The sequence below is a fragment of the Vigna angularis genome, chromosome 3 (genome assembly GCF_016808095.1).
Source record: "Vigna angularis cultivar LongXiaoDou No.4 chromosome 3, ASM1680809v1, whole genome shotgun sequence".
NCBI lineage: Eukaryota > Viridiplantae > Streptophyta > Magnoliopsida > Fabales > Fabaceae > Vigna > Vigna angularis.
The window spans coordinates 42,291,908-42,435,324 of NC_068972.1; the positions used below are offsets into that span (position 1 = coordinate 42,291,908).

The 143,417-nt window shown below is 34.9% G+C and overlaps 13 protein-coding genes across 38 annotated transcripts in view; 6 read left to right on the forward strand and 7 right to left on the reverse strand.

The window, feature by feature from the left end:
- The first annotated feature begins 24,637 nt into the window (after positions 1–24,637).
- Positions 24,638–26,142, forward strand: LOC108324897 (CBL-interacting serine/threonine-protein kinase 7). Its single transcript, XM_017557838.2, has one exon. It carries the CDS (start codon positions 24,688–24,690, stop codon positions 25,954–25,956), a length of 1,269 nt encoding a protein of 422 aa, XP_017413327.1. The 5' UTR covers positions 24,638–24,687; the 3' UTR covers positions 25,957–26,142.
- On the reverse strand, positions 24,660–36,809 carry LOC108324269 (uncharacterized). Of its 7 annotated transcripts, XM_052874002.1 has the most exons (21): positions 36,705–36,809; positions 36,244–36,332; positions 35,975–36,152; positions 35,755–35,902; positions 35,534–35,670; positions 35,105–35,208; positions 34,876–34,971; positions 34,279–34,372; positions 33,331–33,451; positions 33,051–33,250; positions 32,438–32,529; positions 32,112–32,167; positions 31,865–31,918; positions 31,048–31,137; positions 30,870–30,969; positions 29,426–29,527; positions 29,268–29,340; positions 27,764–27,927; positions 27,315–27,357; positions 27,155–27,232; positions 24,660–27,062 (listed from the first exon to the last, which is right to left on the reverse strand). In XM_052874002.1, the coding sequence occupies exons 2-20, from the start codon at positions 36,274–36,276 to the stop codon at positions 27,177–27,179; spliced, it is 1,941 nt and encodes a 646-aa protein (XP_052729962.1). In that variant the 5' UTR covers positions 36,277–36,332; positions 36,705–36,809; the 3' UTR covers positions 24,660–27,062; positions 27,155–27,176. The 7 variants fall into 7 exon arrangements, 5 of the variants coding, with proteins under 5 accessions (XP_052729962.1, XP_052729960.1, XP_052729961.1 ...); XM_052874000.1 differs by lacking the exons at positions 31,865–31,918; positions 36,705–36,809 and having other exon boundaries at positions 36,244–36,507; XM_052874001.1 differs by lacking the exons at positions 36,244–36,332; positions 36,705–36,809 and having other exon boundaries at positions 36,012–36,134.
- Positions 36,656–38,982, forward strand: LOC108324927 (tRNA(His) guanylyltransferase 1). Of its 2 annotated transcripts, none has more exons than XM_052874005.1 (2): positions 36,656–36,794; positions 37,110–38,982. In XM_052874005.1, exon 2 carries the CDS (start codon positions 37,366–37,368, stop codon positions 38,899–38,901), a length of 1,536 nt encoding a protein of 511 aa, XP_052729965.1. In that variant the 5' UTR covers positions 36,656–36,794; positions 37,110–37,365; the 3' UTR covers positions 38,902–38,982. The 2 variants fall into 2 exon arrangements, with proteins under 2 accessions (XP_052729965.1, XP_052729966.1); XM_052874006.1 differs by having other exon boundaries at positions 36,727–36,867.
- A 1,303-nt stretch (positions 38,983–40,285) lies between these two features.
- On the reverse strand, positions 40,286–44,660 carry LOC108324165 (uncharacterized CRM domain-containing protein At3g25440, chloroplastic-like). Of its 5 annotated transcripts, none has more exons than XM_017557022.2 (4): positions 44,083–44,660; positions 43,436–43,760; positions 41,252–41,659; positions 40,286–40,936 (listed from the first exon to the last, which is right to left on the reverse strand). In XM_017557022.2, exons 1-4 carry the CDS (start codon positions 44,169–44,171, stop codon positions 40,412–40,414), a joined length of 1,347 nt encoding a protein of 448 aa, XP_017412511.1. In that variant the 5' UTR covers positions 44,172–44,660; the 3' UTR covers positions 40,286–40,411. The 5 variants fall into 5 exon arrangements, with proteins under 5 accessions (XP_017412511.1, XP_052730951.1, XP_052730954.1 ...); XM_052874991.1 differs by having other exon boundaries at positions 43,436–43,746; positions 44,083–44,659; XM_052874994.1 differs by lacking the exons at positions 43,436–43,760; positions 44,083–44,660 and adding exons at positions 41,796–41,930; positions 42,012–43,429.
- A 2,047-nt stretch (positions 44,661–46,707) lies between these two features.
- On the reverse strand, positions 46,708–50,713 carry LOC108324043 (pentatricopeptide repeat-containing protein At3g23020). Of its 5 annotated transcripts, none has more exons than XM_052875042.1 (5): positions 48,086–50,713; positions 47,784–47,833; positions 47,295–47,412; positions 46,955–47,215; positions 46,708–46,866 (listed from the first exon to the last, which is right to left on the reverse strand). In XM_052875042.1, the coding sequence occupies exon 1, from the start codon at positions 50,626–50,628 to the stop codon at positions 48,235–48,237; it is 2,394 nt and encodes a 797-aa protein (XP_052731002.1). In that variant the 5' UTR covers positions 50,629–50,713; the 3' UTR covers positions 46,708–46,866; positions 46,955–47,215; positions 47,295–47,412; positions 47,784–47,833; positions 48,086–48,234. The 5 variants fall into 5 exon arrangements, with proteins under 5 accessions (XP_052731002.1, XP_052731003.1, XP_017412331.1 ...); XM_052875043.1 differs by having other exon boundaries at positions 46,955–47,226; XM_017556842.2 differs by lacking the exon at positions 47,295–47,412 and having other exon boundaries at positions 46,955–47,051.
- Positions 50,714–52,018: 1,305 nt separating this feature from the next.
- LOC108326490 (acylamino-acid-releasing enzyme) lies at positions 52,019–62,598 on the reverse strand. The gene is made up of 18 exons (XM_017560021.2): positions 62,412–62,598; positions 62,187–62,332; positions 61,795–62,104; positions 60,786–61,010; positions 60,476–60,694; positions 60,307–60,375; positions 58,844–58,982; positions 58,017–58,168; positions 57,841–57,923; positions 57,642–57,763; positions 57,477–57,555; positions 56,585–56,762; positions 56,086–56,146; positions 55,623–55,745; positions 53,517–53,714; positions 53,030–53,098; positions 52,845–52,921; positions 52,019–52,238 (listed from the first exon to the last, which is right to left on the reverse strand). The coding sequence occupies exons 1-18, from the start codon at positions 62,582–62,584 to the stop codon at positions 52,175–52,177; spliced, it is 2,487 nt and encodes an 828-aa protein (XP_017415510.2). The 5' UTR covers positions 62,585–62,598; the 3' UTR covers positions 52,019–52,174.
- Positions 62,599–63,067: 469 nt separating this feature from the next.
- Positions 63,068–71,532, reverse strand: LOC108324241 (acylamino-acid-releasing enzyme). Of its 4 annotated transcripts, none has more exons than XM_017557122.2 (18): positions 71,336–71,532; positions 70,970–71,074; positions 70,341–70,656; positions 69,338–69,562; positions 69,024–69,248; positions 68,832–68,900; positions 67,569–67,707; positions 67,050–67,201; positions 66,878–66,960; positions 66,667–66,788; positions 66,494–66,572; positions 65,642–65,819; positions 64,687–64,747; positions 64,420–64,542; positions 64,135–64,332; positions 63,639–63,707; positions 63,468–63,544; positions 63,068–63,400 (listed from the first exon to the last, which is right to left on the reverse strand). In XM_017557122.2, the coding sequence occupies exons 2-18, from the start codon at positions 71,064–71,066 to the stop codon at positions 63,301–63,303; spliced, it is 2,313 nt and encodes a 770-aa protein (XP_017412611.1). In that variant the 5' UTR covers positions 71,067–71,074; positions 71,336–71,532; the 3' UTR covers positions 63,068–63,300. The 4 variants fall into 4 exon arrangements, with proteins under 4 accessions (XP_017412611.1, XP_052731520.1, XP_017412609.1 ...); XM_052875560.1 differs by lacking the exon at positions 71,336–71,532 and adding an exon at positions 71,173–71,327 and having other exon boundaries at positions 63,520–63,544; XM_017557120.2 differs by lacking the exon at positions 71,336–71,532 and adding an exon at positions 71,173–71,327.
- A 390-nt stretch (positions 71,533–71,922) lies between these two features.
- LOC108325546 (photosynthetic NDH subunit of subcomplex B 5, chloroplastic) lies at positions 71,923–73,247 on the forward strand. Its single transcript, XM_017558634.2, has 5 exons — positions 71,923–72,182; positions 72,276–72,336; positions 72,576–72,638; positions 72,719–72,777; positions 72,877–73,247. Exons 1-5 carry the CDS (start codon positions 71,979–71,981, stop codon positions 73,105–73,107), a joined length of 618 nt encoding a protein of 205 aa, XP_017414123.1. The 5' UTR covers positions 71,923–71,978; the 3' UTR covers positions 73,108–73,247.
- A 1,137-nt stretch (positions 73,248–74,384) lies between these two features.
- Positions 74,385–78,169, forward strand: LOC108326544 (serine/threonine receptor-like kinase NFP). The gene is made up of 2 exons (XM_017560106.2): positions 74,385–75,723; positions 77,058–78,169. Exons 1-2 carry the CDS (start codon positions 74,572–74,574, stop codon positions 77,793–77,795), a joined length of 1,890 nt encoding a protein of 629 aa, XP_017415595.1. The 5' UTR covers positions 74,385–74,571; the 3' UTR covers positions 77,796–78,169.
- A 1,747-nt stretch (positions 78,170–79,916) lies between these two features.
- LOC108325952 (cleavage and polyadenylation specificity factor subunit 3-II) lies at positions 79,917–100,646 on the reverse strand. 8 transcript variants are annotated; one of them, XM_052874215.1, is made up of 14 exons: positions 99,757–100,646; positions 98,551–98,596; positions 98,296–98,473; positions 97,471–97,543; positions 96,672–96,789; positions 96,295–96,368; positions 92,908–93,044; positions 91,998–92,061; positions 90,977–91,042; positions 90,449–90,518; positions 83,864–83,968; positions 82,765–82,906; positions 81,245–81,341; positions 79,917–80,602 (listed from the first exon to the last, which is right to left on the reverse strand). In XM_052874215.1, exons 2-14 carry the CDS (start codon positions 98,573–98,575, stop codon positions 80,138–80,140), a joined length of 1,614 nt encoding a protein of 537 aa, XP_052730175.1. In that variant the 5' UTR covers positions 98,576–98,596; positions 99,757–100,646; the 3' UTR covers positions 79,917–80,137. The 8 variants fall into 8 exon arrangements, with proteins under 8 accessions (XP_052730175.1, XP_052730176.1, XP_052730182.1 ...); XM_052874216.1 differs by lacking the exon at positions 98,551–98,596; XM_052874222.1 differs by lacking the exons at positions 98,551–98,596; positions 99,757–100,646 and adding an exon at positions 98,082–98,205 and having other exon boundaries at positions 98,296–98,436.
- Positions 100,647–106,263: 5,617 nt separating this feature from the next.
- LOC108325220 (auxin-induced protein 22B) lies at positions 106,264–108,009 on the reverse strand. The gene is made up of 4 exons (XM_017558248.2): positions 107,654–108,009; positions 107,201–107,391; positions 107,003–107,102; positions 106,264–106,743 (listed from the first exon to the last, which is right to left on the reverse strand). Exons 1-4 carry the CDS (start codon positions 107,875–107,877, stop codon positions 106,668–106,670), a joined length of 591 nt encoding a protein of 196 aa, XP_017413737.1. The 5' UTR covers positions 107,878–108,009; the 3' UTR covers positions 106,264–106,667.
- Positions 108,010–121,639: 13,630 nt separating this feature from the next.
- LOC108324366 (pentatricopeptide repeat-containing protein At1g80270, mitochondrial) lies at positions 121,640–126,330 on the forward strand. The gene is made up of 3 exons (XM_052875457.1): positions 121,640–121,796; positions 122,038–122,566; positions 124,920–126,330. Exons 1-3 carry the CDS (start codon positions 121,762–121,764, stop codon positions 126,162–126,164), a joined length of 1,809 nt encoding a protein of 602 aa, XP_052731417.1. The 5' UTR covers positions 121,640–121,761; the 3' UTR covers positions 126,165–126,330.
- A 1,130-nt stretch (positions 126,331–127,460) lies between these two features.
- The window catches only part of LOC108325852 (pentatricopeptide repeat-containing protein At1g80270, mitochondrial), a 16,928-nt gene continuing 971 nt past the window's right edge, over positions 127,461–143,417 (forward strand). The window contains exons 1-4 of the mRNA XM_017558948.2: positions 127,461–127,565; positions 127,815–128,343; positions 136,678–136,795; positions 143,054–143,417. The exon at positions 143,054–143,417 is cut by the window's right edge and continues 971 nt beyond it. Coding sequence (XP_017414437.2) covers positions 127,528–127,565; positions 127,815–128,343; positions 136,678–136,795; positions 143,054–143,417 — 1,049 coding nt within the window. The 5' untranslated portion in view covers positions 127,461–127,527. The remainder of the gene's footprint in view (positions 127,566–127,814; positions 128,344–136,677; positions 136,796–143,053) is intronic.

Below are 143,417 nucleotides of genomic sequence, written 5' to 3' on the forward strand. Positions count from 1 at the left end.
TTTGCTTTTTTTTTTCTTGTTTCATAATCTTTTTTTTCTAATGGAAGTATTTTTTAATGTCTTTTATTCAAAGTCGGGTGACTTTATTCGTTGGCGGGGAGTACAATGATTCTAGGGTGGGAAATTGTGGAAAGGTAAGGATGAGAGGAAATTGAAACAATAATTTCCTTTTAAAAAAAATAAAGGAATAAGATTTGGTTCAAGAAAGACCCGAAGTATAAAGTATAGAATAGGTTTCGGTTATGAACTAAAGCCTAAAATCCTACATTTTTATATTACCTCACTTGAATCCTACATTTTTTTACCTCTCTTGAATATGTTTTGGTTAAAGAACCAAATTATAATTTCCAAAATAACTAGTGCCAAAGCCCTTACCTACACTAGTCTTACTTGGGCCACGACTTCCAATTTGTATTTTCATACACTAAATCGTGTTTCTTGTGCACACTTTTGTCCTGAAGTCATTTGCAATGTGTATGACTTTCAATTGGATCGTAGTTGAATCTCCCCATTGCAACACTCATCACATGTGGATCATAGTCATTGCCTTATCAGAATCGGAGTTGTAAACGTCATTGATGACACTCTTCTCTTCTTCATCTTAACTGCGCGACTCAGGCCCTCTCGCTACAAGCGTCAACACACACGACTCATCTAGCCTAAGTGGTCATATTGCAAAGCACCCTATTTGCGTCGTCCGTGCATCCTTCTAAATCTGCTTGCACCAACCCTTGGTGAGTCACGAAACATCATGGGTTCCTTCATTGCCACTGGGCCTTCACTATGTCTTCCAACTTAGGCTACCATCAACACGACTACAACGCGCAACCATAATCGTCATTGGTGTGGCTGCATTACTCTCCTTCTTCATTGCGTGTGAGGGTTCTCTTCTCCCTTCTAGATTTGAGACTTGCAGCTAAATAAAAGTCGTATAAACGACTTCAGGTCAAAAATTGGAAGTTGGCCAAAAATATAATTTATGTGTTGACTTCATTTTTTCAGCTCAAGACTAAACATGTCAAAACAGTTAGAATTTGTGAGCCAACTCGACTCACCACGGGTTTGAGCCAAGTCAGGTTGAGAAATTGAAATTTTTTCTAATTATGGGCGAGAACGGGATGGGCTCACTTAACCTACGTGTTAAGCGGGTTTGAGCCGAGTTGGGCTCACATAACCCGTAACCCACTTATTTTTTGAAAAACCTATTTTCTATCTTTGAACTAGAAAAGAAGCCTTGATTTCGTTGCTTTTTCTCCCATGTTCACTGGATCAAAAGCTTCTCAATAGTAATGAAATTGTTGAACATAACACAATCACTTAGTTGCTTGCCTTTGTCAAACACCACTGCTTGCCCCTTCTTAGGCCAATGGGCTTTAAACATTGTCTCAATTTTCGACTGTGTGCTCCTTCATCGAACACCACCAGTATGGTTTGTTGTTTGTCGCATTCTCCTTCGTCGAACACCACTACTCTAGTTCGTGGTTTTTCGCGTTCTCCTTCTTCGAACACCATTGCTTTGATTCATTGTTTGTCGTGTTCTCCTTCATTGAACACCACTCTTTGGTTCCTGGTCCACTGTGTTCTTTTGTGTTGCTTTGGATTCCTCAGGTTCTCCTCAACGTTCGTTGTGTTCCTCCGCATCTCTTCGACGGTCCATTGTCGCTCCTCTATCGCACTTCCACTCGTCCTTCACCTTCCTTTACTACCTCATACTCTTTTGTTTTTTAAGGTTTGTAAATAATTCCAAAAATACTTTTTTAATGTTATGTGGGTTAATAAGGCTATTCATTTAACCCACCAACATGTGATAGGTTTCACTGGATTGTAAAATTTCTTACTTACTAGAAAGTGAGCTAGACTGGATTCATTCAGTTTTAATCAACTCATGGTGAGTCAACCCATATAATCTAAAATGACCAAATTTAACACTCATACTCACGACTTATACAAAATCAATAATAATAAAAATATGTCCATTTTGGTATTTTAATTAAAAAATATACTACAATAAAAATTTATGAATTTAAGTTTCATATTAAATGTGAAAAAGTTAAATATTATATAAAGATAAAAATTTATAAATTCATTATTTATGATTTTAGATAAAAAATAATGTGAATGCTAGATTGAATTATATTTTATTATATTATATTTTTGTATGATTCTTCTTCCAAATAACTACCAGAATGAATAAAGTAGGGGAAAAAATGCATGGACGTGAGAGGAGGGTTGGTTGGGTCAAAAGTGTACGTTGGTAATTGGTGAACTATAAATATAATGTATATGACAAGCTATTGCTTTCTGTCTTTCCTTTTATATTATGTTGTTGTCTTCTCATCCTTTACGCTTTTGTATAAAAGTTAAACTCTAACTTCTAACTACAATTTTCTATCTATCCTTCCCTTTTTCTATATTAATTTATTCATGTGTCAAAGCTTAGAACATATTTTAGAAAATGATTAAACTCATGAAATGTTTCACTTTTTATTGTAATTTTTACCACTAAAAGTTTCTACTCTTTTTAGAAAAAACCAAGAAACCTTAATGCCCAGTTTTTAATTAGTCATCTTCTTGCAAGCCTTCCAGTCACTGCTTAATTAATAAATTAATGCACGCTATAACTTCACTTGAAAATGCACTTGCTTTTTATTCCATAAATAAGTTCTAGAATCGGCTTATTTTTCCCATCCCTGCATGAAAATAATTTTGGAAAATGTAACCATAAAACTTTCTCTACCATATTTTATTATTCATTGAAATTTATTATTAATTCTGATATTTTTTACTCTCATTTCACATTTATTATTAGTTCTATTTTTTTTAATGAAACTTAGCTAATATTGGCATGGATATCAACGGAGGTTTATAAAAATAGGCTTTAATTACCTATGGAAAAGATTATTATTAAGTAATTAAATAGTTTGAATATGGTGATATTGTTTGATAAATTAAATCGAGCGTTAAAAAAGAAGGTGAAATGAATCATTGTAATTTAATGACAAAAATCTCTCAGAAACCTTAAAAACATGAAATAATTAGAACAGTTATTCATAGATTCTGTAAATTAAAATGAGACGTGTGAGGTAATTGTGTCTAGAATGAATCATTAATCATCCATCCAACAACAAACTCTTAACTATTTCTATATTAAATGCTAAACCTTCCCACCAAACACCTACCTATTGGTTACAACCTCAATTTCATCAAATTTCAAAAAATTAGCAAAGAAAAAGACACCTTTTATAGGGCATAAGATTCTATTATTTCTATTATTCACATCCTTCACACGAAAGTGAGTGAAAACAACCTTTCTTCTTTTCGCACTACATCATTACTGCTAATTGTCATTGTTATGTTGATGAAGTCACAGTTTGCTGTTGTTATTAAGAAAATTGACACTGACATTCGTTTGAAGGAGATTGAAAAATTAATTATAATTTGCATGAAATTAGAAAAGTCACCACCCTTCATTAAGCCGTCATTATGAGATTGTCTTAGAACAACAAGGCCTTCACTCTCTCCAAAGCCACCAAAAACCTACAAAACCAAGTCAACAATCAACGATCATTTATTACTCACGACTTAGTCTTTTGCTTACAACATGTTATCTTAAAAAAAAATATCAGAACTATAAACAAGTGGCTATCATCCAACTTTATTCAATTACAACTTATATATGTACTCTTTTAGAAAAATTTTATATATATATATATATATATATATATATATATATATATATATATATATATCAATAATAATTTTATGTTAATATATAACTTAGAGTAGTGTATATGCACACGCATGTATTATAAGTGATAAATATTTTGTTTTATTAGATAAAGTTTGCTAAAGAAATAATTTATTTAAAGTTTGGCATGATGTATTTTAATGAAATATTTTTTTAATATGATATATTTTTTCATTCACAAGGTTCGAATCCAAAACATTACGAGTTCATTTCATTTGAACCAAATACCAATTTTTTTGAATAATAAATAAAAAAAATGTTACATCTAGAAGTTATCAAGTTTTACATTAACTTAGGAGTTGCACATGGAAAGATAAACCGCTTATGCATTATACTTTAGTATCGAGGTATCAATTTTCACTTAATGAACTATTATTTTAGGTTAACATTTTCTTTTATATATGCTCAAGTTCTAACAATTATTGATTTAATGAAAAAGTTGGGTTACAAAACAAATATTTATAAGCTATATTAAGGTACAAGCCGAATGTATGGACAAGTAAAACTACATCAGAAAAAAAATATTGGTAATTAAGCCTTTAGACTCTTTCACTTGGTAAATTCATGTGTTGAATCATTAATATGATATGATAATATTGAGAAGTTATATGAATAATATATATTAGTTAAACTTCACCTTTAATCACATAAATATTTTTTTTTACTTGATTGAGGATATTTGACAATTGACCAGATGTATTGTTCAAAAAAAATATTTGCATAATATTAGTATTCAATGAAGGATTTTTAATGTTTAGTAAAGATGGTGCTTAATGGTTACACTCAACACAAGTGGCATTAGTAACACATTTCAGAGTTCAAGAATTGTAGTTCTTGAAAGGTAACAGCAACTTGAGGTGTATGTTTTAGAAGCTTGTAGTATAAGTTTCAATAGCTTGCTTGGTATGTTGGCTTTAGTAATAACTTGTTTCGTACACTTGGTTAATCACGAATTAATAAAGGATTAGGATCTCTTAATCAATGGCTTCTCCTATAAATAAAGGAGTTATGTGTAATAGATTTTGAAAATGTCAGTACAAAAATGTAGCTTGTTTTCATTCTGAAATATTAAGTGAATGGATGCATGAGTTTCATCTTGAGCTTGCAACTAAGTGGCAACTCTCCCTATTTATCTCAATTTGGTTGAGTAGCGTAATGGTGCATTTGCTTTCCCTAATCTCGATGTGTAGGTGAATTTGTGGTTAAGCATGGAAGCTTCAAACGAATAAGTATTTCTCTTGTAATTCTACTTCTGCATTAATTTTGTTTTCATGTCTAGTTGTGAATTGATGCATCGATGTTATGAATTGGTCTTGATGTATTTACTTTTCTTAATCTGATAAATGCGGTTATAATCAAATACAAATTAAACCTGGAGATGAATGGAAAATCATCGCTTTTAAAACTAAATTTGGTCTTTATGAATGGTTAGTCATTCCCTTTGGCTTAATCAATGCTATTTAGTACTTTTATGCGCCTTATGCATCATATTCTGCATCCCTTCATAGGAAAGTGTGTGTTGTTATCTATTTTAATAACATTCTAATCTACAATCTTTTCTTAGAGGACCATACCTTACATGTGTGCGCTGTTATAGAAACCCTTAGGAAATTTTCCTTATACGCAAATAGAGACAAATATGTTTTTGTTATAGACCATGTCACCTTCCTAGGGTTTGTAATAAGTGCTCAAGGGAATTGTATGGATCAAGAGAAGGTTGTCACCATTAGAGAATGGCCAACCCCTACGACTATTGGTGAGGTGTGAAGTTTTCATAGGTTAGCAAGCTTCTATAGATGCTTTGTTCAAGATTTTAGCACCATTGTTGTGCCTCTCAATGACATAGTAAAGAAAGATGTAGTGTTTAAATGGGAACTAACTCAATCAAAAGTTATTGAAACCTTAAACGACAAATTATTTGTTGCTTTTATCTTAGCTCCACCTAAATCTAACTCTGCTAAGTCCTTTGAGATTGAATGTGATGCTTCTAATGTAGGCATCGGGATTTTTCTTCTTAAAGGGAACCACCCTATAGCTTATTTTAGTCAAAAACTTAAGGGTGATCATGTCAATTACTCTACATATGATAAAAAAAATTTATGCTCTTGTTAGAGCTTTACAAAAATGGCAAAATTATCTTCTTAAAGAATTTGTTATCCATAATCATATTGAATCTCTTAAATATTTGAAAATTTAGAGTAAACATAACAAGCAACATGCTAAATGGATATAATTTATTGAGCAATTTCCTTTTGTGATTAAATATAAACAAGGGAAAACCAACATTGTGGCTAATATTTTATCTCGTCACCATACTCTTCTTTCTACATTAGTCATTCACTAAGGATTTAATCACATTAAGGAATTGTCTTTTGATGATCTTGATTTTTATCCTATCTTTCAAGCATATTCGAATGGTGGCTATAAATATTTTTTCCTTCATCAAGGATTTTTATTTAAAGGGAAAAGACTTTGTGTGCCTCAAGGGTCCATACAAACATATCTCGTTTAAGAAGCCCACAATTGAGGCCTCATAGGACATTTCAGGGTACCAAAACCGTAGACATTATGAGTGTATAATTGTTTTGGCCTTGCATGAAAAAAATGGATCAACAAGTCTATGACAAATGCATCGCATGTCAACAAGCTAAGTCAAATGTCCATCCTTATTGTTTGTATAGGTTTCTTCCTATTCCTTGGATGTCTTGGGTAGATATCTCTGTGGATTTCCTTTTAGGCTTCTCAAGGACATCCAAGGGTAGAGATTTTATCTTTGTCGTAGTGAATCGATTTAAAAAATGTCTCATTTTATTCTACACCACAAAGTAGATAGTGTCTATCATATAACAAATATTTTCCTTAAAGAGGTGGTGCACTTACATGGGCTTTCTAAAAATATTGTATATGATTGTGATTCTAAGTTTTTAAGCCACTTTTTGAAAACTTTATTGGGTAAGCTTGACTCTATAAGCTTTTATTTTCTACTACTTGTCACCCTAAAGAGACAAACTAAAGGGGTCAATGAAATTGTCTCAAATGTTAAGATGCCTTATTTATACGAATCTTAGGATATGGGAAGACCTCCTACCTCACTGAGTTTGCTTATAATAGATTTGTGCATTCCACCACATCCCATTCCCATTTTAAGATTGTTTACGGTTTTATAATCTTCTTACTCCTACTGAGAGTTGTGCATAATGAGAATTTGATTGACTATTGACTAGAAGCATGGTTCATAAATGGTTTTGCACTAGTATATTGGTGTCCTATGAAGAAATTTTTTCACTCAACGGTCATATATATATATATATATATATATATATATATATAGAGAGAGAGAGAGAGAGAGAGAGAGAGAGAGAAAGAGTTTAGGAATTTAGTTCTTGAAATTGTAGATACCAATAGTTTTGGTGTAAGTTTTAGAAGCTTGTGGTACAAGTTTTAATAGCTTGCTTGGTATGCTGACTTTAGTAGGAGCTTGTTTCATACACTTGGTTAATCACATATTAGTAAGGGATTAAGATTTCTTAATCAATAACATATCCTATAAATAGAGGAACTACATGTGTAATAGACAGATTTTGGAAATGTCAATACAAAAATGTTGATTGTTTCATTCTACAGACTTGAGTGAATGGATGCGTGAGTTTTATCTTGACCTTCCAACCAAGTGGAAACTCTCCCTACATATCTCAATATGGTTTAGTTGTGCAATAATGCATATAGTTTTTTAATCTCAGTGTATAAATGAATTCATGATTAAACATAAAGACTTTAAACCAAATAAGTGTTTTTCCCTTAATTTTATTCATGCTTTAATTTTGTCTTTTGTGTTTAGTTGTGAATTGATGTATCAGTATTATGAACTGGTCTTGATGCATTTACATTCCTTGATCCCAATATTAGTTGTGCAATAATGCAATGGTTGTTCCATAATAATCAGGAATAAGTAATTAAAATCCTGTTAAATATCTATTCTTTTTAAATAAGTTTAAATTATAAACTTTTTATTTTGATTTTATATGATTAAATTTTTTTATTATAGCATAACTTTATAATTGTATATACAAAACAATATATTTTACTATTTTGTCATGTAATAAATAAAATTATACAAAACATAATAATAAAGAAAAAACTCTACGTTTTGTTAGTATTACAATAAAGAAAATAACCCTATTAAAGGATTGGCTGATAATATACATAAATTAACAACATCTAAGATTAAGACTACATAATACTAACATGTGTATTGAGAATTTACAAGGATTTTTAGTAAATAACAACTAATGCTTGTACATTATTGATGATTTGACAGAGAAAATATCACAAAAAATATTTGCAAGTAACCCATCACGTCATACAGTACTATATGTTGTCAGCAAGTCAACATTTTTATATTAATGTTTCCAGTGGGTTTTTCATACTCAGGTCTGAATTTTGATTCACGTGACATTTTTATAAGTTATTTATTTGTCAATTTTATAATATTGTATAAATTTAAAATTTCATTATATGCTAAGGTAATTAAAGTGAATATATTTATATTTACGTACGTATCTCTCAATTTGTTATTTTAAATATTTATTAAATACAATTTTTTTTAAAAAAACATGAAATTATTAAATATTAAATGTTAAACTCTACCTAATAAAAACATCAACAACCAATATAAATATTGGTTTTCCTCTTCTTATCCTGTACACCTCAACATCTCTGCTAAGTAGAATATATCTTTCTTTTTGATTTTGACTACAGTTATACATTTTTATTATTCAATCGTTTTCTTTGGTTTGTATACTAATTATGCATGCACTTGCAAACGTGATGATTTTGGTTTTCTTTATGCTGTCGAAATTTTGATTTCTTTGTTCAACTATTTTTTTCTTGTCTTCATTCCGATCTTCGTTTTTCGTTATGATTTCTCATGAATGGAACAACACCTTCAGGAACCGTGTGTGCGAAATCATTTATTTATGTTTTTTTTCTGTTTTTTCATTTCTTTTGGGTGTTTTAGTAATGGTCCATGTGTCCTGTTTTGAGTCAATTTGGTTGGTGAAAAAAAGCCAAAGCCAACGTAGAGAAACCTTAGGCGTGTATATGTGATTGTATATTCATGTTATGTTTTCTACTTTCTCGTTTTCTATGCCCTTTGATGTTTAAGAATTTTTTAGGTTAAACACTTTTAATTCTCCTTATTTATGTAGAGTTTTTTCAGTTTGATCCTCGTTCTTTTAAAATTTCCAATTGAGTCATAAATAGGGACAACTAAAGGTGTTTAACCAATTTTTTAATGGGTTGACTCATCACAGTGTGAATGCAGATACGGAAAGTTTAAAAACACCTCTTAAGGTGTTAAAAAGACATTCGAGAAAGAGCAGTGTTCTATGAAGATGATTGGACAACTAATCTTTAAAGTGTAATTAGTTAAAAATTAACTTAATTTTCAGTTACCATGGTTGGCTTAAGTACATTCTAATTAATAATGGGTCTTGAAAGGTTTAAAAGCCCAAATTAGTAATTTAAGAACAACATCATTTAATTGATTAAAAAAGATACTCAAATTTAATATTGTACTAAGAAGAAAATGATAATTTATCCCATACACAAGTCTTTGTTTTATTCTTGATGATGTTGGTGTCAAATAAAACAATAATGTTTAATTACATATCTTACTTTCTTCATTTCCAAACTCATGTTTTCCCAACTAGATCACATTTATTCTATCAAATCTTCTGTTATGAATTCCTAAATCGATTGGCATGTGAAATTAATATGACATCTTAACAAAAAGATTTTTTAATTGAAATCTTTAAATACAAAATGTTAAATATTATAAAAGAGTATATTATTGACGAACATGTATTATCCTAATTCCTATCATAAATAATAATCTTACACAGTTTAAAAGTTGATATCAAATACGCTTTAAATACAAGAATTCTCCACCAAATTAAAATCGAAATAAATTTTAATCATACCTACAATTCTTTTATCATCTATATTAAAATTGGTATCTTTAATTTTGATGTTTATGATAATTTAATCTTAAAACTAATTTTATTATTCTTAAATTAACGTTATTATAATGAAAAGTATTACATGTCAACACAAATATAAATATCTTAATAAAAAGGATAAAAAAAAGTAACAAACATAAACAGAAGACATTTTTTGGCCATCACAGCTGTAAAATTTTGAACACTGACAATATATTGAGCTGATTAAACTTGTTTTAAAAAAGTTAAAATGATTAAATATATTGTTTATAGAATTTAGTGAAAAATATAAAGATTTGATTTTTGAGCTTGTACAAATCATTAAATATTTTTGAGTTGCACATAACAAGTGAACATGTGTTGTCGCACCAATAATTAATACGCATTGCAACTTTTTTGTGTTATTGAAAATTTTGAAATACTGTAGGAATAAATTCGACATGGATAACCCAAGATGCTTGCCGAATAATTGCTGAATACTCTTTTGTCGGTGTTTTGACTTTCAAGGTTTTTACCTGCATTGCAGTACGATTTAATCAATTAACTAATTAATTCAAATTTTTTTCAAACAATTATTCATGTTAATATATGATAAATATTAATAGGAGAAAGTTACATTTTTTTCTTTATTATTAATTTCTCTTTCTCTCTCTATGTATATACATATACACGCAAATGCTTACCTATTAAAGATAGAAACAAAAAATGAGTCTAGATATTGGTTTGGTTCAATATACAAATACGAACAACAACGTGACAGCAGGTTAAAAGGTGTATTTTTAAATAAAAAATAAATATGAAAAATAAACACTCTTAATTTAAAAAAAAAAAAACTTTATTAAAGGTCTATATCGCACGGGAACGAAGGAAAGAAAGAAGGCTCTGCGTATGGGGCTTTGAAAGAGTCCATGGACCCTTGATATCTCTTCCTGCACCCCATCTTTTCTTTTTATAATTTCATAATCTTATATTAGTAATTAGTTAGTTTTCATTAAAAAAATTAATCTTTAAAGAATCACAACTGAATGAAAGAACCAATACAAATATAAGTTTGGTTCTTCTAAATTTAGTATCAAATATCATTATATGATATACTTAATTATCATAATTAAGGTCGGTCTCAAAGGTCCACAATTTAATTAAAACAATTAATTAAATTATTAAATCTTAAATAAATTTTGTATAATGCAGTTATCAATTTATCATGTTTTACAAAATATTTTTATAATTATACTGTATTTTGTTTGCTATGGTGATTTCATAATAGTTTAGAATAAATTATAATCGTAATGTTTTAAACTTTTTTATGATCAATTTGATTTCTTAATTTTTTTTAAAAAATAAGCTTATTTCTTTAAGCTTTTAAAATATTTTAAATTGGTCTTTTGTCGATTGATGATGAACCAACTTTTTTTCAGAAGTTTTTTAAAACACAACTTGATCAAATAATTAAAAAGTAAAATGAATAAAATGTGAAAAGTAAAAAAAAATATAAAAATGAGGAATACAAAACAATACATCAATACACCTTCATTTTTCCTATTTTCGTACTTACATGTATTTGTTACAATTAACTGTACATGTATTTGCACTTTTAAATATTTCATTAGTAATCTATAAATTTTTATATAAATTTACGAATTATTATTTTATATATTGTAAAAATTTTAAACATTTATTCATCGTAAAGCATATTCTTCGTAAACAATACATCAATACACATTCATATTTTTCTTTTCTTAATATATTTCATTTAATAATAAACCTTCAAAACTTAAAAGCCCAAATTAATAATTTAAAAACGACATTATTTAACTGTTTAAAAAGGGATTTTGAATTCAATTTTGTACTAACAAAAAAAATGAGAATTTTATCCAATACATAGATCTTTGTTTTATTCATGATAATGTTGGTGTCAAATAAAACAAAAATGTTTAATTATATACTTACTTTCTTCATTTCCAAATTCATGTTTTTCCAACTAAATCAGGTTTATTTTATCAAATCTTCTATTATGAATGTCTAAATCAATTGGCATGTGAAATTAATATTACATCTTAATAAAAAATATTTTTGAGTCGAAATCCTTAAATACATAGTGTTAAATATTAAAAAGTTATATTATTGATAACAATTTAATTCTAATTTCTATCTTATATAATAATTTCATATTCTTTAAAAGTTAATACTTATTTCTTTTTTTACATTTCGAATCACTTTTCAATTATAAAACTATTATGTTACGTTTCAAAACAAACAATGCATTAAATATAATCGATACTTTAAATCCGGATGATGATCATTAATCAAACATGTTTATCCAAAATCAGAAAAAACATTATTATTTTCCTATTAAATTTTGAAATAGTGTAGGAATAAAGTCGACTTGGATAATTGCTCAATACTCTTTTGTTGGTGTTTTGACTTTCAAGGTTTTTACCTGCATTGCAGTACGATTTAATTAATTAATTAATTCAAATTTTTCATAAACAATTATTCATGTATAATATATAATCAATATTAATAAGACAAAGTTAAATTTTTTTCTTTATTATTAATTTCTCTTTCTCTCTCTATATATATACATATACATGCAAATGCTTACCCATTAAAGACATAAACAAAAAAAAGAGTCTAGATATTGGTTTGGTTCAATATAAAAATACGAACAACAACGTGACAGGATTAAATTAAACAATAAATAAATATGAAAAATAAACACTCTTAATGTGAAAATAAAAAGAAAAAACCTTTATTTAAGGCTCTATATCGCGCGGGAACGAAGGAAAGAAAGAAGGCTCTGCGTATGGGGCTTTGAAAGAGCCCATGGACCCTTGATATCTCTTCCTGCACCTCATTTTTTTCTTTTTATAATCTCGTAATCTTATAATTTTATAGCCTTAGTGAATTAGTTAGTATTTATTAAACAAATTGGATTTTTGAAGAACATGTACCTGTCTTTCTCTATTTCATTACTCTGCCTAATAAAAGCATCACAAATATTAAGAACGACATCATTTAACTGTTTGAAAAAGGGACTCAAATTCAATTTTGTACTAAGAAGAAAACGAGAATTTTATTTGATACATAGGTCTTTGTTTTATTCTTGATGATGATGATGATGATGTTAAATAAAACAAAAATGTTTACTTACATATCTTATTTTCTTCATTTCCAAACTTATGTTTTCCCAACTAGATCACATTCACTCTATCAAATCTTCTATTATGAATTCTTAGATTTTGAGTTGAAATCTTTAAATACACATTGTTAAGTATTAAAAAAAAGTATTATTGATAATAAGTATTATCATAATTCCTATAGTAATCAATAATTTTACATGTTTAAAAGTTGATATCATTTAAATACTTATTTATCTTTTTCACTTTCTAAAACATCTTTTAAAAAATAAAACCGTAATAAAATTTAATGTTTTAAAACAAATAACATTTATAATAATAAGCTCTAACGATATTATTCAAGTATCAGAATTCAATGATGAATAACCAAAAGATGTTTATCCAAAATCAGAAAAAGATTATTATATTTTCACAAAGAACCCTAATTGTTATGTGACTCTAGATCAAGCAAAAGGGCAGCCAACCCTTGACTCTTATTTCGGTAAGTGTGTGTTTGGCATTTGGGAATTAAGCAAATTTAATTATGTGCACACTTTTTGTTTGTCTACATCAAATGGCTTTTCTTCTCTTGTTCATGAGAAAGCTTAGAGAATAAAGTAATGTGACATGATATGGACATAATATCTAATACTCTCTTCTCAGTGGTCCAATTCAAACCATATAATAATATTTTCTTATTCACATCGCACTAACAAAACCCCATTAACTCCACCTTCTTTTTTAAATATACCTTTCAGTAACTGTTGCTGCATTTTAATTCTTTTTTTATTGCAGATATTTTTACTTTGATGTTGACATCTAGGTTCCGATAATTACAACTTCCATTAACAAACGACATTGCACCTTAATACAATCATACTAGTTATTTTTATTCTTAATCTATATGAAAAATTATTAAATAACAGTTATTTCGAGACCAACAATACTAATTTTTAGTAAAACAAAAAATTCAAAAACTGGTTTCCCTATGCAAGACTGTTTATATAATTTAGAGAATAGAAAACAGTAAAACTCAAAACAAAAGAGATTAAAAATAGACCATTTAAGAAAAAAAAAGTTATATTCGAAAGAAAAACGAATAATATTAATTAGTATCACAACAAACTTAACACTAAAGTATATAATTAGTTCACTTTTTCATAATATCACCTTTCTCAAAAGTATTCAAAGATTTCCTATGTCAAATATCAGCCTAATAGAAGCTTTGAAGTGATGATAAATTGGTGTTTATCTGCTTGGTGAGGTTCATAGAAGTCATGATCATCCATTTTAAAGAAACCTTTGTATGATTGACAATTAAAATAAACAAAACGAAAGATGACAATAAATAATAAATGAGTAAACGGTGTATTTTAATATATATATATATATATATATATATATATATATATATATATATATATATATATATATATATATATATATATATATATATATATATATATATATTTTGCAATATCAATATTTACATTAAAGTTATATATTATTATGTATGAAAAAAAGGTATATGCTACCAAAAATCATTTAAATCCACATATTTTATTCATCATCGTTCTCCCAAATTATTCAATAGATTTTTTTCTTGAAAATATGACATGAATTAAAATTTAGTGTTTAAAAAAAATTAATATTTAGAATTAGTTAAAAATTGCAGAAGGAGTTTTATTGACAATTGATGTCAACGTATATGAACAACTAGGCCAATAAATAAATAATATAAATAATTAAAAAAAGTATATATTTTATGAGAAAACAAAATTATAATAAATAAAGTAGTGCTCCATTCCATATACAAATAAACTATGTAAAAAAATATTACATTAAATAATATCCATTTAAAATAGAAGGACACGATCATGATTATTTATAAACTTCAATGGAAAATGTATTTTTATGTCCAAACTTCAATGGTTACAATATTCATAAAATTAATAAAATGATTATTTAATTTAGAAATAATAACTAAAAGATAAAAATAGAAATAAATATATAGGAAAAAAGATAAATCCTATATATATATATATATTGTTTTTTTTTAAGTTAGGTTTGATTTATATTCACCTAAGTTTAGCGAAGGTGAAATATAGTTTTTACAGATGAAAACAATTTTTAGAGGTCACTTTTTTTTTTATCAAAAAACAATGAAAATTTGTTTTTAATATTTTATAATGATTTTTTGAAAAAAAAGAGACAAGAATTAAAAATAATGATCATATTATAAATGAAAAAAAATAAAAATAAAAACGTAATTAAACATTCCTAACTTGTAACATAGAAACAATGAAAATTTGTTTTTAATATTTTATAATGATTTTTTGAAAAAAAAGAGACAAGAATTAAAAATAATGATCATATTATAAATGAAAAAAAATAAAAATAAAAACGTAATTAAACATTCCTAACTTGTAACATAGAAGATATGTGATGTTATATATTTTATACAACATAAAATGTATAAGTTAAATGACTATATATACATGTATATAAAATAAGTTATATGTTATAAAATTTATAATATACCTACAGGAAAAAAAGAAGAATTGACTTTATATGTTAATTACGCTTTAAACATTTGATTCTTACTTAATCAATTTTTCACATAAAGTAATTGATTGTTAAATATAAGTTTAATTAAAGTTGGCATAAATAATTTAATTCATAAAACTTGACAGGTTGGCTGAATTATTGAATGGTTTCAGTATGATAAATAGAGCAAGTGTCACTTTATTTTAAATTAATAAAATATATATAATGATTACTCCGTTGATAACTGGTTATACATTCTCTTACAGGAACCACTAATCCAACCTTCCATACAAATTAAGAAACATATATTGGTTTAAATTAGTAAAAATATCTTCTTGTTACATCACCTTAATCAATTTAATTAAGTTTACCTTTCAGGTTTTTGGTCTTTGCACAAATAATATACTTTGGTTACATCAATCAACAAATTATCATGCTTTTACTTGAATATTACAAAAACTAAAATAATTAAGAATATTGTTTTTTTCTATTATTAAAATTTCAATTTTATTCCAAGACCACGTTTAAAATTATTTTTAAAATTTAATTGTTTCCTAAATAACGATACTGTTTATATTTTCAAGTGTATGTTTGAAATCATAAATTATATTCGCAAAGTAAATTATGAACAAATAAACTAATTTTATGAATATTGCAACTTGCTACATTATTTTTCAATATTTATTTTCTTAACCAGAAACACATTTAAGTTTTTCAATATTTGTATTATAATAAGTTATTAATATTTATAACTTGATTAAGTTAATATATCAAATAATTTTTTATTCGTTAACTAAATTAAATATATCTTTACAAATATAATAAAAAGCAATTTTATTTAACAAAAATAGCAATTATTTGTAAAGAAAAAAGTTAACAATAGTTATATTTATAAAGAGTAAAATAAAAATATGAATTACTTTTTTTTTACTTGTATTAAAAAATTGCATTTAAATAAAAGTAATAACTATTTTAAAATCATTTATCAAAAAATTTATATAAATATTATTGCAACTTGCATAATTTAATAATTTTAAGTTGAAAAACTATTTTGGAAGGTCTACGGCTGAAAATCTCTATCATGGTATTGTGACATGTAGCACCAGACAAGTGGAATGATAATTAATTAAGGCAAATTCCCAAAGGAGAAAAAAAAGAAAAGGAGCGAAATAAATCATTGAATCAAATAATGATTAAGAATCTAACAAAAATAATACTAATAAATAATTGAGTTAACGTTGTTTGCCACTTTCCTTAATTATTTTAACGGACAACCAGATGGCATGAAAGTATATAATTAATAACTTTTTTAAATGTTAATAAAACTAAAATAAATTTTAAAAAGTAATTTGTATTTTTCGCATTTATCTTTTGCTTTAAATAGAATTTGTATGTTATAGTTAAAATATTATTTAATTTATATATATGGATTAAACTTTTTAATAATAATAATACAGAGACAGATTGGAAACGATGTAAGCAAATAAATAAATAAGTGCTTTTGGACTTCTCTTGTGACATCTTATTGGAAATCTCTCCTCTTTTATATTATATTATTAATCGTTTTTCTTTGTATTTTCGTGCCTCCACAAAAACTATAATGTTTTATATAACCTAAGATTTATTAAAGATTAGTTTTCTATGTTTGTGGTTTTTTATTTCTGATCACTTGTGTTTTTCTAAGGTGTGCATTGCGCATATATGAAATATGTAATGATCCATTAGTTCTAATAATTATGATTTTCATTATAGAAAAATATAAGATAACATCATTAAGCTGATATTTCTTATTTAATTGTAGAAGAGCTATACTTGTTTATCTTCATGACACATTAGATAATACTCATACACTCTCCAATTTTAAAATAAACATTCATTATATTACGTTTAAGCTGTAATAACCCATTTTAAAAAACACTTACACCCTTTATATTAGCAATAAAAAGACATTTCTCTTTATATTTTTTGATAAAATAATAATAATTTTTTTCTATATTTTTAATAAAGCATAACCACTTTTTATTTAAAAATGAAATATTAAATTAAACTTAATTAAATATTATGTAAATTACAAATTAAAAAAAATACATTTTCTTTTTTTGTAAATTGAATGCTTTAGTTATCAAAAAGTTATATTCACTCCTCCTATGTTTTTGCGAATAAGACTGCATTTTCTGTTACAATTGTTGTTTTAATATATTCATGTAATTTTGTGGACAACCAAGGGGACAAAGATATATAGTGGCAAACTTTTTCTTTTTATTTCCTTCTTTGTATTTTTCTGTATATGGCTTGAGGTATCCTATTACTCCTTTTGTATATTTGTTTTTGTTTAAAAAATAGAACTTTGAGATATTCTCATAAAATTTAGTTTTTAATCAATTATGAAGATAACAATTACTTCTCTCCCCAATAATTGAATCATATAAAGAGACTGATTTTGATATGAATACTTCTGACACATTAGAAATTACATCAATCATTGGAATTTGTGCCTCTTTCTCTACGATTTTACTCGTTTCAAACACCAACCACGATAGTTTCAGCAGAAATATGTATATCAAAATTTTGAAATTGGCACAAAGAAAATAGGTTTAATACCCAATTTTGTTCCCACTTTGATTCGAAAATCTCAAGTTAGTCCCTCATTTTAAAAGTGTTTGAAATGAGTCTTCTCTTTTAAAATTTCGAGTCAAATTAGTCCCTTCCGTTAAATATAATCAAACGGCGTTAATAGGGTGATGATCTGGCATCAGTTACTGGTTACGTGTCATAATTTGCTTGTGTGCGTCCTGACGCGTCCTGACGTGTTCTGAAGATAGGGTTTTATTAAAAATTTAGATTTTTTTTAATTTGGAGGGCTTCTGAATTTGGGGAAGAAATTGGGGAAGAAAGGATTTTATTCAGAAATTGGCTGCGGGCAACAATCCGGTCGAAGAGCTCACCCCCCTCGCAGAGCTCCATAACGAGGTGAACGACATTGTCGTCCTCACAGGCTTCGCGGAGTGGCACGATTCTGGGACTCTCGGGAAGGTGGCGCATGATGGCAACCTCGCGGCGGACATCCTCGACGTCGACAGTCGTCCTGAGCTTCCTGAGCAACCTCGCTTGGAGATGCTTTTGCGAGCGAGCAGCTCGCGCGTGTCACGGTCGATGCAGAGGTAAGTCACGCCAAGCTCGCGGTCCACGAGGTAGCAGTCCTCGATGTTCTCCTTGGGCACGCCAGCGAGGACCGTGATCGGCGCCTTCTGTTTGACAGCCTCAGCCCCGGAACCGCGCTTGCCATGGTGGTCTGCGTTGGAGAAGCTCGATTTGACATCCTCGCGGGCCACGGCGGCCGGGATCTGCAGCAGTTTCCCATGGTAGGAGGAGCGGAGATCGCGGCGAAGGGGAGGGTTTCAGAGGAGATGGTGGACGAGGCGTGCTTTGGAGGCCGCCACCAATGGACTCTCCTATTCTCCCTTATCTCTTCTGTTCTGGGTTTTGGAATGAGTTCATGTGATGGGAAATCTGATTGAAGTTAGGAACCGAATAATTTCTTCTGTTTTTTCAAGTCTGTGTTTGGGATTTTGCTAGTTGGAAAACGAAGTGGTAGTTGGGGTGGGATGATGGTTTTCTGTGATGCGCGGGGGAAATGATTTCTTGTCTTTTACAGATAAAAGAAACGATAGCTGTTTCAGCGAGGATGGATGACGGTTGACGGTCAGGCGAGGGGAACGACGTGCGTGTTGGGGAAATTGAGTTTGGAGGGTATAGTTCTATTGAGTGAATGGAGGAATGGAAGTTGTGTTGGTTTGTAGGTGACACCTCACCAAAGACAACTGCGTCTTGACACCTCACCAAAGATAACTGCCACATCATCAGTCCACTAACTCCGTTTCCTTCTATTTAACGGAAGGGACTATTAGACTCAAATAATTACAAGTAAGGATCCATTGCACTCACATTTCTATAAAGGGACTAACTTGATATTTTCGAACCAAAGTGGGGACAAAATTGGATATTAAACCAAGAAAATAACAAGACAGAAAAAAAAAATAGATGATAGTGAGAAGAAGACAAAGAAAAGCAGAAAAGACACTAATACACAACAAATATATATTAATTAATGTAATTAAGGTAATAAAATCTATTAGATTAAAATATTAAAAGTGAAATAAGATGTTTTGTGAAAGATGTAAAATGATTTTGATAAGAGTGATTCTTAAAATGAGAATGAAGGTTTAAAGCATGGCGTGACGTGTGTGCATGGTGGCATGCTGTGTAAGGGTTGCTCTTAATTGTAGTATTATTAAACTAAACACAGACAGAAGTTGGTCAGCTACATTTGCGTAACGTGGCATTTCTGGGACCATAAAATGAAGAAAAATGAAATTAAGGACACATATGATTTTGTTTTTGGAAGATAGCAACGAGTCTGTGAATGAAGGTACTCAATAATGGTTGGTTGAAGACAATAACCTGGACAGACAGAACCTCTGAGGATGTTCGAAACGATGACCTACAAATTAATGACACCTCATCACGTCTTCCATTGTCAGAGATTCCTTGCCACACTCATGTTTGTGGACTGTTGGAACTCTTGCATACTTGTCTTCATGCCATGCATGCTACTCCTTCATTTGGTCCCATGCATAACCCTACATACTCCATTTTTTATTTTTAGTAAAACAAAATATTTTTCACTCATGATAAAAGTTTTTATAAAGAGTAACAATTTTGTAAAACAGATTATCTACTGACAAACTATATTTTAAATTTTTTTGTTATGAGCATATGTCATTTTTAAACTCTAGGTCACAGTTACAAAAATTTTATTAGTGACAAATGTGTAATGCCAAGGGTTCATTTTTAATATTGTGTGCATCACAAGATATTTTGTATTAACAATAAAGTTGACCCAATTTTATATCCTATATATCAATTAATTTCGATTTCAAATCATTTTTTAAAAATTTAAATTGTGATCTTCTTAAATGACACTCGCTATCTCATTAAATTTTTTAAGCAAACACTTTTTTTTAATACATAATACTTAAGTTTTTTATTTTTTTTATTATACATCTTTTACTCTTATATTAGCTTGCCACCTATACGTACGTCTTGGACAGTATTTTTGTGTGTATTTTATTAGGATAGTAAATATATATTATATTAAAAGAGATATTTTTAAGAATAAAAAAGTTAATGATAATTGACATTATTTTTTTTATTTTATCTTTTATCGATATTATTATTATTATTTTTTAGAAAATTAAGGTTTTTATTTAATAAAATAAGGAAATAAAAATATTAGATTCTTATTTGTGAAAAAATTGTGTAGATATATAAGTAGAAAATATTGAATATTAAAAAATATATCATCAACGTATTAAATTACTTCAATTACAAAAAATAAATAAATAAAAATGATTAAAGATTGAAGAATATTTCAATAAAATTAATTACCAAGATATTTGATTATTTTAAACAAAAAAACTAATATAAATTTTAAACTCAGTCAAAGTCAAACAAACATGCCTATTTCTACATATAAGATGTTTGATAGAGTTAGAAGAACACACTTTTAAAGTATAAGAAATTAATTCTAAGAAAATGACATAAACAAATACTCATTCTAAAGGCTATATATTAAAACTTATTAATCTTCATAATTATATTTTAAATTTTAATGGGCACACCATGTATTAGATGATAAAAAGAATTGAATGTTTAGGAAATGAATGTGTGTTTTAAAATAAAAGAGAGTTGTTAGTTACAGTTGAGAAAAAAAAACACAAGTGTTATTTGTCCTTTGTTTTTTATTAAAAATGATAGAACATACAACATTGTTGAGTTTGACTACCCAACCAATATTCAAAGTACCAAGAGAAAGTGAAAGCGAAGTCTTCAAACTGAAGCCATCATTAAGCACCAATCTATGAATCTCCTTGGAAATTACATGAAACCAAACTTAAACTGCGTGTGCGGGCTACCTTGTAACGCATTTTTTTTATCACTCTACTTCAATTTTTTTCCTACATTCACCTAAAAGAATGTTAAGATATAAACAAAATAAAACAAAAAAAATGACATTAATTTATTAAAAAGTAAATTTTAAATCTAATTAAACTTCATAAGACTGACTAAGATGAGATTTGTACTTTCTTATATATTTTTAATTGATCATATTTTTAATTGATGTAAGATTTCGAATGTGTTAATCCTTCTTACAAATGGTATTCATGTATCATTAACTTCGTACTAAAAAGTTTAGAAGACTCATTTGTAAATATATATTTCTTTTTTCAATTTCTGCACGTTTTTTTAACATAAAATTATAATAATAGAGCGATGAAATATCAAAATTGGCAACGTATTATACTTTAGTAAATTAAAGACAGCATTTACTTTAGTACATTTGTTTAGGACTATGGTTGGACAATTTGATTTTATAGAATAAGATTAATTTGTGGATACAGAAGGAAGTTGTCTTTCCGAATGAATCGGAACACGCAATAGTGATAGGCAACACGGCTCTATGAATAGAAGGAAATGAAAATGGTGGGTCTTATTTTTTATGAACAATTATTATCATATGCAACCTTCTTCAATAAGTGACTTTTATTTTCAATATTCATCACTCATTAACTACTTTTTTTTTATTAATAAGCTTTGCAATTATAATAGCTCTTGACTTTATAAGAGAATGGTACTTTGTACTCAATTTTTTTCTCTCTGGGTTGTTGCACATGTGATGGTGATGTACCTCAACCCAAAATGTATTCAAAATAGATACTCAAACTAAAAGTAAAATTAAGACTATACATACTTTTCTATATCTCCTATCATATTCAAATTCTTAACTTCTATTCATCATATATAAGTAATTAAATATACCAAGAATATATATAGAGAATAAAGAATCTATTATGTTTAATTTCTTTTTAAGAAATAGTATATTCCATGTAACAATGATATATACTGTAATTTAATATTTTTTCTTCTCTTTTTCTCATTGATTTATAAATGAGTAATGATATCATGACACATTTTTACATTTATTTGATATAGACTACAAGGATAAAATGATCATAAAAGTGTAAACTTTTGTATTGTTTCAAGAAAAAAAGAATAAAATATAAGTAAAGATAGTGTCAGATGAATGTAAAAAATTTAGGTATATAATTTTTTTTTATAAATACAACTTATGATAAAAAATAAATATTGAAAGCAACCCAACGTAAAAGAGCAGTTCATGAACAAATACATAAAACAATTTACCTTCCTCTTACCTATGTGAGATTTATTCTTGCATTTTTATTTATTTTTTCATTCTCATCTTGCAATATTTTAAATATTTTTTGATAAATAATTTAATATATCTTAGTACTAAATAATAATTAAAATTACACATGTAAAATAATATATATATATATATATATATATATATATATATATATATATATATATATATATATTCATGAACTAAATGCATATAACTTTTTGTAGATATTACAAATGTATTAGGACTTTTATTTCAAGATAATATTAGAAACATCTACCAATAATGAGTATTTGATTTTCTTTTTTTCCATTTGACTCAACATTTTAGTAAAATATAAATTGTTATTAAATTCCTAACTTGGTCACACTAAATCATCTATTTAGTAGTATTTCTACTTATACAACTACAACGTGTGAACTATTTATAACAATAATCAACAATTACACGTTTTTATTACAATTGAGCAAAATTTAAAATAATTTCACATAAAGAAATATATGCAATGAAAATAATCATTGAATTAGTATGTCATTTGAACAACGATTTATATGTAATTTGAGTGATATGACATAGTTTCCTCTAATCACTTTTATTGATATACTTAAAGAGGTAAGATAATTTATGTGGTCTCTTTCTCACTTGGATAAATAATATATAATCTAAAAGATTATAATGATAAATATATGAAAAAGCTATATAATCAAATTTTGAAATGATGATAATTTGGTTTAAAATAAATAATTATGCGTGAAAACGAATAGAATATTAAATTTTTAAAGTATTTTTTGCTCCATATAATAAATATTACTATTTTAAATTATATATAACTTGAAAAACTCCCCTAGGCTACTTTTGTTAATACTGTCATTCGCAGAGAATACCTTGTTTTGGTAAATTCTTTTAAAATATTAAATATTTAAATTGAAAACTCAAAAAAAAAATCCCTCTAATATTTCTCTCTTTTTCTCCAACCTTAATATTTGAACTATATTTTATAATGATTTACTACTATATACTTCATTCACAAATTACACTTTTTCTATAAATAATTTATTCTCAAGATCCTCTTTATTGTGTCCCAACAAATACTGTATTTTTTATCCCTTAAAACGATTTTCCAATCATATCCTATGATGTGGACGAATTCATTGATTTCAATTATTAAACATAATTAGCATACTACAAAAAATAAATAAATAGAATAAAATAAAACAAACTTATGTTATTTAAGTCAAAATACGTTTATGACAAAAGTAAACAAATAATAATACAATAATATTATAATAAAAATAACGGTCCCTTTCAGAAATAAGAAGCGAACAATTAATATGTATTATTATTGAAGATGAATTTGTTCATTTCAAACTAAGTAAAACCCTTCTTTTATATATTGCATAAATACTTTAATAATTAGTAATATGAACTATATTTAGAAGAGAGTAATTAATATTTATCATCACCTTTTGAAAAAAAAAGTATAATTATAATTAAAAATAAGTAGGTTATTTAATTTTATGCGAATAATTAAAAAATTTAAAACCTACAAAAGAATTATAAAAAAAATATATCAAAATTCTCTTGTTCAAAAACAATACACACAATTCCGGAAGGGATATTTACGATTTGTTCAGGAACAAAAGTCGCATATTCAATATACTCTAATTTTCTAAAAGATTTGTTTTCATTATATCATTTTAAAATTGAAGGTAATATTATTACTTTTTCAATTTTTACGCTTTTAATATGAGATGGTATCTGATATTTATTAATTTTAAATATAAATATTAAATGACAAGATAAAAAGATACATAAGAATGTACGAGCTTTTATATTTTCAAAAGTTTGAGAGAATTGAGAAAAACTCTAATTAATTAAACTTGTATAATTTATTTCCTTCGTTGGATCAAAAGGCAAGGGCAGAATGGGAATGAGGAAAAAGAAAAAATTGTATATATATGGAAGCACACTCCGTGACAGTTGGTTGGCGTGGTGATTCATTTCCACAAGATGGAAGCGTCGCCGCCACCACGCACCATCCTCGGTAGGTACCAGCTCACGCGATTCCTTGGCCGCGGCAACTTCGCCAAGGTCTACCAGGCGCGCTCACTCGTCGACGGCGCCACGGTGGCCGTCAAGGTCATCGACAAGTCCAAGACGGTCGACGCCGCCATGGAACCCCGCATTGTGCGCGAGATCGACGCTATGCGCCGTCTCCAGAACCACCCAAACATCCTCAAAATCCACGAGGTTCTCGCCACGAAGACCAAAATTTACCTCGTCGTCGACTACGCCGGCGGCGGCGAGCTCTTCTCCAAGATCTCCCGGTGTGGCCGCCTCCCGGAGTCTCGGGCGCGGCGCTATTTCTCCCAACTCGTCTCTGCGCTCCTCTTCTGCCACCGCCACGGCATCGCGCACCGCGACCTCAAGCCGCAGAACCTCCTCCTCGACGCCGCCGGCGACCTTAAGGTCTCTGACTTCGGCCTCTCCGCACTCCCGGAACACCTCCGTGATAACCTCCTCCACACCGCATGTGGCACGCCGGCCTTCACTGCGCCGGAGGTCCTACGCCGCGTCGGCTACGACGGTTCCAAGGCCGACGCTTGGTCCTGCGGTGTCATTCTCTACAACCTTCTCGCCGGCCAGCTCCCCTTTGACGATTCGAACATTCCTGCCATGTGCCGCCGAATATCCCGCCGCGACTATCAATTCCCGGCGTGGATCTCAAAATCCGCGCGCAGCCTCATCCACCAATTGCTGGACCCCAATCCTAAATCGCGAATTTCGCTTGACAGAGTTTTCGATAACAGATGGTTAAGGGATAAGAAGCATGTTTGCTATAATGTGTTGGAGGAGAGTGTTGTGGAGTCTGATTTATATAACAAGTGCTGCGACGGTTACAAATTGGGGATGAACGCTTTTGACATAATATCAATGTCGTCGGGGTTGGACTTGCGAGGGCTGTTCGAAACGACGTCGGAGAAGGGGAGGCGGAGGGAGAAGAGGTTCAGTTCGGAGAAGAGCGTGGGAACGGTGGAGGCGAAGGTGAAGGAGGTTGGGGAGAGGTTAGGGTTTAGGATTGAGGTTGGAAAGAACGGTGTAATTGGGCTAGGAAAGGGGAAAGTGGGTTTGGCAGTTGAGGTGTTTGAGATTGTGTCTGACTTGCTCCTTGTTGCTATTAAAGTTGTAGATGGTGCTATGGAGTTTGACCAACTTCATTGGGATGATTGGAAACTTGGCCTTCAAGATGTTGTTCTCTCATGGCATCACAATGAGTAATTCTCCCAACAGCAGAGTACTCTGTTTTATTACTGTTTTGCACTATAGAATGATGAAGTCTTGTGTACATAAGCAGAATCAGTAGCACAGTTTCATCTCAGCCTTTTCTCAGTATGTGCATATCATTAACTTTTATTAAGTTATTTTATAAATAAATCACTCTGAATAAAATCATAGTTTTGTTAAGTACACAGCATTTTGGTTCAGCTAGAAATCGGTTTGATGGATTGTATGTTACTAGTTTTCATTAAGGTAGAAGTAAAAATTACTTTCTCTTTAACTATATAATTATAAAAAGTGCTTTGTGATTAAAAATCCACCGACACTGATCTTGTCCTAATCCATTTTATTATAGAATATCAATTATACCGACATATGGTCTATATAATAGTAAATTTTTAAAAAATTGGGTACGAACATAAGTAATATATATTATTACATTTTATATATTTTTTTATTTTAAAATTATTGAAACATAACTAAATAATCTCAATTTATTTTTTATTTTTTATCACAATCTTTATTTAACAGTTTTTTTTCCACCTGAAATCGCGCATCATCAAATCAAGTTTTTATGGTATACATGGTAAGTATTATGGAATTTTAATTATATATAACTAATTAACAGTTATATTATTTCTATATTAGTTATTGAAAACCTATTTCCTTTTAACATTTAATCTTTATAATATAATATTTACAATAAAACTAAAATACAAATAAAGTACAGAATAAATACAAATTTTTACGAGTATAACCAATCATGCACCCCTCACTGACCCTGTTTTGAGAAAAACATTCGTTTCAGTTTACTTTTCTCTTTCTCCTTTATTTTTAAAAAATTAATATGAGAATATTTCTCTATGAAAAAAAACTCAGCCGATCATCATGGTGTAACACAAGCAAAAGAGATATACCGCTATAAGAAAAAAGATAAACACTTTGGATTTTCATGCACTTAACTATTTATGAAAAATAAATTAGAAAAAGTCTAACATATTACCTTTTATCTCTAATAAATAAATCTGTTAATATTTATGACAAATCAATTAGCCCTTCTTCCAATTGCATGTATTGGCACATCACTTCACTTTAACAATGAATACCTGGTAATTTAATGTTGTAACAAGCAGTCAGAAAGTAGTGTAAAAGATTTTCATGAATTAAATATTTGAGAGAGTGAATTTAGTAATGGTACCTTCCAGATAAGAGGATCAAAATCACGTCTTGACAGCCTCTCTGATACGGGGGTATCGATGAGCCCATCGAGAGAAGCCTGCAGAACAAGAGTTAGAAAATGCAAGGACCTCAAAAGCCTTTGGTGCTCTAATAACTAGCATTACAGTAAACATAATCACCAGATGAGACAATTTCTGAAAGATCCATATCCTCTTTAGTACCCTGCAACAGATAACCAATCAGGTGTTAGCACGGAACCGAACCATAACTCGTAGATTTGACAACACTTGATATCAAAATCAATGCATGAGATGTATATGTACTATGTATATGGATTCAAATCATATCTTTATCATAATCAAATCATATAACAAAAAAATAAAGACAGAAAGAGAGACCAAGGATTTTCAAAACTTAAAGGATACTATTCAACAAAGATTGTTACACAACTGTTCTATTTGGCGTGGAAAGACACATTATTGAGATCATTGAACATAAACGTATATAGGGCATAAATAGAATTACTTTTGCCTAATTCTTTACAAAGTAGTTCAGCTGCAACAGTATTTTCTAAATAAACAATGCAACTTTAGACAAATTAACAATTAACAATGAAAGGGCAATGCACCTGTTCTGATGAAGTCAGACATCTTGCAATGAGCAGATAAAGAGTGCGAAGAGTGCTATAGTTGAAATCAGGTCGATTCAAAAGAGCCTCTTCTGATGTATACTCAAAAACCAGTGCACAGATGCTTGCAGCCATCATCATACTAGACATTTCATCAGTGTTATCTACAAACCATGTTTCAACAACTAAGTTAAGATACATGCTTTACTTCATACTGTCAATTCATCAAATGAAGTAAAAAAAATAAATGGTACTTGTCAGAGATACAGTCAACAGTAAAAGGATCGCTCAGCAACATACATGAAATTTCCATGGTGAAATGTTTCTAAGCATTCCATCTAATTTACTAGGATTTTATAATTTTGGAAGTCATAATTCTCTCATGGGGCCCTGTCACACATAACATAATAAACACTGGCCCAAGCGTGGCAAGATCCTGTTCAAGAATACTTGCCTTCCCTTTGGAGATTTGATTATAGTATCTCAGCATGACTGAACAATTCCCTCCGTAAGAATTTTATCTTTTTTTCTCCACTGTGAGATCTAATTACAAAAAATTACCTTCTCTCACATTCATTGATGATAAAATACTAGTTTTGATGTTAAGGGTTTCACTCATTGTTCATTCCATTCCATATCACCCAAAAAGATATAATATTGAAGAATACAAGATAAACTCAGTTACACGGTTTTATTAAACAATACAAGATTACTATCACACAAAAATTAACAACTGTAGTTGGAGACTAAAATCTCATAAATCTCACTAAAATCTCATACTTCCAACATGTAACTTATGTTCCATATATCATTGAATACATGTAACTTATGTTCCATATATCATTGAATCCCACCATGCTCTGCAGCTCCCACACCCTAGCGGGCAAGTTGTGTTCCTTTTGATTAGTTACAAGCGAGCACAGCAATGTTGGTATCACCACTTGAACTACTTGTTTGCAGCTGAGACATGGTAAAAAATTCTCATACTAGTTGATAAGAACCTTTAGTGAATCACACTACACAAGAGCTGGCCGTTGTAGTCAGAGGGCTCAAAGGTATAATCAAATACCTCCAGTGTGGAACTCAAGTCACATCTTGCTAGTGGATCATAGCAAGATTACATGCCTAGTTTATATCGTCTCAAGAAAAAACTTTGCTTCACTTTGGCTTTTCAGCAAAGTACAACTGAAAAAAAATGTTCGTTTTACTGTATTTCTGGACAAAACATCACATCCTCCCACAACTAAGTTTAAATTCTCATGTATGATGATTATAAGAATTTTGTACATGATTCAAACCCTAAGGCTACTCTCTCACATTTACACCAAAAACTGATCTGAAATTTAGCAGTAAGGTACAAGGCACTGGGGTAGTCAAGCCTGAGAAACAGAAATCACCTGCTTCAATAGATACATACATGCTACTTAGGTACAAGGCTATTCTCGCACATTTTAAATATGCTTGAGAAAACACTAATTTTAATGGTTGCTGACAAGTATCGTACCTGAGCAATAAGCTAATGCTTTAAGAAGACGAACAATAGCAGACTCATCCAACATCATATGCATTTTGTCTTTCTACAGTAAAAAAGGTGATACTCGTGTCAAATTTTGCAAAATCAATATATTATTAGAAGGCTGGTCACTATGATAAGAAAATCACCTTCAATAGTAGGTTCACTATTGTATCACACGCCAAAAAAATGCAACCATTGTCCTCAAGAAAAGCATTTGACCCAACTAACTTATTGAAGCAATCTAAAACCTACAAATAAAAACAATATATTTAGCAGCCAGACAATAAAAATTGTTCTGTTACTACTGTTATTGAATGATGTTATTGCAATAATTGAAGGGATTACTTGTAACTATGTATCTTGTACACACATGAGCACTCTTATTTCTAATGCAGAAGAAAAACGTTAATAAGGAACAATATCAATAACTAATAATGTGCAATATTTTCTAAGATATTTCCTTACTTAACGTAATCAAACTATATCATATTTCCCTATTTAATATAATTAAATCATATCTTGAAGGCTTTCCATCAAGCTAGTGCACATGTATCATGAGTCAAGTTCCTTACAAATGTCATCAACACAAAACTTCTTGATAAACTTGGTGAACATGTCGGTTGCTAGAGCTAACAAAGTCTATAATGACAAAGCTTCACACGTTGGTTGGGTGCAAGTGTGTAAAGATCACGTGTTTAGGAACTTGCAGCCCATAGCAGTTGTTGACCTTTAGTCAGGCAACATAGTGGTCCCTCGAGAAGGGTGGTGGCTCTGATTGCAAGGTCACATTAGAGGTCAAAGGATGCAACCGGTGAACCGAAAATGCTTGGATGGTGTAACAGCTGCCAAGAGCAAAAGTGATCATAGAGTAGGACAGCTAAGGAGGAGAAAAATATGATCAGAAGACATGACGACTGCCAAAGAGAAGAAATGCTCACAAGGCATGGCGGTTACTAGAGCAAAAATGCTCAAAGAAAGCTGCAATTGTCAGAGAGCAAAAATGTTCCCGAGGTTATTGTTTAGCCAAGATGAAAATAAAGAAGTCAGAATGACAGTCAATGAACGACAACAACTACAAATCAAAGTGACAAAGCAAGTGAATGACACAGAGCGACAAATATAATCAGATACAACAGAAGAGGTGACTAATTAGAGTTTCAATTTTTTTGTTTAAGGGAACTTAGCAGTGGAATAGTGGCAAAGCATGTTGACGAGGATGGTACCACTCTGATATCGTTAAAAAAATTATTCGTAACCGAGCATCTTATGTGCATTTGAGTAGTCTTATTATAATAAAGAAGAAATACAATAATAAGGAACAAAATCAATAAATAATAATGAGAAATATTTTCTAAGATATTCCCCTGTTTGATGTAATCAAACTATATCTTTAACAGCAATAAATGTGAAAGCCATGTGAGAATATCAAAATGAACTACACATCAATCAAGCAATCGTTAGACTCTTGATTTACTTGTAAGGATTAACCTTTAAGGAAATGCATTAATAAGCGAACATTAAAAAAAGAGGAAGGATAAATGGAAATTTTAAATTTAAAAATACAAGTATTGGAACCAAAAAGTAACTCACAGCCTCAAGTCCTTTGCATGAAGCCAAAGCTTTGCATCCTTCAATCTTCATAGTAATTTGAGACAGCATAGGTAGAAGAAAGCAAACAGAGTAGAAGGGCCTGGAACATAGAATTAAATTATGCAAATGCTCCACGATAAAGGAATTTTCTTTTGCCCATAATTATCTTTGAAGATACCTTTGTTCATCTTCACCTTCAATGGAAAGCATATACCCTAAAAGATCTTGAACCTTCTCCTTGCATGCTAGGGGTGCTTCTGCAAGATAGCTGAAACAAAAACTATCCAAATTAGCATAAGATGAAGGAACAATGTGAAAATTGATGAAACAACTATCTAAATTAGTTTAAGATGATGTATACAATTGCAATTTGCTTCTAGAAAATAAATTAAATCTGCATGTTTCTTTCCTGATACTACACATACATTGTGTTAAAAGGTGGACTATAAATCTAACTCAACCTTACAAAACCGGCTTATAATGTGAGACTTGAATCCACTTATATAATATGAAATCGTCTTATTTTTAGTTGATGTGGAATCTCCAAACACACCCGTCACAAAAAATATATATCTCGAATGTGAGACTAAATATTAATGAGTGGTCTAATAACGACGGTAGCAAGTAACATGATAGACCCAACAAATAATAAATCTCTCTAGGATAGACTCTAACTCATGACTCTGATACCATGTTAAGAAGTAGACTTTAAACCTAACTAAACCTTACAAAATTGGCTTATAAGGTTGAGTTAAGCTTAAAGTCCATCTCTTAACATAGGATTAGAGAATCATAAGTTAGAGTTTGTGCTAACGAGATTTGTTGTTTGTTGCGCCTATTGTGCCACCTGTTATTTGACTGTTATTAGACCATCCATCAATATCTAGTTTCACGCTCGAAATGTATATACCTTGACATGAAGGAGGTGTGTTGGAAATCTTACGTCAATTAGAGATAAGATGATTTCATAGTATATAAATGGGTACAAATCTCACCTTATAGGCTGGTTTTGGAGGGTTGAATTAGGCTTAAAATCACTTCTTAACACACTGCAATGATATGACAGTGAAAGCATGAATAATATACAGATTAAGAAGGTCTATCATTGTTAAAACTTTTACATAACAAATGCCACACCAATATATGAAAGATGTCTTCCATATATGATTTGACATAAATCATTGTTAATCCATCAAGAGTCAAAGTAAACATAATTCAAAAGAAAGTAACAGTAAAACATACCTCCCAATAATTCGCACTGAAGCAAGTAAATCATCCCCTTTCTTTTGCCCATGTTCCTGTATGATTTCATAATTATAATTTGCTATAAGTTTGTAAACAAGATAAAGAGAGTAGGAGAGAATAATACTATAATGAGATGAACTGTATATATTTCAGAATGCAGTACAAAGTATGTTAAAGAGAAAAACAACTGGTATAATGAAAATGAATTGTATAAAAGATAATGAGTCTCTGGTTACCCAAGTATTTATACTACAGTTGCCACCAACAATGACTCTGAACACTAATAATTAAAATTACATTAAGCAATTAAACATCAGCCTTACCTTTGCATCTTCCAAATACTCTAGTACAACAGCAATTGTCTCGTTAAGCTGGAGAATCAGCTTTGTTAGTGTGCCTTCATCTAGGAGGTTTCCTGTAAAAGAAAGAGTACGATGAAGATGCATTATACTCAATTAACAAGAACTTAACCACAGAGACATGTTTCCAAAAGTGTCAGCAGCACCGGTTTCAAAATGTGAGACAAGTATCACATTACCAAGTAATCAAAATCACAATAGAAATAAAATCCGAATTTCCAAATGGTATCCATATCCATATAGTTTACAATTGACAATACTAGTTCACTATATGGGAGTACAAACAACTAACCAGCATGATTAAAAATTACATTATGTTGAAACCTTTTAGTATCATTTGAAATGTAATTAAAAGCCATGTATTCATATTCTCACCCATATACGTTCTAAAAATGCTGCTGAAAATACTAGACACTCTAATCTTCACATTTAACAGATAATAGAATTGAGAAGAACCCCTCCAGCCCAAATTTATCTTTTATACATACATACGTACGTCTCTGTGTGTGTATTCAAATTAACGTTTGTGATGAAACAGAATTTAAAGGCTGAGTGAATTGGGTTTCTTTGAATATACCATCATTTTCCTCAACATTTGATATTAATTTTATTATCTTCTCAACCAAAGAGTAAGCAACAGCCACATTATGTTGCTTCGTAAAAATTGCTTCAGCAGTAGCTGAAGTATCCTGAGGCGCTTCATATTTCAAATATGCCAGCTCATTCAGTAGAACAGCAATTTCGACCCTTGACTGCTCCAAGACAAGCAAAAGGCACCTAAAATGGGAAGGGGTGAGAAAATAAACCAAGACACTCAATGCAGATGAATAAAAAAATTATTAGCAAGCACAACTTACATGTTAGCTGAAGCTGGATCTCGTGCATCATTTGTGTTTACTTGGCTAACCAACCAATCCTCTCCATGCATGGAAACCATAGACTCGGCTAAAATGAGAGCCTGCAACCTTTCAGCAGGAGCTGTACATGAATAATAAATCAACCAATTCATACAGCTTAGTGTTTTATTGTCTTAAAAAACCATAATGCAGTACAGTAAGATAAGAACATCTAATATAAAACTTCAGATTAACCATATGAAAGTGCAAAGAGGAAGTGTCCTTCCATCCACAACCTTTCCTTCAAACCAACCACCTAATTAAAACTAACTCTCCAGACTAGAGAACAGGAATTAGTCCATAAAGTGTTCAGTTTCTTGCCACAACATAGCCTGCTATCTTTAAACCTTTCAGTATGCAAGATCAAACAAGTATGTAATTTGTTACAGCATTTATATGGTGCATTTATAAATACTGTAACTTGCATTTATTTTTTCATTCATACTTTATAGCTTCATATGTTAGCACTTTTATTTGGATTTTTTTCCTTTTAACGTGATTTGTTGATGTGGCAATGAACAATTATTGAAATAGGGAACTGAGGAGGTTGATTACAGCCTTTCATTTCCTCTGTGCGAGTGTAACCAACCAATGCATATATGTGCTAGTTACGTTTTGCAATAGACAGATTACCATCAAAATATTTTTTTTTCTCAGTCTCTCATCTCTGTTACTCTTATCCTTGAACACAGGGAATCATTCCTTAAATTTTAATTCCCCAGTCCATAGAGTTTTCTATACTCAGAGTTCATTCTCGCTACATACATTCCATCTCATTATTTTTATCAGCTGAGGGAAAATTGCTAAAATTACAAGTTTAAAGTACCAAATGAAAGAATGCATCAAGAGAAACTGAAACAACAGGTAAAATGTACTGTGCACATAATTAAGTAAATTGTCTCAACATACCAACACGGTTCTGCAGAACAGCTATTATACCAGTGTGGATATTGGTTGACCAGCTATCTTGAGGATGTAATCGCAGGGCATTACGAAGTTGTGTCTGAAAACGTGGATTGCTTGTAGTCAGTTGCAAGGTAAATGAATTAAGTTGCACATACATAAGTTATAAAAATAGATATCTTATTATGCTCAAAGTATATAGATTTCAATCCAAGAAGGTCATGAAAAAAATTCAATAAATCAGTTCAATTTATAAAATTGTGGTCATCCACAAGGTAGGTTGGACATATCGGTCTCCTAAGGTGCATAAACCATCAATTCAAAATAGACCCTTTATGTGAAAACGTTATATATTATGAACCAAATTCTTCAACAAGAAATGCCCTTCATTTACACTGCAGAGGAATGACTAGAATATGGAGAACAGCACCTAATTTCTGATCTAGAAGTAACTTGATAAAATATCAGGAAAGAAAGAACTCTAAATAAACCAAATTCCAGGGCCATATGAATTTAAGTAGATTTTATCTTCATGTATACTAGAATATCATTATGCCATAAAACCACGCCAGAAGGAAAACAAAGTAAGACAAGATCACATACAGAATCTTTTGAGGTAAGAATGGCATTCAGCAAGTGGAGAGCTTCAAATTTCAAGGAATTGTGCAAGACAGCAAATTGCCTTGCTATTGCTGCCACCTGTAGAGGAACGTGTCAAAAATATTGCTTCACCAAAGACATTATATATGTTTATTTACCATGATGCAAGATTAGTTAATAAAAATGAAAACAAATTAAGTACCAAATAGAAATATTATAGAAACACACTTACAATAACTGAAATGTCAGATAAGTCATTATTCTGGAATATTTCAAAGGACATCCTACCCAGAATCAATTGCAGAAGTTTGAAAGATAATTCCATCAAATGTGAACCTGCAAATTAGGAGCATATGTTTATAATTCCCATGTTAGTAGATGTGTTATATACACACTAAAAATGTGGTTTTTACAAATAAGAACTAGTTTTAAACCCGTGCCTAATTATTCTGGACCAATATCTTGTTGATATCAGTTACAGAGCTCAAACACAGATACATGAATAGTACAGCCTTGTTTACCAATAAATTTCATTCCTAACTTTTGTGCATACTGTTTTAGTGTGAAAGCAAGCATTCCTAACTGCCAATGGTTTCACTCAGTCCCTTACTTTTCAGTACGGTGTGAAAGCAAGCATTACCAGCAGACAATAAAATCTTACCGTCTTGCAAAGCACTCATTTGAGAAGCTAATATCTTGATGCCTTCAGATTCACAAAATCTCGTGATTCCATTTCCAGAAGCAGCTGACACCAAGTACAAAAACTCATAGCATTCTTGAAGAACAGACGAGCCAGACCTTAACAAGAGATTAAAAAATAAACAAAAAAAGGACTAGCTGAAGGCAAAAATAAGGTGTATGAAAGCAAGTGTAGATCATTACTGGGTGGATATTACTTCTAACACAAGTGAAATATTCAAAACCATGTCCTCCGAAGAAGCTATATCTGGAACGCGACAAAATGCAGCAAGAACAGTGATAGATAGGCTTAAATATGCATCGCGATTCTCATTGAAGCCACTTCCCATACCTAATTAAAAAAAAAAAAACGTGAAAAACACATTAGAAATGAATAAAGAAGGAGCAAGAAAAAAGTAAGTACCAGTTCTAAGAAGGCGATACAGAAAGCGAGGGCCAACCGCATCATACACTCTCCGAAGAGAGGAGTGATCCTCAGCTTTGCAGAACTTGGTGACGAGAAGTAGGCCAGCAAGACGCTGTTCGTCTCGCTCTCCTTTCAGCAGTTTCAAGCAGTCCTCCAGGTTGGGACTCTGAGTTCCCTTCATTCATGAACACCATTCACAATTTATATATTCAGAAAACAGAGAGAAACAACGGAAAATGCATAGATGAAAGTGGTGTAGGAAGTACCTGTTCAGGTTCAATGGAAGGTTCCGCACTCATCTTCTCCTCAGACGTTGGTTCGGTAATTGTTATTAGGAGATTCAAACGATTTTCACCTAAATCAAACCGTAATAACTGTTATTACGGAGCAAGTCACAAATTGAAGTCCACCTAGAAAGCTACCTAGCGGGAACAGGGAAGCGATGGTGAACTTCCGGAAAAACGCAGGGGAGATTAGTAGAGAAGAAAGAAGAAAGCACTAGAGAATGAGAGTAAAACGAAATTAAAATTAAGTAGAAAATATTATTCAATATATATATATATATATATATATATATATATATATAAAATAAAAGGTAATAATTTCTAATTAAAATTTGAAATCGAAACACCTAATTCTTAATTGTAAAATTCAATTAAAAAAATCATTTTTCCTGAAGGCAACACAACACCACCATAAAATTCAGTCTTCCGCAGCGTAACCCTACCCAACCTCGCGTAGCTTCTACCCCCAAACTGCCGTAGGCGACGACGGCGACGGCGAGCAGAACAAGAGTGGAACCCTAATTCCCTAATCTGTGAGTTTTCTTCACTCTCCGATACCAAACCACTAAAAAAAGTTGAAAAAGAGAAGAGATAAAAGTTCAAAAGGTATCTTTTGTTAACGTGAATACAATAATTCACTCTCTTTGGATATTCTTGTAAACTCCACCCTTTGTGATCTCATTTCTTTGCGTGTTTAACTTCCCAATTTCCTAAGAACACTTTGCACATATTCATGTAATGTGTCAGTTGGTGGCTTTATCATATTTTTGGTCAAATACGAACACTTGAAATTTATAAGCTGTTTATATTGTTTTCCGAAACTAATCACAAATTGCATTGTTTTGTAGTTCTCCTACCTTGGAAGCTTTAGTTACGGTAGCCAGCATATTGATTTTAACACGGGATTTGCAAGTCCTATTTGAAGTGATTAGTGGGGGAAGATTGAAGTTTTGCTTTGAAATAATTGACATTGATTTTATGAATAATAGTGAGTTGGCTGTTGGTTGTCACTTCTGTGCACAAGGGCAAAGCCAGCAAGCATGTGGTAGTTGTTGTTTTATGTGAGAAGAAAAAGCGATACATTTGTAAACTTTTGCAAGTAAAATGGCAAACAGCAAATATGAGTATGTCAAGTGTTTTGAAGTTGAAGACGAGGTCATGTTTCCCAATATCATCCTTGTTTGGATCAATGCCTGTAGCCTTCATAAACCTTATGATCTAAACACGTTGAAGCTGATGAACTCTTGTGCTGTTGAAATTCTTGAAGAGTATGCAGATGTAGTCTTTGCATATGGATTTAGCGACGAGTATACTTTTGTATTGAAGAAGACCTCCAAGTTTTATGAAAGGCGTGTTAGCAAAGTGTTATCCATCATTACTTCATTTTTCTCCTCTGTTTTTGTGAGAAAATGGGGTGAATTCTTTCCGCACAAGGAACTGCAAAGTCCTCCTTCCGTCCATGGGCGAGTCATACCTTGTGCGTCCACAGAAGCCCTTCAAGCTTATCTTTTGTGGCGGCAGACTATTTGTCATTTGAGTAATCAACATGAACAATGCCTTTGGCGTCTTGTTGAACGTGGAATGAATGAGAAGGAAGCATGGGATTTTATCAAGGGTTTTGACAAAAGTGATCTAAACAATCTTTTATTCGATGAGTTCAATGTCAATTATAATACACTAGAGCCAATATTCCGACAAGGTTCTTGTCTTCTGAAGACAGTGGTAGAGGATGTTGTGAAATACACAGATAACGGTGCTCCAATTAAAAGGCACAGACGGAAGATAATCCCTGTGCATTCCAAGAAAATAGCTGGTAAGAGATTTTGGAATGAGCATATTGTTCTTTTGAAGGAACTTGGTGGTTTTATTGAAGAGATTAACAATGTGACTCCAGAGTATGTGAGATCCTTTGAGTTTGATAGCAAATTGATGCCATCTACATGGATTGTAGTTCGAATAGATGGATGCCACTTCCACAGATTTTCTGAGGTACATGAATTTGTGAAGCCAAATGATGATAGGGCCCTTAACCTGATGAATTTGTGTGCAGTTGCTGTCTTAGAAAAGTTTTGGGAGGATATAGTCTTTGCCTATGGGGTTAGTGATGAGTACAGTTTTATTATTAAGAAAACCTGTAATCTTTACCAAAGGAGAGCTAATAAAATGGTTTCAGCAATTGTGTCTTTCTTCACATCCACTTATGTGATGAGATGGAATGAGTTCTTCCCACAAAGCGAGTTAAAATACCCTCCTTCCTTTGATGGGCGAGCAGTGTGCTATCCATCTACTGAGATTCTAAGGGACTACCTTTCATGGAGACAGGTGGATTGCCACATCAACAATCAATATAACTCTTGTTTCTGGAAGCTAGTTGCATCTGGAAAAAGCAAAAGGGAAGCTCAGAATAGTTTAAAGGGTGGTCAGTTGCAAAAGAAAATTGAAGAATTGGCTATTGACTACAATAAATTACCAGTCATGTTCCGACAAGGATCCTCAGTTTATAGGGACAAAGTAGACACTGTTCCAACTCACGAGGAGAATGGTAACTCTTTTGAAAGTAAAGGAAAGGTCATTGTAGAACATGTTGACATTATTGGACCAACCTTTTGGTTGGAACACCTAAACATCCTTGACGAATAGCTGCATGTGTAGCCATTGAGTCTCCAAATTAAATTTTTACTTTATTTATTGTTGATGGAAATTTTTACTGGTTTTGTTTCACGTTCTAGGTTTTATATTTATATTTTCTCATTTAATTTGCTTGAAATCAGAAACTGCTATATATATTTTATTGCTTAAAGTACAAATACGCATGCCAAACCTATTTCCTTTTAACATTTAATCTTTATAATATAATATTTACAGTAAAACTAAAATTCAAATTGAGTACAGAATAAATACAAATTTTTACGAGTATAACCAATCATGCACCCTCACTGTCCCTGTTTTGAAAAAAACTTTCGTTTCAGTTTACTTTTCTCTATCTGCTTTATTTTAAAAAAATTAACAATCGGTATATTTGTCTCTGAAAACAAAAAAACTCAGCGGTTAATCATGGTGTAAAACAAGCAAAAGAGATACCGCTATAAGAAAAAAGATAAACACTTTGGATTTTCATGTACTTAACTGTTAATATTGATCAAAATTAAATTAGAAAAAGTCTAACATATCACCTTTTATCTCTAATAAATAAATCTGTTAATATTTATGACAAATCAAGTAGCCAATGTAAGTTTATGAGCTTAACACCGATTTCTCCATCTGAGTGGTAGCCCTTCTTCCAATTGCATGTATCGTTAGTACGGATCCTAACCAAAACTCGCAGATTTGACAACACAGAAATGGACTTTAAGCCGAATTCAATCTCACAAAACCGGCTTGTAGGGTGAGGTTTGCACCCACTTATAAACTATGAATTGACCTTCTCACACCGAAGTATATACATCAAAAAACGTGGAATTAAACATTTTTAATCGAGTGGAACAATATGCCTAGCAAACAACGAATATCGTTAAAATAGACTCTAACTATGGCTCTAATACCATGTTAGAAGTGGACTTTAAGCCTAACTCAACCCCACAAAACCGGTTTATAAGGTGAGGTTTGCATCCACTTATAAACTATGAATTGGTCTTATCTCTAATAGTCAATACGAGACTTCCAACAATGTTTAAGTTGAGTTAAAATTAACACTAAAAAGAAGACCAATACCAACAATGAGCAATTTGATATCTCAAATCAGAGTTAGAACGAGATATGTTTATTTTTATTGTCTCAGTACTTCCGATTAGTAGGTGAGTAAATACTTTAGAACGATCAACAAATTAGATAAAATATTTCTTCATTTTAAGGCACAAAGTTCCTGATATAAGTATTAAAAAACTTGACTTCCCTTTACGGAAAACTTCAAATTTAATGCTTGTAAAGAAAGGAGTTGGGAGAACTTTATCCCTAATCCTACATTGACATGACTCAACATGGATAAGTTGTGATTTAATGACTAGTAAATACTAAGCGTATCAAATAAAGTGCTAAATCTAAAACTTTTGTAATTTAGAAAAGCCATTCATTGTTGTACATCGTAATTTCTGTAAGGCTACTCTTCTTTCTTTAAGTATGATGATTACAACACTCGCGTTTAGCAAATTTCTCATTTTGTTTTTTTCTTTAAAAAAGATGTGGCATGTAGAAAAATCCTGTCAACTTCATCCAGCTTTGGTAAGTCTTGGTCCTTTTCCATGTTTTTGGAATTCAGAGACATTTGTCGTAGATGCTCCTCAAAATCAATTGTTTCTCCATTGCTTTGCTCTGGAAACTTATCAAACTCGTCCAAATAAAGAGGTTTTTCCTCTTTGGTGAAATTCTCTACATCCGAATCTGTCTCAAATATATCTGATAACTTATCGGAATCAAAATCCAACTCAGAGTCATTATCTGTCTCATCTTCTGTGCATCCAATGTTATCATCCATCAACTGTTGGTGTTTATCTGAATTGTCTAACTGAAAATTTGAAATTCTCTCTCTGTCAATGTCCTGGATTGCGTCAGAAGCATATGCATTACTCTCTGCTGCACTTTTGAATTGCGCTTGCAGAATTTCAAGTTCTTGCTCTAGTCTTGGAATATGTCTCCTCACAGCACGGAGAGCATCCCTGTATTTGGATTTATCCAATGCCTGCAAAAGATGAGAATCAACATCATGAAGGCACCGAAGAATTTTTAAAATAAAAAGAAACATCAAATTTTGTGAAACAGACAAGTAGCATGAACATGAGTGATTGTATGTATGCATCAAAGGTCCGCAAATGCAAAATTTCAAACGTAGCCGTGGTTGTGCAACTGAAGCATTATGTAGTAGAAATTTCACCATAAAATTCTGGACAATGAAAGACCAAGAACTGTTGGAGGATTTTGAAACCCCACACCCAGTTAAACTCAATTTCTATTCTGTATTAAAAAGTGACTAAAAATTTAGTACACAACACAGTACCTTCTTTCTCGAAAGAGACACTCGTGGAGACATAATCTCTGTTGGAGGTTGGGAGTAGTTTTTCCCTCTGTACATTATTATTGTGTTATCTTCATGAATGTCAAGCACTATACCTCCAGTCAATCTTGCCAGCTCAACAGCAATGTCCTTAACCTCCTCTGCTGAAAATGTCTTCACCACTACTTTCAAGGTCTGATGTTTTTTCCAATGTAGATGCATGTTCAAAATTACACCTTGGTAAATTCCTCGCCTTCCAACTGGCACATAATTTTTGCATTTAAGGCCCATCTTTAAGAAGAAAAAGTGCTCTTCCGGTGTCAATATCTCAGGATCGTGGGTTGTTTCAGAAGATTCAGCAGGCTCAATCTTTTTTAGGGCTTCACAAAGTCTCTCTTCTTTCTTTCGAGCCTAGAATGATGGAGAAAACACTGTATGTTCAATAACTGACACAACAAAATCAAATTAAGTTTTCATAACACTTTTAACTGTATGATGTATTCAATTACTGTATGAATAGTTTGTACATAGAAACATTAGGATCAACCTTCGTTTGAGGAAAAAAAATGTCTTGTTCAGACAAACCCATGATGTTGTACCAAGATCAGAGAAATTTTATTGGAGTAGGCAGGTTGAAGAGTGTTCAAACCCCTGAAGTTGTCTTGTGTATATATTTTTATCTCTAGATCACAGAAATGGAAAAAATAGCTTATTGGTCAGAGTTTTGGTTGAATGCTAATTAAAACGGTTCTGTCAAGCTTACCATGTTAAGACAATCTAGGTACGATCCACTCCTTATCCAGATCTTGGATGTTTGGGATCTCCTCAGCAGACTGGGAGAGGACCAGGATCTCATGAATTCCTGGAGGAGGGGTTTACCTCAAGTATCTTCTCCTATCTCTGGATCACTTTGAGAATATGGACGTCCACTGAATAATACTACACGTTCTGATTTTTCCTAATTTTCATTCTACTCTTGGTCCAATACTACCACTCTTATAATGAGTTAATTACATAGAACCTCTTACTCACCCTTGTTTGAGAAAGATAAGTGGGCTCGACATTATTACCCAAGGGCCATTAACAAAGTGAAAGCAACTAAAATGTTGAAAATGAAACGATAAAGCTAATATGGGTAAGAAGAGTAACTAGGAATGCATATCACCTATTCAAGTAATTAAGTGTCTCTTAGTGCCTGGTTTGGAAGGACAAGAGTGGTAGTACTACTTTTATTTAGTATTAGAAATTACTTTTGTTCATAAAATAACTTTTTCTCTTCAGAAAAGACAGGTGATAAAGGGGTGGCTAGCTAGAGTCAATTGACAACTGATAGAAATTGGGAGGAAGAATACAGGTTTCTCAAATATCTTGATAAAGGAGAGAATTTTATGTACAACATATCCGTCTGTATTACGTAGATACTATACTAGGGCAGAGATTGATTTTTTACAAATAAAGATTACATTTTTACCCTGATTTCTGGTTCTGTACCTAACAATGTCTTATCTCTTAAAAATCTAGATATCTTCAAACACTATTTACCAAACATATTTTGACAAATTCTATGAAAATTAAAAAAGACAAAAAAAAAATACTTTAGGAATTAGATGGAAAGTTGTTACCTTATTATAAAAATGAATGCACTAAAATAATTCTGTAAATTAAAGACTGAAAGATTTAATTCATGTTTATCTTACTGAAATTATGTATTTAAAGATTTGAATAGGTATAGTGCAACAATCCAACATTCAATACAGAGAACCATAAATTTATTTTTATCTTTATTGACAACAGGACATGGTTTAAGAAATTTAAGCAGTTCTATCTCTAAATTATTTTCACAGAATATTGCTTGAAAGGCTTCTAGTGTTCCAGTTGATTTCATAAGCAAGTTTTAGCATACATTAGAAGAAAACACTATCCCATTACAAAGTTTCCAACAGCAACAGATTTATTTTTATCAAGAGCATCACTATTTCATGAATATGTGACAGAATCCTAGTGTTTCAGACTAAAAGGTAAACACAAGCCATGAGTAGTATGAAAATACTAATAAGAAATACAAACCTATGTATAGATATTGCAAGAACAGGGAGGCAAAGGTGCAAAAAATAAAGAATCAGCAAAACCATACTTACTGTTTGAAAACAATAGAAAGGTCCATATAAAATAAAAAATAAGACTTACCTTCAACAATTTGTATAAAATTTTTTCCTCTGATGTCATCCTTTCATACTCTTTCTTCTTCTTAAATCTAAAGAACTTCAGCCATCTTACAACTGCTCTTTTCCCTTTCAATTTTTTCTTATTTTCTTTGGCATTGCCATTACCCTCATTACCAATCGGGGCCTTCTCAAAATCCTGATAGTGTTTCTCTGCAACCTTATTGTTATACTTCAGAAATGAACATGAATGAAAGCCTATGCTTCCCAGGATAGAACATGTTTTCATATAATAGAGCTGATAAAGAATAGGTTCCTGGCCACGAACCTTGCACACTACATAGTCCAAGCTACAGCAGTGTAAGTCAATATCGAAGCAAACTTCTGTTTCAATTATGTTTCTTTTATTCTCACACAATATTACAAGCTAAACCAAAGAAAAAAAAAACTCAAAAAATTATTAGTTTAGTAAACTGAATATTACCTTCCAATTTCCTTTTTATATTTTTTACTACAATTCTAAAGTTTATCTTTCTAGCATCCTCATTTTACTTAAGTAGGCAAAAATCCAATATAATAAAGTGCAATTTTTTTGTTTGCAGTGTTCAAGATTGGATAGTAATGAAAACAAGACTAGTCCTTGAAATGTAAAACAAGATTTGAAATTAGTACCTTGTTTTTGGAAATGAGGAATTGAAGGAGAGATTGTTGTGGAAGTGAAATTTAGTGAGAGGCCGTAATGCCAAAAGCCTCCACGCCATATTTCCCAATTTCTAAAGGACGAAAATGAAATTCAGCGTAGAACAAATGATTACCACATGCTTGCTGGCTTTGCCCTTGTGCACAGAAATGACAACGAAGCGAAAGGTGCTGAATTTATGGGTAGTGGCTGCATAAAAGGGTTCATCTATAGTAGTAGCTGCATAACCTATCTGGGACTGGGGTGGAATACCCACATCATTGTTTTAAAAGATTTTGGTGGTTAGCATTAGGAGCACAAGGGGGTTGAGTTTTAGAAGAGTTGGTATTGTTAAAGATTATATGAACACAAAACAGAAATTTATACGCTTCAAAATTTCAATCGCACTCACTTTTGGAATGTAAAGAGAGAGAAAAGAATCTCAAGATCTCTGAACCTGGCCACAGCAACAATAAGAGGAAGCCAAAGGCTGATACTTTAGGGAGAAAACCCAATTTGATTTTGAAGCTCCAAAATGCCTTTTTGTCATGGAAACGGCCATTCAAAGCCCTTGGTTTTTACCTTGCTCTATTTCAAGACTAAAATATATTTCAAGTCTTGTATAGTAGATTTATTTTTTGTTTAATTTTTATAGAAACAATTCTTAGATTCTCAGTTTTAATAATTTTTTTATGGATTTAGTTTCTAATAACATTTTTAATTTTACAAAATTATAATTTTCATGTCAATTATTCATATATTATAAGATATTTATGTAACTTTCTATTACATTAAAAAAATTGTGTAATATATATATATATATATATATATATATATCATAAAAATAGTTGCATATTAATAAATTTATGTAAGTTGTAAACCAATTGACGAAAAATTTAATCCTCAAAACGATCTCAACAAAATCGGTTTTATCTAGAAAAATCTCATTTATTACTCATGATGTAATAACTTGAAAGAGAATAAGAATTATTTTATATATGTGAATATCATTTTCACATAATTTTTTTTATCTTAAAGTATGATTTAAATAAAGTTGCACTATAAATTTAGTACAAATAAAATGAGCCTGTGAAAAATATAAACTTAAACAAGTTACGCTGCAAAACATAAAATTAAATAAAGTTAATATTTTTAATTAATTATAATTCCATAAGTTTAAATAAAGAACAAGAAATATATAAAATTAAACTTTAAATAGCTTTTCAATTATTAATGTTTATTACTTAATTCTTTTTAAAATTACTGAATACAAATACCAAATATCTAAGAATAGGAATACCATAATATTTATACACAGTTATTGACAAGTGGATAATTAGAACGCGTGTATCTACTATTTACGAGTATTTATTAAAAGTATTCATCTTTATCTATTACTAATTTTATTCTTTGATATCCATTACTATAAACAAGCATAATGTTTATAAAAAGTCGATATTGTTTCGTGGTATAATATTGCAATACCATAAATCAAATTTTTAATATCAATAGTATTATACAGACAAGTTTTATTAATAGTAGGAAATTTTAGAAAAATAATCATTTGATTAAAATTTGACTAACTAAAGGGGAGAAAAGTAGAATAATATAGTGTGGGATGAAAGTCATGCTAGATTATAACTTCCTCTTCTATGAGATTTAACATATTCATCCTTTTCTCTTTGGAAGAAAAACTTATAATCTAAGTGTAACAGATAAAGAAAGTGTAGTTCCTCCATTTTAGAACACCAGTTACTTTAACTTTTCTACAATATTTTTTTGATGAAATATTGAACGAATGTATCATATCTCAAGGTGAATTGGACTATAAGCAAATGAAATAAAAAAACAATATCGTGAAATAGAAGTCGAAAAGAAATAAAAATTACGATTTAACTTCAATTGAAATGTTCTTAAAAACAATATTCAAGTGAGTCTAATTCTGTAACGTCAGCTTGGGGCTGGAAAATAATGTGTTTTCCATTGGCAAGAGGACTGCGAAATTAGGAAATTGGTATTTCTTAAAAATAATAAACTTTTAACCTAAAAAACAAGTAATTACATTCATGTCATTAAATTTAAGTTGGCAAAGGAAATAGAGAAGTGATTTTCTTTTAAAAAAAATCAATAATGATCAAATGTTACAGTAACTTTGGTTACTGTAAAATCAATTATGAAAGGATATTTGAAGCTTTGATAGGACTTTTTGTTTTCACATGATTATCGTAGGCTTTTCTTATCCAATACTGATTTTAAAATTCCAGCTCTAAAAGGCAGAATCGAAAAAGAGTTCCATGTTTGCAACACTTTTTCAGAATAGATAGTCTCATCTCAACTATTACATAGTATATTGAGATACTGAAGTGCATATATACTGTAGTAAAATATTTTAACTAATCTGGATAAAGAAAAACCATAAAAAAAAGAAAAACACCACATAAATATTACAGCATAATTGACATTATAACATTTTGTTCAAGAAAATCAGATGAAACTTTATGATTTAATGATATTTAAAGAAGGGAGTTATGGTAATTTTGAAAAGAAGGATGAGAGGGTTTATGCAATTGTGCTATACTTGTAAATAGAAAATGAAAAATTTTAAAACAAAGGAGAAGTGATTCAAATTTTATTGAAATTTGGCGTTTGTAATTTTATAGAAATAGAATGACTAAAATTGTATAATTGGGGAAAACCAAATGGGGATGCAACCATACTTCTCTGGTAGCTTAGCTTTCCATTAGATCTGCCAGCAACAAAATTACTTTTTCTTCAAGCTGAAAAAAGTCAGAAAAAAGTGATAAATATACTAGACATAAATAATGAAAAGGTCTCCCCCAAAAGATAGCATGCAAAATTGCTTACTTTCTATTGGGATGAAAATGTAAGCTTAGACTTGGCCAAAACAATTGTCAGATTCAGGCATTCCATAGAGTACATGACCGTTGAGTCCTAAAATGGGCTGAAATACAAAGAAAAAGTCCACATCTGTTTGAATTGCATGATATTTAAGTATGTAACTCTGACAAATAATAATTGAGTACTGACCACCAGTATGTCGAGTAAAGACTTGCATATGGAATAACAAACTTTCCAGGATAGAGTTTCATTTAGTTGCAAAAGGCACTAGAATGCAGCTAAAGTATAAAGTTAGTTCAACATTTTGACAATCATGCTGGCTTCAGGTAATAATGTTAAAGTATACCTGAACAATGAGGTGTGCAGGATTAAGAACCTCTACTGACAAACCATATCTTCTCCAAACAACAAAGAAGCTAGCAAGTAGGACTGATATCTCCAGAAAAAAAACAAACTTCCCAAAACTGCGCACAATTTATCTGAACATTTGCTTAACAAATATCATCAAGCGCTAATTGCACATATTAAACTAAAACAATGGAGGGAAAATGCATTCCAAATACGAACCACCGATAATTAGATACAGAATTAATTCATTGGCCCAGTAGTAATCTATGAGATGAATTTAGTTTGAAAATCTCTTTTGATTAATTTCCATACTATACATTTAAAATATTGGTATGATATTTCTAGATTTCCTCTATTTTCTTACTCATTCTATTCCTATTCCTCGTGTATACTAAATGACTTACGTCCTAGAAATGAGGAAAAAAGGGAAACGCAGTTCATTTAGTTCCAACCAAAGAGTGTCAACACTCCAATTCCCATTACTGACCTTCAAGAATACGCGTAAAAGGAGTCAAAACTTTTTCCCATCCAAGAATCCTGCAAAACAGGGGAGAATTGTAGTTATGACTACGTAAAAGTATGCTCTTTCAAATCTTGGAATTATTCTGGCAGAGAAAATGGTGAATTAAGAAATGAATAGCAACGTGCAGCAACTCTGGAACAAAATATAACTGATACCAATTTATCCTATCTTCATATTTCATATATTCCCATATACTTTGCCTAATTTTATGGACTTCTATTCAAACTACCAAGCCATATATTATAACAGATTATCATAGAAATTACCACTAGTAATTCTAAATGCCGTGCTTGAAATGCTCCAATCATAGCCTCAGCCATGTAACCAAATTAAAGGAAACCCAGCACCAGAGGAAAGCCAGACCAGGTATATTTTAATCATGCTTTTATAATGTAGGCTCCATCATTAAGCACATCTATTCTTTTGGAGAATTATCTCCTTCAGATGCACATGAGAGTGCCAGCATCCATCCTTGCAAACCGTGAGGAGAATCCCTTTTCACCATTACTTCTAGCCTGCCAACCGCCCGCTTTGAAACTCCACAATTCAGCAAAATGTTAGCAAGAGCTCTAAATGTGAAATCGTCTGGTTGAATGCCAGATTTTATCATTTCCTTGAAAGTTTCTGTAGCTTCCCTTAGCCTCCTATCCACAGAATACAAACCAAGCACATTATTATAACTCAATACATCAGTCAAAAGACCTAGTCTTCTCATCTGTGTTGCAATTTGAATGGCTTCATCCAATCTTCCGATTTTCTTATACATACATAGCATCATTGCATACGAAAACTCATTTGCAATTTCTTTTTTCTTCAAGCTCTCAAATATCTCTTTTGCTTGTTCAACCATAACAAGTTCAGTATAAAGATCAATCATACAATTAGAGGAAAATATAGAAGGACCTTCATCTGACGATTGAAGCAATTTGTATGTTTCTTGAGCTTCTTCCAGGTAGCCTAATTTAGTATACAACTTAATTAAAGAGTTATATATAGTTGGATTCCCTGGCAATCCTGCCTTTCGCATTTCATTAACATATTTGTTGGCTTCTTCAACACTTCCCGCATCAGCAAAAGCATTGATAAAAACACCATAAATAATCACATCAGGCTGCACGGCGTATCCAAGCATCGTTTGGTACAATTCTTCAGCCATTTTCAATTGCCCTAACTTCGCGAAGCTTTTTATCACAACACAATATGGAACACAGTCACTCACAAGTCCTGCTTTCTGCATTCTTTCAAGATAAGATCTTGCATCGCGCGGCTTGTCAGCACTGGCCAAAATATGTATAAGAGAACCGTAGCTGCATTTGTCTGCGACAACACCAAATTTCTTCATACAATCAAACAATTGGCATGCTTTATCATAGCATTTTCCTATCCCATAAGCTTTAATCATTACATTAAACTCGAGGACAGTGAGCTTCTTCTTTTCTTTGCAGCACATAAATACTTTCTCTGCTTCTAAAGTGTACCCTCGCTCTCCATAAGCGTCAATATTAGCAGAATAACAGGCAGAACTAATATTCCCAGCTAGGTGAAACCTCCTGAACCACAACCATGACTGCTCAAGCATACCTGATTCTACATACATTCTAGTCAAAGCAGATTGGGTGACCTCATCAATTGCAAGATTCCTTTCATCCATCTCCCGTACAAGCTCTTCCGCTTCTTGGACCATCTTCCTTGGCGAGTATGCATACAAGAGGATACGGTAACTCACAACATCTGGCTCAAGGCAGGACTGTTTCATCCTTGCAAGACATTTAGCTGCCATGTTGACATTATTATTCTTAATATAAGCCGAAATGAGAATGTTATACGTCCAAGTGTCGGGTCGGCACCGAAACTCTCCCATTTTCTGGAACAACAAACAAGCTTGTTGTAGCCTTCCACAGTTTCCATATAAGCGAATCATTAAATTCAGTGTCACTGTATTCAAGGTCATGCATTGTCTGATCATCCTAGCAAAAGTTTCACATGCTGCGCGAAATTGACCACCCTTCCCATACGTGTCAATCAAGGTAGTATATGTATTCGAGCTTAAACAAACATCGGCACGTGATCCTTCATCACACACTGCAAAATTATGACTAACCCCTAATCTAAAAGGTTCACCTCTAATCCATCTTCGGAAGAACTCTTCAGCTTTTCGGAACTCTCCCCCCCTCTTGTACAACAAAACAACAATCCCCATGGTGACCTCATCAGGCTCCATTCCTTGATTCTGCATCCTCTGAAGCCAAGCAAGAGCTTCTTCTTTGAGCCCACCTTTGCTATAAACATCAATCAAGGTCCCATACGTGGAATTCACAGGTGCAACCCCTTTAGCATTCATTTCACCCCACAAATTCTCCACAATCCCCCACTTGCGCGCTCTGCCAAGGGTCCAGAGCATTATGTTGTAGTGAATGACGTTCAAGTCATAGCAACCCTTTTCCTTGAACCACTCGAAAATCTGCAAAGCCCTCTGCCAAGAGACCTGGGCCTTCAGAATTGCACTGATTTCCCTGCTGGACAGAGTCTCCTCCCACTGTCTTAGAGCGTTATCCAAGTCGTGAATGGTGTCGAGAGCGTGGAGAAGGGAAGGAATGCGTCCACCGTGAGAGACCCATCTCGTCGAACACGTGGAGTGCAGCTTCTTATCGACCCTCTTCTTTGGGGTGCTGGAATCAGCATTTTTATCCAAACTCAGTTTGTTGAAAGGATATTTATTCGGAGAGTGATAGGTTTTAGTCGGAATGAAAGCAGAGGAATCGGGTGGAGAAGGAAGTGTGTTGGTGAAACCCAAAAGATTGGCCAGCATTGGTATCAAACCTCAGTGCTGCAGAGCACGACGCCGAGAGACTTGCCTCTGCGCTTTCGAATTCCTTTATCTTATTCTTTCGTATTTTTTGATGTGCCAATGTTCTTTGGGCCCTCCCCTGATCCTAAACATTTAAAGAAGGCAGGGTTTTGTACCCCCATATTTTCTTTTCCCACCCCATCTTTCACGTCATAATTTGTTCTAAATATATTTCAAAATAATAATAATAATTCAAGACATTTCTAAATTTTGCAATTCAGAGAATATTATTATAGAGAACATAAACCAAAATAACAATAGATTATCCAATCTAGAACTATATTTTATGTTACATAATTCAAAGTTATATTTCAAATTACATAATTTAAACAATACAATGTAATCCAAAATTATATTTCAAATTACGGTAGTGTAAACATTCCAACTTACATCATTCAAAAATATATTATGAGAATGACAAATTAGCTCATTTTGTATACTATGATACTAAAAGAAGAAAGTATGAAAGTAGAGGAAGAAAAACTTATATTGAAAACAATACAAAATAATTTAAAAATTGTATGGAAACTTTATATAAAATAGAAACATTTTTTTATAGGTACTTACCTTAATTACCTAACAACTTAATAATAAGTGAAAAAAAAAATACCATTCTCCTTAGTCCTTATCGTGTTTTGAAAAAAGCACATCCACACTTGAATGTTTGGAAGATCGACATAAATGTTATTTCTTCTTTCGTTCCTATAATTTCTTCATTCATATTAAAAATTGTTTATGCTTTAGAAATATATTGTGTATCCAAAAATTGTATAATTTCAATAGGCATTCTTTCTAAATCCAAAAACATATTTGAATTTGTAAATTATGTAATAAAAGATATATTTTCAAATTACATAAAAATATATTTCAAATTATACAATTCAAAATATATTTGATATTTAAAAATATATTCTAGAATATATTTTATATTGTACAACAAGAAATAAATTTCTAAACTATGCAATTTAAAAAATATTTTGAATTATATAATCCAAATATATTTTGAATTACATTATTGTCAGATTTATAAATTTAGAAATATATTTTAAATTGTAAAATCTAGAATAGTGTCATCTAAAATTATCTTTAGAGTATATAATTCAATATATTTTTGAATTTCAAATTATACTACTTAAAATAGATTAATATTTCCAGCTAAAGAATAATTTGGACTTCTATTCATAGATGCTAAAAAATATAAGAGTGCTAAAAAGATTGCTCGACATAAAAACAATCATCCTTGGGTTGTACAAAATCTCAAACAAAATTATCCGCAAATAAATAAATAATGGAAAATTCGGTGATAATTCAGTGTCTCATGCTTTTAATAACCCGAAGCTACAACATTACCTTGAGTGAATTATTCTTTTTATTAAAAATAGATAGAAATTCCAATTACAAATGCATTATGCTCCACACTCTCCTTTTCAGAAATAAAATATTCTGCCCCAATATTACAATAACATTAATGGCATGATGGCTCAAGTCACTTGTCTGAAAATGCATCTCATTTGCAATACTTGTTAAACCAGATCGCAATGTTAAGGTAGCTCTCAAAGTCGGACTGTGGTCTGAACAAAAGTTGAACCAAACAATATTATCAATTGCAATTATTATAAGAGAAGTAATCAAGAATAATGACAAACTGTGTAAAGTAAAAGCCTTAAACTTTAGTTCTTATAGATTCACAAATATGCCATTTTGGTGCCTGTACAATTTTAATCTCAAAAGTAATTTTGATCCAATGTTAACATATAATCTAATTATTTACAAGAAATGTTATTTATATGCATGTGATAATAGTGTCAATTACTCATTTATGTATAATATTAATAGTAAATTGGACGATTAACCTTAATATATGCTGTTCTCTGACAGATATATTTGAAATTTTCTGTTAACAACTCAATGATATAGTAGCAGTGGACCAAACCAAATCAGCAATTAAAGTCTAATAGGGAACAAACGTGGATTTGTACTAAACTAAAATCATTAATTTTCAAAACAGCTCTTCTATTAACTTCTTCAAAATTAGATATTTAACGCATAAGCTAGTATTAATTTATGGAGAAATTTATTTCACTGTTTTTTAATATTGTTTTCGCTAGTGAACAAATTTACCTGAATAGGACATCATTATAGACGAAAGAGAGATGTTTGTGTTAAGATTTGTTTACCTTTCAATTCCATGAACATCATTTGGAAACACGATGACTTTTGTTGGTACTCCTTTCTCCCTTAAAGCCCGAGCATACTACAAATTTAAACAATATGGTTTTATTTATCTGTCATACTGTTCTAGTTTATAAGGCAAAATCACTTCAGAGTTTGCAGCTATATGTTGAAGCTCAATAATACTTACTTGTAGTCCAGTCGAAATTGGAACACGGAGATCTTGGGCACCAAGTAGAAAAAGCGTTGGTGTTTTTGCCTGAACATATCATCAAAATATAAATCGTCAATACAAGATTTTAACAGCAAGCAGCACGAAATGTCATAAACAGACTTCATATTAAGTTGTGTGGTGGATCAGTAACATTGAGACCAGTTTACTGGATACTACAATAAAACTTCATCATGCAATTCAAAGGAATAAGAGGAAAAAATGAAACAAAATCAAAATTCTAGGCAAGAAAAGTCTCATTGATCATGAAAAATTAAAATAGTTAATGCATTTGTTCAAAATATTAATCCTCAACTATTCCTTGATGACAAAACTTCAGGCTTGTTATTGATACAAGTGCTCTTGCAATTGTTATTTTCTAATCCTTTAGTTTGAAGCATGCTTACAATACTGATTAATAATATAACTACAGTTTAATATTCAAAACCATATCTGGGTTGCAGACCTTTGAGAGGTGTGAAATAGGAGATTTGCTATAAAATAGAGTTAGATCCGCTGCTGAAGGTGCTTCAGTAAACTTGTCTCTACCCTCGGTTCCATAAGTCTCCACATAGCACCAATCAGGGATATCGGTTGTACCAACCATCAGTGCAAGGTTACACACAGGATTCCTTGCAGCGGCTGCAACAAATTTCTCAGGTGCCTACAGAAATCAGAAATACATGAAAAACAAAACCACAACGGAATTGTAAAAGCCCAAACTTTTTTTTAAAAGACAAAGTCACACCACTATTAAAGTGGATACTAATTTTGCAAACTTAGTTAAATGCCCACCTATATACAGCTTTGTCACATTAGTTAAATTTTTTTATAAAAATTATGCTGAGTTAATTGCAAGGTAATTTCTACCATAGATAAGTTACTTCTAATACGAATTAAATTTTAAAGTTGAATTTATTGTTCCATACTGTTAATATGTACAGTTAATGTATTGTTCAGCAGACATTTCAAAATACATAACCCAGGTTTGTTTAAAATGTTCAAGAAATTCTGGACATCAATAGATGTCAGGGTTCAAACCGCCTGATTTCCCATGTTCATCTATGAAATCACAACTGTGAACAACATACGAAATTTAATATGGTACCGGAGTAATTTCATTCACCATGACTTAATCTGTACCAATCCATTCAAGATAGTATCAAGAACCTAGCAAGATCCATGCTTTCCTAGAGGGTCCATTGCTTGTAGGTTTAAAATTCTTTCAGAAACTGATTTCTGTTTTCTCCGTGCCACACATTGTTTCACTGCTGACATTTTTCCAACAAATACTGTTCACCACAACACTTTTCTGGCACGGTACTCTTCACCATTTTTGAAATATCAATAATATTTCTAATAGAAAATGAGTTTTTAATTTTGATAGAATAATATATATATATATATATATATATATATATATATATATATATATATATATATATATATATATATATAAAATAAGTTCAGCCATTCTTGTGTAGTTAATCTTCTACACAGCTTCCCTATGTTAAAGTATTATCCTTGCCTTTGTTTATTCCTTGGATAGAAACAAAATTTCGATTTTTTCTGGCAGGTATGGTTCACTGCCAACATTTTTTGGCAGGTATTTTTCATCATTGACATTTATCTAGGGAGCTTTTTACGGTTGATGTTCAATGCTGATATTTTCCCAACCAATTTTTTGGCCAGCGATTGGAATATCGTCTTGTTGAACTGACATTTTCTGATCTTCGACAATTAATGTGCCCTCTGAGCATTTTTCTTGTTGCTTCTTAGCAGTTGCCATGCTTTCAAAGCATTCATGCTTTAGGGTATCCACTGTATCCTCTGAGAATTGTTTTCTGGCAACTGCCATGCCCTCTGACCAATTTTTCTCACCAGCAGCCACTTTGCTGTCTAAGCAGTTTTTGCTTAACAGCAACTGCCATGCCCTCCTACGACATTTGTAGTAAGCTTAACTCATAATACACATGTTCCAGCTAGAGCGGCATGTTAAATTTATTCTTTGTCAACCAACTAGTTAACATGATTCTCTTAAGGAATCTTGTGTTAATGACATTTGTAACAAATTTGTGTCATGATATACATGCTCCAGCTTGAGAGAAGTGTAAAAAGTATGGTTTGATAATAAATTGGGAGATATGATATGATTTTACAGGGAGACATCTTACCAAATATTTCTCTATTAGGTATTGATTTTTTTTCTTTATTATTGTATCGCTTCATTATAAATAAGAATACTCATGTGGGTACAGAACACGAAATTCATTATATCCCTTTTCAGTTTCTCTCTTCTTAATGTGGTACCAGAACGGCACCATCCTTTGTGACCCATTTTGTCACAAATACTTTCAACAACAATTATTATGTTGAAGTTGTAGTAATAATGTCAGCCAACACTAAAAATGGATAAGCAGACCTCAGTACCATAAACTAATTCTGTAACTATTCAATCTTGAGCACAAATAATTATGTGCTATAGACCTTTTTAAAGTTAATATAAATCCATGGTTCAATTATCACAATAACTGTTACAATCAGAATTTAAAAGTAACAGAACTAGTTGCACCTGGCCAATCAAGTGGGTTGTTAGAAAGCCACCATGTGAGCCACCAAGAACTGCAATCTTTGAAGGACTGGCGAGTCCCAAATCAATGACATGATCAATAGCAGTGAGCACATCGTTGACATCCTGCATGTACCAATTCATGATCAGATACAACCTCATGAAAAAAAAAAATCTCCTGAATATGATAATGGTTTTGGGAGTTGGAACATGGTTTTGAAATATCTCCCCGTTAATATCTCCAAAAAAAATATCTTCTCGTTTCAAACTCGCAAAATCACTCTAAAATCACGATTCTACACGATCCCACTGAGTTTACTCAAAAACCGAGTTTGCTTTTGAGTTAACTCGGAAATCAGGACTGAAAATGTGAGTTAACGAGTTTGATAACCATGGGATAGATAACATAACAGCATTGTCAAGTGAAAAATTTAGAAAAAAAAAAACAGAAAAAATTACCACATACCTGAGAGCCAACTTTTCCTGGAAGAGATTGCAAGGCTTCCTCGCCAAATCCTACTGAGCCTCTGAGAAATATTATCAAGTAAGGTTAGAACAGACTATATTTAGACATATCTTCATCTATAGTTGGATATCTAAAGCGACCTTATTCCGTTTTACATTAAAACACTTAGCATATATGACAAACAACTTTAAAAGTCCAAAGCTCCCTCTAAATTCAGGATGTGAACTATATAGTTCATAATAGAATTAATACTTATAACTAATGACATAATGCAGCTTTATACACCTAGTAGTGCTATTTCTTTTATGTGTGATTCAAGCTCAAAAATACCAAGTCTCCCAGCACAGATTAGAAAGAGCATCACAGTGAGAATAACAATCCATCTCCTGGTCAAACACTATGTAAAGAATCATCAGGAACACGATTGAATATCAAACTCGTGAATTTTAATTGTATGGCCTTGATCAAATGCTTGGGAACAAAAGAGGATATTGTTTACCTGTAATTAACAATTAACAAGCTATATCCAACCGAAGAAAGATAAGCCAATGGCCTTGAAAAGCTTGACAATAAGACAGAATGTGGTCCCCCATGAAGGATCACAATTAATGGATCACATGCATCACTTTTCTTAGTTTTTGATGACACAAATATAGCTTCATAAGGTTGACTAGCACCTGAAATTGAAGTGACAGAACGAAAAGGAAGAAAATAAATTCCTCAAAAGAAATTTGAGTAACCTTGTCTGTGTAACCAAAGATCAAGCAAACAAAATGCCTTTGACTTTTAGACTTACTTATTTTAACTCAACTCTGCTATCAGTTTTATAGCTTTAGTGATATTCAAGATCATCTAAACCATCAAACCACTTCAATCTTACACAGAAAATAACTATCAATTATATGTTGCTACCGTTTATCCTGACAAGTTCAGCCACACTTAACCCTACTAATACTATCCATAAAGGACAGGACAGTTCTACTGAAGTTTCTCCGTCTTTATTCTCTATTGTTCCCTAGCATAATTTAGCTTTTCAAAATTTCAATTTCAGCACCTTTATACAGGTTCTATTTAGAGCTTAGCATCATCTTCATTATCATCTTCATGAACCAATCATAAACTTTTTTTCTTTACTTTTTATGAAGTAAGAATGCTAAGGAGAATGAATAACATTCCTCATATACTATACTACTCAACATTAGATGTCCAATAAAATTATTTGGCTAGGTTTCTTCTTCATTGAGTGTTCAATTGATTTTGTTGCAGAACTATTGTAGATATCATGAGCCACATAATGCCACGAGAGTTTACTTTAGCCATTGGTGGCAAGGTTAAGAGCTAGGCAAATCCGTGCATTTAATTAGCCTAAAGACTCCAAGTAAGAAAGATACCTTTTGTTAAGCTTTCGGAAGCATCCTTGACTGAGATCTTCATTATATTGGATGTAAGAGACGAGACCGATGACCAAACCTGTAGCCTCCAATGATACAACTGAGCATGTAACACTTTTTTTTAATTAATTTCTTCAAATATTCGAAAAGGAAAATGAACAAAACCTTGTCTGAGCACTTAAATATGGGATTTGAGACATCTGACCAACTCCATTCTTTATCATTAGTTGTATTTTTAACAATAGCTCCGTACTTGATTTGAGGAACGTCTACTGGACTGCTAGAAACTATATAAAGTTGAACAAGTTAGAATAAATTAACATGTACATGGTCAAAGACAAATTGAGCAGCTAACGGTTAGTACCAGCAAGAATATTGTTCCCATCCAATGTAAGAAGACTCCAAGAGAAATTTGAGTTATCAGGGGTGATTCGCAATATTTCTCCACTACATTTGATGAAAATGTAGAATGTTGATCGTCATGATTTGCATAAAGATTTACACGAACATAACAAAATGTATTACCGCTATCATAGCTACCTCAGCACATTGATGGAAAGTAAAACTTGATTGCTGTGCCATACAGAAGCTATAACTAAGGTCTGGCCATCGATAAGCCATGGATCACTGAGGATATTTGAACAGTAAAGCCCTGGGAAGCTGCCATCCTCCGCAAACAACACAACTGGAATCTTAAAAATTTGAAATAAAGGCAAAAAAATTTAGTATGAGTTTGGGAGACAAAAAAAGACATCGTCATGAAGCAATAAAAAACAAAATGAATATTTCCAAATTTATTTTGAAAATATTTTAGAAAATATAAAACTGAGTTCATAGGTTACGTCTGGGTGTTGCTTCAGAAAACTAGTATTAGGTTTTTAAAACATTGCTAACAGCAAGAATTCCTCAGTACAAACAGCCACATGATTCATGAAATTGATGCTAGACATGATTCTGTGAAAGATACCCATCCATTCATTATCTTCTATGGAAATTGAAGCCATGATTCCAAAATGATAACAAGTAAGTTACTGTGCTGAATATGCTAACCACAAAAAACCAACTGGAAAATTCCTGTTTTGTCAGTATAGATACTGAAACAAATTATATAGATTTTCAACAAGAACACTGTCCCCACTCAACCATTACAGAAAAAGCTTTAACAAATAATTTCATGTAAAACCATAAACATACAGAGATTCATAGTTAAAATTTTATATTTTCTAAGAAAAGTTCTTAAGCATAGGATAGTTGAGAAGTACATACTCTCTAATAAAATGAATAAATAAAAGAGAAACAAAAGAAATAGATCTCAGTGGCATCTGTTCAAATTAAAGTTAAATTAGACAACAAGAAAAAGAAATTACCACTTCATGAATTTTAGAAGATTGATAAAGCTTCATATCCTCAGGCCAATCCATTCTATGAAGTGAATCTGTAGCAGAATGGGCGCCAGAATCAACTGAGCTTCTTGCAGATACAAATACAAGAAACTTCCCATCTGGGCTGGTAGAAAATTAATGCATAGGAATCAAGATCATAGAAATCAAATTCACGCTCATATTACTGATAAGTTTTGCTTAACTTTCAGGATAAAAAAGAGAGATGCATGTGACTAAAACTGACAAGTGATGATGTGTACAATTTTAGAAGGTAACTAAACTTTCAGGAGAAAGTTTGAGATGATTTGGACAGCTTTTAATCAGCAATATTTCTCACACGTCTTACAAGAAGACATTCATAATAGAGAATGTAATGTAAGTTTCAAGGAATATATGCCTCAAAGATTACTTTCAATTTCTCCAAAAATTGGCAGTTGGTACACAGGTCTAGGGAAAGTCGGTGCAAAAGATTACTCTTATAGAAGTAACCTTACAAGGAAAAAATATATATAATAATGGAAAATCTAATGTCTGTTTCAAGGAATATATGCTTCAAAGATTACTTTCATATTCTCCAAATACGGGCAGTTGACAGACATTAATTCACATGCTTATTACTAATAACTCATTGCTTAAATTTCAAATAAAAGAAAAAGATGAACTACTTCCATATGACTAAAACAGATAAGTGATGACATGTTCCATTTTAGAACGTAACTAATTTTCAGGAAAATGTTTGAGTTATAGTTTCTCACACACCTTACTAGGAAAAACAGATAATGGAGAATGTAATGTAAGTCTCAAGGAATATAGACCTCAGAGAGTAATTTCACATTCTGCAAATATAGGCAGTTGACGGAGAATTCTACAGCCTTTTCAAAAGTATAAAAATAAAAAATATAACTTTGTTAAAATGAAATCATTTTGTGGAAAAAGGTATTTATAATGCTTTAGCCACCACACAGTGGCAAGTATCGCTCTCAGATTCTGGAGATTGATAGCCATGAAAATAATCAGCTGAAGCAGTAACCACTTACTTTCACGATTAGTTAACTCTTTTATCATCTTGTCAATCACCTATGATGTAAGTTATGCTGAATCCTGCTAAGAGATTTCATTTTTCACATCATACCCCTATTTTTTTAACATGTACAACAATCGTGCTCATGTAATATTTGTGAAAAAATAAGGGGGACTAGTGTAATGTATTAGTGTAATGCAATTTTTTAAACAATCAAGAGGTATCCTGTAGGACCCCAAATCGGTGGGGTATTGGGCAAAATCTGAGATAAATACAAAAGTGCGAGTGTAAAATACTCAGACCAATATGTTATTTGCACACCAAAAACTGGAAAACTAAAAATTCTACCTTTTTGTGCCTAGGGTGTGGGACTTCGTTTCAGCATGTGAAAAAAATAGAATAAAAGAAAAATGATCCTGGCTATTACCTGAACCGTGGAAAGAAAGCACTGCTTAAGGTTTGAGTTAGGTTAACAGCTTGAACATCTTCAGTTGAGCTACATCAATCAATACACCTTCAAACTTTAGTTCAGCAAAACCAAACTTAATAAAAAGATATTCACCTTCAAAATGAAAGGTAATACAGAAGTCACTTACTACGTCTCAGTTTCATTTGCTTTTGACTCATGGTGTGGTGCTTTAACAGCATATATTGCACATGGCCTGTTATAACAGTACTTAATACCAAGTTTTCTTGTCTCAAATGACCATCCAACAAAGACCAAATATTGCACAGAGCCTTCGATTGCTGGAGCCCATACAACTTGTCCAACACTCAAAGACTTGTCAATTCCTTTGACGGCCTGTACCTCTCCACTGCAAAATAACTGTTGTAATTAGCATTTCCTGTCTAAAAGGTTACATCACTCATTATCAATTTAACATAAAACCATATATTATTCAAAACCTAGTTATGTCGATGACAAAAAGGGCAGGCTGCCTCTTCCCTGCATACGTCTCTCCCCATTCTTCCTCCCATTCTCCTTGAGCTTTCCAAGTACCACCATCCTTGTCTGAAGAACTACGTTTCTGGTAGCCACCCAGATCATTGAATGTGGGCTTTGCAGGAGCTGGTTCTTCAGCTGCATACGCTATACAAGTTTCATTCAAATTCCAAGAGATCCCCTCAAACCTACAATAACACAAAACAGCAATCCAGCTCATAAATTTTAGCTGGCAACAGAGTTTCGTGCACAAGTTTGATTTGGTGCATTATTGAATAAATTATTGCTCATTTTTCACTTTTTAAAAACTGAGCAATTATTTCTCGAGAAATAAACACTTCCAAACATGTACGTCGGTTTAATATTACTGTCTACCACTACTTTTTCACTCTACCTCTGACCTATTTCCAATCGTATCTCCATTTCTATCCTTGTTTTTTCTCCATTTCTCTTCATACAAACACTTTTCTTTGCCAATTTTATTTCATCCACTATGGTTCTCTCCTCTCTACAAGACCCTTATAGGAGCTCTATCAGTTAACTTTTAAACAGTTGAAGTACGTAATAAGTTAAACTTAGAAGCTCAATTCCTTTTACTTTCGTATCTTCTAATCTGTTATAAATGTCATCTATGAAAAGAGTGTATCCCAAACATAGCTAAAGCAGTATAAGAACCTATTTGAATAAACTACTTCAGAAGCACTTACAGCTATACGAAAAGAAAATAATAACAAATAAATAAAGAAACTTTCTCGAAAATTAAAATTAGCTGATTTATAAGATAAAATTCATGTTTTAGAAAAGTTAAACTTAGTTTCTACACAAATTAAAATTAGCTTATAAGTTAAATCGTGAAACTTTATGAGCAAAAGATTATTTTTAAGTTATATTTATTTAATTTTATCTTCTTACTTTTTCTAATATTTGAATAAAAAATTATTCAAACACGCAAAAGAGCAATAATAAGTTTACCATCCATCAGTGTACACAGAACCGTGCTTAGATTGAGGGACATGGAACTCCTTTTCCAGTTGAGAGGAGCTCCAAATTTCAAAGCGGCAAGGACCTTCATTCTCGGGATTCCGAACAATCAGCAGCTTGGAGGCAGAAGGCGACGGAACCATGGCGGAGACTCCGCTCAATTCGATCGGAAAGGGAGCCCAGTGAAACGCAACGGTGCCGTCGCTTTGTCTGAGCAGGGAAGCGGAGAGGATGGACTTCTTCCTCTTGTTGGTCAAAAGGTTGGGTTGACTAACGCAAAACATTGCCTGCGAAGCCAAGCCTGCCATGCAAAACGAAACAAAAATGGTGAGCAATGGGAAGTGAAGTGAAACATGAAGGGAATTGGTGTGGATGAAACTGACCGGCGTGGGAGTTGAAGAGCCATGCCTTGTCGACGGAGGGGATGACGGTGAATTGGTGGAGCAGGTCGGAGTGAAAGGCGTATTCCTGCTCCGTGGCTTGGTTTTCGTCTTCCATTGGTGAAAGTGGTGAAAACGAAAACCTTCTTCTGCAACAGATTGAAGCTAATAGAATGAACGAATGAATGAATGAATAACGAAATGGATGATTAGGGAAGAAAATGTTACGCAGTGAGGGGAAGCGTTGTTGGAGTTGGAGTGATGAGCGTTGACAATGAACAAATTAGATTACGATTAAGATTTGGAAGATAAAGTGGGAAAAACAAAGATGGTGCTACTCTTCCACACCAATTACAGACGCTGGGTGTTCTACCAAACATGCTGCATATTTTAACACACATTTTTTTATCAAGACGCAAATGTGATTTCTTTTATTGGATTTAAAATACATTATCATAATAATAAATAAACAATAAACCAGTAAAGAAAATAATATGTATATTGTGTTAAAGTTGTGAAAATAAAATATATATATATATATATATATATATATATTTGAAATATATATTTTTACTTCACAATATTACATAATCTTATTTTAATTTTTGGTATTGAAAGATATTTTTATTGTGTTTCATTTATATAGTATGTTTTTATTTGTTAGAAAAATTAATAGTGTAGAAAAATACTTTACAAGTATATAAGTATGCAATAGATATTTCTGTAGTGATTTAAACGTGAAAATTTAGCACAAAGAAAAAATAATTTAACTTATACAATAAAATTAAAAACTCAATTTTGTTTCACTTGTAAAATTAATAAATATTTTGATTGTTTGAAATTTTATTCATATGTAATTATATAATATTTATATAATGATTTCATTTTTATCTAATTATTATTTTATACTTTGATAAAATATATCCACATATCTCATAGTCCCCTAGTATACTAGTGAAAATTAAGGGGAATAGGCAAAATACATAAAATATATCGACACTATTATTTCCAACACATTTCTAGCAGAGGGTGACAAACAGGTTTGTCCTCATTTTTATTATCACAAACAGTTGGTGGCTCTTTTAATCCTTCATGGCTCTATCCATTACTTGAGCGTTTAGGTCTTCAGGAAATCTCGTGATTCGCTTGCCCCGTATTTGCAGTACTTGTTGAACCACACCCCAATGTTAAGGAAAGATTCCATGTCAGATTGTGGCCTGCAAAAATATAACAGAAAATAAGTTAAAATCAGGAGTGATTCTCTCATTCCAGTAGGCTGTCTACCTTTTCAGTGCATGAACATCATTTTGAAACATAATGATCTTGACATCTACACCTTTCTCCTTCAAAGCCCGAGCATACTGCACATTTAAACATTTCAACTTTTACTGTCAATAGTACCAATAAAGATGGTAACTCCTCACTGTGACTATCCAAAAGCTACTAAGTACTTACTTGCAACCCATCATAAATTGGAACACGAACATCTTGGGCACCTAATAGGAATAGTGTTGGTGCTTTTACCTGCATAACTCATCAAAATACAAACTATCATTCCAGAATTCAGCTGTAAGATGGACAAAAAAAAAACTACCATCTTAAGAGCTCCATCAGTCCATGTGAATACTATATAAAGTACTTCATATACAGAATCAATAGAAAGGACACAAAGGATAAAAGGAGATGAAATTTAAGCTTCATTGCAAGTGAAAAAAATAGGGTCCACTCAGTTTGCTCAAAAGCTTAACAACGTTGCAGGGAGTATCATCGGTAACAAGTAATGAGATGCCTATGCCTCTACGTTCTTATATTGCAATGAGCAAAGGGTTTTTTATGGTTTACTTTTTAATGATCAAGGTAGATTTCTTTTTTCAATATGGTTTTGTTGAGAGCTCTTATAAATACCAGCGAAATTCAATCTGCAAGTGTTTATTCAGCTCAATGTACATACCTTTGAGACGTGTGAAATGGGAGACTTGTTATAAAGGAGAGTCAAATCATCTGCGGAAGGTGGTTCAGTAAAGCAATTTCTGGCAGTGGTTCCACAAGCTTCTACATAGCACCAATCAGGGATATCTGTTGTTCCAATCATCAGTGCAAGGTTACAAACAGGATTGATTGCAGCCGCTGCTACAAACTTGTCTGGTGCCTGCAGCAAATGCAGAGTTCGAATGTTACAGCAAATTGATAATGCAACATGTGAGACAAAAACATCTATTAAGTGCAGTTATTGCACCTGGCCAATCAACTGAGTTGTCAGAAAACCACCATGTGAAATGCCCATTACTGTAATCTTAGATGGGCTGGCAAGACCCAAGTTGATGACATGATCTATGGCAGAGAGAACATCATTGACATCCTATATATGAAAAACTAAAATTAAGGTCCGACCCAGAAAATCTAGCGTATCTATATTGCTAAACTAGCTTATAAATTAAAGCTTTGCTTCTATAGCATAAGCTAATCAAAGTATTTAGCGTCAGAAGTAGAACATAATAAATACCTGAGACCCAACATTCCCTGGAAGAGATTGCAATGCTTCCTCACCAAATCCCAATGAACCTCTGAGAAATAATAACATTATATGAAACCTCAGAATGGACAACTAAAAACATTCTTTATCCATGTTTTGACATCTAAAGGTTCTATAAGCTATACGTGGTCATAATGAGTTTCCTTATGGGTGTTGACAATGACATTTATTTCTCTAGAAAAGCAGTCCGAGTAGTGCAAACTTTTAAACAATATAAATTAAGATGCATATGGAGAATGAAAGACTTGTGTCCAGGAAATTTTATCGAAGTATAATTATTCAGAGTCCTTATAGCATAACAAAAAATTGACCAGCCTTTCACTTTCAACTCCTCAGCGTTTACCATTATGAAGTCTAACTAAACCCTAAACATCCTTCTGTTCACAATTCCCATAATTCATTTCAATTTCTAAATTCCTAATGTAGCTCTTACAGATAGGTATCCACATTTATTTCCCATTCCAATATCAGACTGAGTATTTTTTACTTCACGGGGAAGCTATTTAAACTTCATATATGCTAACATTCTCGTTTAAACTCTATAAACTTATCCTGCAAAGAGTCGTGTTCTTTATTTTCTCTGGTATCTAGTTTTTTTCTACTGTAAACTTGCTTCCTTTTCTAAGGATTCAAATGATAGGATCTACAACCAATCCTCTTTGACAGGTACTTCGAGCTAATGAAGTCAATTAAGCTTGTTTTGCATAAAAAAGGCAATAGTCTTACATCCTTTTTTATGAGTTAAAAGCATAAATAAGTTTCATGTCCTCAATATGTGACCAACTTTTGTTACCAATAATTTCTCTTTTCAAATTAGGTACCTAATAATTTAAAATATTTAAGTTTATGATGTTAGTTCCATCTCTCTTGGCATAACAATACTGAACCAAACTAATGATTGGAAGTTCAAGAGTATTTTGGCTACCTGTAATTAACAATCAGCAAGCTGTATCCAACTGTAGATAGAAAAGCCAAATACTTAGAAAAGTATGACAAAGAGACGTCTTGGGGCCCTCCATGAAGGATCACAATTAACGGATCAAATTCAATCTTGGTATTGGTTTTAGAAGACACAAATATAGCTTCAAAAGGTTTTGTAGCACCTGAAATTAAAATTAAAATAGATAGATATAATAGTCAATTGACTGGTCAATAAATTTGAGAAGATTTATTGATAGGGCGTAATTAATAAGTGTGTTCCTGAAGTACTGTATCACCAAATAAGTGGTTGCATTGTACAAGACAATCTTCATCAATTTATCAAGTCAAATATTTTCAATAGTCACATACCACAAAGTTCTTTTATGCTCTCTGTTAAATGGTTGTTTATACATAGCCCCCTTATAGTGAACATATAAACTAAAGCTTCATTTCTACTTTCTTGTTTCTTTGTCAATAAAATCAAGATTTTATGCAAGATATAATACATAGTATTATCTTCATGCACCAATCAAAAGCTAACTTTTGTTCATTTTCCCTTTTAGGAGAGGACATGGTAGGGACAGTGCATGTTGGGGAGAGTGGAGGGAACAATCACAGTATGATTTTCAATAGTGAATTTAGTCCCATATGTTTAAATTTCATCACATGAATCAGATTAATTCACCTCATTATTGACGAGCAGTATATGGATTGAATTTCATAAATCTAATAGGATACCTTATCAGTTGGATTCTGAGAATATACAGATACAAATTAAAGCATATCTGAAATTTCATTAAGTCATTCAACTTAGCACTGAATATCCACGAGAAAGAAACCGGAATAACTTGAAAACCTTTTGTTTGACCATCATGAGCATCCTTAACTGAGATCCTCAGTATACTAGACTGGAGAGAGGACAGCAAAGATCTAACCTGCAGCCAAAATCCTATTATTCACTTCTAAATAGAATGACATATGTTTGCAACAATGATTTCTGATAATATCTGACAAGAAAATAGAACAAACCTTGTCAGAGCATCTGAATATGGGACTGGATATATTTGACCAACTCCATGTAGTATTGTTTGTCTCCTTCTTAATGGCCTTTCCATACCTTATTTGAGCAAAATCAACCGGACTGCTGGAAACTGCAAAAGGATTAACAAAGAAAAACGATAAAACATATTCCTCCACTTCAAAAGTCCCAGGTATTGACAAATTGAGCAGTTGTTTTTACTGGCAACAATATTGTTCCCATCCAGCGTAAGAAGATTCCACGAGAAATTTGGATCTACAGGGCTGATATGTACTATCTCCCCACTATAATGTGATGAAAAAGGAATTGATAATAAAGAATACACAACCTTTAATAAATGGAATAAAAAACATTCCTGTTGTTATTTACTTACCTCAGCACATTCACTGAGAGCAGAACTTCACTGCTGTGCCAGATGGATGATATAATCATTGTGCAGTTGTCAGATAACCAAGGATTACTATGAATAGTGGTGCAATAAAGCCCAGGGAAGCAACCGTCTTCAGCGCACATCACAACAGGAATCTCCAAAATTGATTGAAAAGACTGAGTTATTAACCGAAAACAATATGCACTAATTGACATATGCTTAGATCTCACTAAGAGAAGGGGTAGGATGAAGAAGAGAAAAGAATCTTATTTATAGCACCAAGTATCATATGATGTTTTGTTTTGTAAAATAGAAAGGATCCTCAATACTAACATAAACAATCTGAAAATCACAAATGAAAAACTACATGGCCTATGTGATCCAACAACTTAGACTTAAATCGAGTGTATTTAATAAATGAACTAGATGAGAAAGTAACAAAAAGGTTCACTCTTAAGTTATTAAAGAATGCAGTTAAACCAAATACATTAAAATCAAACTGGCCACATAGGAAGATCTTACGATGTCATAAATTTTGAAAGATTGGAAAGGTTTTCCATTAGTTAGCCAATCAATTCTGTGAAGTGAATTTGTAGCATTATGCACTCCAGAGTCCACAGCACTTCTTGCAGATAAAAACACAAGAAATTTTCCATCTGGACTGGTGGAAAATTCATGAACAACGGTCAGAATATTAAGAACACAACTCATGTACCAATATTTCTCAACAACTAATATACTTTCATGAGCTAATATTTGATTAACTTCAGACAAGTCAGTTTGTTCATATAAAAGATTAGAAAACAATGACCACGGGAAAGTGAGAAGACACGTTGTTATAAGAAAGGAACAGAAAAAAATAATTAATCCAGAGTACAAAAACTTGGCTTATTTCTGCAGTAATCAGGTACAAGCATCCATGCTATAATATAAAATTTCTAACTGGAAAAATATGATGTGTGACTGCAAAATGTGGAAACTATCTAAAATTATTGAGCTAAAGAAGCTCAAATAGGTCCAATATGTGACCAACAACATCGAAGGCAGCACAAACTGACACTGATTTCTGACCAGTTAAATTATGCCAACCTTTCAGCTTTGACTAAAGAAGAATGAATCGTGACTAACACTACTGACTACACTAAGTTGCTGCTTAATAAACCAATCATTTGAATTTTGGAAAGGAAAACTAGTGTTATGTGATTAAATTAACTTATGAGTACAAGATGATTTACCACGTTGGCAACTTACTTGACTTGGATAAAAGAAATAATAGTAAATAGTTTTTTGTAGAAGAACCTTTATACATCCCTCACTAACAAAACAGTAATACCCTTTGTTTCAACCATAAAGGCATGTAAGTTTCAAGTAACCTTTTTCATATCTTCCAATTCTCTGAAAATAAGCCATGACATCTCAAAAACTTGAAAATTAAAAACACAAAAATAAAACTTCAGGAAAAGAAAAAGAAACCTATCCTTTGGCTACAACCACCATCCACCAGATCCAAGAATTTCAAGCCTTACTGCCACTATCTGTTGACTTGACATGATTCGAGATAACTATAACCTTGATCCTTCTGCTAGTCATCTTCATCTTTTGAAATGTTTCCATTTTCTTGTGAACAAAATCACAGTTATACACACCAAAAACTTCATGGAAAAATGTTTTCCACTCTCAAGATTTTGAAACAAGTGAAGATTAATCAATACTAGCACAACCAAAACCTAATAACTATTGGACAAAAAGTCTTAAAACATGTGATTTGACCGGTGAACAGACTACCTGAACCGGGGAAAGAATGCACTGCTTATAGTTTGAGTAAGGTTCAGCATATGAAATTCTTCAGTTGACCTACATGTAAAACATTGTTTTCATAATTCAGTTCAGAAATAACCAACTTTGCAATAAGTAAATACATTCAAATAGGTGCCAAAAAAGAATAAGAGTTGATAAGATCTTACTAATGCGACTTACTGGAGCACTGGTTCATTAGATTTTGAATCATGATGCAGTGCTCTAAGTCTAACAGCATATAATGCGCAAGGTCTGTTAGAGCAATACTTAATGCCAAGTTTTCTTGGCTTAGATGACCACCCAACGAAAACAAGGTATTGTTCTGAGCCTTCAGTAAATGGAGCCCATACAACTTGGCCAATACTCAAGGATTTGTCAATTCCTTTGACTTCTCGCACCTCACCACTGTAAAATTAAAATACAAACCAAACTAACATTCCTATATAAGAAACATATCAAAATATTATCCATCATTGAAATGAATGATGAAAAACCTGTTGATGTCGATAACAAATAGTGCAGGCTGTCTCTTTCCAGCATATGTTTCTCCCCAGTCCTCCTCCCAGTCCCCTTGACATTTCCAATAACCTGAATCCTTATCTGCACAGCCATCTATCTTGTAGCCCCACAAACCATTAAATGTGAGCTTTGCAGGAGAGGGCCCTTCTGCTACGTATGCTACACATGTTTCATTCATGTTCCACGAGACACCCTCAAACCTAAACCATATAAAATAGGAAAAACGAATGTTCTCATAATGCATGGCACGAAGGGTCTACATAACTGTAGTAATAGTTCAGAAGAGGTTTCCCCTACTAAGTTAAAAATATGAGTACTTACGAAACTAAACAACTAATGAGCTAAAAGGAGTAACAGTTTAACATTGAACAATGCCAAACTATGCTGTGCAGATACAGATACAAGTATTGAATACAATATTATATGATATGATACATAAATATGATATTTAAGAAAAAAAACAAAAAACTAGGATACAGATATGGCAATATATGTTAACTTAAATATAATTATATTATATATTTCTTAGATTTCCTTTTTCTCTTAATATAGTTAATATTAGTATTGATTTGTCAACTCTGCCTATGTTCACATGATAATCAGTCCCAAAATCAGGTAAAAGAGGAAGGCTATGTTAGATCCTTGATAATTTGTCAAAGCCCGGAATATGGATCATTCACTATAGATTACATGGCCAAAGGTTGTTATCTGGAAGTAACATTATTATATCAGTATTGATTATTGACCTCTAGCGAAATTTGTCAAAAAGTATATGTGTATATGTATAATTCAGGCAGTAAGTTTGTCTCAGTCCCAAGAGTGTGTATATGTATATATGTATAAGTTAGACCGTAAAGATTCAATACAAAGACAGTCATATAATACATGTATTGATATCCGGACACGGATACATAACTAATTTTGAAGTAACCAAGCTTCAAAGGCACAAAAGACATGAATAACATATTACTTACTTACCATCCATCATTGTATACTGAGCCATGCAGTGATTGAGGAATGTGGAACTCCTTCTCCATTCGAGAAGAGCTCCAAATCTGAAAACAACAAGCAGCTTCATTCTCTGGATTTCGAATCACTAAGAGCTTTGAGCCAGATGGTGATGGAACAATCACGGACACGCCAGACATCTCTATTGGAAACGGAGCCCACAGAAAATTCACAGAACTGTCCCTTTCTTTTAGAATGTTACAGGACATGATGGATGTCCTCCTCGTGTTTGTTAAAAGATCTGATTGGGAAACTGCAAACATTCCTTGCAAGTGCAACCCTGGAGCTACAGACAAAAGGGCAAAGTATCAATTTGGCTAGCAATGCGATGGAACTAGTACAGATCAATGAAATAAATGAACTATGTTTCGATAAACTTCTCAACAATAATTAATGAGAAGAAAACAATAAGAATATAAAATGAAATAAATTCTTCTCCTGAGAGCTAAAATTAGCTAATGCATGAATTGCTTCACAAAAAGCTCTCTCATTTAGTTTCTTCATCTGATTTTAACTTCTGTGGGTTATTTCTATTTTTCTCCCTTTAGTATAATTGAAAAGTTCATTGCTTTTCAAAGAAAGCAACAAAGGAGACTTACAGCTAAAAAGCCATGCCTTGTCAATGTTGGGAATACTGGTGAACTCTTGAAGTAAGCTAGAAAGGTGGGCATAGTCATCCTCAGCTTCCTTATGCATTTCCAAGCCTGAAACAAAACCACCAAAGATCATTGCAATTAGCTTGCTAGTTGCTTCATAAAGGAAAAATACACTTTTGTTTCTTCAACAATGCAGATTAGCCTACAGGGGATCAACACCTTGGTACATAAAAGATGAGAAATAATATAGTGAAGAACATGAATGAACAGTGGCATTAGTTAGTGAAGTATAAAAGGGTGGCAATTGGTAAGCAATACAGGGGAGAGAAAACGTTTTTTTATTTATACAGAGAATGAAAAAATAAATACATTGGAAGACGAGCTGATGCTAAAAGGAAGTTGTACTGAATGCATCAGGATTTAGTATTGAAGTGGGTAGTGAGGAGAGAGTATGATTGGTGTAAACTGTGTGAGTGAGTGGAGTATTAAATGCAATCAAAGGAAGAAACAGAACTCTGTTTAAGTTTGATGGAAAGAGAGAAACATAGGTTTTTGTAGTGTGTCTTGTTTGACTCCGAAAACAGAGAGAGCAGAACGGTGAAATTAAGAATAGTGAATTTTTTTGTTTTGGTGAAATTAAGAATAGTGAATTTTTTTGTTTTTTCTGAAGGTGGATATTATTTTATCCGAAAAGACATATCTATTATACTTTTATATTTGTAATGTACAAAATACTTTTTTCTTTAAAAAGCCTTGTCTTTGTCTTGTATAGGTACTTTTAATAATTTATTTTTCTTTAACTATTCAAAAGTTTTAATTCATTTATGAAGTTTTATTACTAACAAGAATCCAACGTCCAATAGACATATATATACACATATGGCTTAAACTCGTATAGAATAACAAGTTGATAAGATAATTGAATATAAAACTAAAGTGTGTTGTTTGTGTGGAGCATGTTATATAGGATGAGATAGATAGATAGACAGACAGAGAAGAAAGAAAAGCAGAGATGGCAGTGTGTTCCTCACTCTCACTTCTCCCTCCCATTCCTTCTCAACCCAAAACATTCTCGTTTTCTCAAACACCACTCACAAAGATCTTCACCAACGGTAACACCCCAACAAGATTCTTGTTGAATGCTGGTTTCAACGAGATAGAGCCTGACCTCAATGAAGATCCTAAAGACGTATATGCTACCAATGGAATTGATGCTGTATATCTTCTCAACCATTCTTCTGTTTTCTTCTCTTTTCTTCTGCCCTTTTTGCTTCCACCGTCACTTTCACTTCTTTCATGCCAATTTCAGGATGATTTTGAGTATGGAATTTATGATGACCATCACACTTACTTTGAAGGAGAACAGAAAGGTCTGTGTTTTTCATTCTTGCTCCAACTTTCTTTTCATCGCTGTCACAGGACCATGAACAAAAAGATTAAAAAGAATGATTTTATTTGTAGAAATTTGTAAGAGAATTATGGGGTCCATTCTTAGCCTTTTTTCTTGACATCTGAGCATATTCATAAAACACATACAAGTTGAAAATATGATATAGAATAAAACACATACTTTTCAGTTGACAAAGTTGATGATGAATATTCATTTCAGGAACATTTTGGGGTTCAATTATGGAAGAGATAGCAGCAGCAGAACCCCCCACAGGATTCCAGGGTGTGTTTTTGATTATCATTCGCAACATTTTCAATATATATAATGGTCTTTTTTATCTTACTATCATTCATTTTATGCAGGGCTTATGTCATGGCTCTTCCCACCAGCCATTGCTCTTGGGGTGTACTTCAATGTTCCGGTAACAGAATCATCAAATGTTTGAATATAAACAGTGCATTTGCATTGTTAGTTTGCTAACTTTGTATAACTTTCTGACTAACAAGTTTCAATTTTTCAGGGGGAGTATTTGTACATTGCAGCAGGCGTATTTGTAATCGTATTTTGCATTATTGAGATGGATAAACCTGATAAACCCCACCACTTTGAACCTCACATATACAATATGGAAAGAGGAGCTCGAGACAAGTTGATAAATGACTATAATACCATGAACATATGGGAGTTCAATGAAAAATATGGTGACCTGTGGGATACTACTATCCAGAAGGATGACATAACCAAGAGATAATTGTATATATTTCATCACTTATAATGACAATTGATATTTTCTTTTCACTTTTTACTTTTCCCATTTTTCTGTTTCAAGAGGTGTATGTATGTCCCTTTTTTTTACCTTCTTATTTATAAATAGAAACTTAAGTTCTTTCTGATTTTGATTTTCATTCTTTATTCTGAATTGTATGAACTCAAAATTATTGAATATAGAAAACAGTGTTTTTTTTTCCTTATTTCTTGTGTTTCTAAAGAGGATACTTAAGAATATTGCTGTTCATTTGGACTCAAAAACCTTCATTGATTCTTTGGCCAGCTTTTATAATTCCAGCAAATCCCATCAAACAAATATGATCTCAGCCACTACCCTCTCTAAGGTCACAAACCAACAGCACACAATCCAACGCCTTTTTCAGGACTTAGGAGCAATCATAAAAGTGTCCTTTTCCATATTATCTAAATAACTTAAATTATTCAGATAAAACTCTAAGTTTGAATAGAAAACAATACCATGTTCAGTGGAAGAATAAAAGTTCAGTGGATGGTCATCGGTATAAACATATTCTATTGTAAAGATTGTTCTACTGTGTTAAGTATTGATTTTTCTAATCACCACTTTCATGCATTATATTTTTTACTGCTGAAATACACTGCATTCCATTTCCAATCCTTATCTCTTATTATCAACTTGTGAAGGTCACTTTGGAATGTACATGAGATCACATAGCGGTCCTTGGTTAAATACATCTAACCAAATTGATTTTTCTGCCAAAAACTGTTCGAAAGTTGTGCTATGAGCAAGTCAAGCCATTAAAATTCCAGGTGCCATCTCATCAATAATGGAAGTCTAGATCTAAGGTCAACTTCTAAGACTTTTGGGATCAAGTTTAGTCTAATAAATGACACCAAGTTTGACATTATGCCACATGCACTAATTCATTAATTATTAAGCACCTTGAACAACAAGAACTACTGTCCATTTTCTGCATAGTGCAGACTCCCTTCTAGTTCTCTACCTGGTTTTACACGTCTGAAGTTTCTTCCTACTGAGTCTTCATATTCCCAAACCAAAGATAAGTATGAATTGAAGGTAATAAAATTGAAAACCATTATTATAATATAATGTAATTGACTCAAAGCAAGAAACAAGATTGTGAGCGAGGAGTTGGGATTAAAATACAAGTTTCTGAAGCTTAATCATCAGTTATCTCAGTTTCAGTCTACAGTATAAATGATATATTCAATTATTAAAAACCAAAACTTTATTATTAGAATCGTGTGGCAGAAGGCAGCTGTAGAAAATGGAACACCCTTTATCAAAAGGAATCTGAACATTCATTGTTCAACCATCTTGACCAGAATTCAGACAAACTTTTCCACACAACACAACATAACTATTAAGAAGAAGAAAAGGAAGAAGACGATGATTCGAATATAAACTCAGAACCCCAAAACAAAACCAACCACCTACACAAACACAATGACACCCCTCAAACTGCATCACTTCCTCCTTCTCATGTTCATCTTCTTCTTCTTCTTGCTCCCTTCTTCCCACGCCCAAACGCTACGTCAGGCGAACAACACGGGCTTCACGTGCACGGGCACCCGCACCTGCGCCGCCTACGCCTTCTACCGTGCCTCCGCCCCCAACTTCCTGGACCTGGCCGCCGTGGGCGACCTCTTCGAGGTGAGCCGCCTAATGATAGCCACGCCGAGCAACATCTCCTCCGTGTCCTCTGCCCTGGTCGAAGACCAGCCCCTCTTCGTCCCTCTGACCTGCTCCTGCAACCCCGTGAATGCCACCTTCGGGTCCCTCTCCTACGCCAACATCTCCTACGCCATCCAACCCAACGACACCTTCTTCGTCGTCTCCACCTACAAGTTCAACAACCTCACCACCTACCCTTCCGTCGAAACCGTCAACCCCACCTTGGTCGCCACCAACCTCTCCATCGGCCAGGTCACCATCTTTCCTGTCTTCTGCAAATGCCCCGAAACCAACAACACTAACTATATGATCTCCTACGTTGTGCAACCCGAGGACAACATCTCCTCCATTGCCTCAGCTTTTGGGGTTCAGGAACAGGCTATAATTGACGTCAACAACGACACACTCCATGATTACGACACCATTTTCATCCCTGTGGAGCAGCTTCCGTCTCTGTCGCAGCCTGCGGTGGCTCCGGCTGCGCCCCCTGGTGGGAATGGGAGTGACACTGGGAGTGGGAGTGGCAATGATAGAACTGGAACTGTTAGAGGGTTGGGGATTGGGTTGGGGGTGGTGGGGATGTTATTGGTGTTGGTAAGTGGGTTGTGGTTGTGGAGAGAGTTTGTGATGAAGAAAAGGTTGGGATATGAGGATGAGGAGGAGGAGGGAGGGAGGAAGAAGGTGTATTCGGGAGGCAAAGAGGGACAGAAAGGTGATTTGGATGTGAAACTGATGGCGAATGTGTCGGATTGTTTGGACAAGTATAGGGTTTTTGATGTTGAGGAACTGGTGGAGGCCACGAATGGGTTTGATGGAAGGTCCTTGATTGAGGGATCCGTTTACAAAGGGGAGATTGATGGGGAGCTCTTTGCCATCAAGAAGATGAAATGGAATGCCTATGAGGAACTCAAGATCTTGCAGAAGGTAACCACTCACAGCACCAATCTCTTTTCCTTAGTCTTTTTTTCACATTATTGCATAACATCACTCTTTGTTTGTTCTTCATTTTCATCTGCCATCACTGTAAAGAGTTTTAGGATCATTTGTATTGGAATTTGGATTAAGGTGTGGAACTGAATTCTATATCTGTTTGAATCTAATTTTCTGACAAAGTTTGCATTGCTAATCACCTGAAAATTATGGCAAGCTCGACTTTTGAGGAAGTTATTGTTCTTTGTTTAAAAAAAGTGTTATAAAATTTAATAAACTTAAGATTATGGTATTGTTATTGGATGAGAGTAGGAAAACCCTCAACACGTTATGGGTATGAACTAGTTTTTTTTTAAGAACTTTATTTCCATGCAACATAATCAATCAAAACTTTTTAGTGATGTGTCTCTTAAGACAATTAATGAAAAGATCAGTAACTTGTGCTAGTTCCTGGTGTTATTCTGGATACGGCAGAAGCAAATATGTAAGAACAGATTGAAATTTGAAACAGTCAATGATAAGGTTTGAGTCAAAAGAGCTTTACTTAGAATAAAAGCTGGGAGTTAATAAATATCTTATTGTCGATGATTTAATCAGATGATATTAAGTGAAGTGACTTGTCTGATGAGTAGTCAGCCTGCCACTAATTTTTATAATTTAGCATAATCAAACCAAGGGAATAAACCTCTAGATACCCTGGAGATACAGAATTATTTTAATACTCGGGACAAAAAATTATCGGAATCTGGCTTGAGAATTAATTATTCTGTTGTTGCTGTGCGAACAAACCTTCAGTTGTAAAGCAACTTGTCTGAATGGATTTGTAAAACTTTGTCAGATTTTTTATTTTGGTGATTGTCAATGTTCATTATTTTCAGGTTTGTATGTCAGAAACGCGTCAATCTAGAGGAATAAAACAATAGTGGTTGACGGCATAGTTGCTTCTAGGTATTTAATAAAAGATGTTTCCAACTTTGTCATATTTTTCAGATCAGGGTTAATTAATATCATAGAGTATGGTGTTAATGATTTAACTAAAAAGCAACACGTCAAGGGCAGTTAAAAGCACAACGAAAGACAAAGTCGCCGCTTACCTTTTTGTCTCTTTCCAAATCATGACAAATTGGTTAATATGAATTCCCATTTGAGCCTTTAGGTAGTGGTTGAATTTAGGTGGTTACATTTCTAATGAACAAATATATCAAAGTAATAATATAATAGGCTACTCAGTATCCATGTAAGAGTTTTAGCACTCGGATGATTATATATGTGCACCATTATTCATGCTTGAATGGTTGATTAGCAAAGTGTCATTTTCTGTGTTGAAGGTAAACCATGGGAATCTGGTGAAGTTGGAGGGATTCTGCATAGACCCAGAAGAAGCAAACTGCTATCTAGTCTATGAATATGTGGAGAATGGATCTCTATACTCGTGGTTGCATGAGGAGAGAAAGGAAAAGTTGAACTGGAAAACAAGGCTAAGAATAGCCGTCGACATTGCCAACGGCCTCCAATACATCCACGAGCACACAAGGCCACGAGTTGTGCACAAAGACATCAAGAGCAGCAACATTCTGTTGGACTACAACAAGAGAGCCAAAATTGCAAATTTTGGGCTTGCAAAGTCTGGAATGAATGCCATCACCATGCACATTGTGGGAACACAGGGCTACATTGCCCCTGAATATCTGGCTGATGGTGTGGTCTCCACAAAGATGGATGTGTTCTCTTTTGGGGTTGTGTTACTTGAACTAATTTCTGGGAAGGAAGCCATTGATAAGGAGGGAAATCTGTTGTGGGAAAGTGCCATCAGAACCTTTGAAGTGGACAGTGAGCAAGAGAAGGCTAGGAGACTGAGGGAATGGATGGATAAGGACATTTTAAGGGAGACATGTTCAATGGAAAGTTTGATGGGTGTTCTCACTGTTGCAATTGCTTGCTTGCAGAAAGACCAGTCAAAGAGGCCAAGCATAATGGACATTGTCTATGCACTGTGTAAAAGTGAAGATTTGGGCTTTGACATCTCAGATGATGGGTTTGGCTCACCACGGGTGGTGGCTAGGTAGATGGGTTTGGTCAGAGAACCATTTGGATAACTTTATCTGAAGAAATCCATTTGGTTTTTTTGGTGATCTCTAGCTGGTGTACGCTTTTAGGTCTTCTTTTTGCCATGGATATGCTGACCACAGAAAAGGAATTAAAAGACCCTCAATAAGCATCAGGCATTTCTTCCTACATCCCATAAAAATCTACCTTACCTTTTTTTATTCAAATAGGTATTTTCAAATGTAATTTTTACATTTCGGAATACCCATTCTGAAATCAAATATGTTGGAGGTTGATGTTTCTGACGTGTAAAAAGCAACAATAAGTACTCCTCCATGAAATAGGCCTTTCTGAACCAAAATTTTATGAGGAAGAGAAATAATCTTGGACTGTATATCACATGGTTAAGTTGGTTTGGACACATGCTGTAGAACCAACTACTTTTTTTATTTTGTAACAAGGTCGTGTAGTTATATGTACATATATTAAACTGGTGAATGTAATTTTGTGATATAGTAAAAAATGCAACATACGTAGTGTTCTACAATGTTTTTTTTTTCAGTATGTAGAAATTGGTTAAACATCATAGTTGAATCTCATCTTGCATCTCAGATCGGTTGGGAAATATGTTCTAAAACAGTAAGCTAATTCATGATAAAAGAAGATTATCGAGCATAAAAACTAAGATTTGAATGATTCAAAAGTTAAATATATTTTTAATCATTAAATTATCACGTGTTTTTAAGACATGTGTAGTGTGTTTCAGTAATAAATGTAAGATATGTGTAATATCCTTAAAAATAATCATTCATCCATATAATAAGCCTTCAACTGTAGAATATCCTGGGGTTAGATTTTTTATTACGATACATAATGTTATTTTTAACGTGTTTATATATGATTTTTAATAAAGAAAAATTAACTTCTTAACCAGTATTTTAAGCAATACCTTAGTTTATATTTTTTTCAAATCTTAAATACAAGTAAATTCAATAAACCCCAAAAGAATTACATTTAGTAGTATTTCAATTACATGAATTTTATTCAAGAATATATATTTTATTTTAAATTACCCTGTCTTGCAACTTGATATAAAGAAATAAGAGATTCATTAAAAGTAATTTTTAATTAAATGAAAACATTTTAAAGATAATTCCATAAAAAAAAGTAAAGTTATTGACTAATAAAAGTCCAACAACACGTTCATATGTAACTTTTTTTACAAAAACAATATCAAAATGATACTATTTTACTAAAATTGATAACAATTACGTTTAACTTTTTCTTTTCACAATACACTGTTATGTATTTTGTAGATGAATAAAACACCAAAAAATTAAAAATATATGATGATAATATGTTTAAAACTTAGGTGATAAAATTACAAAATAATCATTAAACCATATATTTTAAACAAATTTTAAATATGAATTTATTGTATAAGGAAAACTTATTTAACTTTTTATCAACCAATCAAACAACGTCGTCTCAACGGATCTTTCTTCAACAACCCTCTTTCAAGTGCATGACACGCACGTTTATTTCATTCACACCACAATTCATTATTAAAAAAGATAAAATGGTTAAACCAAAATTAGTAATGTCTCTTTACGTATCAAACAGGTTCCAAAACATGTGACACAATTTTTTACAACAATAATAAATTTCTCTGGAGGATAAACTTATTCATTTTTGCACTTACTTTAGGTTTTTGAAATGTGAAGTTTATAGTGATGTAATGATTGGTTCAGCTTTTCATTCATTATTTCCAGACAAACGGTATCTTCAGTAAATCTTGTATCTTTCGTGTTTCTTTCTACAACTCGAACCTCTCAAACAAAAATAATAATGTGAGAACAGTAAAACGTGTAATTAAGTTTTTTTTTACTAATGCTATGCTAGCGTGTGGATGAGTCACTGTTTACAAATATTGGTAAAGACGGATTCGTGGATAAATTTATGTTTGATTTTACGTATTTAAAAGTAAGAGCAGGCAAGGATTTGCGAAATTGAGTGATTTTTGAGTGTTTCATTAACTGATTTGAGTGTATTATATATGAAAATATATTTTTATTCTCAACATTTTTTAGTTCACATATATTTCATTCTTTCGTCCAAACAGAGAATTTCCATACTCATGAGTCACGTAAAGAGATTTCTTATATGAATGAGCACACAGTTTTCTTTTGAAATTTTTTGACTAGATTGTGTTCAACGAACCATTAAATATGACCAAGTTAATTGGTATAGGTAGTTGGAGAGTGTATAAATGTTAAGACGTGTAGAAGTTGACCAAGTTGTTAGCAAGCACAAATGAGGCTAAGAGCACCTGTCACTTAAGTTATCCATTGAGTCACCAATGTCAGAACGTCCCGCTCATTGTATCGTGCTTCTGTTCTTCCAACATAAGCAAAAGTTCGTCCTTGTGTACAATCTTTGGCTTTTTACCCCTCTCCACAACAAAAACTCCCTCTGATACCCTTTCATCTTCAACTTGGACCATAGGCATTAAGCTCTTGCCTATCGTAGTAGAGTTACATGCGTCCGCAGAACTACATTTCTGAAATGTGAAGTTTGGACTCAAGCAGCTTCGAATGAAAGTGTCTGAGGCTTCTGCATTTACAGAGTGAGTTGAAGAAATGCATATGGTTTCATTGTTTGCAGGATCATAACATTGAATCCCAAATTCAGAATGAATCTTTTCTTTAAGGGAAGCCATCTTATGCTTCTCTCCATGCACTAGAATAACGTGCTTGGGGGTGAGAAAATTTACAAGATCCATTATCCCTTTAGAATCAGTGTGAGGACTAAAAGCTAATTGATGAACCTGCCAATTTAAGACGAGTCGAAGTTATACCAGAAACTAGATGAAATGACGCAGTTACCTTCAATGCTAATTTGTACAATATAGCAGAAGACTACAAGGCTTTCTTGTTTTTGGATATTCAAGCAATTCAAGACTAGAAAGACACTAATTTAAATTTAAGCAGTATTACAATATCATCTTGGTCTTATTTTTATAGCAAACAAGTCTTCAAAACCAAATTTCAAGATAATAGGAGGAACATTGATAGGTGACAGCGCACAGGTTAGTTGAAGTGGAACATGAAACTTAAAATCAGTTTATGCCCAGTGTACCAATATCAACTCAAGAAGAGGACAAAATTTTCTATTACAGAACAGAGAAGTGAAAGAAGAAATATGGTTTCAGTTGTATATTAATATGAAAAAGGTCATGTCAGAAGCATACTCATCATCTCAAACACCAAGCTCAGGAAATTAGACTAATGTAATACTCTGAAAGTCAAGATGTTTATTCTCCTAATTTCAATGTGCAAATTTATCAACTTGTACATGCTGTTAACTCTGTTTCTACCCATGCCATGTGAAGCATCTTTAAGCTGAAGTTCGTAAAAATAATGAATTGCTAGATATATCTCCCTGTAATTGGGTAGGGAATAATATTTACCTGGCATCGCACATCTATTCTTGTCTTAGCATCCAGATCAACTTTGGCCCGCTTATCTGACATTAATTTATGACCTATCGTTCCAGCCACACAATACCTACAAGAGTACAAAGTAACTGACTAGCAGAATACAACTGGTTTGCGATTATATGAAAATGGAATAGATCAATCATATTTTTCTGGTATACATTCATACATATTTTGCTTAAAAAGAAAAAGAATACTAAGAGACAGTAAAACGAATGGCAAAGGAAAGTCTCTCCATGCACAGAATACATGTAGTGCCATGGTGTAGAATGCAGAAAGACATAACCATGAAATAAATAAAAAAATAAAACATAAAAACTATACATGAGAGAAAAAACAAAAATCCGTAGTTACACCTAAAAGCAATACCAACTTCCACTAGTATGACACCTTGTTTCCCCTCAAATTCTCACCAATCTTTACCTTGTGCTCTTTCGCCTTATCCACAACTTTCTGTCACTGTTTTTATTATTTTTCCTTCCTCTTTTTTACTTGTCTAATTATTTTACCGAAGTCCTTTCTTTGCACAAAATCTGTAGTTTTATTTTCTTTTAATTGAAAATAAATGATATAGAAATTGAAATTATATTTTGATTATCAAAAATAAGTTAGATTCTTTATTTGTCAAGCATGACAACCAACAGTTAGAATTTTGAATAGTCTCTCTCAAATATTAGGGTAGAATTGAATAATTTTATTACTAAGAGTACATAAGATAGGAAAACTGATTTTGGGAATATAATAATAACACTTGATGTAATCAAATCCCTATTATTCAGGGGTATAATCAGATCCCTATCATTCAGGGATATTTACATCATACACTTATTATAATCTGTTAAAATACGAAATAATAAACTATAATTGCTAACAGTCTCTAATACATTAATTTGAGGAGTTCTCTCTAAATCATGAAACCTCAACCTAGGCTTGCCCCTTCAAGCATTACACATTACGATATATGTTGGTCCATATGCCATCCAATAATAAATGATCTTATCCTTCAATTTTTTTAATTTTTGGGTAAAATGAAGGATTTATGCATGGATGGGCTGAGTAGTTAGTGAGTAAATTGATTTAATTGCAACCTGTAAAATAAATAATATAATGGAAATCGTGAACGTAAAATTTTTAACTTTTATCTAAAACAATCGTGTGAAATAATTCCTATGCTTTTAAAAAACAATTTCACTCGTACACATCCAAAACAATCATTTGCATTTCAATTTCTAAATTTCTTTCCATCCAAAAAATGTGAACCAGTCACTTCCTAGAGTGACATGCTATCACCAATGTATATGCATGTACCAGAAGTTTTAGTCAAGCGTGATGTTTATCATTAAAGGGCAGTATTAAAATAGCTTCGTATCCATATACTATTCAATGTGACAAGTTAGTTTTAGGAAACATTTATCTGCATTATGCTCATCGTGCTATCAAGTGGCTAATATAAAGAGAAATAAAGTAAAGAAAAAGAAGAAATAGGATTGTACCCTGGCAAAGTGACAAGGTTATTTTCTGACACTGCCCACTGCTTAAAAACTTCAAGTGAAAATCCACCGCTTATCATCCCAGGAGTCGCGAAAAGAACACAAGGACCAGGAGCATTTATCATAGACCTTTCAAATTTTTGAACTGTAACACCCAAACCAGATGAATGAGACGTAGAACTTATCAGATAATACACATAATTGCAACAAAAGCTCTAATCTTAATTTCTTGAGTTTTCACAAAAAAGTTTCAATATGGATGCATTTGAATAAGTTTGTTTAAAAGTAAAAATAATATATGCCATATTAGCAAAATTTCATATATTTCCCCATGATACTCCATTAGGACTTCTACTTTTACTAACTGACCGTGAAACTTCAATAAAAATTTCGTAAGAGATTAAAGATGGTCTAGCATAACAATGACACAATTATCTCAATATTTTTCGTCTTGCCAATCAAAGTTTGAGGACACACCATAGTTATTTTATATATAGTTAGACAATGAAAAGAAACACTGTAAACAAGAATAGACCAATTTCCTTTTGTTTGATTTATTTTTCTTTTCAACAAATTCAATTTTGTCATCACCAGATATGAACAGAAAATATTTAAAATTTCATATCATCAAAAGGTCTAGCTATGGTATATGTTATATAGATGTCAAACCTAGGAATCTGATGGCAGAAATTCCTTTTCACAAAACCTGTAAAGCAACTATTCACTTCTAGTCTTTTAGGACACCAGTTACAGCTGCCAGTCAACTACCATATGTTAGCCATTTCACCTCTTTTGCCCAGTATAATCAAACCCTTTACCATTAAAACGAAATCAGCCCCAAGCCATCACCTTTTTGCTATGAGGAAATTAATGCTTTAAATATCAAATTCATTAATGCTTTGGCAGACTGTTACAATTACTAATTAAAGAACTATAATCTCTGACTTAGGAATGGTCGCAACGTCAAGGCTATGTATCACAGCACTAAAGATATGTAACAAACATTGAAAAAAGGAACAGTACACAGATGTGAGTGGAAATATGAATGCATAACGATGCCAGACAGAATATTTATGATATGATAAAAAAATATTGAAATTACCATTCTTAAAATCAAAAGCATTATGTTTAGAGTATGTATCTTTAATCTTCTGGCTTGTCCAACTAATAAGCATTTTATAATACGCATTAGCTTGGATTGTTAATCCTGGAAAAAAAGAAATGGAGTATTAGTATGAAGCACAGACCCAACAACTAATGGAAAAAAGAAACATCCTATGAATAATAGACAACTCAAGAAATTACAAAACTAAGCTGTATTTTATTATCTTAATCTGATTCTTTTGAAAAGGACAAGAAAAACTATTCTGCACAAGCCTACATAGAGTGCACCGTGCAGCACAAGAAGCTTTGGTAAAAGAATAATGCATAATCAGCTAAACCATTATGCTTGTAGAATTAGTTGTTCCCCTTTTTTAAATGATATATTTTTGAATTAATCTCCCTTGTGTTAAATACACACATAGGGTTCTCTATTTATAATAGAAGAAATATGGGCTAAGCCCAAAATACAAATGAGAAATAATAACAAACTAACTAAAAGATATAATATATCTAACACTCCCCCTCAAGCTGGAGCATACAAATTGTATGAACTAAGCTTGGAATAGATGAACTCAGTGTTGAACTAGATGATTTGTCTTCAAGAGTGAGAGGCAAACATAGATGGACTAACAGCAGCTTGTGAAACTTCAACTTCAAAAGTGGATGAAGGAAAGCAGTGGTGGACAACGACAAACTGCAAGGACTGATTTCCAATCAATGATGGATGAGTGACGGGATCAACAGTGGTAGCTGAAAGCTAAGAGCTACAAAATTGCAGGGACTACCCTAAATCCTCATCAATGATGGCTGGGTAGTAGTAGCTGAAATCTACAAAACTGCAGGGACTACACCCATATATATGTGACTTGCAGTGTCTTGGAAACGTACTCCCCCTTAGTGTGAAGGGCGAAAATGTGGAATATCACAGTTGCTGGACCACTAAAACAGAAACAAAATATTAAGCTATAATGCTGAAATGAAGGCATCAAAGATCCAAAGATACGTTGGAGGTCCAAAATTCTTTGCTGGATAACTCCCAAGTGGTGATACTTAGCAGTGTATCACAAGAAGATCGGGCTAACTCTAGCCCAAGAAGAACTGACACAGTTGCGTCTGTCTGAGGTGGTAGCGACTGCAGCGGCGGTTGACTGCTATAAAACTGTAGGGACTAAATTGCCGTCACTGATGGGGCCTGTAGTGGCTGGAAGCGACAAAACTACAGGGACTGCCATCACTAATTGACGAGGTGATGGGGCCTACAGTTGTTGGAAGCATACGGCGCCCGGACAGCGGCATACGACGCCCGGACAGCGGCATACGGCGCCCGGACAGCGGCAAACGGCGCTTGGACAGCGGCAAACGGTGCCGAACAGCGGCAAACGGTGCCGAACAGCGGCAAACGACGCCTGGACAGCAGAAAAACGGCGCCGGACAGCGGCAAACGGCGCGGACAAACGAAGATGGCAACAATGGCTGCTCTGAGGATCTGAATAGAGAGAGGAGGTCCAGACGACGGCTATGGAGGTGTCGCGGAGACTTTTCAGTGGCCAGAGGACGGCGCGTGAGTTGTACGCGCCTGTTCGCAGCGAACATAGAAGCGGCGCGTGGCGAAGAATCAGACGCCGGTACCGGCGGGGTTGGCCGTCGCTCGAGGAGACGCTTCAGATTTGCTGGTCACCGGTCGAAACTGTGACGGCGGCCGGCGGCCGACGACGGACTGGCCGGAAATAAGCGCTGCGTGGAGGCGGGTGACTGACAACTGGCTCTCAAAACCGGCGTGGTTGGCCGTCGCTCGAAGAGACGGTCCAGATCCGCAGGTCACCCGTCGAAACTGTGACGGTGGCCGGCGGTGGCGACGGCAGTGGTGGCGGAAAGTGGCGGCGACAGCGATAGCAGCGACGGCAGCGGAAAGCGGCGATAGTCGACGGCAGAGGCGACTGGCTGCACTGAGAAGAAGAGAAAATGGACTGCCGACTGAAACTGTAGGGGCTACCGGCGGCCATGGCGGCCGGCCGCCGGCAGAGATCACTAGAAGAGGATCAGAGAACCTGCTCTGATACCAAGTTGAATATAGTGAAAAACTATATTTGAATTAATCTCCCTTGTGTTAAATACACACATAGGGTTCTCTATTTATAATAGAAGAAATATAGGCTAAGCCCAAAATACAAATGAGAAATAATAACAAACTAACTAAAAGATAAAAGATATAATATATCTATCAGATATTAAGTGAGATAGAAGTAAGGAAAATATGCTTAAGAGAGTGATTCATCTCTTAGGTCATTCATTCATTTATAGAAGTTCCTTACATAAAATATACTAAAATGTAATGATCGGTGCTACACAAATAGGTCAGATAGGAATACTATGTGTTGTTAGTAGAACATTAAATGCATTATTGAAAGTTGTTGGTAGGATATTAAATGTATTACTAGAAGCTTCTAGAAGTTGTTAGAATATTCTAGAGATCTCTTTGTAATTATTATTTTAGGATTTGAGTTCTCTATATATAGAAGTTGTGCGCTATTTCAAATTAATTAAGTAAATAAGAATCTTCTTTCTTTCAAATCAATCCTTTCAAGTCTATGCATAATTTAACCTATTATAATAATTATCACTAGGATAAGTTCTAACCTGACTCTGATACTATGTTAAGAAGTGGACTTTACTTCTAACTCAACCCCACAAAACCGGCTTGTAAGGTGAGGTTTGCACCCACTTATATACTCTAAATTGACCTTATCTTTAGTCAATGTGGGACTTCCAACATAACCCATCCAGATAAGTTACACAATTATGAAATTCTCCCTCAAACTAGAGCATACAAAATGTACTTACCAAACTTGGAGTGTATAATTGAATTTGAGGTACTATGACTTTGCTTTGTGACAATAAATCAACTATTAGTATTGCTCACAATTTTTTCCATAGCAATAGAACCAAGCACAAAGAGATAGATGGACATTTCATCAACTATTTATAAAGGGACTTCCCATACAACAATTTCATGATCTTACATGCAACTTGAGAATGATTGACATCTATTAAGAAGTTGACATTAAGCCTATCTCAACCCTACAAAACCAACTTGTTAGGTGATGTTTGCATCCACTTATATACTCTAAATTAATCTTATCTCTAGTCAATGGACATCCAACACACCCCCAAACGTAGAAGTAAATATGTTAGGATATAGGGTATTTGGGATATAAGGGTATAATGGGAAATGGGATTAGGATAGAAGGTAGAGGAATTGTATAAATAGATTGTTTGGATAGTTAGAAGGGAGGAGTTTTTGAGTACATTGATTGTAAACAAGTTATGACCTGTGAAGAGGGTTAAACCTCTGAATTCTTCCTGTACAAACACTCTTACTGGAAATAATATTCAATTTTCTCTCTTTCTTGTGTCTTCTTGGTGAGTGAGAGAGTCTTTGATTAGGTTCCCAATTCAGGAACCTATCAATTGGTCCAACCTGTCGGATCCCAATTCGAAGAGGTGAAGTAGCGCATGATGGATGGAAGAGTGGCGGCAGTAGAAGGGCAGATGGAGGCGGTAGAGATTGCGATAGCCGAGACGAAGGCTGATACGGTGTTCTTGCGGCATGAAACCGGGGCATTGAGGCAAAATTACGAAGCAATGCGCCAAGATATCCAAGTGATCCTGAAGATGTTAGGGGATCGCAATCGCGACCCACACGGGCCACGCCGAGAGGGAAGTCAATCCTATGTGAACGAGAACGAGGGCGGACCGGAGGCGGAGAGAGGAAGACGAGGAGAAGGGCGACAGGACGGACAAATTAATTGGAGAAAACGGGTGGAGTTACCAGTGTTCGAAGGTGGCGAATCGTGGAACGGGATCAGTAGGGCAGAAAAGTTCTTCGAAGCGCAGAGAGTGGACGAAGACGAGAAATTACAACTGGCCTTCATTAGTATGGAGGGGTATGCTGGGAGTTAGTTTCGATTTTGGAGAGAGAAAACCAAGAATCATTCTTGGGAAGGGTTGAAGAGAGCTTTGGGGATTAGGTTCGGGGGAGGAACACGGGGAACGGTGTATGAGAGGCTATCGGCCATTACACAGGTCGGGACGGTGGAGGAATACGTAAGAGAGTTCGAAGTGTTGGTGGGGCAAACCACCAAAATTCCAAAGGAACAGATTCTGGGCTACTTCATGGCAGGACTCCAGGAGGAGGTGGGCGACCATGTCAGGCCACATGATCCCCAAGACTTGATGACAACCATGCGAGTCACGCGTGATGTGGAGAAATTAGGTGCGCATACGAAGACGGGAGGGGGATCGGCGCCCAAGAACCAGAGTTCGTGGGGATGAACGGCGGGGGTGGTGGCGCGAGTAGAAATCCAACGCAATACGCAGAGTCAAGGAGGGGCCGCGGAAAGTGTCGATTCCGTGAAGAAAGAGGCGACCCCCGGAGGCGGCGCCGCAAGAACCACTGGCGACCGGAGGGAAAGGAATACCCGCAACCTACCATATTCGGAGTACGTGAAAAGGAGAGAAGAGGGAAGATGCTTCCGGTGTGGAGGGCCTTTCAGCCCAGGTCATTGATGTCCAGAGCAGGGATTGCGAATGTTGATCTTGGTCGAAGAAGAAGAGGAAAATTTGCCACCGCCCAAGCCCCTGACTTGAATTGAAGGGCAAAGCCAGTGGGTTTCCTTCATATGGTAACCCGATGAGGAAGAGGAGCCATGAGACCAAGCTTCCCCATTCCAACCTTGAGGACAAGGTTGTTCTGCAGCGGGGTGTAATGTTAGGATATAGGGTATTTGGGATATAAGGGTATAATGGGAAATGGGATTAGGATAGAAGGTAGAGAAAATGTATAAATAGATTGTTTGGATAGTTAGAAGGGAGGAGTTTTTTAGTACATTGATTGTGGACAAACCTGTGAAGAGGGTTAAGCCTCTGAATTCTTCCTGTACTGTACAGACACTCTTACTGGAAATAATATTCAGTTTTCTCTCTTTCTTGTGTCTTCTTGGTGAGTGAGAGAGTCTTTGATTAGGTTCCCAATTCAGGAACCTATCAAACTACATCTCGAGCGTGGAACTAGACATTAATGGATGGTCCGATAACGGCCTGATAACAGGTAGAACAATATTCCCAACAAACAAATCTCGCTAAGATAGACTCTAAAAATGGCTCTGAAACCATGTTAAGAAGTAGACTTTAAGCCTAACTAAATCCTACAAAATTGGCTGATTAGGTGAGGTTTGCACTCACTTATATATTCTAAACTGGCTTTATCACTAGTGGATGAGGGACTTCCAACACACCCCCTTCAGACAAAAATATATACATATTGTGCGTGAAACTAGACATCAATAGATGGTCCGATAGCAGGTGGAACAATAATCAACAAACAACAAATCTCGTTAGGATAGACTCTAACAATGGCTCTAATAACATGTTAAGAAGTGGACTTTAAGCCTAAGTCAACCTTACAAAATCAATTTGTAAAGTGAGGTTTGCAACCACTTACATACTTTAAACTAGTCTTATCTCTAGTCGATGTGGGACATCTAACATCCATGTACCAACTTGAAGGAAAGTGTTGAGCTATGAGAAGATATTATTAGATACAGTAAATATTAATATTAAGATATATTAGGGATACAAAGAGTCGTTATTTCATTAATAATGATCTCTAGGGTGATTAAATAACCTCTTCTACTTGTTTCAAACTAAGAAATGAGAATCAGAGTTTATGTTGTCTTCCCCTACATCTCTTTAAAGTGTATATTTACAATTATGTTATAATAACTGTCTTCTTTGAAAATTAAGTGAAAATCATCATTATAATTACAGAAACTGACAACAATAGCTATTCATATATTTGGGAGGGGAAGAATGACAACTTCTCTGTATACATTGAAAGTTATCATTATAATGACAATAATATATTTTATGATATCCAAAAAGTAGGGGCAGAATGTTGAATAGCATAGTAATCCCTAAACTAAAAAAAGTCTCTTAATCTATCATAATCATTCTCCCCCTCTAAGATATTGTGTTGATATTCTAACAATATAAACCAACAAAACATATTTCTATATTTGCAATTATAAATTCTGGATTTTTATTTAATCAGAATGTAAAAGTTTCCATAATAAATCATTCAGGGAGATTTCATCCAAGGAATCTCCAACCTTCTCCGTTGATCCTCACTAATTACACTAGGTTGCTGTCATCTCCATTTTTTGATTCATCTGAAACTGCCCCACCCAATGAGGCTCTCATCATCAAACATTTTCCAGAACCTCATTGGTTCTTATTCCAGCTTGCTCCCTTCATGCTTGTTTTTTATAGGATATGAACGAAATATACAAAAAGCAGAGATTTCAAAAAAACGAAATGTGTGCTGAGCAGAAGACAGATCCTTATTTAATGTATTGAATATACATAATATCTTCACAAAAGTAATTGTGAAACTAAGGAAATAAGATAAAATCTTGTTTTCTATAAATGGGAAGGATTATAGTGAAATGATTATGTATAGTTTATATATACAAAAACAATAGATCAAAGAAAGATCATTGACACAAAATTATAGGCTGAAACGAACCTGCTGAGAAGTAGATAGGAACCTGCAAATTCATGCGTTCCCAGTAGTCCTCCAACAAAATGCATAGTTCCTAGATATTGTAACAGCTTCGTGAATATAAGACAACCACAACATATATATCATAGTTTTGAAAATTGAACTGGTCACTAAAAGACATCAATTTGAGTGGGCATGGTTTATTAATATAACCTTAGTGAAATTGTTCTTTTGTCAAGTCTTTTAAATTAATTAATTAATATATATATATATATATGTATGTATGTATGTATGTATGTATATATATATATATATATAAGTATAAAGTGCTTGTGTGGGACAGCTTAAATTCTAGGAAATTATCATTTAATTTTCCAATGATCTCCGAAAAATACAAGCAAGAATAAGTGATAATTTCTTCAAAATATGTTGAACCAAACACAAACTTAGAATTTATAAGAGAAATAGTTGCTTGGACTTCATCCATCAGCTATAACAAAGGGAAGGATAAATTACAAACAGTGAGATGAATGGCAATCATAATAAGAATACCTGAGCTCTTCCAAGAGCAAATGTTGGAATAAGCACCTTGCCTCCACATGATACACATTTATGAACCTAAATAATTTAATTTGAAAATTAGTACCCAACATCAGAGTAGGTGGATTGAGTTCATTTTGAAAAACAAAAGCCAAGAATTGAAAGAGACTCAACCCCACAAAACCGACTTGTAAGATGAGGTTTGTACCCACTTATATACTCTAAATTAGCGAGTGGAACAATATGTCCAACAAACAACAAATATCGCTAGGATAGGCTCTAACAATGGCTCTAATACTATGTTAAGAAGTGGACTTTAAGTCTAACTCAACCCCACAAACTCCGCTTGTAAGGTGAGGTTTGCACCTACTTATATACTCTAAAGTGGCCTTATCTCTAGTCATTGTGGGACTTCCAACACTCAATAATCAAGTCTACCTTTGCAATAGGAAAGGCACTCTATTTATAGTTTGAGACCGGTTGATTAGGCAAGAGGAGGGAAATTCAAATTTAAACTAATCCTAATTAGCTCCTTAATTTGGTGCCACTAATTATTGATCTATGAGTTACATATTTCACACGTGCCTAATGCTGAATGTGACCCTGTTCTAGAAGCTCAAGATGTGTTGCACTCTCTTCCTTGCTCTTTAAGTCACGCGCTCCTCTCCTCAAATGGCCAAACCATGTGTGCCTCTCTAGTGGGCCCAAAGGCAGCCTAACCTCCAATGCTATGTGCACTCTCCTTTATTGGACCTTAATGGAGAAAAGGGATACAGGCCCGAACTCCTGCTGAGTCATGCTTTGGGTTATTCTTCTGGACCCTGAGCTAGATCACTAAGTGCTGAGCTATTCAGAATTTCATCATCATATTACACATTTTTTTTCTTAAAGTAATAATAGCAAAAGTATGACAAGAAAGGACAGGGAAAGTGAGATCAACAAAGTTTTTTTTTAAAGAAATGTCTGAAAGAAAACAAGACATCATATTCCACAAGCAGCATCACATCATAAATTAAGTATTGCAAATACATACAGCTTTGAGGAATTCCCTCTCTCGAGCATATCTTGAATCACGAATTGTAGTCGCATATGTGGATCTGAAATTATTTTCTTTTAGAATCATATAAAAAATGTATCCAAGAAAATCAATCTTATAACTTCAAGCAGTAAATCCAATATAGGATTCATGCATTTAAAACCCATTAAACCATTAAGCAAAAAGAGGAAAGAAAGTGACGATAACACAGATAAATTACTGTACCTTGGTAACATAAGACAATTGCATAATGTTTATGAAAAACTACCATGGACTGTACTAATCTATCAAATTTTATATCTGACATAGGTAGTTAGCCACAAAATCCTTCATCCAAACAGCTAACAAATACCAGAGAATTCAGTTTAAAGATCCAAAAATTTCACAACTTTGGTTTACATTTCATATGGGCAGAAACTCATTCTTTTACAATTACGATGATGCCTCTTAGGCACGGATGAAGAATTTACTCAATAGAAATAAAACCAATGATGTTTATTACTGGAACTGTTGGAATACCATGCAAGTGATGAAGTAATGGGAATTATAATAATTAAACGGATTTTGCCTCAAAACAGTAATAATGAAAAAATAAGACAAAAATAATTGATCACATGACCTCTTGGTCACATATGGTTTGAACAATTCAAGAACCAACATCTCAAAAGTTTAGGCTATTAGGTACTAGAAAAGGAATAATTCGCATTTCTAACAGTAATATCAATATGAGAATGAGTCAGTAATGATAATGCATGCAGATAAATAGTCTGTGAAAAGTATGTTCAAAACTTAAAATAATTGTAGAAAATGGAGTAAAAGATAAACAAGAAAAGAAGATTTATCACTGACACTACAATATTGATAACTTTGTTATAAGGTTCATTTATACAACCAATGATGTTCTTACTCAGTTATAAGAAGGTCAAGTCGTAATCTATCAATTTGAGCTGCTCCAAGGTGTCTATCCGGTGTCATATTGTAGTCTCCAGTATAAACCATTTCTGCATCTCCTACTTTTGCATAGAACATTGCAGCTCCAATAACCTTATCAAAACAATGTGCTTAAGTACTAAAACAAAGGCATTGAAGGAAGGAAAATCTACTATAAGAAGTTAGAAAACTCTGATTCTATTTCTTAATCCAAACAGTACAATGGAGTACATTATATAGAGAACTCTACCATCTTAGAAATAATTACAATAATTAATAATAATTCTTTATATCCCTACAATATTTTAACAATAATTAATAATATCTTCTCTCCTAACTAGACACTCCCCCTTAAGCTAATGAACATGAAAGATCAAAAGACTGCCCTTGGCCCCTAAGTACAGATAAAGGTACAACTGGAAGTAGTTCCCAACACACTACTCCCTACTTTTAGACTTTAATAATTACTCTAACATACATAGACTTAGTAGTTATTCTAATACTCTCCCTCAAGTTAGAGCATACAAATTGTATGTATCAAACTTGGAACAAATGAACTCAATCTGAGGTCTCCTTAAGGATTTGGTCAACACATCTTCAAGTTGGTCATTTAATCCAACAAACTCAGTAAAAAATTCTTTAACAATTTTTCTCAGATGAGCCAATAGGTATAGGAACCTTGACTTAGAACAAGGTGCATGCAATATCCCAAGGGATGTGTGATGCGACAATAGAAAAGGCCAGTCTGCCTTACTATGTGTCAGTCCAAAGGATTGAACAATGTGGTTGAAATTTCTGTTAGAAGTGGACTTTAAGACTAACTCAACCCCACAAAACCGGCTTGTAAGGTGAGATTTGCACCCACTTATATACATTGAATTGGCCTTATCTGTAGTCGATGTGGGACTTCCAACACACCCCCTCACGCCGAGGTATATACATCTCGAGCGTGGGATTAGACATTTTAATGGGAGGTCCGATAGCGGGTGGAACAATATGTCCAACAAACAACAAATTATCGCTAGGATAGGCTCTAACCATGACTCTGATACCATGTTAGAAGTGAACTTTAAGCCTAACTCAACCCCACAAAACCGGCTTGTAGGGTGAGGTTTGCACCCACTTATATACACTAAATTGGCCTTATCTCTAGTCGATGTGGGACTTCCAACACTTTCCAAACCTTGAACAAGGAGATTGCTTCAAACCACAGAGAGAGCAGCACAACTTACAAACCAAACAAACTCCCTTTGAGCAACAAACCCAAGAGGTTGCTCCATGAATATGAATTGTGAACCTAAACTTGATGACTTACACATTATATTGAGAAATGGAACTCAGTCTTGTACCAGGTATCCTATTTCTCATTTTGTGACTTCTAAAAACATATCTATGTAGTACGAGAGTTTCCTCTCTACCATTGATGCACTTAGAGTCCCTACTTCAGTTCAAGAAGCATTGAAGGATGAGAATTGGGTTCGAGCCATGAATGAAGAGATGAGTGCCTTAAACAAGCCAAACATGGGAAATTGTTAACAGGACACTTAATAAAAAGGTCGTAGGAAGCAAATGGATTTATAATGTAAAGTATAAATCTAATAGCGCACTAGAACATTACAAAGCAAGGTTAATTGCTAAAGGATTTACTCAAACTTATGGTGCTGATTATGAGGAAGCATTTATTCCTGTGGCAAAAATGAATATTATTAGAATTAGTCTCTCATTGGCAGCTTATTTTGGTTGGGAATTACAATTTGATGTGAAAAATGCTTTCTTGCATGGACAATTAGAGGAAGAAGTCTATATTGAAATATCTTCAGGTTTTAAGCCTATTGACAAAGGGAATAAAGTATGTAGGTTGAAGAAAGCCTTGTAGGACCCAAGTAATCACCCCATGCTTGGTTTGGTAGACTCACTCAAGTTATGATCTACATGGGATATCGACAAAGTCAAGGTAACCATACTTTGTTCATCAAACATTTCTCATAAGGAAAACTTACTCTACTCTTGGGCTATGTTGAAATGATATGATTGTTGCAAAAAATGATGAACACAAGAAACAAATCTTTAAAGAAAAGCTTGTTGCTCAGTTTGAAATGAAGGATCTAGGAAAATTAAAGTACTTCCTCGGGATAGAAGTTACTTACTTGAAGAAAGGCATATTTATCTTCTAAAGAAAGTATGTTCTTGTTCTTCTCAAAGAAACAGGTAATCTTAATTGTAAGACCAATGGAGTTCCTATAGAACAAAACCATGGCATTTGGGAGTGATGAAGGCAGTTCTATTGTGAACAAAGGCTAATATCAAAAACTTGTAGGGAAGCTCATTTACTTAGCTCACATAAGACTTGACATAGCCTAGGGTGTTAGTATAATTAGTCAATTCATGCATGATCCAAGGGAGAGACATTTACAAGCTATAAACAAAACCTTCAATATTTGAAGAAAAGTTCAATGAGGGGATTATTGTTCAAGAGGAATGAAAAATTAAAAATGGAAGTGTATATTATTGTAGATTATGAAGGGTCTATCACAAATAGGAAATCCACCTCAGGATATTGTATGTTTTTAGGTGGAAATTTGGTAACTTGGAGAACTAAGAAACAAAATGTTGTTGCAAGGTCTAGTGCAGAGGCTGCATTCTAAGCTAGGCACATGGAGTGTGTGAATTGTTATGGCTGAGAATTATTCTAAATGATCTTAAAGTGACATATGAAGAACCTATGATTATTTATTGTGATAATAAGTCAGCTATTAGAATTGCTCACAATCCACTCTAGTATCAAACGCATAAAGATATATCGACACTTTATTGAAGAAAAACTAGATAGTGGTGTTATCATTACTTCATATGTTCCATTTGGGCATCAATAAGCATATTTATATTTGTTCACAAAAGATCTTCCCATTGAGGGATTTCATGATCTCACATGCAAGCTAGGAATGATAGATCATTCACCAACTTGAGGGAGAGTGTTGTTAGTAAGATATTAAATGTTCTACTAGAGGTTGTTAGAAGTTGTTAGAAGCTGGTAGAAAGTTCTAGAGATCATTTTGTAATTATTACTTTAGGGTTAGAGTTTTGTATATATAGATGCTAATGTACTATTTCAAATGAATCAAATTGAATAAAAATCTTTCTTTCATACTAATCCTTTCAAGTGATTACCATAATTTTTATTTTATTATGATTGTCGTCTAGCTAAAGATTTGATTTTTCAATTTTTCAGCATCTTATCCTCTTTCACCTTATAAACACAAAAACTAAAAAAGAACTTTTATGGTAAAAAATTTCACCAACATCTGATGCTATACTTTTTTCAGAACAGTAAACATGACTAAAGAGATGAAGTCACAAGCCTTACATGTCCTGCGTAATAGGCACGTATCTGCAAGTCTTCATCTACTTGTACAGTTTGCCTCAAATCAACAGCAGTAACTGCACATGGAATCAAATTAAATTACAATTTTAAAATGCAAACAAAAATGTAAATCATGTAAATGAAATCTACCAAGATTTATCAATTTGAAAAAACAAAACTTAAATGGCACGTTTATAGGCTGAAAGATTAATCTTTTTCCTCCACTTAAAATCCCTAATACAACAGCTGCACACAATTCAAAGTTCAACAAAGTCAAAACTAGAATAGGCACCAATATTCCTAGTGGCATGTTTAAAGTAATAGTTGTCTAACCAACCTATAGATGGGGTACTTTAAATAAAAAGTGGATCCTACATTACCCTTCTTCATGCACTCAGCAATTTGATCAGATGAGAATAGCTCTTCCTCACCCCGCCGATCAACCATCACTTTGCGATAGTCTTCCAACATCAAAGGAGCCAAAGCTTTTGTTGGGTACTGTTTAAAATCAAATAAAACTCAAGTTAAATTTACTAAAGTAGAATTATGACTTGGAAGCTAATGCTTATCGGTCCATTTAGTTTCACCTTCTTTTTTTCCTATTTTCAAAAATTTAAATATGTTTTCAAAAATGTGTATTCAAAGTTTCATTGATATTATAATCTTGCTCCCCTAGACTTGTTTTTTGTGTTAGGCCCCGCATGAAAAAGTTGTATTTTTTTTTGTCACTAAATAAATATATATATGTGTGTGTGTGGAAATAGATCTCCACGTTTCCATAATTTATAAGGTAAGAGTATTTTTCTAATAGGAAATAAAACGAAAAACTATACAACCAATCAAAATGCAGAATTTTATACATGGAAAGACCAAAACTAAGCTCATTTTTCACATGGGAATTTAAACACAAAACGGCATCAAGGATAAAAATATTTGCAACTTGAGAAAACAAAAGCGGGCTGTTCTATGAAGAGTTTTGAAAAAGGATCAAATTATGGTTCTTTTAAGCAGGGGGTAGGAACAAAAAAAATCAGTGAAGCACAGTAAAAGTTTATAGCTAAATTAAACCCAAATATTTTAGTACAAATATTCAAATTCTGCTATATTAGACAATTCCACAAACTATTGTATATGTTCAGGTAAACATTTCATCAAACATGTAGCAGAAAAAGGACTCACCGTCATGTAAATTGGTCCATTATACCCACAAACTTCTGTGAAGTAAGCTAAAGCGCCAACATGATCCAAATGACTGCCGAAATTTTTGAAATGACAAGGCAACGTCAAAATGCTAATAACAAGAAGGGTGAGGAGGTTAAACTCTTTCATTCTCTCCAAATTGTTGTCTCCATTTTATATTTTAGTCTCTACGAGAAAATGGCAAGTTTTAGCCTCTACATAAAATCTTGTAGTGGCTAATCATTCTCAGAAAGTTTTGTAGCAATTCTACAAAACGAAATGTTGTTATTGTTAGATTCTTAGGACAATCACAAGAAAAAACAAGAATAAGAGTGAAAGAAATAATGTGTATCATAGAAGGTTCTATATACAGACCAACGCGTAACACATACAAAGAATCTCTACATATAGAAATAGGAATAATAGAAGAACTGTCACAGCAAAGTAAGACAATGCAAGGGTTAGACAGTAGATGTTCAATCTAAACTTATCAACATGGTAGTAGATAGTTTTTTGTGTTGTTTATAAGACAATAACGATTTTAAAATTAGAACATCACAATTATCTTTCTCCAATATTAATGTTAATCTTACCAAAGGACTACAACTTACAATTTCAGTCTCTCTTTTGTATTGACATCAGAGCTAGACAACAACCTTCCAACATCGTAAAGATGTTACAAAACTTTCCGGTGGCACTGATAAAACTTGCAATTTTCTCGTTTAGAGACTGAAACTTAAAACGCAGAAACCAATACCAATCAAGAGAATAGTTTAACATCATAATAATTAAAAACAGGAAAATTCATAATGGAGTGACACAAACAAGTGGGTGATGATGATGCAAGTAATGGCAGAGTTGAAATCTTGATTGGGATCGACAAGGGTGAAATCAGGGTAACGACGATGGTCCAAGAACCCCATATGCATTCCACAATCAAACATGATTCGTTTGCCATTCATGGTTACCACCACGCAGCTCTTCCCAACTTCTTGACCAGCGCCTGCAAACAAATCATGTAGGGGTAAGGTTGATTCGTGTTCTTGCACCATAAGAGGGGGAATATGAACAAGGGAATACCTAACACTAGCGTTTCAATCGCCATGAATGTGTTTGCTCTGAGTCTCTGTTCAAAACAGCAAAGTTTGGATTACGCCTCACAAGGGTTAAATATACTGCTACCTAGGAGTGTTGTCTGTGGCTCAATGGATGATGTTATTTTTTAAATTTAAATTTTTTAAATTTAAATTTTTGAAAATATAAATAAATAAAAGAGTATAAAATAATAATTCAAGAAGTTATTTTCTTCCCCGGTAAGCTTATATCATACTCCCCTTTTCATTCCCTCCTTGTGACCTGTTTTTTATAATCATTGTTTTTAACAAATGTGTTATACTTCCCTCCAAATTGCCAAAACGTGAAAAAAACGTGTTGAGGGAAGAACAAAACACCACATTCCATTGTGCTTAGAAAAAAAAGAAAGTGGGCCGTGAAGCCCAAATAAAAAACAAAGAAATAAATAAAATAAAATAAGCCAAATAATTTTTAATTAAATTTTTATTTTTCTTTTTTTGATTTGCTTTATGCATTCTTAAATTTCTATTGCAAAATAATCTATTTTTTAATTAATTTTCTTTAATTAAAAAATATTACATTACACTTTTTATAATTATTATTATTAATTTATTTTTTCTTTTTTTCTTTTTTTCTTTTACTTTTATTATTTATATATTCTTTTAATATTTTTATTTTTCATCTGGATGAGATTGAATGTTGACATCATAATAAGGTTTACATAAGGTTTAATAAAAAAATTATTTACCAAAATATTTAAAATAAAACAATAACATCATAATAATATTTACATAGAGAAAAAACCAACGTCCAAAACAGAAAACACATTAAAACTATATTCAGTTTATTTTTTAAAATTTTTGTAATTTTGTATTTTTTTTGTGATTTTTTATAACATAAAAAAAAGATAAATAAAATTTTAAAATACACAATAAAATCATCCGCATAATAATAAGACAATTAGTGCAGTGAAGGAATAGTAAAATGTGAATGCAGTGAGCAATTAAGAATGTATATACAGTGATCAATACGTAACAAATAAAATAAAGACAAGTAAACATAAATAAAGCACAAGACATAGGGATTTGGGGCTAAAATTATGAAGCACGCGAAGATAATAATAAAATATAAAAAAACATTATAATTAAGAAAATAAAAATAAGATTGCAGATACTAAAATCCAATAAGAGCAAAAGGGTGTAGAGTGTAAACCAGGGTGTCACACGCAAGTTTTGGTGCAGGTCCAAACCCCTTTATCTCCAGCTTAGAATGTTAGGGTTTTCCTCTCCACTAAGGGAAAACGGAGTCGAGAGGGGGAGCTCCAGATTTGGCGCCAGTGATAACGGTGACGGTCTCGGTGAACGACGACGACCTCACTGGCAGAACGAGGAGTCAGTGGGAGACGCGATCCCTCCGGTTTGAATGGCATCGACAACGGCCACTCCGACCGGCTGAGGGCGAGCGACGGCGAGACCCAAGGTACGGTGTTGGCTGTTCACGCGAGATAGTGAAACTGTGATGGAGCGATGAAGGAGAAGATGGTGTCGCGCGCGCTGAGTGTTGCTTCTCGATGCTACGATTGGATTTCCATTTTCGAATCATTTAGGTGGTTGGAGATGATTGATGATGAAGATGAACAGAGGCATGAAGGCTTAACTTTATTTCCGGTGGCGCTTGCTGTCACGAGACGCGGGGAGCGATGATGACTATGGGTTTGTGGGTGCTGAAGGTCTGAGGTGTGGAGATGGAATGAGAGCAACAGAAGCTTGGGTTGAGGGTTTTTGCTAATTGGAAAAAAGTGAAGTTTAGTGGGAGAATCCCCTTCTCTTTGATGTGCGTGATGTAGGAAAAAAAAAATAGAAAAGGGTCCCAGTGAATGGTGGATGCTAATGAAGATGAGGAATTGGGAGTGAATGGATCTTTTTGGTTGGGGTGGTTACGGGTCAGAGGAGGAGAGTAGTGGAGAGCCAAAAAGGAACGTGTCAGTGTGCGTGAGGGAGAAAAGGTTTTTTTTTTTTCTTGTCTTGTTTTTTAAAATACTCATGTAGAAAATCCAATCAAATAAAACGAAATAAAATAATAAAATAAAAAATAATAATAATAAAAAGCGGAATTAAAATCATAAAATAAAATAAGATAAGATAAAATAAAAAAAAAGACCTGTATTATTTAGTTATCCGGACGAAATTGAGTGTTGACAGACTGAATGACTAATCATTAACCCAAATAGTCACCTAATTGATTGGATGATCGGATCATTAACCCAAACAGTCAACTACTAGATCGAACTGCAGGATATCAATTTGTAAGGACAAGTAACATATCAAACGGTTGTTGTCAAGCCGAACGACCAACTACCAAGTCGAACAGTCAACTATCAAGTCGGCGACAAATCACCAGACTAGACAGTCAACAACAGATTGAACGATCAATCACCAGAACGAATGGTCCAAATAGAACCAAAGTAAATCAACATAACTAGGTCAACTTTAATCAAAAGTCCGTCACAAAATCTATAAATAGAAATTTGAGGTAAAGAGGTAGGTCATTCATTGCTTTTTGTCTAAGTTAATTTGACTTTAGTGTTAGAGTATATCTTGTGCAAGTACCATCAGAGTAGCTTTGATCACGGAAGGCTCCTCAAATCGGACAAGACTTGGACTTGTGAGTGAACGTTTGCAGATCAAGTACTTGGACCTGAAGACTTAACCCTAAAGTACCTGAAAAACACTAGAAGGTGAGTTGAATAGTTTTAATGGAAAAATTCTTTTTGCAACCCTTCTGATATAACATGATTTCGAGCTTTAAGATTTTTTTTAAACGCTTAGACACTCGACCTGATAAAGGATTACAACAAGAAATGCTTTTGTCGAGCTATTCATAATGTACATTACAAAGTTTGTAAGAACTTCCTTTGTTTAAGAATAATCGTTTAACTTGGAAGCTTACTGTATTTTAGAAATAAGAGCACAACTACAGGTTTTATGAGAAAAACGTTTAGTTAAGAGAAGAAATGAATGCACAAATATTTTATACTGATTCACTCCACATGAGCTACGTCCAGTCTCCTCCGCACAAGGTTCCACTATAATTTTCAACAATATTACAACTGAGTATTCTCATCACTTTTGGTCTCAGTCAGCGAATAACCACTTGTTACCCAAGATTTAATGAGTATTCTCACCACTTCTAGTCTCAGTCAGCAAATAACCACATATTACCCTATATTGGATGAGTATTTGCACCATTGCTGGTACTAAGCAACCTTGCCTAGATTTTCTTTAACTCAAATGAGTTCAACAAGTGTTTTAATTCTTTTCAGAATTGCAATCAAAGATTGCTTATAAGTCGTTTAAACTATTACTCTTGTAGAGAGGATGTAATTACAATACAATGCAGTCTAAACACTCGCAGGTGTTTCCCTCTTTTCTCTTGCTCTATTTCTTACAATCAATAACAATGAAGCTTGAGAGTATTTCTTTTCTTCTCTTTTTCTCTTTTTCTGCTCAAGTGTATTCTTTTTCTTAAGCTTTTTCTTTTCTTTTCTTTTGAACGCTTCTCATGATGAATATTTCGTTGTATGTTATCTTCTTAATTCTTTATTTGAAAGTTCTTCTATTTATAGGCTTTTTGGATGTATGTTCGTTAGACTAAGCTCTTGGTCTTGATTCTTGTGTTTTCTCTTTCTTCGTGTACAACAGTCGTTGGATAAAATCAACTTGTCATAATAGATATGCTTTTTCAGTCCTTTATTTGAAGTAGGTTGTACGTTCTTTTAGACATGGCCTCAAGTAAAGAACATTATATGAATATCTCTTTTGTCTCTAACGTCCACTTCTGATATGTTGATTTGAAGTTTGTGAATGCATGTAGAATAGCTCATCTGCAAAGAATATAGTAGATTGTGCATGCAACAAATATGTCTTTTCTTATCACTTTTGTTGCTTTTAAATGTTGATCATTTAATGTCATTTGATGCTTTTGCTTAGAACAACAAAGTGTTTTTTGATTTCCTACCATTGAGATAGCGTTTGACAGGTAAACTTTTCTTCCAAAGATACAAAGCGTTGATTAAAGACTTCATCGTCTGACGAAGTAATGTTTTAGCTCATGGTATCGTTTAGGCAGAGTAAACACTTCTTGTGTTTTAAGTTTTAGTCTTTTAATGTGTTTTGTCAATGACATTGTCTTGACATTGTTTTGTTTTCTCGATAGCTAAATTGAATACCCTTTAAGTATGATAAGCTTTACGCATTTAGCTTCAACTCTCTTAAACACTTTTGACTTGATAATCGTTTAACATTGCGTTTAGGTGTTTGACTTAGCTGTTTTTCAGTTTCCTAAAATCCTAGGTGTTTTCCTAAGGTTTTATGTGTTGGGGATTTTGGTTCAAAGTCTTTGTGTTTTCATCCTATGTTGTTTTCATATTATTATTCCGTTCACTAGTACAAAAACAACGTATAACATCATGTGTTTAACGTCTAACCATTGAATAGCCAAAGTTAAAAATGACTGGTGACATTTTTGTAAATAAATGCAATTATTAAATGTCATTTAGAATTGTAATTCGACGTTAAAAGGATATAAAACGTCGAATACCCTAGTGTTAGACGTCAAAATGTTAGTGAATTCAATAAAATTTTGAGCGGGAGATCGAAAATTCATTCACTTTATCTTAGTGCGCGAGACCCTCTTCCCTTCTAAAACTTTTCTCCAACGAAGTTTGATGACCATCACATGTAATCTTTCTTTCATTTGATAGAAATGCATTTTATTATGATTTTCGTTTGTTTTGACCGATTATTTTCGTGCTTTTGGTCTTCATAGGCACATTTTGTTTTCTCTGTCACCGGTGAGACACTTTATCCCGACGAACCCACCTTTTCAAGGTCAGTTTTCGTTTTTGTTTTCGTTTGAAAAACTTATTTGTTGAACTTGTTTGTTGTTTTTTTTTTGTTGAACTTATTTTTTGTTGTTATTGTTTGATTGAACTTGTTTGTTGTTGGTTATTGTTGTTTGTTGTTGATACTATGTTCATAGTTCTTGCTTTATAAAATACCAAAAACTGAAATTTGTTGTTTTTATGTTTTTCAGGTATCGTAAAGTTGTAAAAAAGATCACAATTAATTAAAAAAACAAAAAAAAATTGATTAATGTCATATATTAATAAAATTCGATCTTAAGTTAACATCGTATATTTACAAAATTCGGCGTTAATTTAACATCGAATTTAAAAAATTCGGCGTTAATTTAACATCGAATTTAAAAAATTTAACTTCTCCTAATATTTATATATGTGACATGACATTGAGTCTTACCCCACATAAAGCATTTGACACATGTTTTAACCTAAAATATTAAAAGAATGAATTTATGACTTTTTCATCTTATATGGTGTATAACTTTGTCATTTTTACTCGAGGTGAGATTCAGACTCGCACTTGAATTATTTTCAACGTCGTTCGTCCTATTTATAGATTATGAAGCTATAAGGTTTGTTTAGGGATAGAAGTTAGAAGGGAGTGTGAGAGATGTTGTGGGTTAACTCCCTTACTAACATTAAGAAGATATAAGGTTGGTTTGAAGAGTTTGAAGGGGAGGGTGAAAAAAGGTTGTGGGTTAAGTCCCCGACTAACAATAACCAAATTTAACTTATACATTTGTTTGTATTCATAAAATCTTGAGAAACTCGTATCTTTTATCATGACATAGTGAAATTTATGTTTTTATCTTTTAAAACTCATGCATCCAACAACCTTTTTTCTACAACTATTTATGATTAGCAGTATGAGAGAGGCTTGCTCAGCATCAAAATCACCTTATGCTAACTCAAATTTAAAAGTAGTAGGTGTCGAATGCCACTTTCTTCACGTTTAACGCCACTGAGATAATACCCAACAAACATATAGTTCGCCTAACACATCTCGAGCATGATTGTCTGGTTATTAATTATTTTTGACTTATTTAAGTTTGACTATCTTTTAAAAAAATTATTTTAAATACACATTTTTAAATGAAATTTTTTTTTAAAAGAGAAATTCACTTACTTTATAAGCTTGATTCAATCTTATTTTCACTGTTCAATATTTTTTTTTCTTCAAATCACTTAATAAATAGTAAAAATTTGTTCTAAATTTCAAGAAAAATATTTATGTGTGTTTTTTTTAAATTTAATATCTATAATTTTTAACATTATATTATGTTTTAACTTACCGACATGTTTGACTCAAATTACTTGAATAAAGTATTTAGTTTATTAGATAAATAATATAAAAATATTATTAAATACTTAAAATATAAAAGAAAAGTTATTTGTTAAAGATTTGGAATTTATTTAGTTCTTTCGTCATTATAAAGTTAGTATATAATAATAATAATATATTATTTACTATTAATATTATTATGTTTATTATTTTGTATTGGCATCTAACTTTTAAGTTTATAAAATTGAAGTGGTAGAAACACTAATATTAAAGTTTTATCTGGATTTTATATTTTGCAATATATCACAAGTTTAAATGTAAGCCATATGAATGCTCCATTAATGCAGAGAGAGAAAGAGAAAAATTGTTGAGGATAGTGGGGAGTTGTATGGTATTTTTGAAATAAAAGAAAATAGTGGGAAAGTATAGAATATTTTTGAAAAAAAAAATAGTGAGGAGATGCAGAAGCACTTGGGGTGGTGGAGGGAGCAACACCCTCTTATATTAATATAGTACTATCCTACTTAAATCTAATCCAATTTAAGTTTTTATAACCTGAAAATAACTTATTTAACATAAATTGATTTTTTTTTTCAAATACAAAATGAATTGTATTTTACATCAATCAACATCAATATATTATTAATGTCGATATTGTTTTTAGTTCTTAACAATTATTTGATATTTAGATAATTTTTTGAATTTAATAATAATTGAAATATTTTATAAAAAATTCACTAAATTTAAATTGTGTTATTCGGACAAAATATTTAAAAAGTATAAATAATTTAAAATGAGACCAATTTAAATTTAATGTATTTAAGTGTCTTAAAAATTATAAAATTTCCAAATAATTTTTTTATAAGATTAAGCATGCATCTTGTGGATTTCTTAACTTGTTTGTTCATTATATTTTTCTTAATAAAAGGGTGTGAAGATTAATTATTTTTGCCAACAACCAACCAACCTACACGCCTCCCTAATAGTGTATAACCCAATTCCTTTAACAAATTCGGTTTGATTTGACTTACAACTCCATTTCATGATGCGTATGTGGGATTATTTGGTGATGATAAAACCAATTAGTATTACTACCACGATTTTCTGTCTGATTATTGGATGATCAAATATTTAAAATTTTTATAACCATATAACATGTTTTCTGAGACAACTCCTGATTTTCAGTTCATACCATATGTGTAGAATTCACTCTTAACATATTCTGTTTTAATAAATATAATCAACTTTGTAAATTTAGTTTTAGTTCAAATTAAGCGGCTCATATTTAATTTGTTTTTCTTTAGAAAACAAATTAACAATAAAATTCAGTATCAATTTTTTAATAATAATTTGTGAACATTAAAATGTTGTTTACAACATGGGAGAGAGAAAGAGCATTAAATGAACTATAAAATAATCTTCTCAAAAGCCAACCAAACATATATTAACCTAGCTGAAACCACATTAACAACCGTTTGATCATCCACCAAATTTAAACAAGCACATGCTTCGTTAATTTTGTGTCCATTGAATAGCAAAATATTGCATGAATATTTGATGTATTACCCTGTGTTTGTGTGTGTGATAAAAAAAGACAAAAAGAAATACTTTGATGAACAGATCGATCCCTTTTATCTCTCTTGTTCACCAACCAACTTGGTTAAGGAAAATTTGTATGAGGTTGCTCATTGAAAGGGTTCAATGGAAGCAACAGCATGTTGCACCTCATCACAGGTAGTTCTAAATAACCAGAAATACATATCAACAAAACTTGTAGACAGACAGAGTCTTCCATCTCCCTACTTTAAATTCCAACTCAGATTGGTATGCATGGTGATAGCAATGCATTGATTCAACATCTCTCAGTTCCAAAAGAATGATTTTCCTCATCATGGCCATAGTAATTTATCTGTTTCTTTCTCATACAACACAACCCAGCCCACTTGCTTCCGAGCCTTTCATGATTCTTAGCCTTTTGCAAGAAGTCACAAACATGCTGCAGAAAAATAAAAAACAAAAACTAAGTTCTCTCTCTGAGTATGTTATGAAAACTGATCAGAAATAAATAAATAAACAATGTGTTTGCCGTAAGCTGAAACTTACAAATACGTAAAAATATGATTTTCTCAAAGTTAATACGAGAAAGTTTCATTTCTGAAAAAAAATATTGTTATTTTCTTCCTCTGAAACATTTACAAAAACAGCAAAGAGACAACACACATGACACATGAACAAAAGAGAGTGGTGGAACTTACTCCCATGGAACATCTCCAACTAGCATCCAGTCACCATCCTTGTCTTCATATGTAGGAGCATATTCAGACCCCTTATAACCCTCTCTTTCAGAGTACTCACCTGATCCAACAAAACCCAGTTCAGGTTATTTTCATTCAAACTTGTCTCATTCAGCACACCACAACAAAAGAAGACAGCAATGAAAATTGGTATCTCACCTATGGCCAACTTGAACATGGTTTCTAAAGCTTTGAGTAGTTCTGGATAACCCCTGTAGACTTTCAAGTCAATTTTTCTGAGGTAAGGTGCTCCATCCAAGCTCACTTTCACAAAGATCCCATCCCCCTCGCCCTCCTGCACACTGTTCTTCCTGTAGGATCTGATTGGTGGCCACCCCACTATCTTTGCCCTGCCACCCCAATAATAAACACATTCAATCCATTAACCTTAAAACTCAGATTCAAACAACACAACAAAAGTTATTAACAAACTAATTCCATTTTTGAAGTGAAGCCACCAGTACCAAACCAATTCAAACCTATTCTTCTACTTCTTTATGTTTTAAATACAAAAGAACTATACGAATTTCATACAAAGATTAGCAGAAATGGCAGATTCAGAGTTATGAAAAAAAAAAGCACGATTCTTGAAAACTAATTTGGTAAACGTACTTGAGTGGAGGAGCTGAAACAGTCTCTACGTGTTGTTGGTGATGTGAAGCATTGGAAATGGAAATGGAGTCTTGAGAAGTTTCACGCACTTGTCTTTTGTTGTTTCTAAGAACAGCATGTGTACGCAGGTTCTTGTCTTCCTTTTCCTCTGTCCCTGGCAACCCTAATCTAAGTTCTGTTGCCTTGAGGTTCAGATCACTCTCAAATACCACTCTGCTTTCCATCTTTCTCTGTGATCACAATTTCCCACCACCAAAATATATTCCAAATCTTAACTATTCCTGTTGAAATTAAACGTGAGAAAGTTGAAATTGGAAGCCTATTTTATAGCAAAGTCGGAATAAAGGATGTGTGGCCGTGAGGGTACATTGTTTTTTCTAAAGAAAAAGACTAGTACCGAATTTTTATATATCTTTTTTAACTAATATACTTTTTAAACGAGAAAAAAAAGTTTAATAGGTTTTTTCTTTCCCGATTATCAAAAGAAAATAAAATTTGTTGTTAAGCAATAAAAAAATTAAGATTATACGCGTAGAAAATGATGTAAAAAAACGTTATACAATTTAAAAAATGTGTTTTTTCTTTTTTTTCACATAACGTGTCGGTAGCAGTCACAGAGGCTTTAAAGGAACATGTCCCCCTGGTTGGAGGACAAACGTGGGACACACTCACCCACCTTTGGTCGGGTTGGGAGTGGATGGACGGTTGCGATGTGTTTGGGGGACAAATCGAAATAAGGAGCGTTGATTTGAAGGAAGCAGAGCATTTGGATGGAGGGACCTTGTGAGGGTTGGGCATCGTGGTAAGAACCACTCATGTGGGGCTGCTAATAGTGTGCTACATCCCTAAAATGATATATGAAACATAAATCACTATTTTAATTTCAAAATTTATTTTTAAAATAAAAAACTAACTTAGTTTCAAATCTGTGTGTAAATATGTTAGGATTTTTGGCTTTTGGGTTTATAACATAATATTAAAATAATAAATATAATTATAAAATAGTTTCACAAAATTCAAGATAATACAAAATTAAGGGCTATTACTACTGTAACATTCCAAAAATACAGTAATAAAATCATATAATAGAATAATTACAATTAATAATAATCCAGGCCAGTTTTAACATTCAAAAAGAGAGCACGGTTCTGGCCGAACGACCTTACATAACTTCTCAACTAAAATTGTACAACACAAGAGAAAACAAGACCGAACGGTTTACAAAACCAACACCGAACGGTCATTCAAACTTAAAGACAAAGGTGAACGAACGGCCACCTAACCAACATAACCAACTACCAGCCGAACGTCCCATTGTTCATTTTTCACCTCGACCTCGACTAAGTTTTCTTCCTCCAAGTACTGCTCTTCCAACGCCTCTTCCAGTAGTGCGTCTCCTTCTGCTCACATCCACACAGATGATCATTGCAAGGACAAGGACAGACGTACAAACGAGACAACACAAGGAAAAACACAAGGTAAGCTTATGAATTTAATTCAAGTAATAACATACATTTTCACATGCAAGCACAGTCAAATACATTCCAATAAACAATTTAATCAAAACCCTGATACTAGACCGACCGTCCGGACTGTATGAATTCTGTGTAGCTACGACGTTCGTGCACCCGGGTAATGTAGTAACTGGAATTCTCATCAGCTGCCACCCGAGGTTAGTCCGTTCCGTCCAAAGTACTCCTAAGGACTAGGACCTCCTGCCGTTCCCACACATGACGTACCCCCTCTACATGAGGACGAGTACTCACGGAACATCAGGATGAATCGTCAGCCAAGCTTTGTCCACATTCATACTTTACGATATCAATATCATCCAAGAGTTGTTCCTTCCCGGAACGCTCGTTCAAATCCATAATCTCATATTCATCTCATAAACTCTTCATCCTTTATAATCTTTCACTTTCGTGTCATTTTCATAATCATTTCTGAGAACATAAAAATACCGAACGTTCAGCCCCCTTCATAATGAGGACGAACGACAGGAACGAGGCAAGGAACTCCCTCGTCCTAGAACCGAATACTACCGAAAGGGTTACTGAGATCTTTAGAAAGGAATCAAGTACACATATGCAATATGTGACGAACATCTTCTACAACCTGAATCAGTTAAATGAACTGACTCTCGTGAACTCCCATTGTAACATCCCAATTATATACGTCATGCATATATAATAAAGACGTCATCATGCATAATATAGGAAAGCAGTCAAGAGTTAATTAAGGATTACAATCATCCTCAGAATAGTGCGGAAAAGACAACTAGAGTATTAGAATTTCTCCATGGAAATTACGGAGAATTTAAAACTTAAGATACACAAAATGTTCTTCCAAATAAAACGAGTTCACGAAATAAAAACTAGCAGATCTAAGCTGCAACACTGCCATCTCCATCAAGAGCTGCTTCCAAAGTATCCTCCCCGTCATCTGCTCCCATCCAAGTGGATGATCATCGCCAAAAAAACATACACAAGCGATACAAACAAGCAAGGGTGAGCTAGATATAAAAAGCATGTTATATAACTTCACACGACATGTAAAATTCATCCAAACATGGTAAACTGACATCACAAGACTTGTTACTTTATACCCCGACTTGTTGCTTTATAGACCGACTCGTCCAGACTAGAATGATTACCGAGCTATGGCGGGTTATGCACTCGTGGTGGCCTCTACTGCTTTGCAAAGCCATTGCCAATGGGTTCCACCCTACCACCCTCACGAGGTTAGTCCGTTCCGCGCCCTGGAGCATACTGGAAGCCTCCAAGACTAGGACCTTCTGCTACTCCTCACCACATTGATCAATCCTCTCTATTTGAGAATAAAAGACCATTGGAGCGTCAGGAAAACCCCCAAGACTAAGCTACCATGCAATCATTCTATACACCCCCAAATCACCACCATGTATCCTCTCCTTGAGAATCATGGAATTACGTCCACCACCATGTATCCTCTCCTTGAGGATCATGGAATTACGTCCACGAATCATATTGTTACTTTGAAACTTAACCCAAGTCATGAATAACCAGATACCCCCATCATATTACTGTAAATCCAACATACCCCGTACATTCACATAAATCACATCACAGTATATATTTTTCCAAACATTTTGCACATAATTCAATTCAAGAGAAAATGAACTTAAAACCCAAAATACTATTTGGACGAACGTTATCCGCCGAACGGTATTGAACGAACGCTATTTAAAAACAGACCGAACGCTATTTCACAGAACACACTATTAGGCCGAATGCTATTTCATTGAACACCAAATTCAACACTGTTTGACCGAACGCTAAAACCGAGCACCATTAAACAGTATTCGGCCGAACGCTAATACCGAACGCCAACTGGATTACACACTACTCGGACGAACGCTAATACCACTCACTGGATTAAACACTATTGGCCGAACGCTAAGATCAATTTCTTAGGCAGAACGCTTAACTATCGAACACCAAATTCAACACTGTTTGGACGAGCGCTCAAAGACCAAACCTCAACATAACCGAACGCTCACAATCACTAAACCTGAGAATACCTCATTAAAACCGAACGCTTATACTTTCTAATACAGAACCAAGACCGAACGCCAAATAGCACCGTCTGAGAATACCAATTGAAAGACGAACGCCTACGATCACTATTTCACGAAGACTGAAACCCCAAGATTGAAGCCTATCAATTTAAGACCGAACGCTTAGAATCACCACTTGAGATTACCAACTAAAAACCGAACGCTTATTATCACAAATACAACAAAACCGGCCGTTTAAGATCGAAACCTAGGAATATCATATTAATACCGAACGCTCATCATTGAACCCTAAGAATTACCACCTTAAGACCGAACGCTCAAGATTGGTACGAGTCCAAATTAGAAACGAACGCCTAACATCTCTAATTCACTGGATAATATTTTGACGAACGTCTAATATTTTACTAACTCAAAAACGAACGCTAAGATTGAAGCCTGAGAAAAAGATGCTCAAGATCGAACGCTACAAATTACCTAAGAATACTTACTTAGGGCCGAACGCTCACAATCAGAATTACACCAAGACCGAACGCTCAAGAGCCGGGAATACCTCATATAAACCGAACGCTAAATTTGAGAATACCAGTTTAAAATTGAACGCTTAAAATTACTATTTCACCAAGATCGAACGCTACACTAACATTGAAGGACGAACGCTAACGTTCGCCGAACACAAAACCGAACGCTCAATTGTAACTTCCAATTCCTATGACCGAACGTTCGAGATAGACCGAACGTTCAGGATATTTTGGCCGACCACTAACTGATCGAGCACTGTGCGGACGAACGTGCGTTCTGCAGAATTCTGTAGAAACGCACCAGATTTCCAGAAAACCCAAAAACTCCATTTTCATCCCCTCCTTCCCAGATTTTCTTCAACAACACAATTTTACAACCACTCATACAGATTCATACACAACAAAGTCACTCTAAGTACGAAATTTGTTCATCAACGACACTATATTATAGATTTCAGTACACACATACATGGTTCATACAATCCAGAGAAAAGGATCTAGCTCCCCTTACCTCTTGAAGACTTCCTTGAATCTTGAATCTATCTCTCCCAAGACTTGCAGTACCAAGGTCTCCTTGCCAGTTCCAGAGCTCTCAACCTCACCTTTAAGATTTTTGCAACAAAACTCCATTTCCTCCTCTCAGTATTTTTAAAGCCAGGCCTTGTTCCCTTGTTGTGCTCTTGGACGGTGCAGAATGAAAGAAAGGGACCTCTTAGTGCTGCTCTCCATTAGCAATAAAAAAATACACCCACCTTTGATATTGGGGCGGCTGGTGCCTCCAAACATAATGAGTGCTGCCCCCCCCCCCCCCCCCCCCCCCCCCCACTTTCCTACGTGCGGTCCTTACACCCATCGAAAACTCAAAGAATATATAGAACTGGAAACTCTTGATCCGAGACAATAAGATGGACATATTAGGACGTCAAAGGACCAAACTTAGAATAATTCACACACAAAAATCTCATGTCAGTAAATGACCGAACAAGGAAGGAAGGTTCTTCTGAAATTGGACGAACGCTACTTTTCATCAAGATAGATTATATAATGAAACGAGTACGAGCGCTTGGTATAAGACCGAACACTACTCAGTACGAGCGCTAGGTGTAAGACCGAGCACTACTTAGTATGAGCGCTAGGTGTAAGACCGAGCACTACTTAGTACGAGCGCTAGGTGTAACACCGAGCACTACTTAAAATTTAGAATAAAAGATTCATAAATAAGATATCATAGGAATGGTATTTAGAAACACTACCTATACAATTACATATTTATATAGGTACCGAATTTAGATTTACTGCTGGATACTCAGATGCAACTACGCTTGACCGATCGTTCAAGCACAGTATTACAATAAGGAGGCGCTCGTCCTCAACTAGAATTCTTTCCAAATGAAAGAATCTCATTTCAACTATGTTCAACAGGAGAACCGAACGGTCGATGACCGTCCAGTAACGAACGTATTTTATCATAGTATAATCTCATATACAGAATCATTTACTCTCAAACTCATTTTCTTAACTTGTAATTTCCTAACCTCATAACTTTATAAAATTCATATTAACATCAATACGCATACTCCATACGATTCATATCATACCAATAATTCATATTCCACATAGAAAATCATATCAGCATTCATCCTCAATACATACGTTCAACCATTCATCAACATGCATTTAATAATCACGAACGTACAACAATATACAATTAAATTAGATAAGCTTCCCTTACGTCTAGTGTGAACGTACGTCCTTCAGAATAAATCTCACTTCACGGTACTCTCAACGCTCAACAACACTTTCTACAAACTATAACCAACATAGACCAGACAATTACTCAGAATGATTGATTCAACTCATGCAACCAAGAATCTGGGTTTGCATATTACGGAAAAAGGCACGAATGGAGAAAGGATGAACTTACCAGTTCAGAATCTTAAACTGATCGATTCAAACGATCGTCCTCTACACCGGGAGTGTAGAACTGGTGTCTGAATGATGATCGGAGAAGAAGAAGGGTGAGTTTTCTTAGAGAGAAGGTAGGGTTTCTAGAGAGAAGGAGGAGAAAAATGAAAGATCAGATTTTGGAAAGAGCGTGCATGCAGAGGAGAGCGAGCAGGGTTTTCAGAAAAATCATTTTTGTTTACCCCACGTCCAACGGACGTACACTCTCCTGTCGACACCTGCCATCCACTAACTGATTTTCGGATCCCCTTCGCTTGACACCTGGCGTCCGTCATCTGAGTGTCGCGCCTCCCTCTTGACACGTGAATTCCACTAAGCGGGACGTGCTTGGATTTTACTGGTTCTGGCAACTACAGTTTGGAGGGTTAAATTTTGTAGCTACAAACATGAAGTTTATATGAGAAAACTACACACTTTGCTTAGAAAAAATTGTAAAGTCAAATGGTGAAATATATATATATATATATATATATATATATATATATATATATATATATATATATATATATATATATATATATATATATATATCCACACACATCATAGGTTCATTACCCTTTTCCAACTTGAGCCTCCAAATGTATGAGGCAAAGTTTGGTGTAAGCTAACAAAACATTTTAAAAGCTAGCAGATGCTGCAACCCAATGTGATTCATAATTACTAAAATGAAACTGTTATTTGTTAGTTCATCTAAGTTTTGTTTTTTATTTTTTGTATACCTTAAAAAGATAGAAATGATTATGCTTTCTCTTAATGAAATGGGTTAATTTCGATAAAACATTTTTTAATAAAGTTTATCATTATTTTTTTATCTCTATCATTGTTTAAGACATATAAATTGTTTCTGCGGAATCGGACCGGGGAAGATTCCGGCCGCCTCCATCCTGAAACACTCCTTCTCCTGCGGTTGATGCGCTCCTTCCCTCGCCTCTGTGCTCCTCCTCCTGCTGCCGGTATCAGTGAAAATGGGGGGTGGACCTGCAATAAAACCTCCGACGATCAAGTCAGAAAGGGTTTTTATCCATCTATCATTATTTCAGAAAAGATCCCTTACCTTCTCCGTTTACCCTTTATTTATAATTATGCTCAGTCCACTGTGAAGGTAACGACGAAATTTCCCGTAATATCTGAAGAAATAAAGGTGGAGGGTCCCTCCACCGTCTCCTTCGTTTATTTTGCTAATTACACATTCATTGTGCTTTAGCTGTCAAGACCGACCGCAGAAGACCGACCGCAGAAGACCAACCGCGGAGGCTATGTCGAGACCGATCGGAAGCTGTCGGGACCAATCGACGGACTGTTGAGAATGTATTCCGGTCGGTTGTCCAAGCATGTTGGGTATTCCGGGCGGTTGTCCGTCCATGGTAGTAACATAAGCCCCCCAAGCCCTAGCAAAATTATGATATTGTGTTGGGTTTGTAATGTTATATCAATCGGTAGTAAATTTACCTGAGTTTATATTCACGCTAGCATGCGTTCTTTATCGCCCGAGCAGTTTGTGCGCTAATAGTTCCCCGACCAAGGCGAGAGTTCACCAAAGAGCTTGCTTGAGCTTGCTTTGCTGCATGATTTAGGTCTTAGGAGCTCTCTAGAAGCGTGCCCTAAGACCAAGGTGAGAGCTCACGAAGAGACTGCCTCACCCGCTCGGTTTAGGTCTTAGAAGCTCTCGAGGAGCGTGCTCTAAGCCAAGGTGAGAGCTCACGAAGAGACTGCCTCACCCGCTCGTTTTAGGTCTTAGAAGCTATTCGTGGATCGTGCTCTAAGACCAAGGTGGGAGCTCACGAAGAGACTGCCCCACCCGCTCGGTTTAGGTCTTAGAAGCTATTCGTGGATCGTGCTCTAAGACCAAGGTGGGAGCTCACGAAGAGACTGCCCCACCCGCTCGGTTTAGGTCTTAGAAGCTATTCGTGGATCGTGCTCTAAGACCAAGGTGGGAGCTCACGAAGAGACTGCCCCACCCGCTTGGTTGCTCAAGGAGTGCCAAGTTTGTACACAGTTGTCCTCTGCATCAAAGAAAACGTAACTTACAGATTTCAAACGGTTAAAAATATGTAGCTAAATTTAATTGAGCGGTTGATCGAACTACGGAGACCGTTCGGTCTTCAATTAAATGCGTTGAGGCCGATCGATAATGAATCCGTTGAGGCCGATCGGTAATGAATTAGTTAAGGCCGAGCAGCCGAGAATCCGTTGAGGCCGAGCGGCCAATATCCCGATACGGCCGAGCGGGCCAATCATATATTGAGGCCGAACGCGCTGAGATCAATTGAGGCGGAGCGGCCAAAAATACATCGAGGCCGAGTGGCCGAGAATCAATTGAGGCCGAGCGGCCAAGAATAGGTTGGGGCCGAGCGGCCAATTTATATGTTGAGGCCGAGCGGCCAGTAATACGCTGAGGCCGAACGGGCGGAGATCAATTGAGGCCGAGCGGCCAAGAATAGGTTGGGGCCGAGCGGCCAATTTATATGTTGAGGCCGAGCGGCCAGTAATACGCTGAGGCCGAGCGGCCAATTATTTGTTGAGGCCGAGCGGCCTGTAAGACGCTGAGGCCGAGCGGCCAATTATTTGTTGAGGCCGATCGGCCAATAATAGGGTGAGGCCGAGAACACGGTAATGTCGAGCGGCGAGAAACAGTTAAGGCCGAGCGGCCGAGATCGCGTTGAGTGCTGAATGGTTGGAGCATCTGACTGAGCGGGAACGGTGAGGCAGTCCTTTGACCGAGAGGGAACGGTGAGGCATTCTTTTTCGAACCGAACGGGAACAGTGAAGCAGTCCTCTGACCGAGCGGGAACGGTGATCTGACCTAATCCTCAATGGAGTACAACCTTCCGCGCACTTCCCCCCCTGGCCGACGAAATCACCTGCTGCACGGTCTCTGCCAAAACTGCTGGAAGCAGATTTTTGGAGAATTTCAATATCTCCAGCACTTCACATTTTCATATCTTCAAGATTTATTGTGTGCACTATCATCTAGGGTCATCCTGAATTTATTTTTACTACCACTGCATAATTTTATTCGAGATTGATAAAGTTGCAAACTCAACATGCCGCGCTCTCTCATCAGCGTCGTGCTATCAAGGCACGCTCCCTCATCCTTTCTTTTGAGAACTTTCGCGCCAGCATCTTCCCCGTAGGGTATTTCGTCAAGGTCGTTGCCTCCGGCAACATCACCAGATTTGTCGTCGACGTCAAATGCACCGAGCTCCTTTGTCGCACGGACTGCACAGACTGAAATTTGGAGGCATACTCGATTCTGGAGATCCCTTGTTCATACGAGCGCTGATGACTGGAATCCAACATTGGCGACCTCAGAGGCAACGCTGTGACAGTACGTGAAGGAGGGTCACTGGTTCCCTTCAATCTCTAAACTTTTATCCGTTGTGGGGTCTAGTGACCTAAAAAAAAAAATTAGAATGGACTTCCCATCGGTCGGTACTGCTTCAGGAAAGTGCCCCAGCTAATTACATTTGACTTGGGCGAACAAAATCTTTGGAGTAATTACCGCTCGGGAGCTATAAGGATTGTTCAAATTGCAAATTACAAGTTCTTTCGTTGTCTGGTAATGACATTGCAGAAAGTCCCTTCGGAAATCAAAAGTTGGTAGATTACAACCAAATTTCCGGGGGTATACCGAGGTCATAAGATCTCTTGCTTGTGCGTCTCGTCCGGCATCAACATTTTTCCCGATCGGTCACGTCTTGCATCAACATTTTTCCCGATCGGTCACGTCCTGCATCAACATTTCTTACCGTCGGAGAGTTTTACTCACCTTTTTCCTCGGCAGTAACGGCGATGAGTCGGCCCTAATCGAGCACTTCGCCATAAGAGATGCAACCTGTGTTGGGTAAAGCCAGCCTTATACTGGCGACGGAGGAACCGCTAGGGATGCCGCGGGGGATACCAACAGATTTATGAGTTCTGCTCCGATCGTATCGGATCCTGCCTTCCACTATCCTGCCGACACCTGCCTTCCACTATCTGATTTCAGAATCCTAAAAGCTTGACACCTGGCGTTCGTCATCTGAGTGTCGCGCCTCCCTCTTGACACGTGAATTCCACTAAGCGAGACGTGCTTGGATTTTACTGGTTCTGACACCTTTGAATCCCATTTCTTTAATAATATACGGTGTTTTCCAAAGCAATGCAAAAGCATTATATATGTTGGTGGAAATGGTAAGCACACTCGTCATAAACATTTAGGATTGCTATAACAGCAAGGTATAAGGGTTGAGGCTAACCAGCGGAAAAGATCTCCTGTATTTGATTTCTAATATTATATATATTTATAAAAGAAAGAAGATATTATTGTGAAATAACTCAATATTAAATCTATATAAATCAATGAAACCGATTGGAATATATAATATATGTATAAATAATGGGCAGGAGACGTCTCGTTAATCTAAAATCACTTTGCTCATAATAAGTCTTGTATGTAGCACCGAATCGTTCAAGTAATAAACCGATAAGACCAGGTATCGTTTTCCCAAGAGACTCGTAATAATAGAAAATTGTGCGATTAACAACTCATCTAGACTCAAGAACAACTCAACATTTAAGAATATGTGCAAAAAGATAAATTGACAAGTAATTACAAGGTTGGACTTTGGTATTGAAGGCACTTGGAAATGGAAAAGACTAGAAATGGTATGAAATGACATTGTTAAGGTTCGTTTTCACCAATGCACTCTTGTGTAAAACCAATTTTATCTTCTCTCTATCAATTTACTAAAGTCAATCCACTAAAACACTCTAGCCCTAATCCCTTAGGTGAAAGAGCTTAGGTTTTCCTTATCAAACTCCAATCCCTTAGACAATCTAACAAGCAAACTCGCATTAAAGAGCTAGGATCTAAAACAACATGTGAATCATCTTCCATCCCTAGAATCAATGAACCACAAGGACTCCTATTTCAGTTCTGGGTTCCATCTTACGTCCCCATAATCCATGAAACCCCAAAGTAAAGTCATGAACGTCCCCATTACATGCAAGCTTTAAGATCGGAAACAAGAATACTAGCAATGGATAGAAAAGGCATATATTTATTCAAATCGTTCAACAATTACACAAGATTCAAAGGCTACAACTAATCCCAACAAGATGAATCTGGTTCTCCATTTCCATGGAGAACCCTAAAACTTACAAACATGGAAGATGGAAGAAGAAGGAGACCCAAAGGAAGAGGAGGAGATGTTCCCACACGCTCCTCGCGCCCTCCATGAGCTCCAGACGTGAAATCGCACCTCCAAAGAACCAAAGACCCAAACTCCTTCGCGTTTTAGGGTTAAATAAGCTATGTCAGACACATTAGCAAAAGTCGCGCCCGGCGCCCTCTCTCAGTCGCGCCCGGGCGCGAAACTCTCTGGAAAGTCACGCCCGGGTGCCCCATTTCTCACGCCCGGGCGCGGATCATTATGAAAAATAGCGTCCACTGAAATTGGACGAGCGTCCACTTAACACCTCTCTGGACGAGCGTCCTCTTAGCTCGCTGACAAGCGTCCACTGCGCTCTAGACGACCGTCCTCTTCTGTGACCGAGCGTCCACTGAACGTCCTCTTCTGCCTGGCTGGACGAGCGTCCTCTTCTGCCTCTCTGGACGAGCGTCCACTTCTGCCTCTATGGACGAGCGTCCGCTCGTGCTTCCACTCTGGACGAGCGTCCACTTATCCTGGGCGAGCGTCCTCTGGTGCGTCCACTGCGCGACGAGCGTTCGTTCTCTCTGGCGTCGAGCGTTTCTGCATGTGCGACGAGCGTTTCTGCGTGTGCTTGCTTTGGTTCAGCTCTATAATTTGTTGGAGACTCTTCCAAGCTCATTTTTAGCTACAAAATAAGGGATTATTGATGAAAGTACATCAAAGTAGCCAAAAACACAATTATTTAGAAAACAAGACAAAAGAAGAGGATTAAGCAAGTTATAAGTTAGAAAGGAGTTGATTTTGCTACTTAAATGATGCTTAAATAATGGTAAAATTTAGCATTATCAGGTGTGTTATTGAACTTTGCTCCTGGATAAATTAATCTTGAATAATATAACATTGAAAAACTCCACAACAAAAACCAAGGAAAAGAAAACACTGTTCTCGGGTTGTTGTTGAGGTTTTTGCACGAAAGTAGGCAAATATGCCCTATTTATTACCAAAATGGGCAAATTTTGACCCAAAGTGAAGTCGTGGGGGGCCAAAACGACTTCAATTGAAGAAGTCGTGCCCCCTGCACGACTTCACACTGTTCATATATACAGTGTTGAAGTCGTGCACCTCAAAAACGACTTCTGGGTCTTGTAATCGATTACATTGATTTGGTAATCGATTACAGAGTGTTGAAATCGTGACCCCTGCAGGACTTGAAATGAGTAGGCAGAAAACGTACTGGTAATCGATTACGACATTTCGGTAATCGATTACCAGGTTTGTTGTGTTGCAAGAAGCGTTCGGTCTTGATGATGTTTATTCTCAGTTAGTGATCGTTCATAGGGAATGTTTGTTCTCGATGATGTTTATCCTCAGGAAGTACTCGTCAAAGGTAGTGTTTGGACTTGATGAGGCTTGATCTTTGAGCGTTCACCCAAACAGTAGTTGATTCAATATGATGTTCGGTTTTAGCGTTCGGCCTAATAGTATTTAATCCAAGATGGTGCTCGGTTTTGGCGTTCGACCTAATAGTGTTGAATTCAATATGGTGCTCGGTTTTAGCGTTCGGCAAATAGTGTTCGACCAAATAGTGTTCGGCCAGGTAGTGATCGCCCAAATAGTGTGTTGAGTCTCTACGGATACTGAGGTTCGAGTGTGATGGTAATCGATTACACAAGTCTGGTAATCGATTACCAGTGCGATTTTGGCATACTGATTTGAAGTCGTGCAGGGAGGTCACAATTTCAACACTCTGTAATCGATTACCATTACATTGTAATCGATTACAGTCATCAAAAATCGTTTTTGGGGTGCACGACTTCACCACTGTAGATATGAACAGTGTGAAGTCGTGCGGGGGCACGACTTCTTCAATTCACGACTTCTCAAGTAAGTGAATTGATATTTTCATAGTAAAGACCCAGTACTTCTAACTTCATATTTGAATATAAAATTGTACCAAATGTAAGCACATCAATATAATTATTCAATATTTTTCATCTTTGACATTAAAAAATATTATAATTTTTAAACTTATAAAAAATACAAAAACTTGTGTCATGATAAAGAATACAAATCATTATAGTGATATGATAAAAGATAAATACAACTTTTTAATTCTCCTTCATTCTTTGTCTATTAACAGATTCAACAATCAAATTCGTGCTTCCACTTATGTATAATGTAACTATACTTTTCAAGACATATTATATTAATATCACTAAATTTTTCAAGACAGCATTGAAATCTCTAAATTGGTTACACATTTAATATTATTTCTAATATGGTCTACCACATCACTAATCTCCTTTAATACTTCATGAATAATTAAATTCAATATGTATGCACAGTTCTGGAGAACATCATCAATAGAAACATTATTCAAATTAATAAGAAAAACTGTTTTCACTTATCTCATATTGTAAATATTCATTAATTTTCTTAGACATTCAAAAGAGATAAAAGTTGAGAAGCTTACCTTTTACCTCCTAAATAAAATTAACAAAACGAATCTTTAGAGTTATAAAACCATGTGTTAAATTCATAAATAAGAGATTAAGAAAACACTAAAGTAAGCCAACTTTCGAAGGAATAAAAATGCTTCATTTAGAAAATATATATATATTTTTTAAATGAGCACTGTCCAAAATATTTTGATTCCTCTATAATGTTTTATAGGATTAAAAATGATGCATTTTAAGATGAAGAGATTAAAAACGGACAGACTGATAAGTAAGAATAAAAATTGGCAGGTATAATTTATTGAAGAGTTTCTTTCCTTATAAGGTGTGGAGGATATTTGTGTAAAAGAAAAGAAAAGAAAAAGGGTGTGGAGGGTTTAGGCAGAGTTGCCGAGGTGATATAAAATGAGAGGGTTTTCTAACTAGGGTTTAAGCCTCATTCCATTTCTCAAGCTTCCTCTTTCACTCTGTTCTTACCATGTGGTCACTCCGTCGAGCTTCACTTCGTCTCAGGTAACCAACCAACTCACTCTCTTTCGTTCAGACACAGATTCTCCAAAAACCAACTCTCCTTTCTTCTCCACCATCTTATGATTAATGTTTAATACTACTGCACACTGTCTGATTGTATCAATTTCTGTGAACTAGGGTTCTCATTGCGATTAGGCTAATGATTCTCCCAAACTGTCGATTTTATTTTTGTGTTTTTTATCTGCTTCTGATTAGTTTATGCTTGTTTTTTTTATTGTGGTAGGAGCCAAAGGCTTGATGCGGGAGCTGCCCGTGCTCCTTGTGTCAATTTAGTGCCTACCACTTGTCTTGAAAATGAGCGTGGTATACACCAGTCTCGTGACATCTCCTACGGTAGATTTCTGTCAGCTGATATGTTTCGCTCCACGGACCTTGCTTCCCTGAATTTTTCTGTTGACTGGTGCGGGATTTCCTCGCAAGCCGGTGCTAGCAGCACGAAAGAGGATGATGGTGAGCTGGAGGGTGAGAGTAACGATGAATCTGACGCGGACTTGTCTGATGGGGATGAGGAGAGTGAAAAACTACATGATGAGCTGGAGTTATCTGATGATGAGACTGGTCCAACCAAGAAACAATCACCAGGTAGACAGACTCAATCGGAACTATTCAAGGAAATTGTAAAAGCTCATGGTTTGTCGATTGATTCTGCTCTCGATAAGTGGGTCGAACAAGGGAAAGAACTAGGTCGGAAGGAGATCATGTTGGCTGTGCGCAATCTTCGGAGGCGTAAAATGTATGGGAGGGCTCTCCAGGTAAATTAGTGAAGCTTTTATATGCCATCAATTTATCCAGTTAAACGTTTCGAATATTTTTCTTACAAATTTAGGTTGCCGTTGGCGTTTCAAGTTTATTGCTTGACATTTTCCACCCATTCTGCTTATCTTTCCCAGTTTATACCCTTGTGTTGTGACAGATTGCAAATCTTTTTCTTACATCCCTATGTTTTCTGCTACCAACCCTTTTCTGATATTTCCAGACGGACTTTATAAATATTTTTAATTTTGAATAGTTCTTTAAAGAACCTACACACGTTGTGAACACAAAGTAGATACCAAGCTCAATATCAAGTTTTAGTGTATTATGGTACTGAATGCTGGAGGAAGAGTTGGGGTGGTATAAATCAGTACGTTGATAGGACTGTGAAGTCTTGCAAGAAAGCATAGGATATGGACAGTTAGGACACGATTAGATATTGCTGTAACACTCATCAATGAAAAAATGATAGAGGTGATTTAAATGTCTAAAGGTCTGTGAATATCGTGGTGGAAGTATTTCTGGGAATTTAATTTTAATTGAACGCAGTGCTATCATCTGATCTTGCAGTCAATCTCATGTGCACACCCATGTATCTATATATGTTAAATATTACATATCCTGTTAATTAGTAACCTTGTGGCATTAGCCAGCATTGTCCATAAATTACTGTTGTAGATCTATAATCTCATTATGGAAATCATCCCGACGATCTCCCATGCTGCTACTGCATTTTTTTTTGTAAGTTCCTGTTAACTACGATAGGCATCCTCTTCATCCTGCTTACGCACATTATCTACTGCATACAGTATTGAAACCAGGAAAACACCATAAACGTAGGTCACCAATCTTTTTTTGGGTTGTGAATCTTAACAACTTAAATCTTATCTTACAAGGTGCATCTATTGCTTCATGGGGAAGTACAGGTGGGTCGAATCGTAATTGAATCATGGCTCAAGCTGCCACACACTTAATTAGAGAGCATTTCATTCTAACTATAAACTATAACATTTGGCTTTGTAGTAAGTACTCAATTCAATAATTGGTATCAAAATCAAGGTCACATGGTCGATTCTTAGTGGGACAATTGTTTTAGAGCTATAGTTGCAATATTTTGTGGCGTATTCATGGTGGGTGAATATGTGGCATAATCATACCATTTTAGTTTTGAAGTTCTGTACGATGATGTTTAAACTATGAGAATAATTATTTAGAAAATCACCCTAGGATTCCTTCTAGTATTTAAAACGAGTTTGAGATCTTGAGAGAAACCAAATACTCATGGGTTTTGTGGAAAAGTAATACTCAATACTTTCTGAATCATAACCAAGTTACAATTCCAAGCAGTTTCAATAATTTGAGGAAACCTTGTTCAAAATTGTAAATCAGATTAAGTGCATTTACCCTCAGCGAAAATTAATATCAGGCAAAAACTAAAGCAATAAAGTCTCCATTTATTCTAAAACAGATCTCATAGATACAGCAACCAAATTTGGAGCAACTAACTAGACACCTCGTACAGAAAAGCCGAAATTTCCAGCAAGTATTCCAAAACCAGAATTCAATTAATCAAAAGGTGTGTACAGAAACCCAAAATGGAATGATGGACTGTGCTAAAACAGGTTGCGAGCATGGAATGTGTCTACAGATAGGTTTTGTCAAGATTTGGAATGGGAAAAGAGTCTTATTTGCAACTGTAGGATTCAAACTTCTCTGAAACACATATGGCGACATCAATAGCTACTACATATGGATTATTAAATCTGAAACACTAACCATTTCCAGCAGAATAACGTTAGAAAAGGGATGTTAGTCTACAAGGCCTAATATTTCCATACAATCAGCAGGAGGATTCTTTTTCTCAAAACTCACATTAGTGGATAATAGTTTGAAAAACTCATTTCATCTCATATAGTTTAGATATTGATGAAACTATTCAGATAAAAGTATTATTGGCATGGATTCATTGGTTACTTAGAATTGAGCATACCCGTAACATAATTTGTATAATTTCTTGAACTTATCTAGAACTTTTGTAGTTTGCTGCTCCATACTTTCCAGGATTTTATAACTACGATTAGGACTGGGTAGTAGTTGTGTTTTGCCTGGCATATTGATGAGTTGCAAATGTTTTTAGTGGCACATTTTTTCCTTCAGTTGATATTAAATAGGCAATGTTTTGCACGGAGTGTTTTGTTCCATTAATGTGTTCTTTGTTGTGGTAATAACTATGGTATCTGTTTAATTTACGAATTGACGTTGATAATGTATAATAACCTTTTTTAAGTTTCTGGTTTTTCAATATAATGCTTTATGCTTTATGCTTTAATGTTTTCTTTATTGGAGCTGTAGCTCTTTCAGTGGTTAGAGTCGAACAAGAAGCTTGAATTTGGTGAGAGAGATTATGTTTCTAAACTCGATTTGATTGCCAAGTTACGTGGCCTCCAAAAGGCAGAGAAATACATTGAGAGTGTTCCAGAATCTTTTAGAGGTGAGCTATTATACCGAACGCTGCTGGCTAACTGTGCTGGTCAGAACAATATGATGGCAGCTGAGAGAATATTCAACAAAATGAAGGACTTGGATTTTCTACTTACAACATTTACTTGTAACCAGTTGCTGCTTTTGTACAAGAAGTTGGACAAGAAGAAAATAGCTGATGTGTTACTACTGATGGAAAAAGAGAATGTCAAACCTTGTATCTTTACTTACAGAATCTTATTAGACGTGAAGGGCCAGTCTAATGATATTGCTGGAATGGAGCAAGTATTGGAGACAATGAAGGTGGAAGGGATTGAGCCAGACATCCAAATTCAGGCACTCTTGGCTAAACATTACACCTCAGCTGGGCTTAATGAAAAGGCTGAAACTGTACTGAAGGAGATAGAAGGTGAAAACTTGAAAGAAAATCGGTGGCAATGTGCAACATTAATTCGTCTTTATGCAAATCTGGGAAAGGCCGATGAAGTGGAGAGAATTTGGAAGGTTTGTGAATCAAAGGCTGGGATTGATGACTGCCTTGCTGCAGTTGAAGCTTGGGGAAAGTTAAAGAAAATTGATGAAGCTGAATCAATTTTTGAGAGGGCGTCAAAGAAATGGAAACTTAATTCCAAGAACTACTCAGTTCTTCTGATGGTTTATGCAAATAATAATATGCTAAAGAAGGGTAAGGATCTTGTTAAGCGAATGGCAGATAGCGGGACCAATATAGGCCCTTTGACCTGGAATGCACTTGTGAAACTGTATATCCAAGCAGGTGAAGTTGAAAAGGCAGACTCTATATTGCTGAAGGCAATCCATCGGTATAATGTGCAACCAATGTTTAGCACCTATATGGCTGTTTTATGGCAGTATGCAAAAAGGGGTGACGTCCACAACTCGGAGAAGATTTTTCATGCAATGAGAAATTCTGGTTATACATCTCGAATAAGTCAGTTCGAAGCTCTGATACAGGCGTATATAAACGCCAAGGTTCCAGCTTATGGTATTAGAGAGAGGATGAAAGCTGATAACATATTTCCCAACAAATTAGTGGCTAACCGGTTGGTTCAAGTTGACGCATTTAAGAAAAATGCACTTTCCGATTTACTTGATTGAGAAAATTGGTATATTCGGTATTCTCTGACAGTTGTTTCTACTCTTTCAATGCAACTATTATATTGTTAGTTAGTTGAATTGCAGATTGCATAATCCAAGTTTGAATGTTTTGTCTTATACTGCTATCAGCATATATGAATACTTAGGTCCTGGTTTTATGATTCTATATCGTCCATTGGTTGTGAAGCTTTCTTTTTTAATTAGACGCTACAATCTTTTTACACACAGGATAGCATGACAGTAGGTAAATGCTTTTCGTAATAGCATTTATAGTATCTAGTCGAAACCAAAAAAATGTTTAATATTAGCATATTCAAACTTGATATTTTTCGGCCAAGAAATTTTAGTCAGTTGTTATAAGCTTTCTGCTATCATATACGATTCATTTTGGTGAATTTTATGTAGTGCAATCATGACTTTAAATAGTCAAATAATGTGAAACAACACTTAACAAAATTATTAGAGAAAGAGAAAAACATTAAACTGCCTGTGAATACGTCTCCGGCTAACACATTAATTTTAAAATTTCCTGTATAATAATATACTGTGCACTATATTTGCATAGCACACTTTTTATTTTAGTTTAGAATTTGGTTTTTCAGTTTGTTGGGAATCGAATTTTGACTTTTTTTTAGTGTTAACCAAAATATCAATTATAATTTGGTTTTTGAGAATCGAATTCTTTGATTTTTTATTTTTATCTTTATTTTGAATTTTATTAAAATAAAAAAAGGAAAAATAAGGAAATTATAAGTTTTCGTACGGAGAAGATATGTATTCATATGTTTGAATTTTTTTTTCATGTTTTTTAACTTCGTATAGTTTTCAATTTATTTAAATTGTTAATTTTCAAAATTTAATTTATTAAATATTAGAAGTTGAAAATAAAAACTAGTAAAGAAAAATTGTGTAAATATTTATATATTTGTAATTTTTTTTGTTTAATTTCATTTTCTTTGTGTGTCAATACGTGTAATTGGTTAAATTGAATAAACAAATTTTGTATTCAGTTATATGTTTTTAATTTCATTAATACAATAACTCAAATTAAAAAAAATTATAAAAATTAAAAACAATTATATATATATATATATATATGTATATATATATGTATATATATATATATATATATATATATATATATAAACATATCATTTCACAAAATCATATAATAAATAATCCGAAAAAAATTTATTTCAAAAGTATAATTTAACAAATTTTAAACATATAAAAACATATCTTCCCGTTACAAAAAAATTATAATTTCTTTATTTTTTCTTCTATCTAAATATGGAACACAGTAATATGTGTTAAGCTGGGAAAAAAACATAATTTCTCTCCCTTTCTCCTGGGCTCTGTTCTTATGATGTGGACCCTCCGACGAGCTTCTCTTTGTCTCAGGTAACCAACCAACTCACTCTCTTTCATTCAGACACAGATTCTCCAAATTACATTCAACACCAACTCTCCTTTCGTCTCCACCATCTTATGATTAAAGTTTAATCCTTCTGCGCACTGCCTGATTGTATCAATTGTTGTGAACTAGGTTTCTTAGTGCCTTTAGGCTAATGATTCTACCGAACTGTTGCTTTTATTTTTGTTTTTGCATCACAATCTGATTAGTTTATGCTTGTTTTTTTACTGTGGTAGGAGCCAAAGGTTTAATGCGGGAGCTACCCGTGCTCCTTGTGTCAATTTAGTGCCTACCACTTTTCTTGAAAATGAGCGTGGTATACACCAGTATCTTGACATCTCCTACGGTAGGTTTCTGTTAGCTGATGTGTTTTGCTCCACGGACATTGCTTCCCTGAATTTTGCTGTGGACTGGCGCGGGCTTTCCTCGCAAGCCGGAGCTAGCAGTACGAAAGAGGATGATGGTGAGCTGGAGGGTGGGAGTAATGATGAATCTGACGCGGACTTTTCTGATGGGGATGAGGAGAGTGAAAAACTACATGATGAGCTGGAGTTATCTGATGATGAGACTGGTCCAACCAAGAAACAATCACCAGATAAACAGTCTCAATCGGAACTATTCAAGGAAATTGTAAAAGCTCATAGTTTGTCAATTGATTCTGCTCTCGATAAGTGGGTCCAACAAGGGAAAGAACTAGGTCGGGAGGAGATCATGTTGGCCCTGCGCAATCTTCGGAAGGGTAAAATGTATGGGAGGGCTCTCCAGGTAAATTAGTGAAACTTTTATATGCCATCAATTTATCCAGCTAAACGTTTGGAATATTTTTCTTACAAATTTAGGTTGCCGTTGGCGTTTCAAGTTTATTGCTTGACATTTTCCATCCAGTTTCCTTGTTTACACCCTTGTGTTGTGACAGTTAGCAAATCTTTTTCTTAGATCCCTATGTATTCTGCTACCAACCCTTTTATGATATTTCCAGACGAACTTTATAAATATTTTTAATTTTGAATAGTTCTTTAAAGAACCTATACACTTTGTGAACACAAAGTGGATACCAAGCTCAATACCAAGTTTTAGCGTATTATTGTAGTGAATGCTGGAGGAAAAGTTAGGGTGGTATAAATCAGTACGTTAATAGGATTGTGAAGTCTTACAAGAAAGCATAGGATATGGAAAGTTAGGACAGAATTAGATATTGCTGTGACACTCATCAAAGAGAAAATGATAGAGGTGTGATTTAAATGTCTAAAGGTCTATGAATCTCGTAGTGGAAGTATTTCTGGGAATTTAATTTTAATTGAACGCAGTGCTATCATCTGATCTTGCAGTCAATCTCATATAATGGGAAAAGGATATTATTTTTTCTGCTCGCATGTGCACACCCATGTATTTATGTATGTTAAATATTACATATCCTGTTAATTAGGAACCTTGTGGCATTGGCCAGCATTGTCCATAAATTACTGTTGTAGATCTATAATCTCATTATGAAAATCATTCCCATGATCAGCCATCCTGCTACTGCACGTTTTTTGTCAGTTCCTGTTAACTACGATTGGTATCCTCTTCATCCTGCTTATGCACATTATCTACTGCATACAGTATTGAAACCAGGAATACACCATAAACGTTGGTTACCAATCTTTTTTTGGGTTGTGAATCTAGACAACTATTATCTTATCTTACAAGGTGCATCAATTGCTTCATGTGGAAGGACAAGTGGGTCGAATAATAATTGAATCATGGCTCGAGCTGCCACACTCTTAAGTAGAGAGCATTTCATTCTAACCATATACTATAACTTTTAGCTTTGTGGTAAGTACTCAATTCACTAATTGGTATCAAAATCAAGGTCATAAGGTCGATTTCTAGTGGGACAATTGTTTTAGAGGGATAGTTGCATTATTTTGTGGCATATTCATGGTGGGTAAATATGTGGCATAATTATACCATTTTAGTTTTGAAGTTCTGTACGATGATGTTTAAACTACGAGAATAATTATTAGGAAAATCACCCTAGGATTCCTTCTAGTATTTAAAATGAGTTTGAGATGTTGAGAGAAACCAAATACTCATGGGTTTTGTGGAAAAGTAATACTCAATACTTTGGGAATCATAACCAAGTTACAATTCCAAGCAGTTTCAATAATTTGAGGAAATCTTGTTCAAAATTGTAAATCAGATTAAGTGCTTTTACTCTTAGCTGAAATACATATCAGGCAAAAACTAAAGCAATAAAGTCTCCATTTATTCTAAAACGGATCTCATAGATACAGCAACCAAATTTGGAGCAAACTAACTAGACACCTCGTACAGAAAAGCCGATATTTCAAGCCAGTATTCCAAAACCAGAATTCAATTAATCAAAAGCTGTGTACAGAAACCCAAAATGGAATGATGGACAGTGCTAAAACAGGTTACGAGCATGGAATGCGTTTCCATACAATCAGCGGGAGGATTCTTTTTCTCAAAACTCACGTTAGTGGATAATAGTTTGAAAAACTCATTTCATCTTATATAGTTTAGATATTGATGAAACTATTCAGATAAAATTATTATTGGCATGGATTTGTTGGCTAGTTAGAGTTGAGCATACCCGTAACATAAATTGTAGAATTTCTTTAACTTATCTAGAACTTTTGTAGTTTGGTGCTCCATTCTTTCCAGGATTTTATAACTATGATTAGGACTGGGGAGTAGTTGTGTTTTTCCTGGCATATTTATGAGTTGCAAATGTTTTTAGAGGCACACTTTTTCCTTCAGTTGATAATAAATAGGCAATGTTTTGCACGAAGTGTTTTGTTCCATTAATGTGTTCTTTGTTGTGGTAATAACTGTCAGTGCGGCGCAGCAGAATGGTTAACGCGTTCAACAAACCAAAATGGGGTGAATTGGTTTCTTATATCAAATCGTTTTTTTAATAATTTTCTCAAATAAATATAAAAATTCCTTAAAAAAATTTAAACAAATTAAAAGAGTAAGGACGAGAGAAAATTGCACAAGTAATTTTTATTCTAGTCCGGATCACAGAGATCCTATATCCAGTTGTTAATATCAATTGAAAATTAACGCTTCACTAGCATAAACCAACAAACGGTTACAATTACAAAGAAAATAAACAAGTTGAAGGTTACAACACCTCTCTTGTTACCCCAAGAGATGAAATTCACTTTTCCTGTGACCCACAAGGGATAAACACCTCCTCTGAATCTTCACAAAGAATGAACACTTCCTTTGAATGCTTCACGAAGGATGACAAGCTTTCAACTAAGCAACAACAACAACACTCAATCACACTCTCTGTGAAAGTTCTTGCTCTATGCCAACAACAACAACACTCAATCACACTCGTTGTGAAAGTTCTCGCTCTATGCCAATAGCAACAACACTCAATCACACTCCCTGTGAAAGTTCTCGCTTTATGCCAACACGCCAAGTTCTCAAAGCCACAACACAAGGGTTTAGCAAACCCTAAAACACTTATCACCGCACACTGCAGATACGATTTTCCGAAATACACTTATTTCGTATTTTAGAATGAGAGTCCCAATCTAATTTATAGAGATCTATGAATGCTTCACGAAGGATGATAGGCTTTTAACTCAGCAATAGCAACAACACTCAATCACACTCTCTGTGAAAGTTTTCGCTCTATGCCAACAACAACAATACTCAATCACACTCGCTGTGAAAGTTCTCTCTCTATACCAACAACAACAACACTCAATCACACTCCCTGTAAAAGTTCTCACTCTATGCCAACACGCCAAGTTCTCAAAGCCACAACACAAGGGTTCAACAAACCCTAGAACACTTATCACCGCAACCTGCAGATAAGAATTTCGAAATACACTTTTTGCATGTTTCGTATTTCGTTTTTTAGAATGAGAGTCCCAATCTAATTTATAGAGATCTCACTCAAGGATACCTCCAAAAATCCGTTGTCAACTAATTAATGTGTGGTAATTGATTAGCATTTAATGAATGCACAACAGTAAAAAAACTTGCTTAAAAATTCTTATAATTGCTTGTGATAATCAATTATGGCAAGTCATAATTGATTGTTGATAATCGATAATCGATTATTATAAGTTGATAATCAATTATCTTGAGTATAAAATGAGGTTTTCTTATTCAAAATAAATTTTATCGCAGCCTAAGGCATAGAATCAAAGATAAACCACACCCTATACATAAATCTACTAAAGTACAAAAGTTTTAATATAAAAACAAGTCTTCATGGAGATCTTCCTGCAATTAGAGCACTTGAGACTTGACTTTTATGTCATGTGACTTCATTAGTTTTATTGTTTTAAAATAAAACTGGTTTATAGAACCAGTCCGTACTGTTCCGCTTTTATTGGTTAGTTGGCATACAACGTGGTTTTGTTTACCACAAAATATGCAGATACATTTCATTCAGTTTATCCATTCTGTTATTCTCCTAGGCTTATATAAGCCACACTCAATGCATTAATAAAAACAGAGTGTGTTGTTTCCTTCAAGCGTGAGTGTCTTTACTGCATTTAACAATTGGTACCAGAGCTCCAAAAGGGGCCTGATACAGGGGTGAGAGCGTAAAGAGTGGAAGTGAGTGTGAAAGTGCAGACAGTGAACCAGCCATGTCATCTGAAAAGTTTGCTCAGCCAGCCATTCCAAAGTTTGATGGCCATTATGATTTTTGGGCCATGACAATGGAGAACTTCCTAAGGAGTAAGGAAATGTGGCATCTTATTGAAGAAGGTATTCCAGTCTTTGTACCTGGAACTGTATTGACAGAGGCGCAACAGAAGATTATTGAAGAAGCCAAGCTCAAGGACTTGAATGTCAAGAATTTCTTGTTTCGAGCTATTGACAGAGAAATTCTTGAAACTATTATTAATAAATCAACTTCAAAAGAAATATGGAGCTCCATGCAGACAAAATATCAAGGGTCCACGCGAGTAAAAAGAGCAAACCTTCAAGCACTAAGAAGAGAGTTTGAATTACATACTATGAAAGAAGGAGAATCAGTTGACAACTACATAGGTAGACTTCTCCATATAGTTACCAAGATGAAATCAAATGGTGAAGAAATGAAAGAGAACACCATTGTCAGCAAAATACTCAGATCTTTGACATTGAAATTCAACTATGTTGTATGTTCGATAGAAGAGTCAAATGACTTGGATGTTTTAACCATAGATGAACTACACGGCAGTCTTTTGGTGCATGAACAGCGCATGCAAGACTTTCAAATAGAAGAACACGTTCTGAAGGTCACACATACAAATGACAATGGATCTTCTAGGGGCAGGGGCGGCAGAGGTGCATTTAGAGGAGGAGGCCGCAACAGAACAGGACGTGGAAGAGGTAGACAATCACTGAATAAATCACTCATTGAGTGCTTTAAATGTCACAAACTGGGTCACTTCCAATATGAGTGTCCAGATTATGCAGAACTTGATGAAGAAGACGAAGAACTTCTATTAGTGGCATATGAAGAACTTCATCACACCACACATGAGGACGTATGGTTTCTAGATTCCGGCTGCAGCAACCATATGACGGGAAGCAAAGAATGGTTTTCTGATTTTGAGGAAGGACTATGCAAAACTGTGAAACTTGGAAATAATACAACAATGAAAGTAGTTGGAAAAGGATGTATCCGAGTAAAAATACATGGTTTTACTCAGGTAATATCAGATGTTTATCTCGTCCCAGAGTTGAAGAATAATTTACTCAGTTTAGGCCAACTTCAAGAGAAGGGTTTATCCATCTTAATCCAGCAAGGCAGCTGTAAGATATTCCATCCAGAGAAAGGTTTGATTATACACTCTAAAATGAAGAGTAATAGAATGTTTTACGTGACAGCATGTGCAACACCCAAAGAGTCAATGTGTATGCAAACGAATAGCAGTTTCGATCAAGAAACACATCTATGGCACTGTCGGTTTTGTCATCTTAGCTATGGAGGGTTAAACACACTTGCAAGCAAAGAGATGGTCACAGGCCTTCCACCACTAAAATTCCAAAACAGAATTTGTGAAACATGTCTCATTGGCAAACAGAAAAGGGAGCCAAAACCAAAGAAATGCTTATGGAGAGCTTCAAAACAACTTCAGCTCATTCATGCTGACATTTGCGGTCCTATCACACCATCCTCGAATAGCAACAAGAGGTACATATTAACCTTCATTAATGATTTTTCTCGCAAAACTTGGATCTACTTTTTGCAAGAAAAATCCGAGGCTTTGACTATGTTCAAAAGATTCAAAGCAAGTGTTGAAAAGGAAGTCGATATGTGCATCACGTGTCTGAGGACCGATCGAGGAGGTGAGTTTACATCAATGGAGTTTGAAGAATTTTGCAAAACTCAAGGAATTTCTAGACAATTAACTGCTACCTACACGCCTCAGCAAAACGGAGTTGCTGAAAGGAAGAACAAGACAATCATGAATGCAGTACGGGCAACACTGAATGGGAAACAAGTTCCTAAAGCGTTTTGGCCTGAAGCAGCTAGATGGTGTGTGCATGTACAAAATAGAAGTCCAACCTCAGCAGTGGAACAGAAAACTCCCGAAGAAGTCTGGTGTGGTAAAAAGCCAAGAGTAGATTATTTTCGAGTCTTTGGTTGTGTAGCTCATGCTCACATACCCAATCAAAAGCGAAGCAAGCTCGACGACAAAAGCAAGCGCTGCGTGTTCTTGGGTGTTAGTGATGAATCCAAAGCTTACAAATTGTTTGATCCTTTAACAAAGAAGGTCATCATAAGTCGAGATGTCATCTTTGAAGAAGACAAAAGCTGGGACTGGGAAGGACCAAAAGAAACGTCTAGCACTGATGTTCTGGACTGGGATGAACAGATGTTTGAAGCTAGAAAAGAAGATTCAAGATCTGCACAACAGGAAGGAAATGGGAGTATCACGATCGCGGTATCCTCGAGCGATCCAAATGACAACTCAAATGAAACTATTCTTCCACTAGGAGAGGACGTTGATGAACGTGCAACACAAGTCCAAGGGAGGGCAACGCGACAGAGAAGAGAACCAGTTTGGATGGCAGATTACACCCATTTTTCTGAAGAAGCTGATCTCATGGCATTAATGTTGGCTGAACATGGAGGTGATCCTCATTCTTACAAGGAAGCTTCTCAAAGTATAAAATGGAGAGAAGCAATGAATGCAGAGATCCAAGCAATTGAGAAAAACAAAACATGGGAACTCACTGATGCTCCAACAGGAATCACACCTATTGGGGTCAAATGGGTTTTTAAAACAAAACTCAATGAACATGGGAATATTGAGAAACACAAGGCTCGGTTGGTAGCAAAAGGGTACTCACAGCAGTATGGCGTGGATTACACTGAAGTTTTTGCTCCCGTAGCAAGGCTTGATACCGTGCGAGTACTTTTAGCCATAGCAGCCCAACATAAATGGGAGGTATTTCAACTAGATGTCAAGAGTGCATTTCTTCATGGTGAGCTCAAAGAAGAAGTGTACATACAACAACCCGAAGGTTTTGTTAAGGAAGGCAAAGAAGATAAAGTATATAGATTGAGAAAGGCATTATATGGTCTTAAACAAGCTCCAAGAGCTTGGTACAGCAGAATTGAGGCACACTTTGTCAAAGAACAGTTTGAAAAATGTCCCAGTGAGCACACCTTGTTTACCAAGAAAAGTGGAGACAACATCCTAATAGTTAGTCTTTATGTAGATGATTTGATTTATACTGGAAGTGATAGAAGCATGTGTGAACAATTTAAAGGCTCAATGATGCTGGAGTTTGATATGACTGACTTGGGAAGAATGAGATACTTTCTCGGCATAGAAGTAATTCAGAGTAAAGCTGGTCTCTTTATTTGTCAACGTAGATATGCTCAAACAATATTGGCACGATTCAACATGGCAAATTGCAATTCAGTAAGAAATCCTATTGTTCCTGGGACAAATCTATCAAAAGATGAGGAAGGCACTAGAGTGGATGCCATGCAGTATAGACAAGCAGTAGGTTGCCTCATGTACTTAACTGTAACTCGCCCAGACTTAATGTTTGGAGTAAGTTTGATCAGCAGGTTTATGGCAGATCCAAAAGAGTCACACTGGTCAGCAATAAAACGACTTCTGCGATATGTAAAAGGGACCACAGAGTATGGGATTTTTTATAAAACAGAAACAGGAAACACAAGTCTTATAGCCTATACGGATAGTAATTATGCAGGGGATCTGGATGATCGCAGAAGCACCTCAGGTCTAGTATTGAAGATTGGATCTGGAGCTATATCATGGGCCTCCAAGAAGCAGCCTATTGTCAGCTTATCCACCACAGAAGCTGAATATATTGCTGCAGCTTCTTGTGCTTGCCAATGTATTTGGATAAGAAGAATTCTAGATCAGCTTGGAACAGAAGAACAAGAAGCAACCAGCACAATTATACTTTGTGACAACAGCTCTACCATTCAGCTGTCTAAGAATCCAGTCTTTCATGGGAAAAGCAAACACATTGCAGTGAGATTCCATTTTCTCAGAGATCTTGTAAGGGATGAAGTTGTGAAGTTAAGTTATTGCAAATCAGAAGATCAAGTTGCAGACATCATGACAAAGCCAGTGAAACTTGACAGGTTTGAGAAGCTCCGAGACATGCTTGGAGTAATGCGAGTCAGTGAAATAAACTAGATGCATATGCATCTAGCTTAAGGGAGGGATTGTCACGTGACTTCATTAGTTTTATTGTTTTAAAATAAAACTGGTTTATAGAACCAGTCCGTACTGTTCCGCTTTTATTGGTTAGTTGGCATACAACGTGGTTTTGTTTACCACAAAATATGCAGATACATTTCATTCAGTTTATCCATTCTGTTATTCTCCTAGGCTTATATAAGCCACACTCAATGCATTAATAAAAACAGAGTGTGTTGTTTCCTTCAAGCGTGAGTGTCTTTACTGCATTTAACATTTTAGACATCATCAAAATTTATGCTCTTCAGCTTTATGCTAACAATAACTATGGTATCTGTTTAATTTACGAATTGACATTGATGATGTATAATAACCTTTGTTAAGTTTCTGGTTTTTCAATATAATGCTTTATGCTGTAATGTTTTCTTTATTGGAGCTGTAGCTCTTTCAGTGGTTAGAGTCAAACAAGAAGCTTGAATTTGGTGAAAGAGATTATGTTTCTAAACTCGATTTGATTGCCAAGTTACATGGCCTCCAAAAGGCAGAGAAATACATTGAGAGTGTTACGTGTCTGACCACGTAACTTGCCTTTCACTGTAAACGTACGTACTCAAATGAATGGAAAATCTTTATTATTGAGACTAGGGTAATCACAAACACAACCAATGACTGGGAGCAGGTTCTCCTTCAGTCACACGAGAGCATAACCTCTCTAACAATACTTCCAATAATCAAAACATATCCCCTAACCTCTAGGTACCCTCTATTAATAATATTAATCACTCCTTCCAGAAATGGTAAGGAATAATTACTAGTAATTATTGGACAGAATCATTCTGTCCTTATTTACTGCATTTATTACTAATTAACTCCGCTGACCGCCTCTTGAATTCCCGCCTGATCTTCCGCTTGCCATTTAGACGAACGCTGTCGCTCCTCTTCGCTGCTGACGCTCGTCTTTATTTAGGACGCTCGTCCCGGTTAGGACGCTCGTCCTTGCCCATTGTTGGGACGCTCGTCCATGTTAGGACGTTCGTCCTCGCCCATCGTTGGGACGCTCGTCTTCGTCCTTATTTACTGCATTTATTACTAATTAACTCCGCTGACCGCCTCTTGAATTCCCGCCTGATCTTCCGCTTGCCATTTAGACGAACGCTGTCGCTCCTCTTCGCTGCTGACGCTCGTCTTTATTTAGGACGCTCGTCCCGGTTAGGACGCTCGTCCTTGCCCATTGTTGGGACGCTCGTCTTCGCCCCTTGCTCCGGACGTTCGTCCATGTTCTGCTCGTCCTCGCCCATAGTTGGGTCGCTCGTCCTCGCCCCTTGCTCTGGACGTTCGTCCATGTTAGGACGTTCGTCCTTTCCCTTCTCCCTCCTATATCGCCTTCTCTCATACACTCGCCAGGCCCTAACATTACCCACCCCCTGAAGATCAACCTTGTCCCCAAGGTTGAAGTCGGGATATTGGTCTTGAATGGTGAGGGCATCTTCCCATGTAGCCTCGTCAGGATCTCCCTCTTGCCATTCGACCAGGACTTCCTGGCGTACGTCCTCCCCCTGGTGCACTTGCCTCCTGTCCAGCACTCTGACCGGTCGCGGAGACGCTGCCTCCATCTCTAAGTCCATTGGTAACTCCTGTTCGACCCGATGATCCCCTACTGCCTTCTTTAGCTGCGACACATGGAACACGGGGTGTATTCTTGCAGACTCGGGTAATTGCAGCTTAAATGCGACTGCCCCTACCTGCTGGATGACCAGGAACGGTCCAAAATAACGAGCGGCTAATTTAGAATGTACTGTGGACGACATCGTAGTCTGCCTGTGCGGACGAATCTTCAGATAGACCCAATCTCCCACCCCAACTTGGGACGGCTTCCGTGCCTTGTCAGCCTGCCGCACCATTAACTCTTGAGCCCTGGCCAGATGAAACTTGAGCTGATGGAGTGCTTCATCTCTGGTCTGTAGTTCCTGATTGACTGCTTCCACTAAGGTCTCCCCTGGAACGAACCTATGCAGTGAAGGAGGCGGCCGTCCATAGACTGTTTCAAAAGGGGTGCATTTGGCTGACTCCTGATAGCTGGTGTTGTACCAGTATTCGGCCCACGGTAATACGACGCTCCAGCCCTTGGGTTGTTCGGAACAAAAACATCTCAAATACCCCTCCAATATCCTGTTGACCACCTCCGTCTGCCCATCGGTTTCAGGATGGTAGGCTGTGCTCATCTGTAGTTGAGTGCCTTGCAATTTGAACAACTCCTTCCAGAAATTACTCAGGAACAGTGGATCCCGGTCACTGACTATAGATAAAGGCACCCCATGCAACCTGACGATCTCCTTCACAAAGACCTCGGCTATGGTGCGTGCAGAATACGAGTGTTTTAAGGGTATGAAGTGGCCGTATTTGCTGAGACGGTCCACTACCACTAATACTGCATCATACCCTTTTGACTTGGGTAATTTGACAATAAAATCCATGCTTATCTCCTCCCAAATTGCGTTGGGGATGGGTAGCGGTTGTAGCAGTCCTTGCGGAGATGATGTCAAATATTTATGTTGTTGACATACCAGACAGCTTGCAACGAACTCGGTCACGGCTTTCTTCATTCCTACCCAATACAGGGACTGTGCCACCTTGCGGTACGTTCGGTAAACTCCTGAGTGACCTCCGGTCTGAGTGGTATGGAATTCCGCTATCAACTTGGGCACCCAGGCCGAACGCGCTGACAGTACGAGCCTCCCTTTATAATGCAAACGCTCGTTTTCCAGTGTGAACGAGGGGTGGGAATTTGGGTCTTTTCTCAAATCCCCAATCACCTTCCTTAACTCTTCATCCTCCTCGACTTCTTGCAAGACTTCCGCGAAATCCTGCCAGTAGGGACGAGCAATCACCGTCAATTCCTTTTCCTCCGGCCGATTCTCCTCCTCCCTCCTTGATAGGGCGTCCGCGACCTTGTTGGTAACCCCTGATTTGTACACAATTTCAAAGTCGTACCCCAGGAGCTTTGCAAGCCAATTCTGCTGATTCTGAGTGGTGATGCGCTGTTCCAACAGGTACTTCAAACTTCTCTGGTCCGTGTGCACCACAAACCGCTGTCCCAAAAGGTAGGGCCTCCAGTGTTGTATGGCTAACACCAGTGCCATTAATTCCTTCTCGTATATTGACTTCCTTAGGGAACCCTCAGATAACGCTTTGCTAAAGAAAGCTATGGGCTGCTTCCCTTGCATGAGGACCGCCCCTATCCCTCGTCCAGATGCGTCACATTCAATGTGGAAAGGCTGCTCAAAGTCAGGTAGGATCAGCACCGGAGCGGACGTCATTGCCTTCTTTAATCTGGACATGGCCTCCTCGGCCTGCTCCGTCCAGGCGAACTGCCCCTTTTTGAGGAGATCGGTCAGGGGTTTGGCGATCTTCCCATAATCCTTCACAAACCTTCTGTAATATCCTGTCAGCCCCAAAAATCCCCTCAATGCCTTCACCGTCTTTGGTTGTTCCCACTCCAGTATGGCCCGTATTTTGTCCTCATCCATTTCTACACCTCTTGCTGAGATCCGGTGTCCGAGATACCCTATTTGAGTTCTACCGAACTCACATTTCTTCTTGTTGGCTACCCATCGGTTTGTCACCAGTTCACCTAGCACTGTGTCTACGTGCACTAAGTGCTCCTCCCATGAACGACTATATACCAGTATATCATCAAAAAATACCAGGACGAACTTCCGCAGATATGGTTGCAACAGGCTGTTCATGGCACTCTGGAAAGTGGCCGGTGCGTTGGTTAGACCGAACGGCATTACCATGAACTCATAGTGACCTTGGTGTGTCCGGAAAGCCGTTTTCTCTATGTCGCCTCCTCCCATTCGTATCTGGTGATAGCCGGACTTCAAATCCACTTTTGAAAAATAGCTGGCCCCTCTCAATTCGTCTAACAATTCTTCTATTAGGGGAATAGGAAATTTATCAGGGACAGTAGCTCGGTTTAAGGCCTTGTAATCCACACAAAATCTCCAGCTGCCATCCTTCTTCTTGACCAAGATCACCGGACTCGAATAAGGGCTGTTGCTCGACCTTATAACGCCCGCCTTCAACATTTCTGCTACCTGCTTCTCAATCTCCCCTTTCATCACATGGGGATATCGGTATGGCCTTACATTCACTGGGTCCGTCCCTTCTTTTAAGGGGATTTGATGCACCATCCCCCTATCTGGTGGTAGGCCGTTCGGCTCCTGGAATACGTCCCTGTGTCGTTCCAGAACTCGCCTCATGTCGCTCGCTTGCTTTCTTGTTAACTCTGGACCGAACGTCTCTTCTTCTTGAGCGTGTGGTCTTTGCTCCTCAGATTTTTCGGTCACCCCAAGCTCCCATACTAGCAACCAGACCTCCACTTCTTTCATCTTAAGCAAGGCTGCAGGCTCTACCAGTGTCCGAGTTAGAGTTGGGTCGCCTTTAATTATCACTTTTCGCCCTGCCTGAACGTACGCCATTGTTAGCTGGCCCCAGTTCAGTGTTACTTCACCCAGCTTGGCCAACCATTCTACTCCTAATATTACATCCACCCCTCCCAATTCGAACAGGTGGAATCGTTCCTGGATCACTGCCTCACCCATAGCGATCGTTACTGATTCACAACAACCCCGCGTTTCCTTCTTCTGCCCATCCCCCAAGCTCACTCTATACGGTTGAGTGTCTACTACTGGTAATGCCAGATCTTCTACCAACTTCCTGCTTATGAAGTTGTGGCTGGCGCCACTATCAATCAGAATTAATACTTGCCGCGTTCCTATTTGTCCATGCAACTTCATCGTCTTGGGCTGGGTAAGCCCGCCTGCCGAGAAGGCAGATAACTCCATGTGATCGAGTTCGACCTCCTCTTCCTCTTCTCCTCCTGGATCCTCGTCCTCTGCTAAGATTAGCATTCGTAAACTCCTTTCTGGGCACCGATGCCCTGGGCCGAAAGGTCCTCCACACCTGAAACACCTCCCTTCTTCCCTTCGTTTGACGTACTCTGCGTACGGTAAGTCCCGTACGTTCCTGCCTTGCGTGTTCGTGAACGTGCGTTCGCCTTCTCTCCTTGGAACTCCTTCCTTGCCTCCCGTGCGTCCTCCTTCCACAGGTACCGTTCGGTTTTGATTGTAACGGTTGGGTTCCGTTTTTATCAATGCCCCACTCGGTTTTCCCCACGTCTGCCCTTTGCTGACGATCTCCCCGCCTGTCCGCGTGCCTGCTTGGAAAGCTTCCACGTCCCTTGCTAGTCTCATGGTTTCCATTAAATCCGTCGCGTCGAGCAACCGAAGTTGGTTGCGGATCCCCTCCTGCAGACCAGCCATGAAATATCCCATCAACTGAGCTTCGGGTATCCTTTCTGCTTGGCCCACCAGCACTTCGAATTCCTGAATATACTCCCCCACGGACCCTGACTGTTTGCAGGATGCCAACCTCTCAAAAACTGTCCCTCGGTTTCTACCGCCAAACCGTACCACCAATGCTTCCTTTAAACCTGCCCACGAACGGTTTCTGGCCTTCTCCCTCCAAAACCGGAACCAATGCCCTGCAATTCCTTCCATGCTGATGAATGCCAGCCGCAATTTTTCGTCCTCGGGTACTCCTTGTAGTTCGAAAAATTTTTCGGCTCTATAGATCCAATTCATGGGATCATTGCCTTCGAACATGGGTAACTCGACCCTCCGCCTCCAAAACGGCTGCTCCTCTCGGGGTCCTCCCTCAGGGCCTCCGCCTTCCCCCACGTCCTCATCATTTCTTCTTCCATTGACCGATCCTTGGCTACCATCCAGGTTTCCATCGTACCGTCGACCTCGCTCCCCTATCACCCTTACCAGTTCCTGTACTGCAGCTTCCAGCCCTCCCATGGATATTTCCATGGACTCCATCCTCCCTTCCACCGCGTTCACCCTTCCTTCCATGATGCTTGGTTCCCCGTAATTGAGATCCGGCAGGTCGGACCAATTGTTACGTGTCTGACCACGTAACTTGCCTTTCACTGTAAACGTACGTACTCAAATGAATGGAAAATCTTTATTATTGAGACTAGGGTAATCACAAACACAACCAATGACTGGGAGCAGGTTCTCCTTCAGTCACACGAGAGCATAACCTCTCTAACAATACTTCCAATAATCAAAACATATCCCCTAACCTCTAGGTACCCTCTATTAATAATATTAATCACTCCTTCCGGAAATGGTAAGGAATAATTACTAGTAATTATTGGACAGAATCATTCTGTCCTTATTTACTGCATTTATTACTAATTAACTCCGCTGACCGCCTCTTGAATTCCCGCCTGATCTTCCGCTTGCCATTTAGACGAACGCTGTCGCTCCTCTTCGCTGCTGACGCTCGTCTTTATTTAGGACGCTCGTCCCGGTTAGGACGCTCGTCCTTGCCCATTGTTGGGACGCTCGTCCATGTTAGGACGTTCGTCCTCGCCCATCGTTGGGACGCTCGTCTTCGTCCTTATTTACTGCATTTATTACTAATTAACTCCGCTGACCGCCTCTTGAATTCCCGCCTGATCTTCCGCTTGCCATTTAGACGAACGCTGTCGCTCCTCTTCGCTGCTGACGCTCGTCTTTATTTAGGACGCTCGTCCCGGTTAGGACGCTCGTCCTTGCCCATTGTTGGGACGCTCGTCTTCGCCCCTTGCTCCGGACGTTCGTCCATGTTCTGCTCGTCCTCGCCCATAGTTGGGTCGCTCGTCCTCGCCCCTTGCTACTCTGGACGTTCGTCCATGTTAGGACGTTCGTCCTTTCCCTTCTCCCTCCTATATCGCCTTCTCTCATACACTCGCCAGGCCCTAACAGAGAGTGTTCCAGAATCTTTTAGAGGTGAGCTATTATACCGAACGCTGCTGGCTAACTGTGCTGGTCGGAGCAATATAATGGCAACTGAGAGAATATTCAACAAAATGAAAGACTTGAATTTTCCACTTACATCATTTACTTGTAACCAGTTGCTGCTTTTGTACAAGAATTTGAACAAGCAGAAAATGGCTGATGTGTTACTACTGATGGAAAAAGAGAATGTCAAACCTTGTATCTTTACTTACAGACTCTTATTAGACACGAAGGGCCACTTCAATGATATTGCTGGAATGGAGCAAGTATTGGAGACAATGAAGGTGGAAGGGATTGAGCCAGACATCCAAATTCAGGAACTCTTGGCTAA

Bases quoted from the DNA above. Each gene is read 5' to 3' on its own strand.
- LOC108324897 (XM_017557838.2), top strand. From the start codon at position 24,688: ATGGAAGCGTCGCCGCCACCACGCACCATCCTCGGTAGGTACCAGCTC.
- LOC108324269 (XM_052874002.1), bottom strand. From the start codon at position 36,276: ATGAGTGCGGAACCTTCCATTGAACCTGAACAG. The intron at 29,528-30,869 runs GTGAGTTACTTT...TTTTATTTGTAG, and splicing joins CATGCAAAGGACTTGAGGCT to GTTTTAGATTGCTTCAATAA. The intron at 27,233-27,314 runs GTGATTATGTTT...CTTGTTCTGCAG, and splicing joins TTCAGAAATTGTCTCATCTG to GCTTCTCTCGATGGGCTCAT.
- LOC108324927 (XM_052874005.1), top strand. From the start codon at position 37,366: ATGGCAAACAGCAAATATGAGTATGTCAAGTGTTTTGAAGTTGAAGAC.
- LOC108324165 (XM_017557022.2), bottom strand. From the start codon at position 44,171: ATGGCGTGGAGGCTTTTGGCATTACGGCCTCTCACTAAATTTCACTTC. The intron at 41,660-43,435 runs GTAAGTCTTATT...CCATCATTCTAG, and splicing joins TTTTATACAAATTGTTGAAG to GCTCGAAAGAAAGAAGAGAG. The intron at 40,937-41,251 runs GTACTGTGTTGT...CATCTTTTGCAG, and splicing joins TGTCTCTTTCGAGAAAGAAG to GCATTGGATAAATCCAAATA.
- LOC108324043 (XM_017556842.2), bottom strand. From the start codon at position 50,628: ATGCTGGCCAATCTTTTGGGTTTCACCAACACACTTCCTTCTCCACCC.
- LOC108326490 (XM_017560021.2), bottom strand. From the start codon at position 62,584: ATGTGTGTTAAAATATGCAGCATGTTTGGTAGAACACCCAGCGTCTGT. The intron at 57,764-57,840 runs GTACTAACCGTT...AACTTTATATAG, and splicing joins TGGGAACAATATTCTTGCTG to TTTCTAGCAGTCCAGTAGAC. The intron at 53,099-53,516 runs GTCTGCAACCCA...TGATATGTTCAG, and splicing joins CTATTTCACACCTCTCAAAG to GCAAAAACACCAACGCTTTT.
- LOC108324241 (XM_017557120.2), bottom strand. From the start codon at position 71,242: ATGCCACTGTTCATTCATGTTCTTCACTATATTATTTCTCATCTTTTA. The intron at 70,657-70,969 runs GTAAGTCTCCTT...TTTTGTCTGTAG, and splicing joins CAAGGCATGGCTTTTTAGCT to CTCCAGGGTTGCACTTGCAA. The intron at 69,563-70,340 runs GTAAGTAAGTAA...TATATGGTTTAG, and splicing joins TCAGTATACAATGATGGATG to GTTTGAGGGTGTCTCGTGGA.
- LOC108325546 (XM_017558634.2), top strand. From the start codon at position 71,979: ATGGCAGTGTGTTCCTCACTCTCACTTCTCCCTCCCATTCCTTCTCAA. The intron at 72,337-72,575 runs GTCTGTGTTTTT...TATTCATTTCAG, and splicing joins CTTTGAAGGAGAACAGAAAG to GAACATTTTGGGGTTCAATT. The intron at 72,639-72,718 runs GTGTGTTTTTGA...CATTTTATGCAG, and splicing joins ACCCCCCACAGGATTCCAGG to GGCTTATGTCATGGCTCTTC.
- LOC108326544 (XM_017560106.2), top strand. From the start codon at position 74,572: ATGACACCCCTCAAACTGCATCACTTCCTCCTTCTCATGTTCATCTTC. The intron at 75,724-77,057 runs GTAACCACTCAC...TCTGTGTTGAAG, and splicing joins AACTCAAGATCTTGCAGAAG to GTAAACCATGGGAATCTGGT.
- LOC108325952 (XM_052874215.1), bottom strand. From the start codon at position 98,575: ATGGCGATTGAAACGCTAGTGTTAG. The intron at 92,062-92,907 runs GTAAGAACATCA...AAATAATTTCAG, and splicing joins CTTGACCTTCTTATAACTGA to ATCCACATATGCGACTACAA. The intron at 82,907-83,863 runs GTAATTTCAATA...TGGGTGTTACAG, and splicing joins TGCTTTTGATTTTAAGAATG to TTCAAAAATTTGAAAGGTCT.
- LOC108325220 (XM_017558248.2), bottom strand. From the start codon at position 107,877: ATGGAAAGCAGAGTGGTATTTGAGAGTGATCTGAACCTCAAGGCAACA. The intron at 107,392-107,653 runs GTACGTTTACCA...TTGGGGTGGCAG, and splicing joins GTTTCAGCTCCTCCACTCAA to GGCAAAGATAGTGGGGTGGC. The intron at 107,103-107,200 runs GTGAGATACCAA...TTGTTGGATCAG, and splicing joins CATGTTCAAGTTGGCCATAG to GTGAGTACTCTGAAAGAGAG.
- LOC108324366 (XM_052875457.1), top strand. From the start codon at position 121,762: ATGTGGTCACTCCGTCGAGCTTCACTTCGTCTCAG. The intron at 121,797-122,037 runs GTAACCAACCAA...TTATTGTGGTAG, and splicing joins CGAGCTTCACTTCGTCTCAG to GAGCCAAAGGCTTGATGCGG. The intron at 122,567-124,919 runs GTAAATTAGTGA...TTGGAGCTGTAG, and splicing joins TGTATGGGAGGGCTCTCCAG to CTCTTTCAGTGGTTAGAGTC.